This window comes from Manis pentadactyla, chromosome 6 (genome assembly GCF_030020395.1).
Source record: "Manis pentadactyla isolate mManPen7 chromosome 6, mManPen7.hap1, whole genome shotgun sequence".
Taxonomy (NCBI): domain Eukaryota; kingdom Metazoa; phylum Chordata; class Mammalia; order Pholidota; family Manidae; genus Manis; species Manis pentadactyla.
The window spans coordinates 17,467,193-17,591,262 of NC_080024.1; the positions used below are offsets into that span (position 1 = coordinate 17,467,193).

Below are 124,070 nucleotides of genomic sequence, written 5' to 3' on the forward strand. Positions count from 1 at the left end.
CTCCTGTATTTGCGGACTGCTGCTGGGCACCGCCACTCATCCCGGCTGTGGCAGAAGCTCAGGCACAAGGTGGACAGCTAGAGCTCCAGCATCAAGGGCTCCTGATCCAGACTCTTGTCAACATCCACACTGCCCCAACCCAGTCCAGGCCCCATCTCTGGTTTAGAAGATGGCTGTAGTTTCCTAACCTGCTGTCAACTTGTCCCCCTTCAGAATTTAGTGGCCCACACAGAGATTCCACCATGTGGGAATCAGACCATAACACTCACCTGCTTAAGACCCTCTGAAGGTTCCCATTTCTCTTAAATAAAATCCCAACTCCTTACTTTGGCTTACAAGGATATGTGATGTGACCCATGCCCTGCCCCACCCCACCTCTTCTCCTGCTAATCTGCCCCTTGATTTCTTCACTCCAATCACACTGGTCTCTTGGTGTTCCTCTGGAGAAAGAAATCTTTCTGACCTCAGAGCCTCTGCATTCACATGGCCTCTGCCTAGAGAGCCCTTACACTCAAACTGTGCACAGCTCTCATCATAGTACAGGTCTCAGCATGAGCATCACAGCTTGGAGGGACCTTCCCAGACCTGTGCCTTTACCTAAAGGGACCCCAATCCCACAAATCACTCTACACCCAGCACCTTGCTTCATTTTCTTCATGGCACATAGCATTGTCTGAAATGACCATGTTGTGTATTTACTTGTTGATTGTCTATCTCCCCCAGCCAGAATGTAAACTCCAAGAGGGCAGGTGCTGTGTCTCTCATTCACATGTATCCTCAACACCCCTCCTCCCTACCCTTCCATCCCAACCTCAGAGTGCCAGACCACAAAGAGTGCAAAATAAATATTTGTTAAATGGGTGATGTGGGGTGAGTGCTGGTGGGGAAGGGTGTCTGAGGCCTCTGTAGAATCACTCCAGCTCAGTTATGTCCATTTCTTCCTTTTAATCCTCCCCCTGATCATCAGCTTCCACTCCTTCCCTCCCATGCAGGGGGAGGGGTGAGGGATGAAAGGAAACAGACCCAGGGGCGGCTGGGCTGACACTTGCCCTAGACTGTGGGGCAATCCCTAGCCCAACTGAACTGAATTTGGGGCCGCTGGCCAGGAGGCAAATCAGTCCTGAAGCCCATAGAAGTGTGTGGTGGGGTCCACACAGGCCTGGACTGTCCCGTGATTGCAGACGTGACGACCCTCAGAGCTGGGAGGCCCCTATAAGATCATGTCGTCCAACCTCCTCTCCTAGGAGCCAAGATCGCATGACGCATTGGGCCAGGCTCAGGGAGGCGGGAGCCTTGCGCTCACTTGCAGACGCTGACCCACTCGGTGATGCGGCACTCCTCACAGACCACGAAGCAGCACCAGTGGAAGCGGCAGTGACAGCGCTCGCTGCGCGTCTGGCGCAGGATGTTGTGGCCGCGGCCACAGCACATGCTGCCACAGCCGTCGGGGCCAGCGCTACTCTTGTTGCACAGGCGGCCCACGGTGCCCGCCGAATCCAGGCGGGGCTCGCGCTCGCAGAAGTCGGGCGACTTTTCGAAGTAGACGAGGTCGGCGGGGCTGGTGCGGCGCCGCGGCCCCGGAACGCCCGGGGCCGGTGACGGTGCCCCCGAGGGGCCGGGCTCCAGCTGGCCGCCGTTTCGGTTGTGCGGCCGGATGAGCGTTGCGCGGTGGAAGCGGCTGCGCAGCAGCGCCCCCACGGTGCGGAACTCCGGCGTCACCTGCCAGCACGTCTTGAGCTGGCAGCTGCCTGACGTGCCGTGGCACTTGCACTTCCGCCGCATGTTCTCCATCACCGCCTGTAGAGGGAGGCGTGGTGAGGGACGACGCCCGCGGCCAGCCCCGCTGCCCTCCTCCCGACGCAGACTCTGGCCTGAGAGGATCTCACAGGCTTTTGAAACCAACTCCCATTGAGCTGAGCCTCCCCCGCCACCGCAGCTCCTGGGCCAGGCAGTCAGGAGAAAGCCTGCTCTTCTGCTGCTCTCCCATCCACCTCCCACCAGGTCAAGTCCTGCGGGAATTCCCTCCTCCTTGTTATCTTCCTCTCCTGCCCACCAAGCTGCAGGGCACCCTTGGGGTTGGAGGTCTTGTTCCCGAGGGGGGAATCCCAGATCCTCAGGGAAATTCCCTCTCCTTCCATCCTTTGGGTAAGGGCCAGGAGGATGGGGGTGTTGGCCCCACTATATCCCAGCCCCAAATCCTCTGGCCTTGCTCCAGGCTGTGAGGGCTTTGGGGAGTCTGAGAAAGCCCCTTTCCTCCTCAGGCCCTGCAGCCTTTTGCAGCCGGCTTTTGTAGGGGGATAGGATCTGGAAATGATCCCTTTTCCCTGTTAACACTGGCTGGGGCTTATTCTGCCCAATACTGAGTGCCATGGCTCCTTCTAGGAAACAGCACCACAGGGGCCAAAGGCTCTACCTGTATACTGGATGGAAACAGAACCCAGAGAGCCAGACCTCCAGCCCAGTGCAAATGGGGAGAAGGTCCCTGGCCTCCAAGGGAAACAGTTAAAGAAACACAACCTACTAGCCTCTGCCCAGCCCTGGACCTGCTCTAGAGTCTCCTCCCAAAGGACCTCTTGGCATTATTCTCACCCGAGGCCCCAGAGGAAGTTGACCACATTCTCCTTTCTCCCACTCCACTCGGGAAACACACCCTCAGACAGGGAAAGCAATGATATTGGGCCCTCAAACCTGGGCAGTAGAGCTGTACCATAGAGCCCCTGCCCCTCTAAGTCTTAAAGGGCTCCGCAGCTTGGATGTGCGGCTTGTGCCGTCAGCACCACATAGGGACCAGCCCTCACTACCCCGGCCAACAGCTCCAGAACATCTGCTTCCCACAGGCTGCAGCCATTAATTAACCAGCTTAACGAGGTGGAGGAGGCACCACTGGCATGGGCTGGGATAGTACTAAAGCTTGGGAAAAGATCTACAGGGACAGGGCAAGGCTGGGTGGGAGCTGGATGGGAACTGAGGGTGGGTATGCCTCAGTTTACCTCACCTCAAAGTCAGGCTGGGAATTGCTGAATCAGCATGGAGTCTTTGAGGAAGGAGAAGATGAGGAAGAAGGGATGAGCTGAGAAGCCAGGAGAGACAGGAATGAGATGGAAAAGTGCCAGCCAGAGTGAGGGAAAGCCAGAAACAGGGCCTGAGCAGGCTGGGCAGGGCCGAGAGAAGGGATGGGGGCTGAATAGCTAGGAAAGGAGGTGCTGAGCTACCATGAGGGCTAAGGAGGTATCTTAGAGCAGATGTCCGTACAGTACACATTACACTGTAGAACAAAAAAACACCCTGAGCCCAGCTACCACTTTCTCACTAGCTGCATCCTCTTGGGCAAGCTTCTTAGTCTTACTGTGCCTCAGTTTCCATATCTGAACACGAAACCAATACTAGTACCCTTACAGGTAGGTGAAATTATTAAATAGGCTAATATGTAGTAAAGTGCTCCAGACAGTGCCTAACATGTAGTAAGCACTCAATAAATGCAAGCTATTATTCCTTTCCTTCCTTCCTTCCCTCCCTCCTTTCCTTCCTTCCTTTTTTCCTTCCTTCCTTGCTTTCGTTCTTTCTTCTTATTTTACTTTTATTTTCTTTTAATGAATGACTTTGAGGTAATATGAATATTAGAGGGTAGAGAGAAAGGAGGGAGGCCACCTAACACAGAACCACAGTGGCACTTAGGAATCTCCCTGTGCAGGAATCCCTCACTCTGCACAGAAAGGCTGAAAGAGGAGCACAGGATACCACGGAGTCATGAAACATTAGAAGTAAGGGGACCTATGGATGATCCATTCAACATTCTCACTTTACAGGGGAGGAGACAGAGTCACAGAGCAAGGCCTTAGACCCCTGAGGTCCTGAGTGTAGCCCAGTGCCCCCTCCCCTGCTCACCACAGGGAATGGAGGCACAGGCTGCTTGGCAGAGGGTGGGTCAATCCAGGGAAGGGGTTGTTTCATCCCTGCATCCCCAGACCTGGTCCAGTGCCTGGCATGTGGTGGATATCCAGTGAATGCTTGCTCACTGAATTCGAAGAGGGCAATGAGAAAGTTGTTGAGTTAGGGGGATCTGTTGGACTCCAGAGGAGCAGTAGGCCTAGGGGAGGGGAGGTGCCTAGGCAGAGGGATCTGGAACTGGCCCGGATGGAGGCTGGGGCTCTCACCTGCCTCCCAACTCGGTTGTTGTGGAGCCTCATGCGTGCGTGGATGTCTCTGTGAGGCTCCCGGGAGTCCAGAAAATCCTTAGAGAAGCGCTCCCCGAAGCCCACGTCGGGGCTGCAGCCGCCCCACTCCCAGGAGTCCTGCAGGCCGGGGCTGGCAGGGGGCAGGGCTGGGTGCTCAGGGACCCCATGGCTCAGGCCTTTACCGCGCTGCAGCGCGTCCAGCTGCAGGCGGTGCAGCTTGCGACGGAAGGCCTCCTCATCCCCACGCCGGGAAGCATCGCAGCCACAGGCCCTCAGTTTGCCTAGGGCACACGCATTGGACACAGCATGCACAACGCCAGCTGCAGCAATGGCATAGGCGAAGGCACTCTCTCGGAAACCTGCAGGTGGAGATCCAGAAAACAGGCTCTGGGACTTTGACATCCCATCCCTCTGCTGTCCCTGCCCAGCCTTCTCACCCTATGGAGGGGAAACTGAGGCCTAGTGTCAGGGGGAGTTCTGGTACAAGGGCACAGACTCAGAGAGGGACAGACATCAGACCATACTTCTGTGCACAGGGTCGGGTGTGGCAGGTCTCACCCACAGCTCTCCTTTTTGTGTTCCCTTCCCTGTCTCATTAACTTCACTCTCAGTAAGCTCAGAATTTGTCTACCTGTCTCCTATTGGACAGAAAGTGTCTGGGAAAACATTCTTTTTAAGATCAGAGAGTTAATCTATTACAGCTCACATAACATTTGCAATTTGAAAATAAGCCTACAGAAAGAAGGCAAAATTTAACCTAAAAAATAAATTATCAGTGATAGAATTCCAGGCCCAAGGGGATGTTAACAGGCTGAAGGGTAAGTAAGAGGAGATGGTGTCCTGAAGTTCCTGGCCCCGAGGGTGCCTGCCAGATGCCACCCCATTAGGCCCACCACAGAACACTCTCTGATGGCCAGATTCAAGAGGCAGAGCAAACGTCCAGCAGAGTTTCCCTTTTGCCTGTCCACAGGACATCCCAGAAAGTCTGCCCAGACAAGGGCAACACCCAGCCAGCCCGCCTTTGCTCAGTCTAGGTCAGCTAAAGAGATTGTTTGAGGGATGCTGGAGATGAGCTCATTGCCGCATGGGCCAAGCATATAGTAGTGTTGAAAACAGAGGAAAGTGGGCACTATGACAGATACCTTCCTTGAGATGCTCAGGGAGCATAAAGACTCCTTGATGAGCCACTCTCAGAAGCCCATGGCTTGTCCACACTTCTTTCCTCCTTGGTGTTCCTCTAGGAAGGCCCTGGTAGGGCTGGGCCATGACAGGAGGAGGCCTACTTACAGAGGAGGGTCTGACTCCCAGGCCCACAAGCTGCTGCTTGCTTATTTGGCATCTAAGGACCAACTAGGAGCAGATTCTAGTACAAGCCTCTGAATCTAAGACAGTGTGGGCACAGGGAGAATCCAAGAGCAATAATAGCCCCTATACAAAGGGGAGAATCTACCTATGCCATGGGCATCTATGGGGGAAACCCAGAACCTGGCCAGAGGCTGATGGCTTGGGGAGACCAGGGATTCAGAGGAAAAAACTCTGGGTCCTTCTACCCTAGCATCAGCAACTGGAAGCACAGGCTCTTGGAGGTCTCACAGACCTCAGAGAGCCAACCAGAACTGAACAGAGACCCTAGCTCAATCCTACCACTCAAGCCCGTCCTCTACATCACAGGGCCCTGTCCTCCTCTCCCTGCCCAGTGGGTGAAAAAAAGACAAGGTGTGTAGGAGTTAGGAGTATGAACTCTGAAACCAGGTTGCCTGGGGTCAAATCTTGGCTCTTCCACTTACTAGCTGTTAATATCTATGTGACCTCAGCCAAGTGACTTGACCTCTCTGTGCCTCAGTTTTCTCATCTACAAAACAGGGTTATTATTATCTGTTCTGTTGTTGTTCTAAGAATTAAATGAGTTAGTAAATTTGAAGTACCTGGTCTGCTACCTTATTCATAGTTAAGTACTACATAAAAATTAGCTTTATTGAGAAGTTTTTCCTGCTGTCTGATCTTATTCATTACTGTTCCTTGTTTCCCTGGTCAGGGACAGAGCCCAGAGGCTCATGACCCACTCCAGAATAAATCACTTGGGCCACTGAAAGCCCATGAAGCAGACAGTCCCTCTTCTCTTTCCAGCTCATGGCATGGCAGGACCTTCCCATAAAGAGCCCAGCTATCAGCAGACAGGAGAAGACAGACTGGGCTGGAGCCTCCAAAGGGGATGCTGGGAATTGGTTGGAGCTGCAGAGGAGTCAACACTGCTCTGGGAGGTAGGGCCCAGGCGAAGCAGGGCAGACCCAGGTCCCTGCAGAGCACAACCCATGTTTATCCCTTGCCTTTTATCTGTGGAACTCTGAGCACTTCTTATATTGCTTGGGGAATCATCAGCACACCCCTAGAACACATGGCAATACTGAGACCTCCAGAGGTGCCCAGGCCTCAGAAATCACTCCCACCCAACACATATACTGTGCAAAAGGGGGATGCCCAAAGTCACAGGGATTAGGGAGCTAGACCTAGCCCCACCTCTCCTAGCGCTCAGGTGAGACAACTTTCTACTGAATGATGTTTGGCTCTAGGAAGACCCACTGCTAAGAAACCCACATAAACCAGTTCCCAGTTCCTATGGCCCTATCTATACATGGCACCAGGAAAGCCCAAGAGGCTGGTCCAGGTGGATGTGCTAGTCAACTACCACTTTCTAGGCTCTGTTACACTCAAGGGCAGGCCTGGAAGAATCTGGAGAAATGTAGCCAGCAGCCTGCAGAAAACACCCCTACCTACTCCAGGCAGCTAAAGACACCATCCCATGGCCTCTGGCAACTATCACAGCCATGTGTAGGGGTGGCTAGGCAGTGCTTGTGTGGCCACCCTCTGATCCAAGCATCCAGGCCGTAGAGAAATCCAACCCCCTGGGTCTGCCCCAGTTCCCACTCAGGGCCCCAGTTTCAATCCTGGCCCTGACTGTCTGGGCCAGATGCAGGCATTGTGCCATCTGGACAGCTGAAGGGGGAGAGGGGTGGAGCCATGGCCAGCTGGGCTGCCTGGAGCATGGTGGGGTGCTCGTTAGGATGCACAATTAGCTGCCCTGCCTTTGATCTGGGACAGGGACTGCCAGCATCTAAGTGGAGTCAGCTGCTGCTGCAGGCCATGGCAACGTCCAGGAAGGCTGGGGGAGGAGGTTTGGAGGGCAGGGGAATGTGGAGGAGAGAGTATTCAGGAGCCAGTGGGAACCCAGAGGGGATACAGAAGTTTGATCCCACCTGAAGTCAAAGAAGCATGGAAGGGGACAGTCTGGTCTCCATTCCAACCCTGAAAATAACCTATGCATGCTCAATGTCCCTGAGATGAGAGGGAGAAAGTTGTATGCATGTGGGAACACTTAGGGGTAACACTGAATGTGGCTACATGTTTGCACAAACATGGGTAGGTGTGTGTGTGTGTGTGCATGTACGTGTACATGTCAGTTTCATTTCTTGGACTACTCTTCCATTACATCAGCTCACCTCTGGATACACACTGTAGTTGATCATGGTGTCCTTATAGCTTGGAAGGCAGTATGGCAGGGGGTTGAGTGAAATCTCTAAAGTCAGCTGGCCTGTATTTGAGTCCTGGCTGTACAGTTCACCTAACAAGCTATGTGACTAATGGCAAGTTACCCAACCTCTCTTAGCTTCATTTGTAAAATGAAGATAATAAAGGACCTACTGCAGTAGGGATTGTTGGAGGACCCTAAAGTACAGATTAAGTGCTTTAGAACAGTGATTAATACACAGCAAATACTTAATATGGATTGGCTAATTTATTGGGTGCCACTAGGATGATGAAATCTTGGGTGATTCTGGGATATGACTGCCTGTGTCTCTGTCTTCTCATCGGAGTGCCACCACATACCCTAAGTCTGGAGGTCTAAGCATAAACTCAAGACTCCCCGAAGATGAATGTAAATGGAAGGTGGGAGAAGAGCCAGAGCCTTGGAGACCAGAGGCTGGGCTCCCAAATTGCTGGCCTCCCTTGGGCTAGGAGCCTGGCTTGCTGCAGGGCCTCATGCCCCCTCTTTCTTTCCATCCATTCGAAATGAGTCTGGGCCTTAGGGGAGGGAAGTACCTAACTCTGTGGAAGCTCCTAGGACCTGCTGTGTGAATCTGCTACACTCCCCTCCATCAAGCCTCTCTCAGGCCTTTCATCCCCTGTCAGTTCAGTGCCTAGTCCAGCCTGAAGCATCCTTTACCTCAAATCTCCCTCAGTCCCTACATCCCACGTGGGAAATGGATGGGTTCTCCAGGCCTCACAAAGAGCCTCCTCCAGCGGATGTGCTGCCCAGACCCCAGGCGCTACCTGCCTAGGTCCTGAGAACAAACAGCTGGGGATACCAGGTCCCTTGGCACTTAGATCATGCCTGCCCCTGGGTGGGGGACCCTCTCACAGCCTTTTTCTGACACTTTCAGCCCCTTAGAGGTCCCTCTCCCTGTTCCCCACCCCCCAGGCTCCAACACTTTCCTTGGCTGGGTAAAGCCCTCTGGAATGGCCTGCTTTCCCCAGCTTGTCCCCTTGTTTCCCCAGGGGCTCAGCGTCCTTCCCTCTCCCTTCTACCTTGGAACCTATCCCTTAGCCCAACCCATCTCAGGGGAGGTGTCCAGACAGTTAGATGACAGTGTCAACATTAGGAGGGAAGGCCCAAGGGACACCTCCTCCCAGCAGTCTCTGAATTTTGGCAGAATGCACCGTTAAGAGAACCCCCTGGCAGCCTGGATCAGAAGAGGGGACCTGATATGCCACTTGGGCACTGGGGAAACTGAGGTCATCTGACCTCACATTAGACAATCCGTAGCTTGAAAAGAAGGGAGACCTGGGGGAAGACCCAGTGCAGGGGCTGGCTGCCACCAGGAGCGGCCCCATAGGAGTCAAGCTTAGCTAGTCCTTGAGGTGAAGGGGAGGAGAGGGAACAGGCAATGCCCCCGGTAGAGGGTGAACCCGGTCGTGGAGTGAGGGAGGGGCATAATGATGGCCCACGGAGGGGGTTAAGTGGCAATTTCTTTATAGAAGTCCAGATCCTCCAAGGAGGGAGAGGTAGAAATGAAGTGTTGCAATGCGGGAGCAGAGCCACAGAAGCAGAACAGTGTTCCGAGGCCGAAGGAAGGAGCCCAGCCCCCTGCCGAGCCCCGGAGCCGCTGTCCCGCCCCCTCCCCGCCCCGGCTAGCCCCGGCAAGTCACCCCTCCACTCCTAACCTCTCCGCCCCCCGCTCCCTCCCGCAGCTCACCTCCCGCTTATTAAACTGCAGGTGAACCCAGGAGTGCCTGGCGCCGCGCCAACCGCGCGCGATTCCGCACTCGGAACCCGCCCCCAAGCTTCAAAGACCCCACGGCCTCCATCAGGCCACATGGGCCTCCGTGCACGACGCGATCGGGAAGCCTGGGTTCACTCAGTCTAGAGGGGACAGGAGGCCCAGAGGGGAGAGGGGACACCGAGGCCCGGAAGAGGGGCGGAGAGCTTGCCTCGCCTTGCCTCGCGTGAAGCGGCAGGGGGAGAACCTCAGAACCTGCCCAGCCCCGAGTGAGCGGAACCGCGGCAAGGGCTGCCGCGTCCGCCCCGCGAGGACCGAGCGCTGCCGAGGAAACGCGGCTTCGAGGAGCGCGGGGCCCCTAGGGGCCCGGGGTGGGAGCCGGCGCACGGCGGCGGCGAGTGTCGGCCCTGCCCGCCTGGGCAGGAGAGCTGCGGAGGCCTCGGACTTCGCGTCGGTCCGGGCGGGCGGCTGGCGGGGGTGCGGGGCGCGGCCCGAGGTGGGCCGGGCGGCCGCTCTCGGACAGCCGGAGGCGCTCGGGCGGGAGCGCGGGGCAGGGTCGCGGGCGCCCTCCCCGAGAGCCGCGCGGCAGGGCCCGGGAGCCGTGTGCCGCGGCCCGCGGGGATTAGTCCGCCGCTGCATGCCGCCACACGCGTCGGGCTGGGCTTGGCAGGGGAGAAACAGCGCCCCGGGCGCGCGGGGGAGGGAAGGGAGAGGGCGCGCGGGGGCGGGGCGGGCGGCCTGGGGCGGGGCTGGGGGTGGTGGTGCTGGGGAGGCCCAGACTTGGGGCCCCAGGGGGTACAAGGGAGGGTCCTGGGGAAAAGGGAAAGGCCCGGGCTTTCTGAGCTCTTTCTGAAGTTGGGGTACAGCAGAGTCTCTTCCAGAAGCTTTGGGTCCTAAGGCCACAGGGTATAGCAGTGTCCCTCCTACTCCACTGTCAACTGATAATTGACAAGTCCCAAGGAGGCAGGTCCCTATAGTGTGCCGCCCAAGCAGCTGAGAGACCGACCCAGCTGGCCCATCCCCTCTAGGGGGCAGGACCCCCATCTCTCCCAAAAGACCTGAGTCAAAGCCTAAGACACTAGGGCAGGAGGTGGGTGTGGACAGAACTGACAAAAGCTCCTGCGGTCTCCAGCCCAAGCCACTCTAGAGATCGTCAGGGTGGGCCTTGGGTCACCCAGAAGTTGGGCTGTGGATTCTCTAGGCTCTGAGGGGAAGAGGGATTGACAGGGCCATCAGGCCTGCTGGGCAGGAGGCATGCACACACCCAGGGCCTCTGATTCAGAGAGGGTTTTCGGGGGCAGTGAGGATGACACAAAGCCTGGTGGAGTACCCCACCGGGAAGAACCTCCATAGAAGTAAAGACATTTTACCTGCCCACGCTTCCCTCACATACACCACCCGGCAAATTAGCCTACTCCCCATTCTGATTCTGGGTATTTTATCATGGGCTCTCCATCCTAAATACAGTGTACTAGGCAGAGAGTAAACTGAGGTAGATGACAGTGTTTCCTCTGTGCCTGAGATATGCACTATCAATGACAGGGCAGGATAACCCAGGAGTCCAATTCTCAGGCATGGAACCTGCCACCCTCAGCCCACACAGCCTAGCCTGTAGCCACATCTGCCTCATATTTCTGGCCCCCACAGACTTACCGAGACCACAAAGAGGCAAGAGAGCAGCATGGCTAGCAGTTGGGCACCTGGGGAGGTTGCCAGGTTGAGGGAATGGGTTGGGAATGGCTGGTGGGTAGCTTCTGGGATGGAGGTACCGGATGGGGAGGGCAGAAGAGCAAGGGTGAGGGGCAGCTACCTCTGCTGAAGATAGGACTCTCATAGGGGATCTTGTTACGAGTCTCAAGACTAGAGCAGTTCCACCGCTGGTCCCGGAACTGGTGCTGGCACTCATGGATGGCGATCTGGATGCCCTGGATGGCTGAGGCAGCCACATCAGGGTGGCGCACACACACCTCCATCTGCCGCCTGCTCAGGCCCGGCAATGTCAGGCACACTGTGTTGGCATTGAGCACAGGCTCAGGGGGAAGTCGGAGGCCCAGAATATCGTTGGGTGCAGACCTATAGACATATGGGGTGGGGGTGGATGAGTGTTTTGGGGGAGTAGGAGGCCCCACCTAACAATGCACACTGTCCCAAAGGCCATAATCTCTCTGTTCCAATCCCCACCTTTGAAGGTTATGCCCCTAAAGCATTCTCCTTTCCTTGACTTTCTCACCATCATCCCCTCCAATACAACCCACCCAGCTGCACGCTCACACAGGCAAATGCACACACATCCTGTATGACTCGCATGCAGTATTTCATAAGTACATCCCCAGGCATAGATGCTCACATACACAGTATTCCCCAGGAGACCACCCCAGAAAGTATGTTTCAGACAGTCACATTCACACAGACACACTTCTGCACACATTGAGGTGGGCACACAAACCCAGGAACACTTAGTTTAGACACATGCACACTTCATCAGACATAGTTATACATATACACAAAGACACAAGTATACACGTGTGTTCATTTTAACATACATTGATCCCTGAGCTCTCATGTTTACACTTGTGCACACACAGACCTCTGTTTACAACACAGCTTGCTAGGTTCACTGAATCATAGGTGTACGTGCACCTGCGTACATGTATACACACACACACACACACACACACACTCTCTCTCTCTCTCTCTCTTGAGAACCCTTCCAGCTACAGTCCCTCACTGAACACACCTGGGCTAATAATCCCTTCCAGCACCAGGCCCCTGCCCTGTCTGGGGGCCATCTCCAAGGTAGAGCAAGGTAGGTTGTGTTTACTCCTGGGGCGAGGGTGTATTCCCTCTGCATGACAGGGACTCCAGGTTGGCATTTGCTCCCCCCAACACACACACACCCCTGTCTAGAAGCCATCATTCTCCTGGGCACTGCCTTATCTCCTTGCACTTCCCATATTCCGTCACCAGTCACCCCCTCCTTTGAGGCCACTGTTTTTCACTGGGCACCAGCACTTTCCTGCACACTGTCCCTCCCTCCTTCCAAGGTCCCTTGCCCCAGCGGAGCTCCAGAGGCTCAAGTGGCTGGGGGTCCCAGCTTTCCAGGAGGGCGGGGCATAAGGTGAGGGCTCACCTGGGCACGGCGGCAGCCAGCAGCAGTAGGAAGAACAGGAGCGCGCAAAGCGCGGGCCGCGGCTGGGGCCGAGGTCGGAGCCGCAGCCAGGGGCAAGGGTGGGTGCTGCCCATGGCGCGCGGGCCTTGACAGGCCGGGAGTGGGGGGCTCACAGCCCGGTGGGACCAGGGAGCCAGGGGTGACGGCGCATGATCCACGGGGGTCGGGGCGGCTGCGACACACAGCTCCGACTCGGGTCACGGCTCCGGGAGCAGACGGTGCCCGCCTCCCCGCTCCATGGGGCAGCGCCCCCGGGCACCGCCCTCGGGGTGGGGAGGCGGGCAGGCGCACCGGGCACCTCCTGGCACAGGGGTCCAGGGAATTTCCCGAGGTCCCCCTGCGACAATTCTTGGTGCCTCTCGAGGATAAGGGGAGCCTGAAGGTTCTGCGGGCTGGGGACAAGAGGCTTGGGTGCCGGGGAGCCCCCAGCGCAGTGCCGCAAGCCTGAGCTTCCGAGGGCTTGCGAGGCGGGCGGGGGTTGGGGGACTGGCGGCGCTGTCTGTGCCCGGCCCCACCGCCCAGAGAGTGAGTGACTGTCCCGGCTTGGGGAGCTCCGCCGCCTCCCCTTCCCCCCCATCCCTCGTGTCTCAAGGCTCTACCCTAGGTGACGTCACGACAGGGGGTGGGTGAAGGCGTGTATGCGTCCCGAGGCCACCGCGTCAGCTCAGCACTGGGGTGGGAGCCGCGGGGAGGCGGGTAGGAGAGGTGTTGGGATCTGTTTGCATGTGCACAGGAAAGTGCCACGGCGTGAGGCCCGCAGTTTTGTGAGGAAAGCTGTGCTACTGTTCCTGTGTGTGTGTCTGGCCGAGACACAGCTGCTGAGGAGTAGTCCCACCACCACCCTCCACCAGTATACACACCTGCCGGGATTGTAGGGGAAGGGCTGGCCCCTCTGCTTGCCTCCACCACCTCGGGAGGTTCTTCCCAGTCTTGGCTGGAGAGGCAGGTGTGGGGTCTTGCAAAGGGGGTTGGCAGCTTCTGGATTTTGCTCTCCTTCGCGGTGTGAACTTAAACAAGTGCTTTCTGCTCCCTGAGCCAACCTCGGCCCCTTTGTGTAATGATGTTAATGAGGCCCCTCATCTAGTCAGTGAGCCAGTGAAAAAGTGCCAGGATTCCAGTAAATGCTTGTCTGGGAGTAGAGCACCCCAGGGTGGCAAACCCTGGGAGGAGGAATTAGAAAGCCTCTTAATCCTAAAAATGTGATTTGAGGTCATCTTATTTCACCCCATTTTATTTCACAAGAAAATATTGAGACTCAGAGAGGGTCATGATTCACGCAAGATCGCACAGCCAGTTAGTGGAAGAACTGGAACCAAACTCAGTTCTGTTGGCTGTGAGCACAGCAGCAGGAGCCCCAACACCAATCACTGCCTGCCCAGGCCCCACCTGCAGGGCCCAGGCCCTTCCACCTGTACTTGGTCTCTGGGAGTTCTCCAGCACCAGCCTCCTGTCTCAGGCCTAATCCTCTTTGGGATCCCTTCCTGTCATCCCACCCAGATGAACACTGGGGTCACCTCAATGTGGGATGAGTATCCTGGACCCAGGTGAGGGCCTCGGAGCCAGAGGGTTGGGGACATTGGCTCCAGCTTCTGGTTCTGGTTCTACCCTGGGCCCTGATAGTAAATTTTACCCTCTCCCGCTGTGGCCATAGCATCCTCCTCTGTAAAATGGGTACAAGCTTCCCACTCTATACAGACACTTTTCTCCCAACTTCGCTGCCCTCTCTCAAAGAGAACCCCTCCTTGTTTAAGGACAAACTACCCAAGCCTCTGGGCTCTGAAACCAAAGGGGCCCATTCCTGGAATTACCAATCCCTGGGGAATTGGAGGAGAAGGGTGGGGCCTTCCCTGTCCCCAGACTGTCAGTTGGTGAGGGTATCCTGAGCAACAGCAGGCTGACAGCATGCTTCCCCTTTCTTTCCCCCATCTCTGCCGGCAGCCGCCACAGCTGTCAGGAATTAAGGGCTTGAGGCTGCTGGGGGTGGGGGTGGGGCAGTGGGGAGAGCAGTCTGGCTGGACAGCAGGAAAACAGCCGGGGGCAGGAAGCAATCTGCGTCAGCCAGAGCTTTGTTTGACCCCAGGTGCTCCCTGCCCTCTCCACTGTCCGGCACCATGCTGCAGGGACAGGGACAGATTGGGACTAGAGTTTGTGGGAAGAGTATGCACAGGGACAGACCAGAACCAGGAAACATGAACCGAGGGTGGGAGAGGGCACCAGCAGAGACGATGCTGGGGAGTCGTTAACTGTTGGGGAAGCTGAGGCCCAGAAAGGATTAGGAACAGGCCCAGGGTGACACAGGGAATGGGTTCATAATCCAGGTTGCAGACCTCCCTACTCTCTCTTGCTCGTACTAGTATCTCCCATGCTGGATGCATCATATGTATCCCCTGGGATAGGCCACTGTGGGAAATACTGATTCTGGGCTCCACACAGGCGAATGAGCCTTTTCAGGAGCAAAGCCTGGGAATCTGCATTTCTACCCAGGATCCCAAGTGATTGTCTTGAGGCCCACATTTGGGAAGTACTACTGCCCTGCTTGAGCAGCTATTTTTTCCCTGGCCTCCCTCTAACAAGGGAGGGTGTCTTTGCTCCCTCACCCTACATTGTTCATGAAATACAGAGGTGTAAAGGAGAGGGAGAAGACCCTTTCTTTGAAAATCCCTGGAAACAAATGATGATTCCTAAGCCTTGCTTATAGTGGTGCATGGTTCCCAAGCCTGGGGCACTTCTCAGTCCAGGAAGGACAGGGATATGAAGGTACAGGGCCTTACAGGTGGAGATGAGACCCAGAAAGAGTGTCTGCGGCTGGAGCCCCAACCCCATATGACCCATGCCTTGGGCAAGCCCCTATCAGCAGCCCTCTAGGCCCCACCCACACCCCATCCTGGGCTCTGGTCCTCAGCCCAGCCCCCGCCTCCACAGCCACCTGAGACCACAATTACAGGGGCCACTGGGGGTTGGGGGAGCACAGGGATGAAAGGCCCCTTGGAAAATGGTTCCAGCTGGGGTGGCTTTGGAGGAGGCTGCAGGGAAAGGAGGGCTGGGGAAGGCACAGGGGAGAACAGGTGGGACTCTCATGACCCAGACCAGGCCAGACTCAGTACCAGTGCTCTTCCAGAGAAGTTTGTCTTGGTGAGGAAGAGAGGGAAGGAGCCTCATACTGATAGGGGAGCTCTTTGTCCTATTGTCTGGGTGTCCAGGACCATCACCCTTCAGCAAGATAAGGAGGGATAGCTTGCTGCTTCCATCTCCTGAACTCCTATGTCTGGTCACTGAAGGGAAGGGGAAATACTTCCTGAGTCCTTGGCCTCAGGCTGATCCTGGGCCTTCCAACCAGCCTCTTCACCCATCTGCCTGCACTCTGGATGTTCCTGATGTGGTCACGCACACATCTGGGGTGCCTCTGTGCTCTTTCTCCATCTCCCCAGTTCCACATGTTCCCCATCTCTCAGTCAGAGGGGAATCTTGATAGTTCAAATGGTGCCTGGGGCTGAGCAGCTGGGTGAGCAAGGGATGTGTGGGGATGAGGCACTGCTGAGCCCTGCTTCCAGCCCCTTCCCAGGCAGCAGTGCGAGAGCACAGTGCCATCTTTGAGCTTGAGAGCACAGCCATCTTTGAGCAGGATAATGGTCCACTTGGTGCCTTTCAAGCCACCACTTTCACCCTTCACAGAAGGCAGTTTCCAGACTCCTGCTGGGCTTGGTCACAGGAAATGGACCGCTAATCTGTGACTAGTAGTTTGAAGATTGTAATGCATTCTTACAATGTACTAAAAAGCTTTCAGGCACCACCATTTTATGATGGGGAAACAGGCTCAGAGAGATTAGCTGACTCAAATCAAGGCCAAGCTAGTGAGGCCCTTTCTCACTGTATCATGCTACTTCTTCTGAATTCCTTTTAGCCTGTTTGGGGTGGTGTCAGTTAATGTTACTGTCTCAGTTTTCCTCCCTGGCATCATGGAGAAGGATAGCCATCTTCACCCACTCCATTACCCATCCCCCACAGGGACCTGGCAGTAGACACAGGAAAGTAGGCATCCCAGCCCTAGGTCTGGGCCAGCCCTGAGGTCCCAGACAGTCTAGAATCCAAGCTGTCCATGGTCTCTTTGCTTCCTTTCATCCTGCCCTCTCCTGCCCACGACTCTGTTCAGAGTTCCCCAGATGTCCTTCAGGTACTGTTGGTCCTTTAATAGGGAAGCTGGGTTCTGTGCACCCTCTGGTGGTCTCTGAGTTAAGTGCAGGCGGGTATTTTGTGTGTGTGTGTGTGTGTTTTTAAAATATTTTACAGGGCAGAGCTCCGGGGAAGGCAGAAATGTGAATATAAACCCTACCCTAGGGAGCTTTATTTCTCCTCCATGTGGCCCACAATGCCAGTTCTACTCTCCTCCCTTGTAAGTTAGCCAGACCCCCTTGGGTCAAGAAATTCTGAGACCAAATTCTTCATGATCATTCCCTGAAGCCCAGGCATTTGACCAAAGGAGGCAGTAAGAGGCAGAAAGGAAAACCCAGATGCCCCTTCCTTTGCTCTTCAGCCTGAGGGCTCCTCCCCAAATATGCCTCACCTTGGGGTTCCAATACGATCCTTAGGGGCTCAGCCAGGCTAGGTCATAGAGCTGGTGCAGGGGCATTGTGGGGGAGGACATTGCTCTGGAAGCCATGGTGAGCTCCCCTTCTGTTTCACTTGAAGAACTGTTTTCTCCTCCCTGTGCCCCCATTCCCTGTAGTCTTAGGAGGGTCTCCAATCCCAATCATGGTAGTACATCTACCTGGACACTGTCATTGGTTCAGGGATAGGCAAGTGACCCATGCTGACCTAGTTGGGGCTTTCGTTATGATTTCTTCTGGGAAAGTCATTCTTTTGGGGATCATCTGCTCTAAGAATGTGGGCATAGGGCTGGCATAGAGAGAGAGTCTATCTGCAGCAGGAAAGAATAATGAAGATGGTGTAAAAAGAGAGGCAGAGATAAGCAGAAACAACAGATGGGGGGGATAGGTGTGAGGGGAGAAGATGAGGGAGGGAAAGGGAGGCCTAGACCCATTTGGGTCCCTGGGTTCAGCCGTGCCTGAATGCACTCTTACCCTGGGACTTCCTAGGTATAAGATCCATTAATTCCCTTTGGCCTAAGCTAGTTTGAGTTGGATATCTTCATTTGTAATCAGGGCCTGCCCAATACCCATGAAGTATTCTATCCCCATTTTCACAGTAACCACTACTTATTAAACATAAATTTGACATAAATTACTGTGTCAAATGCTGAGCTAAGTGCTTTTTATATCTCAAAAAATCTTCCCCTCAATCCTATGAGGATGTGGGATGGATTATGATGGCTGCAGATTCTTTGCCACTCTCCCACTGAGAGGTAGAGCCTGCTTCCCCTTCCCTTGCTTGCCTGGTTCTGTGACTTGTGTTGGCCAATAGGCAGTGACAGCAGTGCTATGTGACTTCCAAGGCTGGACCTGAAGAAGAGACTTGCAGCTTCTGCCTTCAAGTTTGGCACAGTCTATTTTGAAAGTCAGGCTTATGTAAGAAGTCTACTACAGTGAAGCTACCATGCTGTGAGGAAGCCCATGTGGGCCACATAGAGAGGAGACCACTGGAGAAGCTCTGTGGTACAGATAATATAACTTCAAGCCTCTCGGACCATCCAGCCCAGCCCACCCACCAACAGAATGCAGCCAAGTGAACTGACCACCACCAATAGTTCCACTGTAAGGAGTAGAATCACCAAGCTGAGTTCTGACAAATCCCTGACCTAAAGGATCATGAGGAGTAATTATTTTGGGGTTGTTTGTTATGCAGTGATAGATAACCAAAACGGGACCATATTCACTGTATAGCTAAAGAAACTGAGGCTAATGTGGCTTATACTGTAAACTTCCAAACAGCAGCACCAGCTTCAAACCCAGAGTGCCTGAATCCAAATCTCATGCTTTGCCCTACATACTTTGATGGGAGTCATTCTCCACTGTGTATTTGGATTATGGGAAAACTGGGGTCTCTGAATCCCAGCCATTTGACTATGCTTTCCTCCGTACTCTCTGGAGGGAGATGGAGACATGAAGTTCATCTCTGGAGAACCCAGAACCCCAAACCCTTCCTTTCTGTTCCTTTGCCATCAGCTTCTCAAGAAAGAAACAGAAGGAAGAAAATATGGATGCCAAGAGAGATCTTGGGAGAACTTTGCTTCATCTCCCTTTAAGTGTGATTAGAAATGCTGTTCTGGGTAGTCTTTCCAATGTTAATGGAAGTGAAATTAGTTTCAGTGCTAACAAAGTCTGATGTTACTAATAACTTATTTTCAACACATTCTACAGTTTATAAAGTGCTTTAACCCTATAGGCTTGGTTGGCCCTAAAAGTCTATCCTCAAATTCCCCAGGGGTGGCAGAACCAGAGGGCAGATAAAGACACACTCGCCTAGATTTAAGAGGAGAGCTGAACTGAGAGCTGAGTCTACCACCAGTGGTCTTTGGTCTTCTTCCCACCTTGCATTTCCAGGCCTTCGATGTGTGATAAGAGTGAATAAGAAAAATGCCAAGGGAGAGATTTGGCACTCCTCCACTGTTGCCAGGAGAGGCCAGTCTGGTAAAGGAAAGACAGGGGTCCAGGGTGATGACTCCAGAGATGCAAGTTCTATCAGCTATCTCCCCTTACACACTCCTTCCACAGCCTGGCCTCCTGCAGCGCACAGGACACCAGGCCCCTCCAAAACTGTGGGCCCACTCCCATTGGTTTAAATATCTTTATTGATACTAAATTCACCCACCCACCCCACGGCTAGCAGTTCTCAGGAGCCCTGCATCCAGAGGCCTAGAGACTGGCTCTTTGGTTTCTATCTGGGTGCCAAGGACAGAGAGGGCCTGTGCAGTCTCCCCAGAAGCCCCCAGAGCGCCTCTCGGGGTGAGGGGCCATCCGGTGTCCCGGGTCTGGTGGTCGGGCATATTTTTTAAGCCCCGCCGCCTAGCCTCAGTTTCCAGAGGCCTGGGACGGACTTAAGCAAGAAGCTGGGCTGGACAGCGCCCCCTCCTGGAGTTCAGAGGTCCCGCAGGTGCCAAAGGCGGCCCTGCCCGCAGTTTAGAGAGCCTGGCGGCGGATCAGAGGCAGAGGCTGAGCTCCTTGCGCACGCGGCAGCGATGGCACTGCACTACGCAGCACCAGTGGAAGCGACACAGGCAGTTTTCCTCGAGTTGCACGCTCTCCTGGCGGTGCCCGCGGCCGCAGCACAGCAGGTCGCAGCCGCTGAGGTCCGGAGCACTGCTATTGCAGGCGCGGCCGCGCGTGCCAGGCGAGCCGGTGCGCCGGTTCGGGGCACAGAAGTCGGGCGAGTCTGCGGCGTAGAGTAGGTCAGCGCGGCCAGGCGGCTTCAGAGTGCGGACGGCGGGCAGCAGAGCCTTGCCGTCGTTAGTACCCATGACACGCGAGGCGCCGTGGAAGCGTTCGAGCAGCCGCGCGCCCACCTCGCGGAACGGAGGCAGCTTCTGCCAGCAGGTGCGCAGCGCGCACGAGCCGGACAGTCCGTGGCATTTGCACTCGGTGCGGGTGTGGCTCCTCACCGCCTGCGGGAAGCAGAAGGGACGGCGGATGGGAACAGATGAGGGGCGCAGAAAGGCCCAGAGGACCCACAGAAAATAAGATGGGGTTGTTGGGGTGGACGGAAGGAAGGAAGGAAGGAGGAAGGGAGGAAAGAATGGTAGGGGAGGAAGGGAAAGGAAGGAAGAAAAAAGGGCAAGATGGGGAGGAGGAAATCCAGAGAGTGACGGCCCCAGGGGAGGAGGACTAATGATAAGAGTGGAGGAGTAAGAGAAGAGAGGAGTGAGGGGGTCAGTCCCTAGGGCGGAGATTCCAAGATCCAGAGCCAGGAAACGGGGGAGAACGCAAAATGGACAGCAGGGGTGAGATTCCCTGGAGGGGGGAGGGAGGTGCCAACTGTCATACCCTGTTCCGTCTACCAAGCCAGCCCCCTCATTCCTGTCCCTCATGAGCCCTAGGCAGGGCTGAGCAGAGACGCAGAGCCAGCCACCTGGGCGTCTGTCTCCACCACCCTCCCCAACCCTCTGACAGGTATGTGGGCCTGTCCGGACATTCTTCTCTGGGCCCCCTCTTACCCTCCTGCCGGATGCCTCAGGGCCAAACCCTAGAGGACACAGGATGTGTGTGGGGGTATCCCTAGAACACCCTGGAATTGAGGTATAGGGTGCACGCAGGAGGCCCACTGAGAGTGCACTGCTGAGAACTGGAACCCAGGGGTCCTGCCCTTGTTTGCTATTTGTGTCTGAACCTGGGGTCTAAGAGTCAAAACCCCACTAAGGATTTATGGGGTCAGACAACACAGGAAGATCATCTCGGGAAGCTCAGAGTCCAGAGGCAAACTTGATTTACAGACTTGTGTGTCCCCCTTCCCATCCCAGACCCTCTCCTTTCCCTACCTCCTTCTGGAAACATCTGACCCAGACAGCTTTTTATCCTTAAACAGGAGCTCCCAGGGCCCTTCTCATTGTGGAGGGAAGGAGAGAGGCTGCTAGGATTCTGGGCAGGGACTGGTCTGAGGTTGCTGGGCAACCACTTGGCAAATGCCCAGACTCAGTCACAGCTTTCTGGTCTCTGCCTGACCCCCTCCACCGGGACCTACTCCTCATCCTTCACTCCTTTCCAAGCCCATGTCCCTTGGGCCTATTCTAGTCCCTTTGCAGGCCTCCTTCACTTCCCCTGGCTCCTCTGCCTCCACACCCCATACATTTGCCCCAGCTGCTATCCATTTTTTCATCCCCAGCCTTTGTCTCCTTCCTCCACCCCTGCCCTGGCAGCCAGATCTCTACCCACCCCAAGCTTTGCCACCTGTCCTGTCTCAGATGTATGCCCTCCCCATCTGGGGTGCCTAAGAGCCCTGAGTCCTCTTTCCTGGGTGTCCCCTTCCCACCCTGCCCACTGGACCACCAGTCCCAGGTCCTCCCAGACACCCCATCTGACACCTTCTCAGCTGGCCACCTACCTCCCACATGCCCACCCATGCCATCAGCCAGTCTTCCCAACTGCTCCCTTCTGCCATGCTGGCTCCCACACACCTGATGGGACTCCTACACAGTCTCCCACATCCTTTAACAGCCACCCGTACTTCCACACTTCCTCCCACCACACTCTTACACATTCCTGCCCATACTCACCAGTCGGCCCGCCTCATTGTTATGAAGTTGCACCAATGCTCGTATGTCTCCGCGTCCCCGCTTGTGTCGTGCATCCATAAAGAGCCTTGACTTCTCATCTCCAAAGTCCACGTCATCGCCACAGCCTCCCCACTCCCAGGCAGCGCTGCCATCTGGGGAGGCTGTGGGGCCGGGGGGGCCAGGGGGGCCAGGGGTCCCGGGCAGGCCAGGGGGGTGGGGTGGGGCCCGCCCACGGGGTGCCTGGCAGCCACACTGCAGCAGCTCACCCATGGAGCAGGCCTGCGTTACCGCGTGGCTGGCACCTGCTGCTGTTACAGCGAACACGAACGCAGTCTCCCGGATGTCTGCAGATTCAGGGAGGGGCAGTCAGCTGGAGGAACCAAAGTTGGGTCCTGGGGGACTGTGTGGGTGGGGCCACGTGGCATGTGGCTGGGAGACAGGGCCAGTGAAGAGTGCCCTAGACCATGGCGGAGGTGGAGCTCAGGTAGCCTTCCCAAACCCCCACCCTGTCTTCTGGTTCCCTAGCAAAGAGAAAGCAGGCTCCCAGGTCCGCTCCCAGACTGACCCTGCTGCAGGATGCGCCCGAAGGCCTTGCTGTGGCTGGAGCAGTTCCAGCGGCGGAATCGGAATTGGAACTGGCATTCTCGCACCCCAAGCCGGGCGCCCCGAGCTAGCTCAGCCACCACTTCCGGCTCAGCCTGGCACAACTCAGCCTGCCGCCCTGCCAGCCGCCGTGCCTTCCTGCAGATGCTGGTAGGGTCCATGACCAAGGGGCTTCCCACGGCCCTGGGAAGCAAAGAACAGGTCAAAGGTGTATCTCAAAGGGCTTGGGGTGAGGGGGAGAGAGACCAGCCTGCCTCAGCAAACAGCCAGCAGTTGTGATATGCCTCTTCTCCCACCACCGTCCCCTCAACTGGATTGAAATTGTCCTATCTGGCTCTCTTACCAGTCCATGTCTGTGTTCCCTCTTAACTTTATTCTAGATTTTGCACATCTTATAGGAATTTGTCTCAATTTAACTCAAGGTAAAGGCAGCTGGCACCAGAGAGGCCAAAGGTTAACATTCAACAGGCCTGGTACAAAAAGGAGACAAGGAAGAAATTAACAGGACAATCAAGAAGGCTGTCAAAGAAAAGAAAACATGTACCATAAAGAGATTCTAAAGAAAAGCAGGCAGTGAAAAAAAAAAAAAGAAAAGAAAAGCAGGCAGTGTCGGAGAAGGGTCTGGTCTCAGTGGACCACAAGCTGTGGGCATGTGTCAGCTCAATAGACCTGATGCTAGAAAGAGGTAATCCCAGGAATGTAGAAAGCAAGGATGTTAGCACAGCTAGGGAAGGAGCCTCTGAGGAAAGTCACACTCCCTCTCTAGCCCAAGTTTCTCCTTCTGTAAACTGGGAAGGATGGGTTTGATCTCTAAAGTGGGCCCTCCCCCCTGCTATCTTCTGTTTGCCTGAACAAGAGAGTAGGAGGAAGGAGCTGAGGACTGAGTCTCTGAAGCACTGTTGTGAAGTGTGCAACACTGACCCTTCTCCTGCTCCAGGGTCTGTGACCTTTCCAGAGCAGATGGCAGCAAATCACGCTCTGTGCACTGGGGTGACATAACTGATTGGGGAAGGGGCCGCTGTGTGGCTTGATGGGTAAAGCCACTTCCGGGGAAGTTCCACACTCTCAGAAATCTCACCATTCCCAGCCTTGGTTCCTCCTAAGGAGAGAGCTGCCATTTGGTTTCCGTATACCAGACCACTGAAGGTTAAGTCTGCTAGGTATCCACACCTGGGTGGAACTGCTTTAATCAGATTGCTCTTATTTGAACACTTAGCTGGGATCCCTGTCTTGTAGGAATGAGTGGGTAGAGCACTTGGGAGCCAAAGATAACTTGAGACCAGTCAAAAACCCTTTAGCAGAGGGCAGAAAAAGACTCTGGGCGGGAAGTGGCACCAGGAGAAGAAAATGTAGAGGAAAATGGTGGCAAATAGGTGCCAAAGGTCAAGGTGGCCCACTTTTAAGTTTAGCTTTAGTGCACATCTGCCCCACTGTCCCCATTTGCTCCACAAATATAGGCTTCCCAGGTGTGTTCTGGCCCCACCATAATGGGCTTAAATAGCAGCAAGAGGAATTTAAGTCTTAAGGTAGAACTTCTCAACACTGAGGGGTGAGAAGCTTGAAGAGGTGGTTGCAGGAAGATATAGAAGCTCAGTCCTTCAGGTCTCCTACTACACAACACACACACACATACACACATCCCACACCGCACCACCCTATCATGTCATTGTCACCATCCCTACCCAAATAGTGCAGGAGCCAAGATTTTTTATCAGTGGAAAGACTTACAGTACAGACCTTCCTTCCTCTGTGCTCAGGACCTGCCTATCACTGCATTCCAACTGTGGCCTGGGAAGGTCCAGCTCCAACTCTTTCCCAGCCCTAGAGAAGTCATGGGTGGAGCAGTAGGGAGGAGCCAAGGGTAGGGCAGCCCAAGCCGGCTCCCAGTGGCCCAGTGACCTTTAAGGGTTGATCAGTCTCTATCTATCTGCCTATCTATCTGCCTATCTATCTGTCTATCTATCTATCTATCTATCTAATCATCTATCTATCTGTGCCCTCTCCATGCACTTAACCACCTCATTACAAAAAGGATTTGAGGCAGCTTCCAACATGGCTGTACAGGGGCAGTAGATAGGCCTATGAGTACCTTGAAAGTTAGGACTGTCATTTTCTTTTGTCTCCCATGGCAGAGTTTTAGGCCAATTTTTATTATGAAAATTTGCATATTATGAATGATTACTATAATACGACAATGAATAACACTTAATCCATGCTATCTAAGGACAAGGTCCTTACTTGAGCCTTGACCCCTGTCCACGTATGATTTCATGACTCCTAATTAGCTTCCTCAAACATTATTCCCCCCACCCAGATTCAGAGTCAGGGAAGCAGGCCTCCGTCCAGCTCCCCTCCTGGCACCCACACGTCAGGATTCCACCTGGGAGTGTGGAGCTCTGCAAACTCATCTTCCCCACACCACCCCCATGTCACTAAGTTCTCCAGTCTCCCTTCCCCAACCTTGCCCTCTGCTAACTCCCTACTTTCCCAAGGTTGACTGGCTTTATCTTCCCAAGGTTACTCTGCTGCTATCCCTCTCCCTCCTCCTGCCCTAGAAAAATAGGAGAATGTGGGGGTATGTAGGAGAGAAAGGTGAAAACTCTTGACATTGTCTGCTTCCCAGGGGCAGAGATAGGAGAACAGTCTGGAGGGGCATGAAAGGTCAGCCCTCGAGGAGGCGGGGCTGGCCCTTCATGGGCTTGAGGGGCTGCCCCAAAGTCAGTTCCTGGTCTGGATCTGGCCCCCCAGGCTGCTGGCTGGCTGGGAACTGGACTTGTTTATGAGCTGGTCAGGACGAGGGAAGGGCAGTAGTAGCAACTAGAATCTCAAGGGACCGGCTTGCTCCCTGCCCTCTGTGCTGTTCCCATCCTCAATTAATAAGAAAGGAAACTCCAGAATAGGAGTGGCAGGGGTCACTGGGCAAATATGAAGCCTCATTTCTGTACCCTGGTCTCTGTCAACTCTGAGTGGGCTGAGCCACCCTGGGAAAGTCAATTCCCTCTCTGGGCTTCAGGCAAATGAGGAGTTAGCATGAGACAACTACATCCCCATTACTGGCATGAGAGGCCTGTTCATCCCCTTGCCTGTACATCAAGAAATAACACCCTGATCTTCCCTTTTCATTTACCCTCCTTCCTTCCCTTCTGCTTCCCTAGGGAATGAATTATGCTCTTGGGGCTTTTGAGTCAGCATTGGCCTGGGACTAGCCTAAAGAAGATGTGCCCATTTGGGAGCATCTGCATGTTTTGGTGACTGGAACACAGTGGTGGTAGGAAATATATAAGTGTAGATCTGTGATCCTAATCAAATAGCCATTCCTGGACCCAGAAAAAAATGAGGCTATCCCTTAAAGAAATCAGTATGCAGACAAGAAGGGACAAGCCTAAGGTTTGCCATTCTAACCAGCTTGACTTTCGCGAAGGTCTTCCTCCCAGGGACTTGGTTGGTAGAATCAATAGCCAAGTGAGGTGGCATCAGGGGCCAGCCAGTCCCTACTAGCAACATCATAAATCTAAGCCCTGGAGGCCCTGGGTTCTGGCCTAACCTACCTTTCCATCCCCAGATTCAGAGAGCTAAAGAGGATGCCAGAGATCCCGTAGTCCACCCACTTCAGCCCCACTGTACAGATAATCTGAGAAGGGAGGTGACTGAGCCTGGCCACTGGGTGGGGAGTTCCTTACTGCAAGAAATTTGGGTGAATATTTTAAAAACCAAAGGGGCTGGAGAGAATGGCCACAAGAGGTATCAGAAGACCTCAGGTGGCTGGCATGCCATCTTCCACATGCCCCTTTTACATCCCAGATTACACCGATAAATTTCTAGACTCAAAGCTACCCTTCCCAACCCCTAAGTCATCAAAATCACATCCAACTTCTCTCCAAGCTCATCTCGGACCTCACTTGCTCTAAAGTGCCTCCCCTGGCCCTAGCCCTCACTGGTCCTCCATCTCTGTGCTACTCCAGGTGCCACTCATTTGGGGATGCTCATTATCTGTCAGTGGTATAATTTTCTTGTTGTGTTTTCTTGTATTATCTCTCCAGTTAGATAGAAGACTCATTAAAGACAAAAGCCTCATGAGGACACATAATGTCATAAGTAGAGCATACTCAGGGCTTTGAGGCCATCAGGCTTGGGTTTGGACCTGGGCTCTGCTATTTGCTTGTTCTATGATGTTAGCAAGTCCCTAGCATGTGAACTTGGCACAAAGTATTTGTTGAACATATGATGAGATTTAACCTTCTGGGTCTCAGTTTCCACCACTGTAAAATGGAAACAACTAACAAGGCCTGAATACATTTTTGGTTACACATTAAAAAAGAACCAGTCTAGAGAGTGAGCTTCAACAAGTGTGTTTTGTCTTCCTATTTACACCCTTACTCAAGTCTTGGACCTGCACAGTGCAGGGCAAACAGTAGAAGTACAGGTGACATTTGTGGATTCTTGAGAAAACTCTTTGCCCTTACTTCTCAGCTTGGATCCCGTGTCTCTGCCTCCCCCATCAGCCCTGCCCATGAACCGGAAGCATCCTCCAGGACCCCTCCTCCCCTTCCCCAATGAGCCCTCCTGGGTAGATCATTGAGGCCAAGGGGATCACAGACCTCTTTAATGCCCAGCCTTCTCTGAAGGATCTCATAGCCAGCCCCTCTCTATTTCCCCAAACTCACCCCCAGAGTCCCAAGTCAGACCCCCACCTCCTAGGAGCCAGCAGAGGGAGCCCTAAGCCCTGGGGCTGTGGGTGGGGGCTGTACAGGGGTGGGGGAGGTGGGTGGTGGAGAAGGGGTAGAAAAATGTTGCCTGACGGCTGCTGAGGCGGCTGGGCCCGGGCCTGTGCCCGCCAGCCTGTCCTGTCCTGCTCTGTCTAACTCAGTAATTACTGCTCCCCCTCCCCCAGTCACTGCCCCCACCCCAACCACCACATCAAAGCCAGTGATGCCCCAGCTTCATTAACCCCTGCGTCCCCACTGCCCACCAGCACCCCCATCCACTCTACCCCACACCAGCCCAGTTTGGTTCCTTCACTAGTCCTGGCTACTGCCCTTCCCACTGCTCACACTTCTCTCCTTCTCAGAGATCTTGGGAGAGGCAGGGGCTTTCCCTTGCCTGGTAGATTTTGCCGTGCAAGAGAGGGCTTCCTTTTGGTCAGGGCTGTGGGAGGCAAAGGAGTGGACACATGGAGCCTCCACTGGATCTCCTGAGGAGCCTGTCCGGTGCCTTCTGCTCTCCCCTCCCTAAGTGGGAAGCGCCCATGTGAGGGTGGGGATGGGGGAGCAGAAGGCACCTGTGGAAGAACCTGTACCTCTTTCCACCCCCCAACCCCCACTGCACCCAAGGATGAGGTACCCAGCAGGAGGTGGACTCCCAGCTCCAGCCCTTAGATACCTGCATTCTGGGGGGCCTTGGGCAAGTCACTTCCTGTCCCTGGACTTTGCTGGACTTCTCACTGTAAGGGAGATGGTTGGGCCAGATGATTTCTAAGTTCTTCCCAGATCTGATTTCTGGATTAAATGAAGGGCTCAGAGCAAGAGGAACCAGTTAAAGAGGTCAGGTGGAAAACATGAAAAGAACCTTTCCAGTGACTTTTCTCTCCCTCAGCTCCTCCTCAGGCAGAGTAGGGGAAGCACCCAAGGTCTCACCCTCACCCCACCCGAGGCTGGAAGGAGGGCACAGGCTAGAGGGCGCTCTCCTAGTCCCCAGGGACAGGCTTCTGTGTTCCCTGAGCACCTCCTGCTCTGGCTGGCTGGGCGCCCCACTGCCAGCCTGACCAGGGCCTGGCTGCCTGCCCCGCCCTCGCCTCATCCCCTCCACAGCTGCATTTCTCCATCAAAGTACACATTCTGGAATCCCCCTTGCTGGGCCCTGGTGAGCAAGCCTCCCACTGACCTCCCCCCCACCAACTCCTGGCTTCCGATGAGAACAGGGCAGGAGGGGCTGTCTGCCCCAGGAAATGTCACAGTGCCAGGACTCTGGTGGGCTCAGGGCATGCTCTGGCCGGGATCGAGCCAGCCTCCTTTTGCCCCTGCCCTTTTCTGCTCACAGCCCCATTGTCTCCCTCCAGGGGTAGCTGCCAAGGCGGGAGGGCTGGAGGGGGCACTGGATGGCCACCCCACCCCCATCTTCACCCCACCCTGAGCTTGGCAGGGGCCAGCAATAGGACTGCCCACAAAGAGTCAGGGGCCCCAGATAAATCTGGATGGAAAAGGGTGGCCAGGCCCAGCCTGGGGTTGGGGCACAGCTGGAAAACCTGGGTGTCAGGAGGAAGGGTCCTGGGTCCTTTCCCTGCCTCCCTGGGGGCAGAGATGAGGCTGTCCTAGGCCTCTGGTTCCTGTTTCCTTTCCATGAGAGAGGGGGGCAGGGGTGGCAAAAGGCAAGATGAGAGATGAGACGGGGAAAGGGAGTGAGACTGAGGGGTGTTTTTCCTAGTGAAACAAAGGGAGGGTTAGTTTCTTTCCTGGAAGATATAAAGAAAAAAGAAAAAAAAAAGGAAGAGAAAAGAAGAGAAATTGATCTGGCTATTCTGTAAGAGGGAACTATTTTCTACATCCACTGGTTGAAGGTATAAATAAAGACGTGTTGGACATCGAGAAGAACTTCCTTCTGGAGGGTGGGAGGGGAGCTGGGTACAGAATGGATGGGGTGGAAGCTGGTGACCAGGAAGCCATAGCCTTTCTGCCTCACTCTCAAGATGGGATCTGTCAGGGTGAGAACATAAGCTGGATGGCCTGGAGGCAGTGGGCTGGACAAGATGACCTCAAGAGAGCCTGGCCAATGTCCTGGAATCTGGCATCCTGTGATTCACAAAGATATGGTTACAGATGGGAGAAAGACAGGCTAGAGGCAGAGTTTAGAAAGAATGCATTGCATTGGGGGAAGAAGAGGGAGAGAAAAGAAGGTGGAAAGGAAATTTTTCTGGAACCTGGAGCCAGGACCTGGGCCAGTCCCCTATAGGAATCTCCTTTCTTAACCAGGACAGTTCAGTCACTCAGAGTTCCTGGGGTCCTTCTGTTCCCAGCCCTGCTGCTGCTGGAATGTCAGAGCAGACTGCAGTGGGCTGCTGTGGGTCCAGCTGCTTTCCTGTCTACTGCTGGAGCTCTGGTCTGGCCAGCATTCTCTGAGAGGCAGGGAAAAGAGGGCCAGCAAGCAGGTCCTAGGCATCAGAAAACAGCCTGGAAGCTCCTGACCTAAAAGAGCTCCTTGCAAAAGTGAAGCTAGGGGTGGTGGTGGGGTGGTGGCATGGGGTGGAGACATTAGCAAGCAGTGGCAAGGAGCCATAGGACATCAACCCATTGGTCAGCAATGATGGGGTGGGGTGGGTAGAGCAAGCAAACAGAGTCAAAGATCCTGAGAAAGGCAGTCTGGGCTCAGACCAAAGGAATGAAGTGTTAGAAACAGACAGAGGTCAAGGCAAGTGGGAGAGGCAGGTTCTCTCTGCGAAGCATCTGAGTGAAGCACATCTTATCACCCCAGCCCCTCACTCTTCACCCGGCCTGCCCTGCAGCTGTGGCCATGAAGGCCTCTGTGTTCTCCACACCTGCCCTCCTCATCTCCTCCCCCACTCCCTGCTTCCCAGTTCAGGGTCAGTCTCCAAGGGACCAGGTCTCTCTCCTTCTGGCTTGGCTCCTACCCAGCAGTCCCTCCTGAACAAAGAAACCCCTACAATGTGAATTGGCCAATTCAGCAATACTCCACGAAACTTCCCCAGCACCTTTAGCCTCCAGGGCCCTAAAGACAAAGGCTCTGCCTTCCAGGAGCAGGGAGGAGTGACCCAAAAGGAGATGGTTGTCAGTAAAATGCAGTAATTGCCCAATATGTGGGATACGGTGGGAGCACAGAGAAGGCCAGAAAGAGAAGTCAGAGGGACAGCTTCTTGGGAGAAGTGATATTTTAACTGGAAGGATGAGAGCAATTTAGACAAATGGAAAGGGAGGGAAGGGAAGGCAACCACCAGGGAGAGACCCTTGTTCCTATACCTTGAGAAAGGGCAAAGTTGGGAAAGGTGTTTTGGGGGAACAAGAGAGAGATCCCTTTACAAAGTTTTGCTTGGGCCCTTGGATTTTACATTTAAATTAATTCCCCCTTTCACCCTTGGGGACTGGCCAAGAGAACCTGAGATGTGGAGGAGGGGTCTTATATTTAGGGAGCATCTCTCAATGTCAGATCATTTTGTACGTCATCCCAGCTAATCTTCCTATCAAACCTGCCAGGTAGGGACACTGTTTCCCTATTATCAGTCGTTGGGAAGCAGGAAGAAGTGACTTGCCCAAGGTCACTGACTTAACAAATGGTCGAGATTAGATCTCAGGTCTGTCTGATTCAAAACTGCTAGTGCACTGCACTAAGCCAGGATCGAAGGACGCCTGTTCCCTAGCAGGGACGTGGGTCGTCTTCGGTTTACTCCCTTACTGACACCGCCAGGGACGTCTCTTCGGAACCACGGGAGAAGGATCTCGGCCAGCAGCTCTCGGTGTGGGCATCCTGCTTTCCATCTCCCTGGAAGAGAGGGATCTGCCTGCCTCACCCCTCCTTCCAAATCCGGGGATGGGAGGACTGGAGGGTAAAGAATCCAGCCAATGACATAGCTACATGCAAATAACAAGCCCCTGCCGTTTTACGATTGGCTGATGTATCCGCAGTATCGTCCAACTCCCTCCTCCCTAAACACTGAGCTATTCCGGGCTGGTCTTTACTGCTTAGGAGAAACTAGAAAGGGGTAAAAAAAGTCTGCGGGATCCAGATCTCTGAGAGGTCCCGACCCGGCACCTACCTTCCCACCCACCGAAACTCAAAGTTCGCGAAACCTTTGCTGCCTAGGTGTCTGCTCTAGCTCAGGGCAGGTCGGGAGGCCAGGCCTGGGAAGACGTCCCCATCCTTTGGCTGGTCAGGCCTCCATCCCTTCCACCAGGACCCTCCACGATTCCCAGTACCCCCCGAGCTGCACATTTTTTTCATCTCGAACTCCCACATCTGGAAGGGCCGGGCACCTGGGTACCTTTCCTCCTCTTCTTTGCTCTGGGAGGAGAAAGTAGAGAAAGCCACTGGCTGACTCAGTTTCCCCTTTACGTTCTCTTTCCCGCCACGACCATCCATTCGGAACTAGCTCAGAGAGGAACTGGTAGGTGGCTAGGCAAAATGAAGCGGGGAAGGGGCAGCTGTCTGTGGCTTCTCACCTTGTTTCTCTCTTCCAAATCCAACCCCCTCCCCCTAAATCCGGGGCCCTCCTCACACACTCTTTTCTTTGGACCTCCGACTACAGATCTTTCCCTTATCTCCCCGGTAGCTCTTTCCCACCCGCCCTCCAATTCCTTGGTGACCTGGACTGAGCGCATAACCTGGGGCATGGGGGCCGGTGGTGGCGTGCAGGACACTGGAGGAGGGAATACAATAGAATGTGTGGGGTCGGGGAGGTTTAGGACCTTCTAAGCAACAGTCCGGACGTGCCCCTGGCGGAGGCCGGCAGGTGAGCTGCACGCACGCACCTCCTGCACCTCTCCAGCTGCCCTGCTGCTAGGTTCCGAGCGCAGGTAGAACCCGGAGGCAGCTAGAGCGCGGTTCGGAGAGCCCAGTCAGTGCCGAGGTCCCCCCCTCGGACTTCAGGAGCAGCGCCGGGACAGCCCGACGCAGCACTCACCACCACAGTCCGCCGACGTGCGCAGGACACAGAAGCAGCAGCAGCCCGAGGCGGGAGGGCGCGGGCGGCAGCATCGTGAGCGCTCCACAGCCGGCCGGCGCAGGCAGGCGGCGAGACCGCGGGACGAACCGGCGCGCGCGGGCCCGGGCTTCAGGGCGAGCGCAGCAGCGGCGGCGGCGGCCTGGAGGCGCTGGCTCCGCCGGCGGCGGGGGGGCCCATCGCGGGCGAGGAGGGCGCGGCGGAGGCGGAGAGCGGACGGGGCAGCCAGCGCCTGTGTCTCCTGCCGAGCTCGCTCGGGAGAAGAAATCAGAGCCGGGGGCGGGGGTGGAAGGGGAGCGGGGCCCGAGCGGGGGCGGGGGCGGGGGGCCGTGGGGGTGGCAGTTGCGACAGTCAGGCGGCGGGACTCTCGGGAGGGAGCTGTGCGCCCCGGGGCGGCAGTCGCGGAGCTGAACCGAGGGCGGGTGCGAGGTCCCGGGGCGGGGCCGGAGCGCGCTGGTGGCCGCGGGACCGCCTGCCGCACCCCCTCGCCTCGCCTCTCCAGGACTGCAAGCCCCCGCCGCCGCTCCGAGTCGGGGGCAAGGAGGGGGCGGGGAAGCAGGGTGGAGAGGGGTAAGGGGGTGGGGAAAGAGGAACTGAGGAATGGGGGACGGGCTGGAAGGGAGACGTTTGACAGGTTTGTTGACTGTAAAGGGAGAAAACTTCCCAGGAATGAGGGAGTTTGGGGGGCGGCGGGAGTGCGGAGGAAGATGCTGGAGCGGGGGCCAAGGGAGGGAATCCTCCTGGGGCTCTGGGTGCTACTGGGAGGGATGTCGAACTCGGCCGTCCGACTGGCGGACTCCGGAGGGGTCACCTCTTACCCGCCCACCTCCGCGCCGCACGCCCTTTTTCCAGCCTTTCCTTGAGGAAAGGAGGAAGCCCTCGGCCTCCACTGGCTCTCCCCAGCCACCCTGCCTCTTCAAGCCTAACCCTGCGCTCAGGCGCTCGCATGTGTAAATGAGTGACAGAGCGGAGCCTGCAGACTTGCAAGAGATTGAGGGTCAGAACTCGCTGCAGCCCGGGCCTCGCCCGTCAGTTGGTCCCTGCCTCACATTGCATCCTCAACTTGGCCCGGCTAGAAGGGGTAGGAGAGCCAGCTGCAGGTGAGATGGCGTTTATCTGATTCTCTAATGCCACAAAAATGTCTTTGATGCCCCTGGCCCCCTCCCCACGGAGTGGGGGGGAGATCAAAGACCCCGTGGGGAGGAGGGACAGCTCCATTCATCACGCCAAGGGGGCTGGCAGCCGCAGCAGTCCCTGCTCCTCCCCTCCAACCCCACGTGCCCCAGGGGTGCCGAGGGACAGGTGGTGCTGGACATTCCACACCAAGCCATCTAGAGCAGCCATCAGCCTTTAAGGATGTCCCGTGATGGTGAGGACCTCAAGCCCAGTGGTGGAAACTTCAGGGCCCAGAGGAAAGCTCCTGGTCTTTTGGAGTGGGGACAGCACCCAAACTGGAGAGTAAGGCCACCGACAAGAGAGAGAAACACTCTTGGTGAGCAGAGAGAAGGTGGATCCTGAGTCCCCCAGAGAGAAGGTGTAAGTGGATCAAGATGAAGCTGGGTGACCCAAGAGATGCAACAAAAAGACCACAGATTCCTAGGCCACAGGGGAAGAGGCAGATCTGGGGGAGGAAGAAGGAGCAAATGGAGAAACATTGCCCTAGCATATAGGGAAGCCCCTAGGTTTGCTGGGAGCCCCATTCCAGGGCCCTGGTATCCAGGCTGTGTCAGTAATGCCTGTACAGGGTACAGAGAGCTTTGGTTAAGGGGCTGAAGTACCCTAGAGAAGGGGAGGGGCTAGTGGCTGAGGGAGATAGTGAGGGGGACATGGCACAAGTGCTGCCCGCTCCCATTTTAGCCTTTAATAACATCCAGACACCACTCACAGCCCCTGCACCTATTAATTTTTGTACAGTTGCTATTTCTGCAGGGCAATGCCAACTCTGGACACTGTACACTCAAAGACACACCCAGGTTGGGCATAGAGTCAGGCCAGTTGGTGCCAAACAGGCATCTGGGAGTCCCTGGAGGCTGCAGGTGATCAAGGACCAGCCCCTTGGGAACCACTGTGTGGCTTCCAAGCCCCCTGCCTGCCCCTGCCCCCACCCTGCTACTGTTATTGCAGATTATGAAATGCTCTCCCTGTCCTGCATTCTTCTCCACGGCAAGAATTTTAATGTATTTGTCTTTGTCATCAGGGGACCAGGGCTCTGGGACCGCCCTGCCTCTGCCTGAGGAAAGAGCGCCCCAAATCTAGCCCCTGCTGCCTCCAGACCCCAACCTCGCTTCATTACTACCCCTTTGTGCCCTGGCCCTGCCCCTCACCTTCCCCTCCTAAGACACAGTCTCTCTGTGGGGTGGATAAAAATGATGTTATTGAAACAACAGAATTGGGAGCAGTGGCAGGGAGCAGGGATCAGCTCAGGAAACTGGGGCGTTTGCCAAGAAGCCTTCTCCCCCGCAGGCAGCCTTTCTGCCCCCACCCCCCACCTTTCCTACAAACACACACAGATCACCCCACCCCTCCGGCAGTACTCTGTCTGACCAGATCTTACAGAATATTTGGCCATCCCTGGACTCTTCAAGCCCTCGACCTCCCCTGCACCCCCATTCCAGAGTCCCATTCCAGAATCAGTTAGCCCAGTAGTGTCTGTAGAAGCGTAGGGGCGGGGAAGGGGTCACTGGAGTCTGTGATGCGCAGGCCTCAGTTCCCAGGGCTACCATGTCTCTGCTTACTCCCTTTTGCCTTCTCTGCACCCCTATCTAGAGACTGGCTAGGATCTGGGCTGAGCCAGAGCAATGACTTCTACCCTCCAAAGCTTCAGGAAGATGAGTTCAGGTGTCCCTGAGACTTCATTCCACCACTGTCACCTTAGAAGACTTTTCACAGAACAGGGCAGGGGACCAGGAGCTAGAGACAGAGGCACACAAAGGCAGATCAAGATGCATGCACACACATGCACACTCACACACACCCACCACTGGGCACAGGCTCCAGATAAACCCATAGAAACCACAGGCCACCCTCGCCTCCCCTAGACAATGCTGGATAACTTTCATCCACAGGTATGGATGGATACACAGATGGGCGGACTGGCTCAGGCTGAGACACATGCCTGACTCCCTGAAGACCACATGTGTGCACATGCACACACACACACACACAAACACACACCACCTCTGCACAGACATGCATGTAGAGGAATGTTCCCAAAGATTCAAATGGGAGCCCAGCAGCCCAGAATTGGGCAGCATGAGTAGGGTGGTGCCACTCTGATGCCCCTCTACTGGGCCCCCTCCTCACTTTCCTCCATCACTCTGCCTTAAGTCTTGAGACCCTGTTCACCCCCCTTCTAGGCTCTGGTACAAAAAAGACACAGGGAAGGAGCAACATGGGTGTCTGGCTGTGGGGCTGGAGAGGAAGGAGGGGCAGAGGTGGGGACTGTGGAGGGGGAGAGAGGCAGCTGGAGACAGATAACATCGGAATAGCTGCAGGCCAAAGCAGAGCCCTCAGTCTCTGTCAGATTCTCTTGCAACGTCATTCTGTCTTTTCACATCTCTCCCATCTCCATAATTCGGTCTCTATTTGTGTCTGTCTCTAAATCGCTTTCTCTGTTTCTTTGTTTCTCAGAAATTACTGAAGCTGCAGGAGCCTGGGAATTTGGGCCTGTGACCCTTCCCCTCCCAATAACCTCCCTCTCTCCCTCCCTCTTCCCCAGTAATGGGACCTAACATTCCTTTAGGGTGGTGACGGGACTGGAGGATTCCTAAGGGCCTTGGGTCTCTAGGTCCCAGGAGAACAGACAGAAGAAAGGCCAGCCCTCTAGATAAACGAAGGGCAGGAAAAAGAAAAAGAGAGAGAGAGAGAGTCACTTTCTTCTTCATTCTGTATGGCAGAACGCTCTACTCCAGCTTCTCCCAGTCCACCTGAAGTCAAGAGAATGTGCCTTTCCAGCCCAGGGTGGGAGCTAAATGCCTGGTTCCTAGCTCTAGTCAGTCTCACCACAGCCTTGCAGGCCCAGTTTGCTCGGAGACTCTCTCTGGGCCTTAGTCCAAGGGAATCCACCCACCCCCTACCCCCAGGACCTGGTCCCCACAGGGCCCACCTGCCCCCACATCTTCCACATCTTTCAACCCTACCAATGCCCAGTCTTCCAATTACCCCATCAGTCAAAGGAGAAAGAACCCAGAGTAGGGGGAGCTCAGAAGAGGGGGAAGGACTAAGAGAGAAGGGCTGCTAGTCTACAGGCCTGGGCTGGGAAAGCCAGGGAACATTTGTTTCCACTTATCTCAGTCCCAGTGGCCTGGACTGGGGATGATTGGACCCAGGATCCTCTCCAGCAGTCCCAGTCCAACCTGGCTTCTGAGTATGGGCTGGGGGCTGGACAGCAGGACACTGCCATTGCCTTGGGTATTCTGGGGAGGAGCCTCCCCCACTTCTTCTCTCACTGCTCCATTCTTCTCCAGAAACACCACCTACCCATACTGCTTTAACTTATTTCAGAGGCAATCAGGGCCTCAATCTAGGCCCTGGGGTCTCTACACACCTAGACTCTCCTAACTGTGTTGGTGTCTGCTGCCTATTTTCTCCTGGGTAGCAGTCAACAAAATTTTAATTGAACACCTGCTATGTGCTAGGCACCCAGGTAGACAGTAGAGAAACATTGTGAGCAAAGGCAAACATAACCCTTATTCTCAGGAACCGATTGTCATTAATCATTTCATAAACAAAATGAAAACCACACCCTTGACCTGTGTTGTCCAGGAGAAAGGAGGGGCTGTGGGAGTCTGGTGGGGAGGTTGGCCAAGGCAGGGAAGGTGGAGAAAGCTTTTCTGAGGAGAGAACACTCCCACTGAGAGCTTACAAAAATACGTTGGGGTTAACTGGGAAATGAAGAAGGGAAAAGCATTTTGAGCTGGGGCAACAGCCTTTGTAAAACACCCTGCAGTGAATGGACGTTGTGGCCTGGGGACATGAAGTCAAGGTTGGCGTGGGTTGAAAAGGGAGTGAAAAGCAGCCTGGTGGGAGGTGAGGCTAGAGAGATTTGGGGGGATCAAACCAAGTAAATTCTTACAGGCATGGAAGGAAATGTTTTTCTTATTTTAAAAGCAATGAGAACACTACAAGACAAACAAAGACATTGCAAGAGAGAAGAAACAGAGATGGGGGGAACTGTAGGTTAAAGGAGGACTAACAGACACATAAATTGAAAAGACAAAACAGACAAAACGGAGCCACAATATTTAGGGATGCCAAAGGAAAGAAGTAGATGCTTACCAGAAAAGTCAGGATAGTAGCTGCTCTTGGGTGGGGGGAGGAGGCCATTCTATTTTGAGGGACACATGGAATAGGATGGCTGTGGCAAGTTTCTGTCTCCTTTCATGGCAGCTACTTTCAAGGATGTACATTTGTTCTATGCTTTTTTCTACATTCATTATCTTAACAATAAAGGGTTCAAAAAAAAAAAGCCCTCCCTCTAGGCCCTTGTGGGAAGCCACCATGGAGATGTCACTGGGACAGTGAGTGACAGGATCAGTTCTACATTTTGAAAAGATGGCTCTGGCCACAGTGTGAAGAGGGGATTGCAGAAGAGCCAGAGCAGAAGCAGGAAGGCCATTTTGGAGGCTGTGCAGTGGCCCAGGTGAAAAGCTGTTGCAGCTTTGACCCGTGTGAATAGCAGAGGGAATGAGCAGGTCTGACTGGTGTTGAGGATGGAGTGGACCTGGGAAGAGGCTGGAAATGGGAGTGAGGAAAAGAGAGGTGGCAAGCATGCCCCTGAGGTTTTCAACTGACCTACAAGGATGAATGGTGGTGTGTCCACTCAGCTAAGGAACACCAGAAGAGGACTGGCATTAGGTGGGGAGTTCGGGACCTGAATTTAAAATGCTTCCAGAACCTTCAAAAGGAGCTGTTGAGGGCAGTTGGATATATGGGTCTGGAGCTCAGAGAGAAGGTCTGGGCTGAGTCGTTTTGGTGTAGGGTGTAATTAAGCTGAGTGCAGGGCTGAAATCACCCAGGGGCGAGTACAGAGTGAAGGAGTCCTGATGAAGGGCGGTATTTAATGGCTGAAGGAAGGGGAAGATGCTACGGAGACTGAGGGCCCACCAAGGCAGGAGGGAGAAAAGAGCATTGTGGCTTCACAGAAGTCAAGGAGAAAGAGCACTTCGAGAGGAGGGAAGTAGGCAACCAAATGCACCACTTCTGAAGGTCAGTCAGATGAGGAGGAAAATGTGTGCACAGAACGCAGGAGGAAAACCACTGAATCAGTTAAGCCCCAGGCTAATTTTTGCCAAAGCGTATGTAAGACCCCACCATTTTCTTGCTGTTCATCTTCCATTAGCTCACCTTCGCTTACCAAATCAAGTCTGCATTTTTTAGCCTGGCATACAGGTCCCACCACAGTTAGCCTTCCCAGACACAGTTGTGTCTTCCCAGGCTCATCTTCCTGCACTTCCACCAAGCTCCAGGCTCACTGTGGCTCTGGGAGGCCCTGGCCCCCATGCCCTCCACTCCACACTCTGCTCACCTGCCCACAGCTAGATCCCACATACCTCCAGCTGGAGGCAATCTCTCCAATTCCCAACAACTTGTAGCACTTTGAATCTGTTTTATAGGAAGCACAACATTTAGAGTTGTTTTTTTCTGTATATTTCCCCCCCACTTACTTATGAGTTTTGGGGACGGTGTGAACAATGCTTGGTCTGCAGTGGACACTTCATAAACTTGGGTTCTATTGAATTTCTAGAGTGAAAGGTAGTGGGGCAGGGCAAGGCCACCGTTCTTAACCGGTGTGGTGTCACCTTCTCATCCAAACCAGGTCTTCTGAACTCAGTTGGGAAACTGAGGCTCCAGGAGAGACCAGAGGATTTCTTCACATCCTGCCCGCCAGTGCCACCGTCACCACCCCCACCAACCCCCTTCTCAGGGAGCCTAAACACAGAGTCACAGCGCCATCTCCTGGCAAGATCAGACATTGCTCTGCCAAAGAAAATACTTTCTGAAAGGTTGTCTACAGAACAGAGAAATGCAAATTAAAAATTGGAACCAGGAAGAACACTAACCAGTTAAATTAACAACAAAATTTTAGAAGGTGTAAAACTCAAAATTGGCAAGGTGTGGAGAAAACTTTATGGGTTGCTGGTAATGCCATAAATTTGGCCATGCTCTCTAGAAAGCATGACAGCAAAACTGTGCATATACTTTGCGTGGTTTCACTTCTGGAGTGGTACTCAGTGTACGTTATTTAAGAGGGGAAAAAAAGAAACCACTCTATGAGTAAAAATACAATAGTAACTACATTTTTTATATTAATGAAGAGCCAGATGCTTATGCAATACCTAGCTACCAGTAAGGTATAGTTGAACCAAGAATGATTTGACCACACAATAGAATATTGTATAGGCATTAAAATGACAAATATGTTCATTGCATTGAAGCAAGGAACAGTCTCTATAAAATAATGTCAAGTGACAAAAACGGCAGCTAAATGCTGTTTTCATAACAAAGACTGTAAAGTAGAAACAGAGCATGCAGCAATAGGATCAGAAGAGGATTAAAGATCTTATAGACAGTGGATGTTCTTCAACGGTGAAGAAGAATTTTGAGGGTTTTTTTTTTTGCTTATGTACTCTTTGGGAGAGTCAGAGGCCTTCCCTGAGGCTTTTCTCCAGAACTTTGTGCCTCTTAACTAACACAAGTTCTTGTACATAATATGTGTTCAGTAAAAGTTTGGAGCCACAGAGTGAAAATGACACAGTACCTGAAATATTGGCCATCTTCCCCATGCCATTCTCTCAAAAAGCCTCCTTCAATATCCTCTTGGCCCTCTGTCTTCAAGTTATTTGCCCTGGTTCTCCAGGGGCCAGATCATGCAGAGAGGTGGTTACTGAACCCCACAGCCTCACCTTCCTACTGCCTTCAGTACTATCACCAAAAATGAACATAGAATTGGCCAGAAGGTAGGCCTAACGAGCTGGATAATTCTCAAGTTTGGGTTTCATACCAGCATCATTTCACCCAAACTGGGGGCACACCTCCCTTGTCCTGGGCACAGAAAATGGGTCACAGCTTGGGTTCTTCAGAAGCAGATACTAACATGGAGTTGGGGTGCAAGGGGTTTATTTGGGAAGGAAGGGGGCAGAAGTAAGATTGGGCAGAGGGGGAAGTGGACCTGCCATGCAGCCTAAACAAACTGTCCATCTTCACAGGAGCCTTGAGCTCTGGTGGGACTTTTGCCTACAAGAATGCACCTCGCTGGGTTGAAATGGCTGGGCCTTTACAGCCCCATCTCGTTTGATCACCAGATGTGTAGGCAGCTGCAAAAGGGAAGAGGGTGTTCCTGCAGGTGACCCTGGAGAAACCAGCAGCTGACCCGACTGCCCACAGCCAGTCATTCTGGGAAGGGGAGCCTGGGAGGTGCACCTCCGTGTTTACTAGGGACATTTGGCAGATGAGGAGACTGTGGCCAAGAGAGCCAGGGAGCAGTGCAGCTGGCAGTCCAGCTCTGTTCCTTCCTGCCCCCTTATCCCACAGTGGCCCATCACTACCTCAGGAGAAGGTCCCCTGCAGAGCCATCCCTTCAGGAAGTAGAGCATGTTACTGGATAGCCTGTAAGTGATCAAAAGATGCCACCGGGTACCCAGCAGGGTCAATGGCATTGCTCAGGGCATCAGGAGGACCGAACCTGGAATGTGTCTCTTACCCATTCCATCTCCCTCTGCCCCCACCTCCTTGGACTTATGCCCACAGGTTCTCTGGTCCTCCTCTGTTTCTCTATGCCAAGATATCACAGCTGGCCCATTACTCTGTCACAGCCCAGCCTAGCCCACTGCAGTCACATGTCCACTGTCTCCCTTCCAGCAGCAAGTGAGTCCCTCCACAGTACAGATGCTGCCCAGAAATTCTCTCTTAACTATAGCTTTGTATCGCGTTGCTTTCAATTTCAAAAGACAAGCTCACACTGTTGGTTTTGGAAAGAGAGTGTGATCAAATTCAGCTCAACCATTTGCCAACTGTGAGACTTTGGGCAAGCAACTAGCCTGTCTGTGCCTTGATCTCCCCTGAGGTTGGAATACCCACTCCCTAGAGCTGTATTGAGGATTAAATAACAGTGAAGACACAGAGCAAGGTCAGTACCTGAAAGGTAGCAGGTTCTCATTAACTAGTAATGGTTATTTTCTTTAAGTGAAAAATTCAGGGTGAGGAGCAAGTCTTCTTCATGAGCTAAATGAAGACAATAAGGACTCAAAGACCATTCCTAGGGAGCCAGATGCACCTATGAGTCATCACCCAGGGGAACAGGGTGAATTTAGGGAATAGCATTAAGTAAATTATAGCCCGGTGGTATGTGGGTATGGCGAAATCTGTGAAGGGGCCTGCAAATGATGGCATATGGGGAAATGCATTCTATGCCTGGGGCATTATTCATGCTCTGAGGGGAGAAATGAGGCATCCTATACATAGCAGTAGGACCACTGCCCCAGAGCACAAGTCCAGATGAGCATTCGCTCCTTCCAACACAGGGGTTCCCTGCCTGACGGAATTCCTGACAGCATCCAGGAATATGTGTGGAAGGTGGATTCCCCCAGGCTGGTAGTCCAGTCTGGCTGGACAAAGGAAAAAGGGCCAGAAGGCCTAAGTTCTGGTCCTGGGGGCTTATTTGCTTTGTGTTCTTGAGCAAGGCACTTCTTCACTTGCTGGCCTCAGTTTCTTCAGGTGGCAGTGGAGGAGGGGTGAATGAGCTCAGTTAAGGGCAGGTGGGGCAGTCCTTTAACGGTTGTGATGAAAGCTCTCAGCCAGCAGAGGACGCCAGACCCTGAGGAGCAGATTCCTGGCTCCCTGCAAACTATCCAGCAGAGGGTGCAAAGAGCCGGAGGGAGACAGACAGTGACAGCTTCGGAGATGGGGTAACTGAGGGACTGACTTGGAGGGACAGGTGCCCAAGAGAAAGAGCTCTATGTAGGGACAAGGCGAGCGGTGTTCCAGTCTGGCTCTGGGTTTTATCTCTATGGGCTAATCGCAATTAGAGACCAGCCTGCAGGTGCTCAAAGGCACCTTCCATTAAGGGCTTCCTCTGTTGGGTGGGGGTTGAAGATTAGACTTTCTCTTTCTCCCCCCACCAAAAATCTCTCTCCCTCAATCTCTCGCCTCCATTAAAAAAACATTTTTAAATACTTGGGGAAAAGAAGTATAGCCTCATGGGAAATTATCATGTTCTACAGAAGATTCAAATGCATCATTTTTACCTCATCTGAGTTCAAAGTGAATTTGTCATTTCAAGATGTTTAAACAAGACAGCTCATTAGCACATTACTGGTAATACTTAAAAAAAAAAACTAGAAACAACCTAACTATTCAGAAATAGGAAAATGATTACCTATATTACAGCAAATACTTCCCATAAAATACAAGCTTTCTACACAGACTGACAGCATCAAGACATATAGCTCATGAAGAAAACAAGAATAATGCACCAGGATAAGTACTAAATGTGTAAATTTATGGAAGGAAACACAAGAAACTGTTAACAGGGGAAAACTTTGGGATAATGGGAAAAGGGAGATTGACTTTTCAATTTTATACCTCTGTATAAAATTTGTAATTTTCATACAATATGCCTGTATTAATTTTGTTTAAATGTCAGCCTGGTAGGAAGATTATGGACCATTTTTGTAGGTTCTCATCTTTATGCTTTACATTTTTTTAAACAGAAATGTTTTGCTATTTTGAATGGCTAGCACATTATAAGGTTCAAAAAATAAAAAAATAATAATATATGCATGGAGAAATCTTACTCCCATCCTGTTCCCATCTACCACACTTGATTACCTCCCCATCCCCTAGCCCCTGTCTTCTTCACAATAAATCACCGTCTTGTTTAAACTAATTAGAATTGAGTTTTCTATTACTTGTACCTGAAATCATTCTGATAGATATAGCCTGCCCTCTGAGATATGTTCTCTCAGTTAACTCTGGGTCTCCTCAGCTTCCCTAGGGATGTATCTAAGTTCCTGAGTACTTACATAAGGCTGAGATTTGGGGTGTGAGAGTATGTACTTGGTCCTCAGTCATCTCTCCATACTGGCTTCCCCTGAGGGATCCATCAAACCATCTGGTCCTTAGTTGATGGGCCATACAGGTTGCTGTTGTGCTGTTCCTCATTCCCATCGGCTCTCTCTCTCCATTGCTGTCCCACTCGTGGGCACCCAGTAAACATTCTTGCTGCATGGGTGCTATGCCCATGCATGCCTATGATTTTCAAAGGCTTGGTCTCATCCTGCATTGTTCTTGGGTGCTGGGATCATTCTGAAGCTCCCCTACTGTACCACGCGTGGGGAAATTCTGTCTAAGGTCCTATCTCCCCACATATACCATGCAGCCCTTTCTACACTAGATTCTATCCAGGAAGTGAAGCACAGACCATCTCTGCTCCCAGATCCCACAAACCAGCCAGGGGGAGGCATCAAGCAACAAGGCCCTCCTTCTTCAGGGACCCACATCTACTCATTCTTTCTTCCTATCTGAGTCCTCTTCCTGCCAGTCTAAGAGATCTTTATCTCCTCTTAGGGCTCGGGAAGTCTCACTCTAATTTCTATTTGTTCTCCTAAGGCTCTTGTGCTTTCTATTTGTCCCACCTGTTTTGTTGTTTCTCTTTTCTCTCACTTCTCTCTTATTTATGAACTCTGTCTCTATTCTTTTGGTGCTTTTCCTAGGTATTACAGCATGCATGATTAATATATCAAAATCTAAAGTTAATCAAAACCTTTCTTCTTCCCAGATAGTAGAAAGATTTTCAAATATTTTAAATATTCCATTTTTCACCACCCCTAGTTTATGTGTTATGGTTGGCAGTATTTTAATTCTAACCCTACAGGACATTATAATTCTTTTTATTTTTGCAGTTATGATTAATTTAGAGTTATCTACATTTTTACCACTTTCCTTATTGTTTGTACCTTCTCAGTTCTCAGATATACTATGTAGGATCACTTTCTTCCTTCCTGAAGCATCTTCTCTAGGCATTTCCTCTTCTGGGGCGACAAACTCTGTTTCTGTTTTCATAAAATACATTTTCATCTTCTTTGTAAATTTTCCCTTTCTATAGAATTATAAGTTGGAAGATACTTTCAGCACTCTGAAGATATTCTACTGTCTTCTGGGTTTCCATTTGTCATTGAGAAGTCAATATTAAATTGTCATTTCTTTGAAAGTAATCTTTTCCCCCCAGTTGCTTTCAATTTTTTCTCTTTGTTATTGGTTTTCTGCAGTTTTTACTACGATATTTCTACATATGGGTTTCTTTAAATCATCCTGGGGATTCATAGACTTCTTCAATATAGGGATTATTATTATTCGTCAGTTCCAGAAAATATCAGCTTATCTCTTTAACTAATGCTTCTACCATATTCTCTCTCAACTCTCTTTCTGAGATTCTATTTAAATATGTTTTAGACTTTTCTACTCCAACCTCTAAGTCTCTTACTTTGTTTTATATGTATTTAATATATATATTTAACTTTGTCTGTTATACCCTGGGTAAGTTCTCAATGACCTAACATTCAATTTTCTCTTCAGCTGCATTTAATCTGCTGTTAAATTAATTTATGAAATATTTACTTTCACAAATACATTTTTCATTTCTAGAAGTTCTGTTTGATTTTTAAAAAATCTGTTATGCTGCTTTTCATAGTTTCCTATTTGCTCCATATTTTTTCATACTTGTCTCATATTTCATTAAGCATAATAAGCAAATTGTTATATATAAAGTGTCTGATAATTCTAGTTTCTGAAGTTTTTATGGGTTTATTCCTGCTGTATTTCTGCTGGATCTTGCTTACAATTTCTAGTTTCCTTATCTATCTAGTTATTTTCAACTACATGCTGGATATTGTTGAAATAATCTGTGGCTTTGGAAGAAGTAACTCTCTCCAGAGAGCATTTGTATTTGCTCTGCCAGGCACCTGGGGTCATTACCACTTCAGTACCACCTTAAACCAAGTTAAAGATTTGGCACTCTGAAGCATTCAGATGAGGAAAACCTTGACCGTAAATCTATGTAAGCGCTAGTTTGTTTCTGGATTAGACTTGCTCTGAGTGTGTGGTCCTTTGAGATCCAGTTTTTTATAGTTGGGATCTCCTATCATACTTCCAACTTGTGTGGGTACCGGGCTCCCATCATCCCATATGGCTCTTGCTAGAATTGGCAGTGGCCTAAAACAAAACCACTTTCCTTTTCACTGACTTCACTGTGTGCCAATTTTCCTTTCAGTTAGGCTAGTAAGTCTTCACTATCTTGCCTTTTCAGTGCTTTTAAGAAGATGTGCTTTATATTTCATCCAGCATTTTAGCTGTTTTTAGTGGAATAAGTTTTCTGAATAATCTAGCTTGCCAAAACTTCCAAATCTTTTGTTTAAGCCAGATACACTCCCTTTCCTCCCAGAAAACTCAAAAGCCAAATGGTGTTCTTTGCACTGTGTCATTTATTCCAAGTTAATAAACAAGGAAACTCGAGTGAGCAAAGGGCTATAGTGAGAAAAGGGCTTATAGATAAGGAAGTACTGCTCAATTTAGTTACTATTTCAAAATACTATTCCACCACAGATGTAACCTGCTTCACCTGGTGTCCAGCACATAGTCAGCATTCAGTAAATTGTTGCTGTTGGCATGATTATTATTTCTATATCCATACTCACTTCTTTGGGAAGTCTTCCTTTGTTAACTTTGTCCCATTTCAATGCTTCTTTTACTGTGTTTTTTCCAAGTACCATTTTGCCCTGTTGGTTTACTCTAACTGCTTTTTCAAGTGTGCACTTTTTCTTGGGAAAGTGCAGTGACCCATTACCCCCAGAAACCTTTGAAGGTGTCTAGGTCTTGTTTCTTTGTTAACTCTGGTATCAGAACTCTTTCAGAAGATGCAATTCAAACTGCATTAAACAAAAATGGATTCTAATGGTTAACATAACTTAAAAACCCAGTGGGAGGTCTTCAGGTGCAGTTTGATCCAAGGGTTCAGTGAATCTCAGGAGGACCTGGTCTTTCTCATCATATCCCCATATCTTTTGCCCTCTGTTTTGTCTTCATTCTCAGGCAGCTCCACTCTTCAGGTAGCAGAATCTCCATACTTACATTCCCACAACTCCAAATCCAGTGGGAAAGAGCTCCCATTATCTCCAGCAAAAGTTTCGGGATTCATCCCATTGGGCTAATTTAGTCAATACCCTTCTCACTATGGTCAGGGGAATTTGAAGTGTTGATGGGCTAAGTCTGAATGAGAGGTACACTTCCTGGAATGCACAATTAAGCCCCTCAGAAAACCATGTGCTCTGAGATTGGAGGAATTGTGGTTCCCTGAAGGAAAACTTGGGTTAGGGGTTGCTAAAAGAAGGATAAGTGGATACCAGGTAGACAAAAGCACCATCTGTCCACTTCAATCTCCAACAGCCCATAGAAAGGGCTCAGTGATGGGGCCCATGGGACCGATTAAATTGCATTAACAAGGAACTGGTTCCGTCCAGGTCCTTGAGACATTGGCATAGATGCTGCTCCATCCAAGCCACACAGACAGGATGGGAGCTGGAGTGTCCGGGTGACTGACATGAAGGCTGCTCTCATGGCCTCCCAACCACTCTGGCACAGAGATCTGTATTTGTAATTTATCAGGCTGCTCACCTTGGTTTCCTCAAGCTGTTTTTCTCCCTCTGATATAAAAATAACACTTAAACAGGATCCTGCCCCATGTCCTAGACAAATCAGCTATCCAGAGATGGCAGCCAAATTCTCCCTAGGGTCAGGATGCAAGATTCTTATTACATTCAGTTTTAAGAGTGAGTTAAGAAGTAGGGTTTCGAGAAATATGATGCCATGACCAGACACTAAAAGCAAACAGCCTAGGAGTATTTATTTTCCAGCCAAAGCCAGTATCTTCTGCTGATTCACCTTGCCAAAGAGGATGGGTGGGGCTGGGCTGGCAGAAGAGAAGGTGCAAGAACTCTGTGAAGCAAAGGGCAGGCGCAGGGCAGAGAGCTCCTTTTTTACAACTAGAAAATCACTATGATTTTAGGGTCAAATAGCACAGGTGTCTGCCCCAGCTAGAGCCCTCCTCCACCCGACCCTTGGTGTCACCATGGGTGACTGCTGAAGAGTCAAAGTCCTCTTCCTCCCCCACCCCACCCACTGCCTGCCAGCCTTCAGAGCCTTGTAGCTGGGTGTCTGAGGGGACTGAAAGCAGGTTACGAGGTGATAATTATAGTAACCACTTACTGAGCATATATTACATGGCAGGCCTATGCTTTATTTACATTAAACTTAGTGGTTAAGAATGTGGTGCTGGAGTCCAGAAATTCTAGTTTTGAGTATCAGCTCCATCTCATTAGCTTTGAGGTTTTGATCAAGTTACTTAACCTCTTTGTGCCTCAATTTTCTCATCTGTAAAATTATAACAATAAAACTATCTACCACATAGGGTTGTGAGGAATTACCTGAGATACTGCATATATGTTTTCTGCATCTGATAGATAGTAAGTGCTGCATAAATGTAAAGAATCATTATGTACACTTGCAATTTCTAACCCTACCTCAATCTGCAATGTAAATGAGAGAGAGGCTCGGCTATTGCAGCAAAGGTTCAATTTGTCAATGACTTAAACAAGACTAAAGTTTATTTCTCTTTATAATGTAACAGTCCAGAGGTAGACAGGCCAGCATGGCAGTGGAGGTGGAGAAGATACTACCTGCGTCTTCCCCATTGGGTTCAAATGGCTGCTCCAGCTCCCACCATCACATTGTAATTCCAGTCAGGAGGAAGGAGAAAATCTGCCCCTCCCTTCTAAGGTGCCCTTAAAGGTTGCCCATAATGTTGCTGCTCAGATCCCGTTGGCCAAGCTTAGTCACATGGCTATAGTATCTGCAAAGGAAGCTGGGAAATATAATCTTATACTTAGTTAAATTTATGGGGATTATGAGTAGAGGAGGAAGAAGCGGGGAGTAGATACTGCTGTGCCAGAGCCCACCATCTATCTGGTTACCCCCCACAAAAAACACATTCAGCAGCCCTTGAAAGGAGGCAAGGCAGCATTCCATCCGGACACAGCACCAGCTCAGAGCCCAGACCCCTGAGGGACCAGGTGTGGATGGGCCCTTCATGGTCTAGTGACCTGCAAACTAAATGACAGGTAATCTGCCCCTCCCTCTCCGCATAGAAAACAGGATAAACTCAATTAAAATATCCACGCATAACAGGAAGGAATGGCAAAAACCTGGCAGTAACTAGATTTTAACAATTAAATCCAGTTGGGCAGGAATTGCAAAGATGCTAACCAGCAGCAGAGCAAGTTCTCAGGCACTTCACCTGGCTGCCCAGGTTCTGGGCTCTGGGAGCCCCTCCCCCTTCTGTCCTCCACCATGACCTCTGGTGTTGCCTCCTGAAGTGACTCCGTCCCAAATATCCTCTGTGGCCTCACTGGAGGACATGTTCATCTTTACAGACCTTGTTCACAGCCCTCTTCCTGCTGGTGTGCATTTGGGGGGCTGGGGATAACTGGGGAATCAAACCAGGCTTTGCTGACCCGGTTTATGGTGTCTTTGCTCTCAGAGTCTTAGAAGACTTCTGACTGGTCCCATATTTGAGAACCACAATCAGTGGTCTCACATAGACATAATTTTTATGCTTGAATACTCTGGACTTGGTGTACTTCCTATTTTCTCTCAAACTAATGTTGACTATTTTGAGGCCATCTGAAAAAATATATTTGGCTGTGAACTCCTTCGTGCAGCCCACTGGGCTGGCTCCCACTGTCGGCCAACTTGAGAAAAGTTTGGGATCACAGGTCCAACCCTTGCTAAGGGGGCCCCTTCCAAACCACCTCTCACAACTAGCCTCAGCACATCTCTCTGGCAGGACTTTGCTGGTCAGCTCAAGCAACAGCCAATGTACATCACCAGTTTACTGAGTATTTCTGTCTAGTTTCCATGAGGTACAGGCTTTGTTAGCATAAGATTTACCTTTCAGGGCATCATAAATAACAGGCATGCTATATGTTTTGATGTAACATAAGAACAGTCACCAGTTTACCCGGCATACAATATTTTTCCTTGTTGTCTGCTGTCCAGTCTCTAAACCAATGTCACTTGTTTTAGGCTTTTAAGTCAGTGTCACTTCCAGGTACCAAGTTCTGCATTAGTTAAGATACATGTTTGGTTGTTGTAACCAAGACCCAATTTAAGAGTGATTTATGTAAGAAAGTTTATTTCTCTCTGTGGAGAAAGTGAAGGTTCCTATGGCCAGGATTCTCACCTGGCCCTGGTCGGCTAGCTCACTACACATGTGTGGGCAATACATTGTTATTGACTCTATACAGAGAGCTCTTCTTAGTGCTCTGGGCTGCACGGCTTCAGGGCTGCAGGAGAGCAGAGACTGGAGTGGTGGCAGAGCCAAAGACAGCGACTGAGATGGCTCTGGGGGCAGAGAGGCCCAGAGGCAGAGACTGGCTTGCTGCATGCAGACTCGCTCTAAGTGGACAGGATTCTAGTGACTGACTAGCCATTGTGGGAATAAAGTTGGGTATAACCCTTTCACCCCAAGAATCTTCCATTGTCATTTTTCAGTCTCACTGAATCCATAGTAAACTTGCCCAGGGCTGAAACCCATTGGCAAAACACTTTCTCATATAATAGTCTATTGACAGTCTAAAGCTGGTAGGGTGGATCTGAAACTCTTCCTAGCATCTTCCATCTTAGGTATAAGATAGCTGCTCTGGATCCTGCCATCACATTAGCATTCCAGCTGACAAAAGGGAAAAAGGAAGGGGGAAACACACGCCTCTTCCTTTTAAGGCCTGACCTGGAAGTTATTCACATCAGTTCCACTCACATCATATTGGTCAAATTTAGTTGCAAGGCAAAGCCATATTATTTAGCCACAAGGAAGGTTGCAAGTCTAAGTCTTTATTATAGGCAGCCATTCCAGCTAAAATTCAAGTGGTTCTAATATTAAAGGAAGAAGAGAAAAATAAATACTGGGAGGCTACTGGCAGTCTGCCACAGAATGTTTTTATCCTCATTTTACACTTGTGCAAACAGACTCAGAGAAAACAAGGTTTTTCAAGGTCATAATAGCAAACAAATGGCAGAGCATGAATTTTAAATAAGTCCATCTGACCCCAAAACAGGCTTTCCATTACATCCAGCCAACATATTTTGGTCAACAAGGTGACCGGGGAGAAAAGATATTCCCAGATGAATAGTTACATAAAGCCAGCCCAGTGTACACTGAGATGTGCACTATAAGGAGATCGGCACAGTGCAAGTGATGCAATTGGGGAACATGTTCCTAAACAGGAGCCCCTTCCAGTGGCCCCATAGGATGCAACATGTCTGAGGTGGAGTAAAGGATGAAGTATTGCAAGAGAAGGCAATGTTGTGTTCTGAGCTTATTCTTTATCTGGCTTGTCTGTGAAGGTGGCCTGGAGCATAAAGGGGAGGGAGGTCTGATGCATTGCATATCTCCAGGGATGGTCCATTTGACCTTTCTACCATTTGAGGTGCCCCATTGGCTGTGCCTTATAGATTTCATCATCTGGGCCCAGACAGCAGCAGGTCACAGAGCCCTGTGGCAGGAGAGCTGCACTCACCCTGGTACTAGCCAAGACACACAAGGAAAAGCCAGGTGCCTTCCCTGGGCTGTTCTCCACTCTCCCCACAGGCAGTGCAGCAGCTTTGAGGGATTATGGACAAAATGTTCAATGCATTCAGCAAAAAATCCAACAATCCACTATTAAGCGTCCACTCCAGGGCCAGAGGCTAGGATGGAAGAAGCTGGAAGGAAGAGAGAAAGGGAGGGGCAGAGAAAGGGGAGCTGGAGCTGCTGGGTCAGCATTCCTGATCTGGACATTGACTCAGGCCTCAGGAATGCCAGGGAAGGAGGGTGGGCAGCCACCAGAGCCAGGCCGGGATCCTGTTGGCACCGGGAGATGTAGGGACAGCACAGACAGAGGGATGGTGGGACTGCAGCTTCTGCACATCCAGACCTACCCCTGGACTATAGGTGGAAACAGGTGTCACCCTGTGCATAAGCCCAGGCCGTGCACCTGTAAGCATACTACACACCTTCAAGGTGATTCTCTCAGCAGTCCACCTGCCCAAAACCATCCCATTCCAGAGGCAGGGATAGACTCCTGGGACTCAGGTGGGGACATCTGGATACACATTTGCCTGTCTGCCAGGACCATCCACAGACCACTTCTCCCCAGCCTTTCAGCTGTCTGCGACTTGCTCTAATTTCAGCACTACCCACAACTGAAGTTTGTACAAGGAAGAAAGCCAAGTTCAACCTTCCTCCATTTCCCTCCTTTGGCACCTGACAGAGGTGAGAGGGTTGCTCAGAGTAGTAACCCAGTGTTCTGAGGGCCCACCTTCTCCCACCCTGTTGCTTCCACAACTCTCCAAGCCACCTCCCTGTGAGCAGGGTCCTCCTAGTTTGTCCTTGGGAGAGCCAGGAGGCAGCCCAGGACCAGGCATCAAGCTCCCCTGCGCCCCTTCCCTCCCCACCCCGCCCCCAGGCTGCTGGGCTGGAGCAGCTGAACTGGTGGGCCCCCCCTCTCCTCTCCACTGCCTGACACCCAATCAGAGAGAAAACGATCCGGGGCAGGCAGGGTGCCAGGGGCCGGGCCCAGAATAGCGCGTCCCAGCCAGTATTGCACACTTGCGCTCAGTCGGTCCAGGCCGGCTGCATGGAGCCTGAGCTGGAGCACACGCTGCACAGGGTACTGGGGTCCTGGGGCAGCGAGCTGGGGCAGCTGAGGCCAGAGGATTGAGAGCACACCACCATGTCGTGTGAATGCATGTGTGTGTGTGCATGTGGGGGGTGGGGTGGGGGCATGGATTTTCTCTGTGCATATAAGCACATGGCTGTGCATGTATATTCTCTGAGTATGTGGTTCTGTGTGTCTGGGAATGGTTGAGTGTGAGTGCTTCTGAATAATTTTCTTTTTCATACTTCTGTATTAGTGTTTGTGTATCAGTGTATGCTTATGTGTGTATATATGTAGGTGTGTGTTTGTGGGGTGAATGTGTTTTTGTGGGGTGTGTGTGTGTGTACATGCACTAAGACAAGGGGAACAACCTGTGGCTTGGGAGCCTAGGGCATTTTCCGCACCGCTCAGACATTCTTCTCCCCACAGACCCCATCCTGGAGCAGCCTTGGGGGACTGGAGCATCAAGGTAGGTGGGGCTGCCCCTCCTCGGGGGCCTAGCCTCTCCTCCCAACTGCTGTGTCTCCACATCTCTGGGCCCCCATCTCCCCACTCCACTAGCCTGGCTTTGTCTTCCTCTCCTTTTCCTTCCTTGTTCTCTTTGTTCCTTCTTCCTCCTTGTCTTCCCCTCCTCCTTCCTCTTTCGGAGGCAGAGGGGCAGGGTTGTAGAGTCTGAGACCTGGAGCCTAGTCCTGACCTCATCGCCTACTAGCTGTGTGTGATTTGTGGCAAATTGCTTAACTTCTCCGATCTCAGCTCCCTTGTTAGTAAAATAAGGATAGTAATAATGCCTCCCTTATAAGATTTCTATGAGATTTGAATGAGAAATATGTTGGAGAAAAGCTCTTTGGAATCTTGCAAATATTAAATATTATTATTAATAACATTTTTAATTGATTTTGTTGTGTTACTCCCTATTAACCAAACAGGCCCCATTCCCCCTTCCAGAGGTGAGCTTCCTAGAGCAAGGAGATAGCACTTCCTGGCCATCACCAGCCATGCCCACCAGCCCAGAAAGGAGCCATGGGAAAGAGAGGGCCAAGGCCCCAAGATGGACAAGGCAGGAGGCTGTGGAGGAAAGGGAGCTTCAAGGCCTGGGGGAAGGTGAGGTGAGGGCCAGTTCTGGGGAGATGGGAGCAGGAGCAGTGGGAAGCCCCAGAACCTCCGTCACGCACAGTTGGACCCACCCCTCACCTGTAGCCTCAGTCTCCCCGCATGGGAGAGGGCACCTGCATCGCAGAGCCAAGGGCAAGCCTGGCCAGCTCAGGATAGAGCCACTGTCTTGTGGGGCTCTCTGAGACTCAGCATTCTCACCTGCCAAGTGGGGGCCACAGCATCCAGGTTTCCCAAGGCTGCTGTGAGGATGCCCTGAGCCGGCAGATGAGGAAGTGCCTTGGAAGATGGAGTTACCATCTTCTCCCCCCGAACAAGTCCCCAGACCAGACCAGCTGCTGAGTCCACCGGGCTGGGAGCCACGTTCCCTGAGGCCATACCCTTGTCCCATGAAGCTCCCTTAGCCGGGGTGGGCATCCCACCAATAGAGTGGGATATCCTCCCCTGCCTGTGCAGCCTCAGCCACCAGCCCCAGCACAGACGATCTGGAGCTGGGCCTAAAGCTCCCAGGCACAGGAGCCTGGGGGTGTGAGCTCGGCCTTGTGGAAGAGAAGCCTGCCCCGTGCCCGTGCCCATCCCCGCAGGCCCTGTTTCCCAGGCTGGGCTGGGATGACGAGCTGCAGAAGCCAGGGGCCCAGGTCTACATGCACTTCATGCAGGAGCACACCTGCTATGATGCCATGGCAACCAGCTCCAAGCTGGTCATCTTCGACACCACGCTGGAGGTGAGGCCACAGCTCTGCCCCACCTCCAACCTCACGGTGCAGCAGCCACCATGCACACCCTCCAGAATGCCCCCCCTCCATGAGGCCCCTTCCAGAACTCCTTCTTAGCACTATGGAGACCAGTGGGAGGAGGGTTCCTACTCTCTGGGAGTACCCCCGAAGTGTCATCCCAGCTCTGCCACTTAGTATCTTAGGATCTTGGGTTGGTCACTTTACCTCTCCCACCGCTAAAATGGTGCCAGGAATGCCTGCTTTGCCTTACTAAGGACTCCTGGGATAACCCAGGATAAGTGGAAGAACTTTGCAAACCCTGAAAAAAGTGGAAGACATTGCAAAGTGGTTTAGGACAAAGAGCAGGGGACTCTTGGAAACAGCAAAATAGGACAAGCTCTGGTCCTTGTGCTTCTAGTAGCTAAGCTACACAGTGCCTGAGTCCACTGCTAACACCACGTAGAGTTGAGCAGCGTTTCCCAGCCATGGTAACGTAACAGCCACAATACACTACAGGCACACCTCCTTTAATTGCACTTTTCTCTGCCATGCTTTGCAGATATGCTTTCTTACAAACTGAAGGTTTGGAGCAACCCTGAATCCAGCAAGCCTACTGGTGCCATTTCTCCAACAGCATCTGCTCACTTCATATCTCTATGTTACATTTTAGTAATTCTCACAATATTTCAAACTTTTTCATTATTATTATATTTGTTATGGTGATAACTGTGATCAGTGATTATGACTCGCTGATTATGACTGAGATGATGGTTAATATTTTTTAGCAGTTATTTTTAAATTAAGCTATGTACTGTTTTTAGACATAATGCTATTGCATACTTAATAGACTACAGTAGAGCTTAAATCACCTTTCTATGCACTGGGAAACCAAACAACCCTTGCCTCGCTTTATTGCAATATTCCCTTTGCTGCAGTGGTCTGGAACCAAACCCACGCTATCTCCGAGCTATGCCTGTATTTGATTCTAGTGGTATGAACCAATATGTTTATTTTAGTAGCTTTGTATTTATTTTGCTATGTATTCGAAAAATACAACCAGCATGTATAGCTAGTATTGCTTAGGATGAGGCCAAAATGAGTCACTGTAAAATTTATTTAGAGAAAAATATTTTGTAAATAATTATACCTCTAGTACTTAACAGCCAAAACTATACTGTCTGTACACATATGACTTCTGAATGGAAGCACTGAGTACATTTCCCACACTCTGGTGCACCTGGTGAGGGGGTCACCTCAGTGCCTCACCATCAGCTTTATGCAGCCAACAAAGACTATGTCCAGTGTGTGCCATGACATGAGAAAGGCAGGCAAGCTTACGTAAAGAACCCGGGAGAAGGCCCTTGGAAGAATCCTGGTGGGGATAGGGAACCACTGAGGGGCAGTGGGAGACTGACTCACCCATCAACTGTCTCCTGGCCCTCAGATCAAGAAGGCCTTCTTCGCCCTGGTGGCCAATGGCATCCGGGCAGCTCCTCTGTGGGACAGCAAGAAGCAGAGCTTTGTGGGTGAGGAGGGGCGGGGGAGGCAGAACTGGTGGGGAAGGGAAGGAGGGACCTGGCAGGTGATTCTGATATGCCACAGGCTTGGGCGGATGCTTGGAGGGGCCAAGCTGCGGGCTGGCATGGGGGAGTGTCTGGGCCCAGTCTAGGGGCCCCATCTGTGGAATAGCTGTGACCGGCTGAGCCCTCCAGCTCTACCACCCCATGGTCCCACGTCACAGGTGCTAAGCAGAAAAAGACAAAAGGGAAAGGAAGAAATTAGGAGACTCAGAAAGGCAGGGGAGGGAGGGAGAAATTACAGGGGATGCGTGAAAGGGAGAACCCCGTTCCTCTGGCATGGCAAAGGCTGCCCTCCTCTCTGTCACAGTTCCCACTGTTGTCCCAGTACTAGGACTCTGGCGGGGTGGGGGAGGAGGGCCTGCCCCCCAACCTGCCCCCCACCGCAAGGCCCAGGCTGACCTCCTATACCTCTACCCCGCCCCACCATGCAGGGATGCTGACCATCACAGACTTCATCTTGGTGCTGCATCGCTATTACAGGTCCCCCCTGGTAAGGAGTGGGCTGGGAGTCTGGGGGCACCCATCTGGACTGGGGCAGAGGGAGTTCAGGCAGCCTGATGACCAGTGGGCCCACATCTGACTTCTGGAGTCCTGTTGATGTCTCTAGGTCCAGATCTATGAGATTGAAGAACATAAGATTGAGACCTGGAGGGGTGAGTGGTCAGAGGGTCCTGGGAAGGGGCTGAGGGTGTGTGGGTGAGTGGGGGGCCAAGGACCTGAGGCAGAGGATAGGCAGTGGAGGTTTCCTGGAGGGAGCAGGGGAAGGGAAAAAGAAAGGGTGCTGGGGAGTCCAGGGGCCTGGGCAGGGCACAGTCTGGGCACTGCCGGGTGAGGTAGGGTGCCCAACTCCCCCAGCCTGACTCGGATCTTCCTGCAGAGATCTACCTCCAAGGCTGCTTCAAGCCCCTGGTCTCCATCTCCCCCAACAACAGGTAGCAGCCCCAGCCACCCACCTGAGTCTCCTTGCCCTGAGCAGTACCCCTTTCCCCAGCTCCCCGGTTCTGAACTCAACAGTTCACCCTCTGTGGCAGCTAAGGCCACCTCTCCCCCTTTCTGGGGGCTGGGATGCAGCATCTCTCCAAGGCTGCCCCGGGCTCACGGCTCCCACCTTCACAGCCTGTTCGAAGCCGTCTACAGCCTCATCAAGAACCGGATCCACCGCCTGCCAGTCCTGGACCCGGTCTCAGGAGCTGTGCTTCACATCCTGACCCACAAGCGGCTGCTCAAGTTCCTACACATCTTTGTGAGCCCTGGCACAGCCCAGGAGGCGACCTGAGGGGCTGAGCAGACTTCAGCCCTAAGGGCTGGGGAGGGAGCAGCTGGGAGCCTCTGGGACTGGTCCACCCTGATCCCCACCTGTCCCTAATCCAACCAGGGTGCCCTGCTGCCCCAGCCCTCCTTCCTCTCCCGCACCATCCAAGATTTGGGCATCGGCACATTCCGAGACTTGGCCGTGGTGCTGGACACGGCACCCATCCTGACCGCACTGGACATCTTTGTGGACCGGCGCGTGTCTGCGCTGCCTGTGATCAACGAAGCCGGTACCTAAACCCAGGACGGGGGCTCTGACTGGGGAGGGGTTGAGTGGCAGGGGTCCACCCAGCATCAGCTCAGGGACCACGGTGGAGTTGGGGCTAGAAGCATCTGCCTTCTCTGAGCCTTGGACCAATTACTAATCCTCTCTCTGCCTCCATTTCCTCGTTTGTGAATTGGGAATCTTAACACACATCCTCTGACTTCACAGAATGACTTAAAAGGATTATGTGCAATAAAATGAGCATGGTGAGAGGAAAGAGCAGGTGAGGTTTTTAATTTTTCTTCATCCTTACATAAGCCACAGGACCCAGCCAGACCGCAATTCTTGCTCTGAGAAAGGGTTCAAGGTACTACAAGATTATTTCTTTAGTTGAACAATGCTTGTAAACTATTTCAAAATTAAAATCTCCCTAATGAGGCTAGATATCAAGAAATGTTTTGTGTTTGATTATGAAATATTTCAAATGTATGAAAAAAAAACTGTGTAATGAAACCCATGTATCCACTGCCTGGATTAATGACTGTTAACATATTGTCATGATTAGCTCTTTTTTTGTGTTGTTTTTTTTTTCCTGAAGCAATTTATAGACATCATGTCATTTCACCCCTTAACACTTCAATCTACGTATCTTAAATACATATATTTTGTGAGTCACCTAAAAATACATAAGTAATTTATTAATATTATCAAATATCCTATCCTAATTCTTATTTCCCCATTTTCTTCAAGAATATCTTTTTTTTACAGTTGGTTTGTTTAAACCAGGATCCAGTTAAGGTCCATATGATGCATTTGTGTCTTTTGTCCCTTAAGTCTCTTTCATTGAGAGCAGTTCTCTCCCCACTTAATTTTCATGGCATTGATGATGAAAAACCTGGGTCAGTCATCCTATAGGATGTCCCGTATTTGTCTGTTAGCTTTCTACAGGTGGCCTTGACATTGTCCCCCTAGTCCTGTGTTTCCTGTAAACTGAAAGTTAAACCTAAAGGCTTGATCAGATTCGGGTTGTACATTTGAGGCTAAAACAGTTCAGAGGTGACGCCATGTACTCATACTGAGTCACATTAGGAGGCAAGATGTCAGGTGGTCTCCTTCTGTCTGTGATGCTGTTTGGTCTGTGCGTTCAGGTAGTGGCAGCCTGCTGCCTCATTATGAAGCCAGTAGCCTGGGGAGGGGCAGGCGGGTGTCAAGGAGTTCATTCCAAAAGCCTGCCCCAGGCTCTTGAACAGCATCTTGGCTCTGAACTGAACCTCTTCCCTGTCTTTCTCCCACCCCCACCCCCACCCTCACCCTGCAGGACAGGTCGTGGGCCTCTACTCCCGCTTTGATGTGATTGTAAGTGTCTGTGGGGATTGGAAGCGTCTGTAAGTGTCTGGGGATGCCGCAGGGATACTGGGTTTGAGGATCGATGGGACTTGTATCTCTGGATCAGAGCGGCCATTACAAGTGTACAGGGGGGCATACGTGTGGGCCTGGAGCTTGGCTGAGGTGGTGACTAAGAGTGGTACTTCCCTCCCTGCCCCAGCACCTGGCTGCCCAGCAAACCTACAACCACCTAGACATAAGTGTGGGAGAAGCACTGAAGCAGAGGACATTGTGTCTGGAAGGGGTCCTTTCCTGCCAGCCCCATGAGAGCTTGGGGGAAGTCATCGACCGGATTGCCCGGGAGCAGGTACCCAGTGTCCTTTAAGGCATGCTCCCAACATGCATGGCCCAGTCTTTCTTGTAAGCACCTCCACCTCTCCCTCTACATCAGGCACTTGCCCTGTCCTCCCACTTCCAAGCTCTTGGTATCTGCACTGGTCTGCAACTGGTCCTGTTGATGGGGCCCTGGTGCCAAGGGCCAAAGCCAGCCGACCACGATAGAATGGCCCGAGCCACTCCTAACTGGTTTCTAGAAGACTCTCTTGCCGCCCCATTATGTCAAATTGTTTCCCCTGATTCTTGGTGCCAACCTTGTTGGCTGCCATAGCTTCATGACTGTGCCCCCTCACTGACCATCTGTGGACCCACAGGTACACCGGCTGGTGCTAGTGGATGAGAGCCAACATCTCCTGGGTGTGGTGTCCCTCTCTGACATCCTGCAGGCTCTGGTGCTCAGCCCTGCTGGCATCGATGCCCTCAGCGCCTGAGAATATCTGAGTCCTCACTCCCAGACCACCTTCCACCTGTGGAAGTCAATGAAGGGAGCCGGGGGACTCAGCCTTCGTCTTCTCCCACCCCCATTGGCTGGTTTGGTTCTAGTTCAGGTAGGCTCTGCCTTGGACCATTGGCCTCAGCACCAGCCCCCGGGGCTTTCTGGGCTCCCAGATCTCAGATTGGGGCTTCCTGAGGATGAGAGTGGCTCAGCTCACAGCTGAGCAGCCCCATGAACACTGCAAGTGTCAGGACTCACTGTGGGGCTCCCACTTTGTCCCGTTCTCAGCTGAGGTCATGGGGGCCCTCATGAGAGGGTGGACAGGGGCTGAGGTCAAGTTAAGGGCAGTGATGTGAATTCAGGTGCTCTGGAGAGGTTGACCCGCCCTCTCGCAATTCCATTCCCACCTGCGTGGAATTCTACTAGGGGGAAGCAAGCAAGAAACCTTTGTTGAATGGAATTCCCCTCTCAGAACTAAGAGAGCTCCTATCTAAGCACTTATCTCAATAAATTTGACAGGATCTCAGACTCTTTCCTGGTAGCACATTTTCAAGGGGCTTGCAAAAAGGGGGGGCACACAGATTCCACCCACTTGGCAGTGGGTGGCAAGACTTAGCCTCCCCTATTTGAAAGGCAACCTCCCTCCTGACTTAGGCACTGTCTCCCCTTCTCTCTTCCTCACAGGCTTCTCCAGCCCTCACTAATTGTCCTTGCCTTGTCTGTGCTCCCGGAAGCCCTCGGGAATGCCCAGGGTATCATGGGATGGTGAAATTAAGGGGAACAGCTGCATCAAGCCTGGAGATCTCCGAACCAGAGGCACTGGGATTACCCCAGCACCTGGGTCGTGACAGGCCCCACTGGGGCAATGAGCCTGTGGGTTCCGTCAGGGGCTCCGGATTCCTTGGCTTCTGGACCACCTGCTGTTCAGGCCCCCAGCTCCTGGGAGCCCCAGCTGGTCTTGCCCCACAGGAACTGTCTTAGTGGTTTCCCACAACTCTGCTCCCGCCCTCCTGCTTGCCCAGGATTGCCGTTCCTGGGCTGCAGGGGATCATCATGGAGCAGCAGTTATTTGCAGAGCTGCTTGTTGGAATGAGGTCCTCCCTCCATTTTTGTCCTTAGCTCTCACCAGTGAACAGGGTTCTCAGTCCCCAACGATGGCTCTGTATTTGGATCACTGAAGATGAATGATTGAGAAAAGAAAAAGAAAAAGAATAACCCATGAACTTACATTTTATAAGTTTCACTCAGAAAAATGCTAGTCATTTGACCTGAACTGTGGCCAAGACCCCCGTGCTTTCTGAATTCAAAGGCAAGAAAGCAGACCTTTAATTGACGAACGTTGCAAGGGAGCTTTCTTTTGCACACAGAGAGTTAATCCACCAAAATGTCTTTTTCATCTTTTATTTGTAACAAAATCATAAAGAAAAATTAATTAGCTATTTACACAGTTGGTACAACTCAGTCCACAAACTCTAATCTGCAAGAAACATAACTTTATTTTTCTAACATTGAGCATAGTTTCTGTTAGGAACCCCATTTCACCAGGTGGTAGAAATTAGTCTCAGTCAATCAGGCTTTAAATAGTATAACTTTGTTCCTTAGTCATCCTCACCCATCCATGCCAACACCTGTTAAAACATCCCATTCCCATCTGTTTGTCATTTGGTTGGTCATTAGTGGGCACGGCACCTGCTCCGTGCTTCCTCACTCCCTACCATGAGCCTCTTTGAGCCTGCCTGCTCCCAGGCATGAGGATATCCTAGCTCCTGGCCCTGCACCCACTCTGGGCTTTAGGAAGCTCTGTGGGGCTGTCCCAAGCCCGTCTGCTGACAGGGACAGCAAGTGGTCTGTTCTACTCTGCATTTTGCTGTTTTCCCAGCCTCTACCCAAACAACAGGGGACCCAGGCTCTTCTAACCTTATCACCTCCAAACTTCTGTGGAGGATTTGTCATTCTCCCCCCTCCCTTCAGCCATAGCTCCCATCTCAGGGACCCCAGAAATGTCTCCCCTACCCCCACCAGCCTGTGGGATCTCTACCCAGTGGTGAAAAAGAGGGCCTTTTCCTCTAACCCATCAGCCACTGTATGTGTCCTGAGCGCTTGCCACCAACCTTGAGGGTCAGGCCTTTGAAATTTCAAAGTGAAGACTGGGCTTCTGTTGTGTCGCCCGTCCCCTGTGGCAATGGACACTACAAGTCTGCTCACCAGTGGGCAGAGAGTAGGTCAGTATTTCTAAAATAATTATTCCACCCCATTTACCTGACACAGCAACAGAGGGGACACATCTGTGTTATGGGTCAGACAGCAAATGAAGGCATTTTCTCACAGACACTCAGCATCTTTCCGATTTTGCCATAACCCATGGGCCAGTGCTGGCTCTCTGCTGTTCCTACCTGGCAAGGTCCCAAGTCTTGAGCTCAAGTGGAGGATGGGGTGGGGGTACTCTCTGGGCACGTCTCCAGTGACAGTGTCCGTGGGGGGCCCGGGGCAGGCTGCCCCCAGCTGTGACTGGCTCCAGGGAACATGCAGCGGGATCCGTTTTCTGAGGCAGAGCCTGGGTTATTCTGCGTGTGCAAAACTTCAGAGGTCATCACTCGGTCTTCAGGAGGAAAGGGCAGCCTTAGCGAGGCACCTTTGAGAGTTAATCGGTCTCTACCCTCCTGGGGCTGCTATTCTTAGGACCCAGCAGTCTTCCCCCTTAGGTCCTTCTGTAAGGAACCATGTCACCTCCCTGCCTCAGACCTCCACCTCTGATCACAGCTCCACACCCAGCTCCTGACCAGCCCTCTGACATCATGGCTGCTACAAGAAAGGCAAAGGTTTCCATGGGAACTGCAGCTCTTGTGCCTGGCTCGGAATAAAAGTGAGACGTCTATCGCCTCTGTTCATACATGAACCTGGGGCCGCCTGAGTTTTCCAGGAGCCATTGCCTTCCTGTCCCCAACTCTTCCCCTAACCTCAGAGGCCCCTGTGAGATTCTGTAGCCTGCCAGCCAGACTCCCATAGACTCCCCTCTTTACCCTGTCTCCCCGCTCACACCGTCACACTGGTTCTCAACCTTGGATGTGTGACAGGATCACCTGGGAAGCTTTATAAAATGCATATTCCAGGGTCCCATTCCTAGAGATACTAATCCTGATGGGGGGGTGGGACTTAGGCCACCGTTCATTTACTGTAGAAACTAGAGGCTTATGATTAATAACATGTAATGAGCATGATGGTGTGCTGCTGAGAAATAAAGATGCTTCATTTTCATAATTAGTAAAATCATTTTATTGGGTCTATCTTATTTATTATGATCATTTACAAGAAGTGCTGGCTGAGTAGTGGCATGATAAAGAAGATAAACGATTTGTTAGCATCCTCACTGCCCTTCTAAACATCCTTACATGCAGAATTCAGTACAATCTCATGTATGCCCATTCCATCATGACAAGTGTCTTCATGTGGTTACCATGCATATTAGAACTGGAATCATAAATAATAACCTGGAAACAAACTCATATTACCAAGACAAAATACACTCAGAGCTAAAATTTCTATAGAACATGAGCATGTCAGAAAGCATTGGACACTCTTATTTTATTCCTGGGAGTGCTGCATAGTTGTTCAAGAAGATGAGGTATTTTCTTCAAGTCTTACTCAAAAATATGGATCCTGATTTGGCCAACGAATTCAAATTAGGTGCAATAGGTAGTGAGATGTGCACATTCTTTTCAGTTAAATGTTTTAATATCTACTGTCTTGCCAATGGGTTTCAGCCCCAGGCAAGTTCACTATGGATTCAAGGTGACCAAAGAAATGACAGCAGAACGTTCTTGGGGTGAAAGGGTTTATACTCAACTTTATTTCCACAGTGGCAGGTCAGTCACTAGAATCCCATTCACTCAGAGTGAGTCTGCATGCAGCAAGCTTGTCTCTGCCTCTGGGCTTCTCTGCCCACACAGCAGTCCTCTGGGCCTCTGTCCTCAGCGCTGCCATGACTCCAACCTCTGCTCTCCTGCAGCCTTATAGCCGTGCCACCCTGTCGCCCAGAGCACTGGGCAGAGCTCTTTATGTAGGGTCAATAGCAGCGTATTGCCCACATGTGTGTAATGAGCTAGCCAACCAGGGCCAGGTGAAAATCCTGGCCACAGAAATTTTCATTTTATCCACACTACTCCTCTGTAATTCTCCTAAATCCCACTGTTCCTCTTTTCTTATAGAATCAAGGTGAGTTCTGTGACGTCCCTTCACTGTGACTTTTGGGGGCATCCCAGAGTCCCTGACACCTCAAACCCTGGAAGTGTGCTGTCACTGGCCATTGGAGGGCTTTCTGCCAACTCTCAAAACAGGGCTGGTGCTTTTTGCCCTCCAGAGAGAAAGGTGCAAGGGAGAGAGTCCACGCTATTCCATCACACCCATCCTATAGCTACTGCCTGTGTCTGAATGAATCACAAAGGAAGTAATTTACATTAGATCAGTCTTGTCCAGGCCTTGCGAAGGAATATAAACTGACAGAGGCCATTGTCAACTCCCAAGAGAAGCAAAAGAACTTCATGTAGCCTTACGGCTTATGCATTTTTCTGTAGGTATATTTCCTAAAAAACTTTAAAAAATTTGAAAAAAAAAAAAGAACCTTGAGTATAAAGAGTAACCTCTTTGGCCATGCTGTTTTGTTGTTCTCTATTTGGGGCAGGAGCCTTTGATTCTCTTCTCCTAGGGCTGTGTCTGTGGGCTTTTCAGTAACAGCCTTTCTGGGCAAGTTTTCATAGTTGCATTAATAGCTCTTTGGCTCTTAAATCTTGTAAAACAAAACATTCACTTGTCACTGATGACAAGTTTTCAGGGGAGCCTCTGAAACTGTGGCTACCACCATCAAAATGTGAAGAAATATATAGCCAGCTTTCCAATGAATCTTCACAAAGACATGATTATGTCATTAATCTGCTTAGCTCTTGTTTTGGTTGTGCATTGGATTTCCAACTGGCCTTCAGATTTTAGGCACACACGGCAGGGCACTGTTGTCTCAGAATCTCCTGTGGTGCCTCTGGTGGTATTACTTACATTGGCAGCTGTTTTTACAATAATCTTACCAAACTGACCTTCACAGATTTGTTCTCAATTGAGATATAATTCACATACCATTAAATTTGCTCTTTCAAAGTGTGCAATTCAGTGGTATTTAGTATACTTTCAAAGTTGTGCAACTATCACCACTACCTAATTCCAGAACACATTCATCACCCCAAAGCAACTCCATATCCACTAACTCCCTTCTCCTCTGGCCCCTCACAACCACTAATCTACTTTCTGTCTCTATGGATTTACCTATTCTGGATGTTTCATGTCTGTGGGTCAAACCAGGTGTGGTCTTTTGTGTCTGAATTCCTTCATTAGCATAAAGTTTTCAAGGTTCATCCTTGGTGTAGCATGAATCAGTAGTATTCCTTTTTTATGGCGGAATAATATTCTATCCTGTGGATATACAAGATCTTCACAGATTTTGATGTGAGATTAGCCTATAAATTCCTTAACTAAGCTGCAGACCATGAATGCTGACATTCTTGGACAACTGCTACAAAACTCCAGTCCCGGCCACATCACACATACTTCCCTTCACCCAAGCGCCAGCACAGAGGCATTAGCATGGCTTGGGCAGCTCAGCCCCAGTGATCTGAAGGAGCAGCACACTGGGAAAGGCAGAAGTCAGCTCTGATTGACTTGGTGACAGATATCCTGGCATCCCCCAAACTCAGCCCTCATGCTCTGCATTTATAAGGAGCACTCACAGGTGAACCTCTGCACAGATGGGGTCAAGAGCAATGCCCTTGTATTAGGGAATTCCTCCCAATTCTCTCCAGGCTTCTCTTCTCAGTGCGGCAAGCTCCACACCCTCCCCTCTTGTCCTTTCCCTTTGTCCTACTCCAGTCTCTTTGCATTCAACAGATATTAATTAATCACCTCCTAAGGGCTAGACACAGAGTTAGACACTGGGATCCAAACTGAAAGGAGCTTGCTTGTGCCCTCCAGGGGCTTCACAGCTGGTTGGGGAGAACATGCAGTGCTCAGTTCCTTGAGGGGTGGGTGGGGAGTGGGGAGAGCACGAGAGGAAGTGGCCCAGACAGGTGAGGAAAGGCTTTGAAGAAGCAGCGATATTTGAGCTCCTAAGCAGCGACACTGAGTTCTAAGGAAGTTCGCCACGATAGAGATGAACAGGGTGTTCCAAGGAGAGAGGACATTAAGAACAAAGTGTTGAAGCCAGAAAGAGACATAACGTGCTCAGAGAAATAACAGAGAATTATGGGGCAAGGGTGGGGGGCTGGTGAGGGAGGTGGCAGGTGAAGGGTAGGGTGCCAGAACACGAGTCTTCTAAGCCACAGTGCCCAGAGAGTCAGACTGCAGCTCCTGATCTGGTGGGGCTTCAGCCAACCCCAGGTGAAGCTAAGGCCCCTCTGTGAGCTCTGGCGGAGTGCACGACGCTCTCAGTTTCCATGGCTCTGCCTCTCACCAAGTGGTAAAGGGTTCCCCAAACACAGAAAGGGCTTCAGATGCTGGGCCATCAGAAAGAATAACAAAGGTCTCCAATTGTCAATAAAAGTCATTTTATTCTGTATTTTCCCCAAGGATAGCAATATGACATGGGGGAGGACTTTTGTCTGAGAGGGAGATGCTCACAGTGATAAAAGTGGCAAAAGCCCAGGGCTCTGAGGGAAGTGCACTGACTTTCTCCAGCCTCTGATGCCTGGGAGCTCCCTTCTCTCCCTCCTCGCCTGAGACACAGCAGTGGCCAGGAATGACCGTGCCGAGGAGGCAGAGAAGGTGGCTGCCCTGGCAAGGTGAGGGCCCAATTCAGCACTATCTCTGCAGGAAACGCAGGCCCACCTTCTTGTCAGGAACCAGGACGATGCGGGCCAAGCTCCTCACCTCCCCTGTCTCAGGAGCCAGCACCATCTTGTACTGCTGGACCAGCTGAGAGGGAAATCCATGGGGCAGGGGCGGTTAGAGTCCATGATCTCATCTGGTACTTCCTCTGCATGTTCCCACCCTGTGCCTCCCTTCCTTCAGCCCTTCCTGGCCCACATACCTGCCCTGTCCCCACTCACCCTGGATAGCAACAGCTGCATCTCCAGCTCTGCAATCCTGCGGCCCAGGCAACCTCGGACCCCATAGCCAAAGGGCACAGAGCCAAATGGGTGTTGGGACCTAAGGTTATCAGACTGGCTATTCCTCAGCCAGCGGTGGGGCTGGAAGCTCTCTGGCTCAGAGAAGGTGCTAGGGTCTCGGGATACCACATAGTGGCACAATACAAACAGGGTCTGCAGAGGAAGAATGCAGAGCATCAGGCTAGGACTTCGGGGCACCCCTGGGGATCACCGCTCTCTAGGCCCACTCACATTCTTGGGGAAGAGGAAGCCACCAACTTCAATTTCCTTTTCCATAATGATCCGAGAGTTCACAGGGACTACAGGGTAGAGGCTGCAGGGAAAAGACAATGCAGGTCTGCCTCTCTGGTGCCTCAGGTCCCTCTTTCGATCTCCCCCTGGCCCTTGCCCCAGTCTGACAGCCCCTACTTACCACTCCTATCTCAGAGTCCCCCTAACACAAACCCTGAAACCTACCGCAGGGTCTCTTTAAGCACAGCTTTGAGCAGGGGCATGTGCGCAAAGTCCTTGTGTCCAGGCACCTGCCCGGCTGGCACCACACCCACCACTTCCTCATGCAAGGCCTCTTGGATCTCTGGGTTCTTTGAAAGATGGTACAAAGTCCACGTCAACGTGTTGGACGTCTGAGAAGAAGAGTGAGAGATGAAGTGAGATGGGATTTCTAGCAAAGAAGCCAGTCAGGTGTTTCTTTGTATGAGTGGGTGTATGCAAAATGTGGGAGAAAACTTAATTTGTCACGAGTGTGGCTGGATAAGACACAGGGGTTCATGGGACCCTCCATGCTAACATGACTCCATAGTAGGACCAGGACCATATGATGGAGAATCACACTCTATGACAGAGGAGACTAACAGAGAAGCCCAGTGTGACTAAAGGGCTGGAAAGAGGTCCCACAAAGCAGGGGCTTGTGAACCAACTCTTCAACTCTCCACTTAAATGACAGCACTAGATGAAACTTTTCAGTTGTCTGAGAGAGGCTCACAGAGGTGATGGAATCTGCCAAACAAAAGGACCCTTCCCTGCCCACCTCCCCTGCACTGAATGGCCCCATTTTCCTTCTAGTTCTACATCCATGCTACAGAAAGAGGAGGGATGAAGGTAGGCTCAAGTGGAGGATAATGGGGAATTGGTTCAGGAAGGGGGCTGAGAGCCCCTGGTCTCCTCACCAGCCCCCATCACACACCGTGTCTACCCCAGCCAGGAGCAGCTCAGGCAGGCTACCCATGACCTCATGATAACTGAGCTGTCCACTGGTGAGCAGGGAGTGCAGGTAGCCAGATATCTGGATCTCATTTGGCCCCTCTGCCTGCAGTTGGGTCTCTACCTCCTTGAGTTTCTGATCAATCATCTTCTTCCCTACAAGGACAGTGGAGAAAGGAGAAATCCAAAGTCAAAAGTCATGATATCCAAAGACCGAGAGCCACTCGAACAGCACATAGCATGAGGGATGTCTGCACACACTGCTGGTGTGCAGACCCTGGGACCCATCCCCCACCTTCCTTCCCAGGACTCACCAAAAGAGAAGATGGTGTTCCAGCCATCCAGGTATCGCCTCCAGAAGGGCAGCAGGGGACGGGTCCACTTGGGGAGGAAGGTGGCATAAACTGAGTTCTGGAACATGATCCCAATAGATCTGATGAATTCCTGGGTATCCTGGGGGATGGAGCGCTCCAGGCAGCCAACACGTTTCTCAAACAGGATGTAGCAAACAGCTGACAGAGCACAGAGGCCATCACAGGAGGCAGTGCCATGGCACACAGAATCCAGGAGGCTTTGCAGGGGAGTACAATGTACTCCTGAACCCATGTCCACCCGGCCCTCTCCCAACAAGGGTACCTTCCAAAGCAAAGTGGTAGAAATGGAAAGCCACGTCAGACACCTGGTCCCCCGAGGCACTCTCTGCCAGTAGCAGTTTCAGCTGAGCCATGAAGTCATCGATCACCTCGTTCAGAGCATCCACATAGAGCGCAGCCTCAGCTGGCTTCAGCATTCGCTTGTTCAGAGCCTGGCGCACCTGGTACCATTTGTGTCCTTCCCTGTGAAGAAGGCAGGTGCAGCATAAATGTAAGTATATGATGGGGGTTAGATTAGATAGTATCTTCCCACCCTGAGACATTTGCTGAGTCTAGGAAAATCTCAGACTCCTAGATTTAGAATTATAGAATCACCAAACTTTCAAATGACAGAATCTTCGAATAACAAAATTTCAGAATCTCACTACAACACAGCACAAGTGGTTAAGGTGGGCATCTGGGACCAGACTGCCTAAGGTCAAATCACAGTTCTGATGATTACTGGCTGAGTGACTTTAGGCGGGTGACTGAACTCCTCTGTGCTTCAATTTGCCCTTCTGTAAAATAGGAAGAATAAGAGTGCTATCTTAGTAGGGAAAGGAAACCCTACATATCTCTATGTCTATTTGCATGTTTCTACATAAAATAGGGAAGAATACACACCAAACTGTCAGGCTTACTTAGAAGGATGGGATGGGAATGGGAGGTAGTGAGACAATATTTTATTACTGGGAGTTTTATAAATATTACTTCTGAATTTAAAAAACCAATAAGATATTTTAAAAGAAAAACAGTAAAAAGTCTCAAGGCAAGAATAAGATTTTGCATTTAAAAAGTTATTTATTTCAATGAACCTTAAACCCCAAGAGTTTTCTTTATTATGCTGGGGAAAATCTGCAAAAACATTAACTAAAAGTGTTGCTTTAGAAGAAATGAAAGCCAGAATAGACCCACTTACTGGAATTTCAGGTTTGAGGTGCTTCTCCAAGATTAATACTCTCCCAACAGTAGGACTCAGATTTGTAAAACTTAAATAAGAGCATTTCTGTGGTTGTTAAAACATTTCCTGGGGACACAATGCTTCATAAAACGAGATTTTTAAAATACATATGTTAAAACAAAAAAACCCACTTTTCATAGGTTAGCAAAATACCTTTTAAATATATATTTAATTTATCTGATAACTCCATTTATCTGATAACTAGCGATGTGGAGCATCTTTTCATGTGTCTGTTGGCCATCTGAATTTCTTCTTTGGAGAACTGTCTGTTCAGCTCCTCTGCCCATTTTTTAATTGGATTATTTGATTTTTGTTTGTTGAGGTGCGTGAGCTCTTTATATATTTTGGATGTCAAGCCTTTATTGGATCTGTCATTTATATATTTAAATATATTTATATATTTAAAAGGTATTTTTAAAAATTTTGTTATCATTAAGCTACAATTATATGAAGAACATTATGTTTACTAGGGTTCCCCCTTCACCAAGTCCCCCCCACAAACCCCATTACAGTCACTGTCCATCAGCATAGTAAAATGTTGTAGAATCACTACTTGTCTTCTCTGTGTTGCACAGCCCTCCCCATGCCCCCACCATATTATACATGCTAATTGTAATGCCCCCTTTCTTTTTCCGCGCCCTTATCCCTCCCTTCCCTCCCATCCTCCCCATTCCCTTTCCCTTTTGAAACTGTTAGTCCATTCTTGGGTTCTGTGATTCTGCTGCTGTTTTGTTCCTTCAGTTTTTCTTTGTACTTATACTCCACATATGAGTGAAATCATTTGGTATTTGTCTTTCTCTGCCTGGCTTATTTCACTGAGCATAATACCCTCTAGCTCCATCCATATTGTTGCAAACGGTAGGATTTGTTTTCTTCTTATGGCTGAATAATATTCCATTGTGTATATGTATCACATCTTCTTTATCCATTCATCTACTGATGGACACTTAGGTTGCTTCCATTTCTTGGCTATTGTAAATAGTGCTGCAATAAACATAGGGGTGCATCTGTCTTTTTCAAACTGGGCTGCTGCATTCTTAGGGTAAATTCCTAAAAGTGGAATTCCTGGGTCAAATGGTATTTCTATTTTGAGCTTTTTGAGGAACCTCCATACTGCTCTCCATAATGTTTGAACTAATTTGCATTCCCACCAGCAGTGTAGGAGGGTTCCCCTTTCTCCACAACCTTGCCAACATTTGTTTTTGTTTGTCTTTTGGATGGTAGCCAGCCTTACTGGTGCGAGGTGATATCTCATTGTGGTTTTAATTTGCATTTATCTGATAACTAGCGATGTGGAGCATCTTTTCATGTGTCTGTTGGCCATCTGAATTTCTTCTTTGGCGAACTGTCTGTTCAGCTCCTCTGCCCATTTTTTAATTGGATTATTTGATTTTTGTTTGTTGAGGTGCGTGAGCTCTTTATATATTTTGGATGTCAAGCCTTTATTGGATCTGTCATTTATGAATATGTTCTCCCATACTGTAGGATACCTTTTTGTTCTATTGATGGTGTCCTTTGCTGTACAAAAGCTTTTCAGCTTGATATAGTCCCATTTGTTCATTTTTGCTTTTATTTCCCTTGCCCGGGGAGATATGTTCATGAAGAAGTCGCTCATGTTTATGTCCAAGAGATTTTTGCCTATGTTTTTTCTAAGAGTTTTATGGTTTCATGACTTACATTCAGGTCTTTGATCCATTTCGAATTTACTCTTGTGTATGGGGTTAGACAGTGATCCAGTTTCATTCTTTTACATGTAGCTGTCCAGTTTTGCCAGCACCATCTGTTGAACAGACTGTCATTTCCCCATTGTATGTCCATGGCTCCTTTATCGTATATTAATTGACCATATATGTTTGGGTTAATGTTTGGAGTCTCTATTCTGTTCCACTGGTCTGTGGCTCTGTTCTTGTGCCAGTACCAAATTGTCTTGATTACTGTGGCTTTGTAGTAGAGCTTGAAGTTGGGGAGCAAGTTCACCCCCCACTTTATTCTTCCTTCTCAGGATTGCTTTGCTTATTCAGGGTGTTTGGTGTTTCCATATGAATCTTTGAACTATTTGTTCCAGTTCATTGAAGAATGCTGTTGGTGCTTTGATAGGCATTGCATCAAATCTGTATATTGCTTTGGGCAGGATGGCCATTTTGACGATATTAATTCTTCCTAGCCAAGAGCATGGGATGAGTTTCCATTTGTTAGTGTCCTCTTTAATTTCTCTTAAGAGTGTCTTATAGTTTTCAGGATGTAGGTCTTTCACTTCCTTGGTTAGGTTTATTCCTAGGTATTTTATTCTTTTTGATGCTATTATGAATGGAATTGTTTTTCTGATTTCTCTTTCTATTGGTTCATTGTTAGTGTATAGGAAAGCCACAGGTTTCTGTGTGTTAATTTTGTATCCTGCAACTTTGCTGTATTCTTGTATCAGTTCTAGTAGTTTCGGAGTGGAGCCTTTAGGGTTTTTTATGTACAATATCATGTCATCTGCAAATAGTGACAGTTTAACTTCTTCTTTACCAATCTGGATTCCTTGTATTTCTTTGTTTTGTCTAATTGCCATGGCTAGGACCTCCAGTACTATGTTAAATAACAATGGTGAGAGTAGGCATCCCTGTCTTGTTCCCAATCTCAGGGGAAAAGCTTTCAGCTTCTCACTGTTTAGTATGATGTTAGCTGTGGGTTTATCATATATGGCCTTTATTATGTTGAGGTACTTGCCCTCTATGCCCATTTTGTTGAGAGTTTTTATCATGAATGGATGTTGAATTTTGTCGAATGCTTTTTCAGCATCTATGGAGATGATCATGTGGTTTTTGTCCTTCTTTTTGTTGATGTGGTGGATGATGTTGATGGATTTTCGAATGTTGTACCATCCTTGCATCCCTGGGATGAATCCCACTTGGTCATGGTGTATGATCTTTTTGATGTATTTTTGAATTCGGTTTGCTAATATTTTGTTGAGTATTTTTGCATCTAAAAAATGTATTTTGCATTTTGTTGAGTATTGTTCATCCGGGATATTGGTCTGCAATTTTCTTTTTTGGTGGAGTCTTTGCCTGGTTTTGGTATTAGGGTGATGTTGGCTTCATAGAATGAGTTTGGGAGTATTTCCTCCTCTTCTATTTTTTGGAAAACTTTAAGGAGAATGGGTATTATGTCTTCTCTGTATGTCTGATAAAATTCCGAGGTAAATCCATCTGGCCCAGGGGTTTTGTTCCTGGGTAGTTTTTTGATTACTGCTTCAATTTCTTTGCTCGTAATTGGTTTGTTTAAATTTTGTTTTTCTTCCTTGGTCAGTCTTGGAAGGTTGTATTTTTCTAGGAAGTTGTCCATTTCTTCTAGGTTTTCCAGCTTGTTAGCATATAGGTTTTCATAGTATTCTCTAATAATTCTTTGTATTTCTGTGGGGTCCGTCGTGATTTTTCCTTTCTCGTTTCTGATTCTGTTGATGTGTGTTGATTCTCTTTTTCTCTTAATAAGTCTGGCTAGAGGCTTATCTATTTTGTTTATTTTCTCGAAGAACCAGCTCTTGGTTTCACTGATTTTTTCTATTGTTTTATTCTTCTCAATTTTATTTATTTCTTCTCTGATCTTTATTATGTCCCTCCTTCTGCTGACTTTAGGCCTCATTTGTTCTTTTTTTTCCAATTTCGATAATTGTGATAAAAGGTATTTTTAACTACATCACAAAGGGATGTACATAATGTTCAGCTCCAATTCTAAATCTGAGCCATCAAAGTCCAGTGGTGGCCTGACTTCACAAAAACTTGACACCCAAATCTTGCCCTCAGGGCCAGACATCAAGTTAAAGAACTCTTGAAAAACAGACATTCTCAGACTCATAGACACTGAGAAGTGACTGGTGGTCACCACGAGGGAGGGGTTGGAGTGCGCAGGTGGGGAAGGGGAGGGAGATAAAGGGCACAAAAATCATCAATCATATAAATTGGTCAAGGGGATGGTAGTATGGCATGGAGAATACAGCCAACGATTCTGTAATACCTTCCATGTTGACTGACAGTTAACCACACTAGTAGGGGTGAGGATTTATAATATGGGTAACTGTCCAACCACTGTGTTGTATATTTGAAACCAACATAAGATTGTATATGAATGACACTCCAATTTAAAAAAATAACAGAAAAAAAGGGAAAAAACAGAACAGACATTCTCTATTCTCTTCCCAGAACTTTGAATAGAGGGCCCGGGAATTATTGAGTTTGGAAACTATCCGCACGGGAAGGAACCAGGAAAAAGAAAGAAAAATATGCAGTGGGAGAATGAATGTATAGGCATCAAAGACAGATGAAATGAACCCTCCAGCGAGTCAGTTTCCTTTCCAAAAGTATCAAGCAGCAAGGGCTTGAATTCCAGAATCAGGAATCTGTTCCACCACTTGCGAAGTGTGTCACCTTTGGCAAGTGTGCAAAAACCTCTGTAGGCCTCAGTTCCTTCATCTATAAAATGGGGATAATACAATCTACTTCGTAGGCTTGTTGTGAGACTAAAAGGAAATAATAGATGTGAGGAGACAAACCTGATGCCTGGCACATCATCAGACATCATTATCATTGTTGCTGCTGCCAGTACCACCACCAGAATTAACTTCAACCCCATAAGAAATGACTGAAACATGGATATCAAGCAACTAGGGAAAATAAGAAGCCCTTCATTGTTTTTGGAGCTCTGTAAACATACCATAACAACAAGAAGCCTGTAATATATCCATTTACAACCTGCGGCATGGGGAACGGTTTATCACCAATGATTCTCAATTACTTACCTCAGTTGGCACGTATATATATAACACACAGCCCATCTTTCAATTTGTCACTGCCAAAGTAATAATGACTTTTCTAGGCAGACCTTCAAGTGTGAAACGTACATCTATCTCTGTGTGCAGACAGCATCCATGAATGTTATATCCAACCACAAAGTATACAATACATAATTTGGGAAATACTTTTTAAATGAAATTGAGCCCTCTTCACTAATATGGTGACTTTTTTTCCAACTATAAACAGATGTAACCCATTACAATTTGAATTGGTATATTTTCAACTATAATGTTGAATGGAGCTGGAAATTTCCCAGAGATACCTTGGAGATAATCTAGTCCAAACTTCCCATTTTACATGTGAGAAACATAAGGCTAAGGAAGGGGAAATTATCCATTTGTCCAAAGTCACACAATATATTAGTGGAGAAGCCAATGAATGGTCCCTGGGCTTCACCCCATCCCAATCACTGCTTCCTAGACAGAGTATCAGGTTCAGAGGATGCAGGGAGATCCTACTCTGCCTATTATCCATGGGCTGCCCAGTGCCACTGTGCTCAGGCCTGGCCCTGTTGCAGTCCCTTCTGGCCCCAGCTCACAAGGTGAAGGGCCCATAGGCCAGGCCGTGCAGGTCTCGGTGCTCCTTCCATAGTTCCATGTCACTCCGCACTGGGTACTTTTCCTCTTGCCGCATCACTTGCTCCAGGAGTGGGGCGCTGGCCAGGTTCACCTGCCTCCAAGGCCCTGTGTAGGTTATCCACATTGGACCATACTTGGCCTTTTCCAGCACCTGTGGGGTTCAACCAAAGCTGAATAACCATGGCGCAGCCAGACAGGCACTTCCTTGAGAGCAGACAGGGGAGTGTCTCATGGACACTCCAGAGCAAGTGGGCTGGGAAAAAGCAGATTGTGTAGGAGGTAGGCACTGAATGGGTGCCCTGTAGTTCTAAAAGGTGAACACTGGGAAAAATGGACACACAGGAATTAAAATATTGAGAGCAATGAATATCTGGTGGAACTGGAGGAACTGAGGTCCTTGGAGGAATGAGATTTTGGAAAAATGGAATATGTGGCAGTCTAGGGTATATGAAGTTGTAGATATTTGGAGCCCAGGTTTTAGGAAACTCAGCCCTTTAGTAAGATATAGTAAAATGCCTTTATAGAAGCATTTAATCTTCTGCAGATTGCTGTCAATGAAAGATAAATATCTCATGTAATCAACAAAAGAAACACAATTAGAAACTCCAAGAAAAATAAGAAGCTGAATGAGAAAGTCAGGATCCAAATAGAAAGTGACCAATGTGGTATAAATGTTTAAAATTTTAAAAATCTATTAGCTGTGTTAAGTAGTGTAATTCTTAAACATACTAGCCTTAGAATTTCTAAAGCATTTGACAACTGATTCCCATCCATCTGTGAAATTGACATGACTATGATGATGTTTTTATAGTTGCTGAAAATGAGGGAGAAAATAAATACATTTTAGTTTTTGGAGGGTAAAACTTACAAATAATCCATGAATATGAGACTAAATTTTCTGGCTAAATTAAACCTACAAACTGAAAGAAAATGAAACAGTGGTTTCCCAGGTACTTTATCTTTCATAATCTGTTACTTAAGAGATCAGCATCTGCTTCAGTATAGAAATTAGGCCAAAGAGCTTCTGTAAAAGAGACATAAAATTCTAGAGAAAAGACCTATCCTTCAAATTATAGAAGGAAATTTCACCCAACTGATAATCCAGAAAAATACCATTCTTAACTGGATCTTACTATTGGCATTAAAAACTGGATTCTCATAGGACCAGTGCTACCTAACTGTCCTCAATATGTTCCCCAATTGCCCAGGATCCACCCTGAACCACCAGCTGGTTCTGCCAGATCCCAGGAAGGCAGCCTTGACAAACCCCAATATCCATTCAGTCTTGTTCCCATTTCTGTTTCCTGTAATACCTGCCAGTGTGGTAGAGTTTGGAACAGTTGATTGTAAATGATTCCTGGAGAGAAATATGCATATTGACACATGGCCACTGGGAGTCTCAAATGACACAACACTACATGAAGGACAGTTTGTTAATATTTATAAAAATCACAAATGCATTTATGCACCGAGCATGGGATATCTACATAATGGAATACTGTATCACCTTAAAAGAAGATGAAGTAGCTCCTCATGTACTAATATGGAAAGATGGATTGTAGTAGAGAAAGATAGCCAAGATAGATTGTTAAATGGAGAAATGTAATATCTTTTGTCTAAGAAAGGGGAGCCAAATAAGTATATACAACGTTTGCATTTGCTTTTATGGAGAAATACTGACGATACATCAGAACTCCATTAAAGTGATTACTTATGGGAGGGTGGAGGGGACAGCGGTGGGATAAGACTGTGAAAAGTATATATTATTAAATTGTTTTGAGTTTTAAACTACGAGAAAGTACTCAAATTTGTTTAATCTAAATGGGGTGGGGGGGAAAGAAAGTGTTTCCTAAACAAGTCACCTGCCGTTTGATCAGGTAATCTTAGAAAGCAAGAAAGATGTGCTGACCATGATCTGGGCCTATGCCTTCAGGCGTCTATAAAAGGAAGATGCTCCTCTCCAAACAACATATATACATAGCCAGCCAGTTCATGAAGTGATGCCTGACATCATCACTACATAGGGAAATGCCCGTCAAACCTCAGTGGGATGCCCTCTCACACCTGCCTGGGTGGCCAGCATGGGAAAGACACATGATAACGAGCAGTGGCTAGGACGTCGAGAACCAGACATGCGCGTGACGCTGGTGGTCACACAAAATGGTCCGGACACTGTGGAAAGCAGCTCAGAGCTCCCGCAGTCAGCCATAGGATAGTCCCATGACCCTGCTAGAACACTCTGGCGTGTATGACCACAATAACTGGACACATGTGCTCAAACAGTACCTGTGTGTACATACTAGTGCGGCTCCCAATAACGAAAAGGCAATAAAAACCCAAATGTCCATCAACAGATGAATGGATGGAGAAAATGTGGTCTAACCCTACAGCGGAGGAGTGTTCAGCCATACAAAGGAAGGAAGCCTTCAAACATGCTATGTCATACATGAAGCGTGAACGATGTACCGAGAGAAGCCAGACACAAAAGGCAACCTATTACCTGATTGTGTCCAGGAGAAAATCATGAATAGGCAAGTCCATAGGGGCCAGAGTGGATGAGTAATTACCAGGGCAGAAAGGACCGTGTCTGTCTGGTAAGCAGCTGTGGGGTTTCACTGGGGGAGATAAAAAATGCTGGAGCCACATGGTGGTGAGGGTTGTAGTGCTCTGGGATGTACATACTCCTTAGATTTATAAGTGGGTCCTAGCCATATTCATTTTGTTTCTTTTTCTTAAAGATTCCATTTTCTAAAAGCACTTATACATCTATATTTTTCTCTACTAAATTTCTAAAAAGAATCAACCTAAAAGTAAGCTTAATTTGTGTTCCAGTGTGGTTTACTTAAGATAATAACATAATATTAATAAAAAATAATAGCTGCAAATATTGCATGGAGCTTAGCATAAGCCAAACACTGTTCCAAGCACTGTACTTACATTAGTTCATTCAGTCCTCACTACAGCTGTACAAGCGAGGTGTAACATTACCAGAATTTGGCAGATGAGGAAACTGAGGCCTAAAGAGGTTGCCCCAGGTCACTATACTGGCAGTGACCAGTACAGCAGCAGAGTCAGATTTCAAACTCAGACCACCTGGGTGGAGGCCGTGCTCTCAACCCCTCATTCCAGTGATCCCTGAGAAAACTGAGTATGTCTTACTAATTGGAAGCAAACTTAGGTCCTTTAAAAATACATGCTATTTAAAACCACCACAGCTATGCAATAAGCCAAGGTTTCTCATGGCACTGTTGACATCTGGGCCTGGATAGCTCTTTGTCGTGTCCTGCACATTGTACATTGTTTAGCAGCACCCCTAGCCTCTACCCACTGGCACACACCCCGACCACCAAGTTGTGACAACCATAAACGTCTCCAGATATTGCCAAGAGGTCCCCAAGGGAGCAAAATCACACAGGTTGGGGACCTCTGCAATAACCCCAACCTCTTAATATGCCTCCTAATTCTTTAATTTTAGAAGACTCTTTTTAAGAAATAATATCTCATTTTGAAAACTTATTTATCTGAAGTTTGGTTGTTTTTCCTTTTGTTAAGTTCCAGTAAAATTACAGATATTTTAATAAAAATGCAAACAGTGGTTATCTCTGAGTCATGGTTTTATAGATGGTTTACTTTACTTTCTTCTTTATACTGTAACTTGTTTTTCAAATTTTCTATAATCTTGGAATCAGAAAAAAAAGTCATATTTTCAAAAAGCTAGCTCAAAGGAACTGGAAATTTCTGTCTGAACGAGAATCTGTCCCTCTAAATGACTGTGTGCTAAAATTTGACCAGCTCAGCTTAAGACCCAAAACAGCAACTTAAAGGAGAAATAAAGAGTTTATAGTTAATGGGGTACATCTTGTTGCTGCAATAGTAGGGTTTAGTCTTAACATTATTTCTAAGTGAAAAATCATATGTATTTGTTACTATGTCTTAAGGGTACTTTGTTAGAAATATAAGTGGTCATGTGATATACTAAATGTTAACTGCTGTTTTTAAATGTTTAAATCATGCCAAACAATGCATATCTATGCCATCCAGATTTACTGTAATCTTTTACTGAGTATTTGGATTGGGATAAAGGGTTTGTACTATGTACTTTTTATTAATGAATAAATAGAAAACTTTAGTAACACTCCAGGAAAAAAAAAAGACTAGATCAATAGTCTTCTACTGGAATCAAAAGGTTATGGCACCACTTCCTGGCTGTCAGTTTGGAGGTTTCTGGAACATTTCCCACTTTGCCTAAACCATGTTTTCTTCCCTCTTCCTTCATTTTTCTCTTATCAGAGTACTTGGTGGACTTATCAGTTAACAAGGTTCTATTTATGTAAGAACTTATTTTAGAAAGCCACCAGAATACTTGTTGAGAGAGTGTGCTGTTTCTGTGAGCCTACCAGTAGGCCGTAACCTGAGCCAGTTAGAAGCCCCAAGGTTCTCAGATAGGTCCCATCCAAGTGCTACTTTGTAGAACATAGCCTCCTAGGGATCATCTTCCAGAATGAATGGGAGAGGGAGTTTCCAGGTCAGACTCCAAAGAGGAGTGTTGAATTCACTCAACACTCATTTATTGACCTCCTATCCTGTTCCTCCTATACTGATACAGGGGGATACAGCCATGAACACAGCAGGAAAGACCCACTGTTAGAGAGTTTACATCCTAGTGCATGGGCCACACAGGTGATAATTTAATTACATATGCTCATAAACTGCTCCTTGGTTATTGTGTGAGTTGTCTTGTCTCTTCAACTAGATTTAAAATCTTCAAGAACAGAAACCTTTTTTTTTTTGTCTCCAATATTGCTTGACATACTGCTAGGCACATTATAGACATTTAATCAGTTTTTAGCAGTTGTTAGTGAATCAAGTGGGAAAAAAAAGTTGCAGACAACACAAGGAATATGAGAAAGACAGAGGCAGAGGCAGAAAGGAGATGGAGAAGAGGAGTCATACAAAACTGGTAACAGTGGCTCCACTGGAGTGGTTATTAGTTTTTAAAGCCTGAAAAAATAGTCTGAAAAGGAATTAAGAAAATAATTCCATTTGCAATAGCATCTGTTGGGGACTGAATGTCTGTGTCTCTCCTAAATGCATATGTTTAAGCCTTAACCCCCAGTGTGGCTATATTTAGGGATGGGGCCTCTAAGGACGTAATTAAGAGTAAATAACAGTGGGGCCTTGACCCAATAGAATTAGTGTCCTCATAAGAAGATAAATCAGACAGTGCACTCTCTTTCTCTCTCTCTCTCTCTCTCTCTCTCTCTCTCTCTCTCTCTCTCTCTCTCTCTCTGCACACATACATCAAGGAAAGGCCATGTGAAAACACAGGGAAAAGGTTGCTATCTACAGGCCAGGAAGAGAGCTTGTGTCAGAAACCAAACATGCTGGCACCCTGATCTTAGACTTCCAGCCTCCAGAACTATGAGAAAATAAATTTCTATTGTTTAAATACCCAGTCTGTAGTATTTTGCTATGGCAGCCAGAGAAGACTAATATAGTATCCAAAAGAATAAAATACTTAGGAATAAATTTAAACGAGGAGATAAGTTAGGTGTACACTGAAAAGTACAAAACACTGCTGAAAGAAATTCAAGCCCTAAATACATGAAAATATATCCCATGTTCCTGGATTGGGAGACTTAATACTGTTAAGTTGGCAGCACTCTACAAATGATCTACAGATTGAATGCAATCTCCTTTTCTGAAGAAATGGAAAAACCAATTCTCACATTCATATGTAACTGCAAGAAGACTTGAATAGCCAAAACAACAGTGAAAGAGACAACAAAGTTGGAAGAGTCACTCTCCCTCCCTGATTTTAAAACTTATTACAAAACTTTAGTACTCAAAGCAGTGTGGCAGTATCATAAGGATATACACAGACACCAATGGACTAGAATTGAAAGTCCAGAAATAAGTCCAAATATCTATGGTCAATTGATTTCTTACAAGAGTGCCAGAACTATTCAATGGGTGAAATAACAGTCTCATCAATAAATGGAGCTGGGACAACTGGATAACCAAGTGCAAAAGAATGAAGTTGGACCCCTACCTCACCTCATCTACAAAAATTAACTCAAAATGAATCAACAACCTAAATATAAGCACTAAAATATAAAACTCTTAGAATAAAATATAGCAATAAATCTTCATGACCTTGGATTTGGCAAAGGATTCATAGATTTGAAAATAGAAGAATGAGCAATGAAAGAAAAAAATAAGACCATAAAATAAAAAATTTTTTTAATCATCAAAGGACATTATCAAGAATGTAAAAAGACATTCTAGAGAATGGGAAAAAATATTTCCAAATCATATATTTGATGAGGGCTTAATATCCAGAATATACAAAGAGCTCTTAAAAACTCAACAACAAGACAACGCAATTTTAAAATGGTCAAAGGACTTGACATTTCTCCAAAGAGGACATATAAATGGCCGATACACACACGAGAAGATGTTCAACATTATTGGTCATTAAGGAAATGCAAATCAAAACCACAAGAAGATACCATTTCACACCTACTAGGATGGTTTTAATAATAAGAAAAAAAACAGAAAATAACAAATTGTTGGTGAGCATGTAGAGATTGTACACTGCTGATGGGAATGTAAAAATGGTGCACCTGCTATGGAAAACCACTTGGCAGGTCCCCAAAAGGTTAAACATAGAATTACCATATGATTGATCAATTCCATTTCTAGGTATATACCCAAGAGAAATGAAAACATGCCACACAGAGATGTGCATACAAGGTTTAGAGAAGTATTATTCATAATAGTCAAAAGGTGGAAATAACCCAAATGTCATTAGCTGACAAATGGATAGGCAATTTGTGGTATATACCGACAATGGAATATTATGCAACCATGAAAATAAATGGAATATGATACACGTTAAACCTGGAGTGAACCTTGACAACACCTGCTGAGTCCAAGAAGCCAGATACAAAAGGTCAAATAATGTACGATCCTTTTTATTTGAATAAGCAAATCCATGGAGACAGCAAATAGATTACTGATTATCAAGGGATAGTAGGACAGAGGAATAATGGTGTTTTTCTGGGGTATTGGAAAAGTTTTGAAACTAGAGGCAGTGGTTTCATAACATTGAGAATATACAAAATGCCAATGAATTGTACACCTGTACAATTGTACACTTTAAAATGATTAATTATATTATGTGAATTTCCCCTAAAAAATAAAAACCTAGATGAAGTTTGTGGTATTTAAAACCTCCAGAGCTTCAGCCAGAACCCTCTGTGGACAAAGATGGTCCCTGAGAAAAGAGAACAGAAAGGGACTGAGGAATGTTCACCTGAGTTGGTTCCTCTTTGGTTTCAAGGTTTTCTTTCCTGCAGAGCAAGGCGGAAAGAGGGCCAGACCAAAGTTTCCTTTCCCTTGTCAGCCCATAACCCAGAATTAAAGATCAGTTTTTAAGGGGTGTTTGCTCTTTTGTTTATTTGCTCTGAGAAGAACACTCCTGGCAGTCTCTCTTTTCTTAGAAATGGAAATGCCCTCTGTTGCACAAAACTGCTATTTTTATAACTTCTGGAAGACAATGTGGCAGGCAATACATACCAAAGTTCTGAATGAAATCTTTTACCACAACAATTTCATTTTAAGGACTTATTTAATTCAGGATATGCGTGGTATTTAGTGACATATATTTATGAAAGTTTTACATATGAAAAATCTAAATTTATAATAAGGCTCAGGAAATTCTGGTGTAGCCATCAAAAACTGTTATAGAAGTGTTTGTTGGTATAGAAAGATACTGAATTAATTTTCTAGTAAAGGGCAGGTTTACAAAAAAGAGTTATGCTTTCATTTAAAAATCTTTATGTAAATGTAGCTGACACCGAGGGGCAAGTGTGGGAGCCTATTCACCAAGGACAAGCAGAGAAATTGCTTACTTACCTCCAAGATGATGTGTATATTATGTATTCTTTCCACAAATTCTTATTAAGCACCTATATGTAGAAGGCACTGTGACATGTGTAGGGTTTTGAGATTACATAAGACTTGGATTTTCTTCTGTGTCTTTATGTTTTCTGATTTCCCTATAATAAACAAGTATTCCTTCTGAAAATTATTTCAACTAAGTGGAAATGACATTGTCTCTAAAATGTGGTATGTAATCACAATTAGCGTGTACCTCATAGTGATGTGATTTTTTTTTTAAAAAAGGATAATTTTTATAGCAAAAAAAAGTGCCTGTCTTGTCATGTGTTTTCATCTTATCCCAGTCATCCATAGCTGGCAGTATCAGCTGAGAAGTCACAGACTGCTTGGCGGGAAATTTTTTTTTAATTTTTTAATTTTGGTATCATTAATCTACAGTTACATGAGGAACATTATGTTTACTAGGCTCCCCCCTTCACCAAGTCCCCCCCACAAACCCTATTTCGGTCACTGTCCATCAGCGTAGTAAGATGCTGTAGAGTCACTACTTGTCTTCCCTGTGTTGCACAGCCCTCCCTGTGCCTCCCCCCACGTTATACATGCTAATCATAATTTGGCAGGAAATTTTGTTCTAGTTCTAGCCCCAACACTAATGGGCTTTGTCACTTTGTTGGGTAATAGCTCTGCCATGACACTCCTGGCATCCATATACACAAAGGCTTCAATCAGCTGCCCCGAGTATTCAGGGCTGAATGCCCTTGATCCTCCCAGAACATCAGAGGACTAGAGGCGGGCAAGGAGCTGTCATAAGGCCACCATGCACTCACCTCCTTATGTCCCCTGGGAGGCTGCCAGGAGACAATTTCTCATTGCCTCTGGGTTCTAATGAGGTGTGGGCTTTCTGCCCCAGCCCCCACAGAAAAGAGCTGGATGTTAAACCACTTTGTTGCAGTCTCGAAGGGGTGCCTCAACAAAGGAGTTCCCACAACTCGCACTGCAGTCAGCTGGCCCCTTTAGTTTTGGGGTTGTACTTTTGCGCATGTGGGGCGAGATTCTTGAGGTGCTGGCACCTTTGGCTTCTTCTCTCTACTCTCTGTGTAAGTGATAAACTGTCTTCTAAACATGGCCCCTTTGTAGCTTTACTGGAAGTATCTGTTAGGTCTTGGCCTTGACTCTCTAATGTGTGAATTTGACACAGTTGGTGCCCAACATGAGGCTGGTAAAGTTACAATGCCCTTTTAGAGACCTTAGTCACTCGGCCAAGTTCAGAGATAAATTCCTGTGATCTAGTAGCACATGCTCTGGTCTAAGTGTATGTGAGCGGGACACAGGAGTGTCTTCCCCCAGAGGACTGCGTGGACCAGGTTAGGAGGAGGGATGAGGCCAGCAGTGCAGAGGAGTAGGGACCTTCCCCAGTTCTGTCTCTTCTGGTAGTAAATGGCCGCTGGGAACTGCAGGAAGTGCAGAGCTGTGCTTTCCGGGGGAGTGGTTCCCCACACTGCCCCGTCCCCCATGCCCCTGGGCTCCCTGAACTTCCACCACGGTGAAGTTCCCCAAGTGCCTGTGTTGCACCCTTTGGTCTGTGTTTCTTTGAAAACTGATAGTTTGGGGCAAGAATTGCAGTGAATGTTGTATATTTGAAACCAATATGATATTGTGTATCAACTATATTCCAATAAAACATTTTTTAAAAAAGGATTGCAGTGAAGAGAGGAAAGGAAAGTGAGTCTGAGAGTGAGAAGACCTGTGAGCCAATCCCTGCAGCAGACTGTTACAAAAATGTGTAACCAATATTGCAATATTTAACTGCGAGTGTTCCCAAAGGGTTAGGAAAATTCCTCTGATGTCCGAAGATTTCATTGCATAACAATGTCTTATTGGTTGATAAGCTGAAGGTCTCAGCAAGACTGACTGGTAAGATTCAGAGTGAGTTTGCCAAGCAGTTTCTGGAAACAATGTTGGTGGAGTGACACCACTAATCTGTCTGGCGTCAAAGAGAATCTGCTGTCTTTTACCAACCAAAAAGCAGTATGCTCTTGATATAAAAGCTGCACCCACAAAAGGGACCATCCTCCCACAGCTGTTGCCCCACTGCTCCTGACTGACTTCATGTGGTTTTTAACCCTCTCCTCCCCAAAGCTGAGAAGGTCACAACATTCTCCTAGAGATCCCACAGGCCAATTAGCAAGGTATGCACTAGGATCCTGGGAGGTAGTAACAGACCTGGTTGATGTTTAGTGACAAGGGAACAAAGGTCCTTGACCCAATGGTGGAGTCCTGAGAGCCCAGATGAGTTGTGTTGGTGTTTCAAGTCAAAGGGGAGAGAGACCCCATAAACATTTTTAAAAGCATTTAATCCCTCTGTATCATCAGGAAAACAAAAGGGTTTCATTCAGACAGGTGGCTATGGACACAGATAAGTCTCTGCTTATTTAGGCAGTTGGTCCCTCTTAGAAGAAGCAGGAAAGAAGAAATTGAAGATAGGTTTGGGCAAAATCCTAATGAGACTCTAGAAGTTGGGTTGCCCTGGCAGATGAGAAAGCCACACCAGTTCAGCTGTATGAGAAGGAATGGAGATCAATTCATCACCTAATGACCAGCCCCATGCTCCCAGCCACCCTGGCCACAAACACCTTAGCTGATGACTTGAGCATGGAGGAAGAACAGGTAGAGATTGCTCAGGGCTTGTTGCAGTGGGTCTTTACAACCATAATGAAACCATCACCTGATAAGCACCCATGGGGACAGGAGGGGAAGCTATAACTTCCCTTAGGGTCACAGTATTCCCAGCCTGGACTGATAGTGGAAAAAAAGAATGCCCAGAGGATGTGACAGTCACTCAAGATTAGACTGAGCACTTTGCTCAATGGACACCATTGCTTTTGGGGACAGTTAAATCTCTTGAACCCCAAAGATAGACTCTAGAAAATTCTTATCAACAAAGTGGGTATTGCCTAACAAGATTCCCTTATTACACAGAAGTGGTATATTCAGGAAGGAAGGAAGCCAAGCATTTAGTGGTTAGTTGCCCTCTGGATTCAGATGCAGAGTCTGCCAACACCTCAGGTTGCTTAGGAGCTTCAGTACACTGAGGTTCTTCATAATGCCTAGGTTCGTGGATGGATCAGCTAAGCTGAAGGTCATGCTGCTATGCAGCCCCAAAGGAAACTGTTTAAGGCTATGCATGGAAAAGAGAATTCTGTTCAGTGGGCAGAGTTGTGAGCTGTGGACTTGCCCTGGAAAAGACCTCCCAAAATACACATTGTTACATTTTCACTGATTCATGACAGTGTGGGCTAGTATCTGGCAGCAGAATGCCTGGATGATCAAGTCTCAGCCTATCTGGCAATGAATGTTATGGCAGCAGATCACAGAAGACTGACACCCTCATTCATGACCCAGGTTGAGGCCTTGGAAAAGTTCTCCTTGGATGGACATCAATGGAATTAACAAGCTCGTGAGATCCGTGGTGCCCGCATAAGAACCATAGCCACCTGGATACATCTTGCATAGGGCATGGTAATCCATCTATAATTCAATACAAGGCTTAGTGACTCCAGCATATGAAGCCAAGGAAGCCTGGCAAATATGCCCAAACTGCCAACTACACAGTCCAGTGGTAAAGGAAACTTTGGGGCAATAGGGGTACCAAACTGACCTGTCCTGGCAAACAGACTGTATGGGTCCATTACCATCCTCTCAAGGGTACAGTTGGGCATTGACTACAGGAGACACTTTTTCAAAGAATGGCACTGCCATCTCCATCCCCATAGCAGATAGGGGGCACACTATTTCAAAGACCCTTAGATGGATTATGCTATATATCTGCACCAAGAGCATGCAATGAGACAATGGTGCCACCTTTGTAGTAAAAGGTACCCAGCAGTGGGCAGCTACTTGGAACATTTGCTGGGCCTTTCATGGCTCATATCATCCCCAGGCACCCCCCAGATGCCAATGAAAGATGGATAGAATGGACTGTTAAAGGGGAAACCAAAAAAGATAATTGGACAACCAAGGCTCAAGCTCCCAGTGGACCACATGCTTAAGAAAGTCAATATGGACTATACACATTGCAATTCACCACCAGAAGGCTACCTTCCATTTAAACAGAACTTTTAACTATAAGTGAGGTCCAGATAGGCTGTACAAGACCCAAACCACATAATTAACTCTTCTCATTCTACCATTTTTCTTCCCACACCTACCCCTTTGGAAATCAGGCTACCAGAATCTGCAAGTAGCAAGAGAAGTCAGGGAGTATTTTAACTTGGCACTTCTTTTGCCACTGGCTATGCTTTCTACTCTTGGGCAATCATGGATATTGATGATAATGACCATGAATATGAGGTAACAACTCCTAAGACGGTCCTGGCAGGGCTCATATGTCAAGGGGTGGGAGATGTTCTAGGACTGTATGAGGTATACGAGGAGGAATCAAATGAGAACCTCCAGAGAAACCAGAGCTCACATGAAGGTAAGACCCAGGAGGACTGGGACAAAGAATGAGATGATTGCTGGAGGAACAATCACACTGATCACATGGCTGTGGAAGGAGAGGAACACCTTTGGTTAGTGGGACATCAAGAGTCAGCCCCAGGAAGTTGAGGGTGGAAGGAGGAACTATTCATCTCTCTCCCTCTCAGCTCTGACCTACAAGGCATCTGGCCTGTTTAACCCAGACTTCAGCCACCATCCTCAACTTGACCACTGGCCAAAGAAAATCTGAATATAGAAACTCTTAGAAACTTCCCAAGAGCTGTTGACTTCAGCAAGAATCCACCTCCAGTAAAGATGACAGAGCAAGATTAACTTTCTGGACATTGACCTGGTCTCCTAAACTTCATCATCTTATTGTTGGCATCTTGTTTATTTGTCACGGGTTGTTCTAAACTGCAACATGGGTGGTAACAAGCAAGCATACTGCCCAGGACTTCTGTGGGCCAGCTGAGGTGGGACATGCATGCTTGCTGACACATCTATTTGCCCTCCAAATGGGGAGCCCGGCTGCAGTCTGTACTCCAAACAGGCCTAATCAACCTATAGGGAGTCATGGCTGTGGTGACTCTCATCTGATGTTACCTAAGACAAACAACAGACTTGGTATAAGCTCCTATCAGAAAAATTAGAGTATCTATGTGATGGAGTGATCGATGCCCCTGAGAATTCTTAGACACGTGAAAGGTCAGTTGGAGTTGTAGGGTAACCTTGCACATGTTCATACATGCAAAGACTTGAGCCACAGCTTATAGGTTTGGACAAACATTCTATGATCCTCTTCAAACATGAAAGAAGAGGAGCTATAAGTCCCTGCTACAAGGCCACCTCCCACTCACCTCCCTGTCCCACCTGGGAGGCTGGTATGAGGCCGTTTCTCATCACCTCCCAGATTCTGATGTGGTGTGAGCTTTCTACCCACTGCCACTTAGAAAAGAGCTAAAGCGTAGCTCTTTATATAGCTCTAAGCTTTAGAACCCTTCAGCCACAGAGCACCCTTCAACTCACATTGCAGTCATCTGGTTGGAAAAGTTTCAGTGTTGTGCTTTTGAGTTTGTGGGACAAGTATCAAGGGGAGCTAGCACCTTTGCCTTATGCTTCCTTTTACTGTGTAAGCAATAAAATGTCTAAATCTAAACATGGTTTTGTTTTATCTTCAATGATTAAATCAGCCAAGCCTTGGTCTTGTCTTGCCTGACATTTCCTCCTCTGTTAAACAAAAGAATTATACTATTAGTCAATCCCAAAGTTGTACAACGGTTTGCCCATAAATTACAGTCAATAACACAAGGTAGCCCATTAAGGTCATCATTATAGATACAGTACTTAGAGCACACGAATCTGTCCCCCAGGCAAGGGTTGGTAACCTGGGATGGGCAGGAGGGAGATGAAATTCTGTGCAATATGTTGTGTATAAACTCACTTTCTCCTGTATCAAAGTGCCATAGCTTTCAGATTTTCAAAAGGTTGGAGCCTAAACAAATTAAGGAAACTCAGATTTGGGTTATAACAAAGATTCTCTCCTTAACTAAATTCAAGTCAAGCTCCTCTCAACCCTCTTCTTGACTAGACCCTTGGCCCATAAAGGTGTAAACACACTAGCATGGTTTCTAGCATCTTACAGTAGTATTCCTAGGACAACCTTAATCATTAGGATGGAGCCCCCTTAAAGTGCCTGCCTGAGAAAACTCAAGTCTTCCAAAGGAAATTTCCTGTTTGTTCCAGCCAATACCTGAAGATAGGGCCCTGTCTCCCAGTCTCTGTGGGAGGGTAACAGCTTAACTTCAATAAAATAAGCACCAGTTAGCAAACCCAGATGAATTTCACATGGGCCAACCCCCTCCTTCCTGCTTTTTGTAATTTTTTATTTTTCTGACTCTGCTCAAGCCCCATCATCCCACTTCCCACTCTATCACTCTCCCTCTAAAATGCCCAGTCACCTCTGCACAGATCAGAATGGAGTTTATCTCTTTCTCCTGCTGTCAGTAGTTACTGAATAAAATCTGTTTTCACCACTTCACCTATGTCCAGCTGTGCTTGTCTTTGACAGCTGTGTGCACGTTGAAAACTCAAGCAGTGGAAACAACCCAGATATCTATCAACAGATGAATGGATGAACAAATTGGGGTATATCCCTACAGTGGAGTATTATTCAGCTACAAAAAGGAAACAAGTACTGATATATGCTATAACATGAACCTTGAAAACATCATGCTAAGTGAAAGAAGCCCTTCACAACAGAACACATATTGAATTAGTCCATTTATATGAAATATATAGAATCAGCAAACCCATAGAGACGGAAAGTAGATTAGTGGCTACCAGGGGTTGATGAGGGAATGGAGTGGAAGAGTGGTAACAGCTAGACTATGAGGTTTTCTTTCTGGGGCAATGAGAATATTCTAAAATTGATGTGGCAATAGCTACACAACTCTCTGAATATACTAAAAACCATTTAATTGCTCAATGGTTGAATTGTATGGTATGTGATTATATATTACTAAAGCTGTTACAAGAGAAGAAAAAAATATTAAAATCATCTAAAATCTCCCCTAGAAAAAATTGCTAATGCACTGAGATGTTCTTGTCTCCTACTTAGAGACCTATTTAGTTTACTGATAGCAGGCTTCTTCGGGAGCTCTCATCACAGCAAAACCACCCTGAACAGCAAGTAAATAGCCTAAAGGGCAAAAGTGAACTCAGAAACACCAGGCACTGTTTTGCTGGTGTCATTACACCTGCTCCTGAAAGCTGGCAGCCATCAGTTGGATAAACAGAAGGAGAGAGAGAACTTCATGCACAGGCTGCTCTTTTGCGTACATTGACAGATGTCAGAAAGAAGGCCTGCTCAGAGTCAAAGATGAGGAGAAGTCCAACTGGGAACGCCATGCCTCAGTGCTGTCAAAGTGTCATCAGGAATTTAGCCCCAACTCCCTCACACAAGTGGAATTCATATTTCCAAGTGACAGAAGGTGCTAAATAATTAACAGCATTCCCAGGTTCTCCTTGCTCCAAATCTTGCCTTGAATGGTCTCCTCTAAGATCGGCCCAAGCCAGAGGCAACATGTGGACTCATGATGAGCCAAATTACTTGTATTTTTAATTATATTTTAATATGGCTAATTAAAGAAAACAACACTATGAACACCCATGTACTCATCTGCCAGAATTAAGACTGCTAATATTTGTCATATTTGCTTCAAAATATTTTTTAAAAATGAAAATATTTCAGATACAAAGTCCCCTTATCTTGCCCTTTGCTCTTCTTCCCCAGAGTAACCACTAATTTGAATTGTACTCCTGTCGATGTTTATAAAATTTTACTCTATATATAGTAAATACATATATATACCTCCAATGATAACCTGTAGTATTGGGGTTTTTAATTTACACAAATAGCATTCCACTATACATATCATTCTACACTCAACTTTATTTTTGAGTTCTATATTGATACACAGAAAGCTTGTACATTCTCTATGACTGTTGTATAGTGTTCTATTCATGAATATATTGTAATTTATTTACCCTGCTAATGGTCATTTAACATGTTTCTAAACTTTTTATTTTACAAACAAAACTGCAAAAAAACGTTTTTGTGCATGTATGCAGCCATTACTTCAAAAATCATAAAAATGTCCATTTTTGTGCAAGAAAGCAGAAATGTCATAAGTTACAAAGCTATATAACAAGTAGTTGACAGAAAGAACTTCCCTCTCATTTTGCATTCTGGAGAAACAATGGGCTAAGGGTAAAGGAAGAGCCAAGAGTGAGCAAAGAGAAGGCATTTCCTGGGATGCCCTCAGAGAAGCCATCAGGAAAACAGAAGCCCTGCCCACTGCTGCACCCCTCACACACTCAGAGGCAAACTTCAGTAAGCTGAGCACACCTTTCCCTACCAACCAGGCTGGGCTGGAATGGAACCATGAGAGTATTCCATGAGACTAGCAATGGATGCAGAGCTGAAAGGAGTATGTTGATACAGAGGTGGACATCAAAAGTAAGGACCCAGAGCCAAACAGAGCTACAAGAGGAAGGACCATCAGAAGACCCCAAAATATTATATGGGATCAGGAAACACATGGTCAGTCATCCTTTTATCTCCTACTCTGTTTTTTTGCTGTTGCTTTTAAAAACTGTAAAAGGTAATATCTGCACACTGTTAAAAGTCAAGCAGTACAAAGGTACAGAAGGACCCAAGAGATGGTGAACTATGCCTGGGGAAGGTGAAGCCAGAGGAAGCTCAGGTGGAGGTCCATAGCAGTCCTGCAATATAAAGAAAGTCTTCCTCCTAACTCTCACCTCCAGACTCCAAGACCCCTACACAGAGTCAGCCATCATTCCCAATTTCTTGAGTGTCCCTCAAAGGATACTCATGCACATACAAACCTATAATGCATATATACCTCACATTCTTTATCCACAAATCATTCTTCCTGTCTCTTAGCAAGCAAATCATATTAATGTACATAAATCTGCCCCTATTCTTTTTAATGCTTGCATAAAATTCCAAAGTATGAATATACTATGCTTATTTAATTAACCCCCTCCTGGGACATGTAAATAATTCTAATCTTTCCCTGTCAGAAATACTGTTCTGCATTATTGCTTTGACCACACAATTTTGTCCATAACATAAAAACCTGTCAGTGCAGTTGTTAAATTGGCATGATTCACATCTTCTAACCTAATACTTAGTTTCAAATTTCCCATCCCTGAGACTTAAAGGCAGTACACCTAATTTTGTCACAGCTTCAAGGACACCTGTAAATATCTGCCAGAAGAAACTGAAAAACACTCAAGTCAAGTCAAGGTAACTGGAGGATAATCTCTGGAAGGCTTGATGGTAACATGAGTAGTGGGTAAGAAAACCCAACTAATCAGTGGTATTAGCCAAACTGAAGAAAGAATGTATCACCCGAATGGGAGTGGCCATTACAAAACCCAGAAGAGGGGAGCTAAACAGCAGAATTTGGCTGCATTTCCCTCTCAAGAGAGAGAGATACTTAATCTGATGAGCAGGCACCAGAGAAGCACACTTAACCAGGTTTCTCCAAGACCTAGACAAAATTTCCTTCCATATAACTCTACTCCTTTAGTCCTGGGGTCCCTGCCCACAGCAGTCTGCTAATATTGTCATTAATTTATCTCCCTAGGTACCTGGATCCTAAGAAGAGGATTTCGTGGATTCAATATGCCACATATTCTTTGACATTCCTTTCACTAAGGTGAGGTCTACATCTTCTCCTCTAGATTCTGGGTGGACTCTATAACTGCTTTCATGGTTAGACTACAGTGGAAAAGATGCTGTGCCAGTTTCCAAGCCCAGGACTAAAAGAACTGGCAACTTCTACTTTCTGCCTCTAGGATCATCCACTCTGGGGGAAGCCAGTACCCTGTGAGAAGTCTGACTATCCAGAGACCACCATGCTGTGAGGAAGCCCAAGCTAGTCATGTGTGGAGAGAGAGAGAGAGAGAGAGAGAGAGAGAGAGAGAGAGATACCTGGCTGTTCTGGCCAAACCAGTCCAGGCAACAAACATTCAACTGAAGAAGTCATCTTGGAAATTCCAATCCCAGCAGATGTGACATGGAGAAAAACTGAGGAAACCAACCAAAAGCCAGACCTGAGGCCCAGGCATTATAGCTCCTCCTTAACCATCCCAGTCATCTTTAGTCATTCAAACTGAAGCCCCACTCCATTGTGAAGCACAGGTAAGACACTTTTTATGTGTATTAACCAAATTCCTGACCCACGAAATCATGAATATAACAAAATGTTTTTAGCCATTACATTTTCAGATAGTTAGTTATGCAGCAATAGTTAACTAGAATAGGGGGTTCTATGCATTATAATTGCCAAGAGGGCTAATTTTCTCAGTAAAATAAACATGTGGGCACTGCAGAGCACAATTTGTTTCTGTGGATTTGGCCAGTGTAGATCAGCTCCTAACAGTCTACCCATGCTAAATGTGCTGACAAAATTTAGTTTCTAACCTAAAAAACTGAGACCCAAAGTGCCAGGCTTATTCCACCTGCCCACATCCTCCCTGTCTCTTTTTCACTCTCTTTTATGTCAAACAATCCAAATAAAGTTTACCACCAGATGTAGTAGCCACTGCTTGGTGTCATTCATAGCCCTTCGGCTGGTACATGAAATTTATTCATTTAACAAATATTACTGAGAGCCTCCCTTGTGCCCATGACTGTGCCTGGTACTGGGGGACACAGAGATAGGAAAGATACAGGCCCAGTACTCAGAGCATCACAGCTCAGTCCCTAAGCAATATAAATAGGTAATGATAAGAAACATGTGGACCTAAATATATAAAGCAAATATTAACAGATCTAAGGGAGAAAAAGATGGCAATACAATCATAGTAGAGGACTTTAATACCTCATTTTCATCAATGAACAGATCATCCAGACTGAAAAATCAATGGGGAAACATTGGCTTTAAATGGCATTAAATTAGACCAGATGGACTTAACAGGCATATAGAACACTCTATCTAAATGCAACAGAATACACATTCTTTCCAAGTGCACATGGAACATTCCCCAGGTTAAATTATATGTTAGGACACAAAACAAGTCTAAATAAATTCATGAAGACTCATATCAAGCATCTTTTCCTACCACAATGGTATAAAACTAGCATCAATTATAAGAAGAAAACTGGAAAATTCACATATATGTGGAGATTAAACAACATGCTACTAACCAACCACTGGGTCAAAGAAGAAATCAAAAGAGAAACAAACAAAAAAATAGCTAAAGACAAATTAAAATGGAAATACAATATACAAAATTTAAATGGAGGAGTGTCTGCGAAAAGGAGGCTGGGGCCTCAAATGGACACATAAGGGGTTAAAAGCTGATTTTCCAGGCCCTGTTGAGATTCCTGAGCAAGGGGAAAATATAACCAAACATGCTTTTAAGGGTACTGATGTGGCAGGGGTCCATGGGTAGATAGTAGAGGCATATTTGCAGCAAGGGAAACCAAGCAGGAGAGGGCACCCAGACACCATTCCTTCCCAAAGTCATCATGGGACTGTTCATGCTTCTCGTAAAGCCACAGACAAGCAAGAAGACTTACCTGGTGGTGGAGCTACTGGAGTTTCTGGAGCTAAAAATGATATCTTCTTCTTTGGGAAAAACAAAGCCTGCCAGGTGCAGAAGACCACAGATCATCTGGCCTTTGATGCTGATTTCAGTGGAGAGTGGGAATGGAGGCTTTATGGAAAAGATACAAAGAATGGTAAAACCCAAAACCTATGGGATGCAGCAAAAGTAGTTCTAAGATGGAAGTTCACAGCAATAAATGCCTACATTAAGAAACAAGAAAATTCTCAAATAAGCAACCTAACTTTACACCTCAAGGATTTCAAAACAAAGAAAGTAACAAGGGACAAAGAAGAACATTATGTAATGATAAAGGGATCAGTCCAACAAGAGGACAAAACCATTATAAATATCTATGCACCAACAGAGGAGCACTTAAATATGTAAAACAAATACTAACAGAATTAAAGGGGAAAATAGATTGCAACACATTCGTTTTAGGAGACTTTAACACACTACTCACATCAAAACATAAACTAGACAGAAAATAAATAAACAGGCACTGAACAATACATTAGATCAAATGGACTTAACAAATATCTACAGAACACTCCACCCAAAAGGCGCAGGATACACATTTTTCTCAAGTATACATAGAATGTTCTCCAGAATAGATCACACATTAGGCCTCAAGAAGAGCCTCAATAAATTAAAAAAGACTGAAATTGTATCAAGCACCTTCTCAGACCACAATGGTATGAAACTAGAAATAAATTACACAAAGAAAATAAAATCCTACAAACACATGGAGGCTAAACAACATGCTTCTAAATAATCAATGGACCAATGAACAAATTAAAACAGAAATCAAGCAATACATCGAGACAAAGGAAAACAAAAACACAACAGCCCAAAATCTGTGCGACATGGCAAAGGCAGTTCTAAGAGGAAAGTACATAGCAATACAGGCTTACCTCAAGAAACAAGAATAATCCTAAATAAACAGTCTAAAATCACAATTCAAGAAACTAGAAAAAGAAGAACAAATGCAGCCCAAAGTCAGCAGAAGGAGGGACATAATAAAGATCAGAGCAGAAATGAATAAAATAGAGAAGAATAAAACAATAGAAAAAAATCAATGAAACCAGGAGCTGGTTCCTTGAGAAAATAAACAAAATAGATAAACCCTTAGCCAGACCTTATAAAGAAAAAAAGATAGTGTACACACATAAAGAGAATGAGAAATAAAGAAGGAATAATCACAACGGGTACTACAGAAACACAAAGAATATTAGAGAATACTATGAAAAATTATCTGTCAATAAATTGGACAACTTAGAAGAAATAGGCAACTTCCTAGAAAAACACAACCTTCCCATGCTAACCCAGAAAGAAACAGAAAACCTGAACAGATCAATTATCAGCAATGAAATTGAACTGGTAATCAAAAAACTACCTAAAAACAAAACTCCATACCCAGATGGCTTCACAGCCAAATTCTGCCAAACATTTAAAGAAAGAAGAGCTAATACCCATCCTTCTTAAGTATTCCAAAAAGTAGAAGATAAGGGAATACTTCCAAACTCATTCTATGAGGCCAGCATCACTCTAATACCAAAACCAGACAAAGACACCACAAAAAAAGAAAATTACAGACCAATAACTCTGATGAACACAGATGCAAAAATTCTCAACAAAATATTAGCAAACTGAGTCCAAAAATATGTAAAAAAGATCATCCATCATTACTAAGTGGGATTTTTTCCAGGGATGCAAGGATGGTACAATATTTGTGAATCAATATCTTATACCACATTGACAAAAATAAGGATAAATAACTACATGATCATCTCAATAGATGCTGAAAAAGCATTTGACAAAGTTCAACATCCATTCATGATAAAAACTCTCAACAAAATGGGTATAGAGGGCAAGTACCTCAATGTAATAAAGGTCATATACAACAAACCCATAGCCAACATTGTACTTAACAGTGAAAAGGTGAAAGCTTTTCCTCTAAGGTCAGGCACAAGACCAGGATGCTCACTCTGATCACTTTTATTCAATATTGTACTGGAGGTCCTAGCCATGGCAATCAGACAACACAAAGAGATAAAGGGCATCCAAATTGGTAAGGAAGAAGTTAAACTCTCACTATTTGCAGAAGACATGTTATTATACGTAGAAAACCCTAAAGAATCCATTCCAAAACTACTAGAACTAATATCTGAATTCAGCAAAGTTGCAGGATACAAAATTAATGAACAGAAATCTGTTGCAGTCCTATATACTAACAATGAACTAGCAGAAAGAGAAATCAGGAAAAAAATTCCATTTTACAATTGCATCAAAAAGAATAAAATACCTAGGAATAAACCTAACCAAAGACATGAAAGACCTATGCTCTGAAAACTACAAGACACTTATGAGAGAAATTAAAAAGACACAAATAAATGGAAATCTATCTCATGCTCCTGCTTGTGGATAGGAAGAATTAATATTGTCAAAATGGCCATTCTGCCCAAAGCAATTTACAGATTCAATGCAATCCCTATCAAAATACCAACAGTTCTTCAAAGAACTAGAACAAATAGTTCTAAAATTCATATGGAACCACAAAAAACCCTGAATATCCAAAGCAATCCTGAGAAAGATAAACAAAGCTGGGAGTGTTTACGCTCCACGACTTCAAGCTCTATCACAAAGCTACAGTAATCAAAACAATTTGGTACTGGCACAAGAACAAATCCATAGATCAATGGAACAGAATAGAGAGCCCAGATATAAACCCACACAAATATGGTCAATTAATATACGATAAAGGAGCCATGAATTATACAACAGGGAAAGACAGCCTCTTCAACAACTGGTGCTGGCAAAACTGGACAGCTACATGTAAGAGAGTGAAACTGAATTATTGTCTAACTTCATACACAAAAGTAAACTCGAATGGATCAAAGATCTGAATGTAAGTCATGAAACCATAAAACTCTTAGAAGAAAGCAAGCAAAAATCTCTTGAATATAAGCATGAGCAGTTTTTTCCTGGATACATCTCCTTGGGCAAGGAAAACAAAATCAGAAATGAACAAGTGGGACTAAATCAAACTAAAAAGCTTCTCTATAACAAAGGACACCATCAGCAGAACAAAAAGGCATCCTACAGTATGGGAGACTAAATTCATAAACAACTCATCTGATAAGGGGTTAACATCCAAAATACATAAAGAATTCATACACCTCAACATCCAAAAAACAAATATCCCAATTTAAAAATGGCAGAGGACCTGAAGAGACACTTCTCCGAAGAAGAAATACAAATGGCCAACAGGCACATGAAAAGATGCTCCACATCACTAATCATTAGGGAAATGCAAATTGAACCCACAATGAGATATCACTTCAACCAGTTAGAATGGCCACTATCCAAAAGACAAGAAACAACAAATACTGGTGAGGATGTGAAGAAATAGGAACCTTCCTATACTGTTAGTGGGAATGTAAATTGGATGCAACTGCTGTGGAAAGCAGTATGTAGGTTTCTCAAAAAACTAAAAATAGAAATACCCTTTGACCCAGTAATTCCACTCCTATGAATTTAACTGAAGAAGATAAGATTCCTGATTCAAAAAGACATATGCACCCCTATGTTTATCACTGCACTATTTGCAATAGCCAAGATATGGAGGCAACCTAAGTGTCCATCAATATATGCATGGATAAAGAAGATATGGTACATACACACAACTGAACATTATTCAGCCATAAAAAGAAAATAAATTCTTCCATTTGCAACCAAATGAATGGATCTAGAGGGTATTATGCTCAGAGGCAGGCCGGGCAGAGAAAGACAAATATCATATGATTTCACTTACATGTGTAATATTTAAAAAAAGCAAAACAGAAGGAACAAAACAGCAGTAGACTCAAAGACACTGGGAAATGACTAGTGGTTACCAAGGGTGAGGGACTGGGGCAGCTGTGGGGTAGGGAGGGGGATAAAAGGGCACAATAATTCACAATTACAATATAAGTTGATCACAGGGACTGTTGAACCACTGTGATGTACTTGAAACCAACATAATATTGTATATTAATGATATTTTAATTAAAACAAGTAAATAAATAAATACTGCTAAAATTTATATGAACCACAAAAGACCCCAAATAGCCAAAGCAGTCCTGAGAAAGAAGAATAAAGTTGGGGATATCACATTCCCTAGTTTCAAGCTGTGCTACAAAGCTACAGTGATTAAAACTGTATGGTAGTGGGAAAAGAACAGATACATAGATCAATGGAACAGAATAGCAAGCCCAGAAATAAACCCATACATATATGGTCAATTAATATATGACAAAGGAGGCAAGAATATACATGGAGGAAAAGACAGTCCCTTCAATAAAAGGTGTTGGGAAAACTGGACAACATATAAAAGAATAAAACAAGATCATTGTCTTATACCATAAACAAAAGTAAACTCTAAATGGGTTAAAGACCTAAATATAAGACACAAAACATTAAAATCTTAGAAGAAAACATAGGCAAGAATCTCATGAACATCAGCGTGAGTAATTTTTTTCTGGATACATCTCCTCGGGCAAGGGAAACAAAAGCAAAAATAAACAAATAGGACTATATCAAACTAAAATACTTCTGCAAAGCAAAGGAACCCCTCAACAAAACAAAAAGGCAACCTAATGTTTGGGAGAATACATCTGCAAATGATACATCTGCTAAGGGGCTAATATCCAAAATATATAAGAAGCTCATACAACTCAACACCAACCCCCCCCCAAAAAAACCAATTAAAAAATAGGCAGAGGACCTGAATAGACATTTTTCCAAAGAAGACTTACAGATGGCAAAAAGACACATGAAAAAATGCTTCACATCACTAATCATCAGGGAAATGTAAATCAAAACCACAATGAGATCTCACATCACACCACTCAAAATAACTTCTGTCCAAAAGACAAGAAATAACAAATGTTGGTAAGGATGTAGAGAAAAGTGAACCCTCCTGCACTATTGGTGGGAATGTAAATTGGTACAGCCTTTGTATAAAACAATATGGAGGTTCCTTAAAAAACGAAAAATAGATATACCTAGGACCCAGCAATCCACTTCTGGGAATTTACCCAAAGAAAATCAAAATCATTAATTTTAAAAGATATTTGCACACCTACGTTCATTGCAGCATTATTTACAAAAGCCAAAGCCAAGATATGGAAGCAACCCAATTGTCCATCCATAGATGAATGGATAAAGAATATGTAGTATACACAATGGAATATTACTCTGCCTTAAAAAGAAGGAAATCTTGCCATTTTCAACAACATGGATGGACCTAGAGGGTATCATGATCAGCAAAATAAATCAGATATGAATATACCATATGATTTCATTTATATGTAGAATCTAAAACAAACAAGCAAATAAAAAAGAAATAAGTCCATAAATGCTGACAACAGACTGTTGGTCACAATAGGGAGGGGGATGGAGGGATGGGTGAAATAGATGAAGAGGATAAAGAGGTAAATAAGTAAGTAAGTAAATAAATAAATAAGAGGATAAAGAGGTACTTCAAATTATAAAATAAATTAATCATAGGAATGGAAATACAACACAGAGAATATAATCAATAATATTATAATATGTTGGTATGGTGACAAGGGGTAACTACACTTAACATGGCAAGCATTTAGTAATGTATATAATTATTGAATCATTATGTTGTATACCTGAAACAAATATAATATTGTATATCAACTATATTCCAATAAAATATTTTAAAAAGGAAAATTACAGGCTAATATCCCTGATGAACATAGATACAAATTCCTCAGTGGAATATTAGCAAATTGAATGCAACAATACATTAAAAATATAATACACCATGATCAAGCAGGATTTATTCCAGGGAGACAACAATGTTTCAACATCCACAACTCAATCAATATGCTACATCACATTAACAAAACAAAAGATAAAAAGCATATGATCAGCATCATCCACCACATCAACAAAAAGGACAAAAACCACATGATCATTTCCATAGATGCTGAAAAAGCATTCAACAAAATTCAACATCCATTCATGATAAAAACTCTTAACAAAATGGATATAGAGGGCAAGCACCTCACCATAATAAAGGCCATATATGACAAACCCACAGCCAACATCATATTTAACAGCAAGAAGCTGAAAGCTTTTCCTTTAAGATTGGGAACAAGACAAGGATGCCCACTCTCCCCACTTTTATTCAACATAGTTCTGGAGGTCCTAGCCACGGCAATCAGACAACACAAAGAAATAAAAGGCATCCAAATTGGCAAGGAAGAAGTTAAACTGTCCCTGTTGGCAGATGACATGATATTGTACATAAAAAACCCTAAAGAATCCACTCCAAAACTACTATATCTAATATCTGAATTCAGAAGAGTTGCAGGATACAAAATTAATACACAGAAATTTGTTGCATTCTTATACACTAACGATGAACTAGCAGAAAGAGAAATCAGGAAATCAATTCCACTCACAATTACATCAAAAAGAATAAAATACCTACTATACTCTGAAACTACAAGACACTCGTGAGAGAAATTAAAGAAGACACCAATAAATGGAAACACATCCCGTGCTTATGGATAGGAAGATTTAATATTGTCAAAATGGCCATCTTGCCTAAAGCAATCTACAGATTTATTGCAATCCCTATCAAAATACCAATAGCATTCTTCAACAAACTAGAGCAAATAGTTCTAAAATTCATATGGAACCACAAAAGACCCCAAATAGCCAAAGCAATCCTGAGAAGGAAGAATAAAGTGGGGAGGATTACACTCCCTGACTTCAAGCTCTACTATAAAGCCACAGTAATCAAGACAATTTGGTACCAGCACAAGAACAGACCCATAGACCAATGGAACAGACTAGAGAGCCCAGATATAAACCCAAGCATATATGGTCAATTAATACATGATAAAGGAGCCATGGATATACAATGGGGAAATGACAGCCTCTTCAACAACTGGTGCTGGCAAAACTGGACAGCTACATGCAAGAGAATGAAACTGGATTGTTGTCTAACCCCATAAACAAAAGTAAACTCAAAATGGATCAAAGACCTGAACGTAAGTCATGAAACCATAAAACTCTTAGAAGAAAACATAGGCAAAAATCTCTTGAATATAAACATGAGCAACTTTTTCCTGAATGCATCTCCTCAGGCAAGGGAAACAAAATTAAAAATGAACAAATGGGACTACATCATGCTAAAAAGCTTCTGTACAGCAAAGGACACCATCAGCAGAACAAAAAGGCATCCTGCAGTATGGGAGAATATATTTGTAAATGGCATATCCAACAAGGGGTTAACATCCAAAATATATAAAGAACTCACATGCTTCAACACCCCAAAAGCAAATAACCCTATTAAAAAATGGGCTGAGGATATGAACAGACACTTCTCCAAAGAAGAAATTCAGATGGCCAACAGACACATGAAAAGATGCTCCACATTGCTAATTATCAGGGAAATGCCAATTAAAACCACAGTGAGATATCACCTCACACCAGTTAGGATGGCCAACATAGAAAAGACTAGGAACAACAAATGCTGTCGAGGATGCAGAGAAAGGGGAACCCTCCTACACTGCTGGTGGGAATGTAAATTAGTTCAACCATTGTGGAAAGCAATATGGAGGTTCCTCAAAAAACTAAAAATAGAAATACTGTTTGACCTGGGAACTCCACTCCTAGGAATTTACCCAAAGAAAACAACTTCTCAGATTCAAAAAGATATATGCACCCTTATGTTTATCGCAGTACTATTTACAATGGCCAAGATATGGAAGCAACCTAAGGGTCCATCAGAAGATGAATGGATAAAGAAGATGTGGTACATATACATAATGCAATACTATTCAGCCATAAGAAAGAAACAAATCCTACCATTTGCAACAACATGGATGGAGGTAGAGGGTATTATGCTCAGTGAAATAAGTCAGGAAGAGAAAGACAAATACTCCCTCATTTGTGGATAATAACAACGAAGCAAAACTGAAGGAACAAAATAGCAGCAGACTCACAGACTCAAAGAAGGGACTAGTGGTTACCAAGGGGAAGGGTGGGGGAAGGTGGGTGGGGAGGGAGGGAGAAGGGGATTGTGGGGTATCATAATTGGTGCACATGGTGTGTTTGGGGACACTGGGAAGACAGTGTAGCTCAGAGAAGACAAATAGGGACTCTGTGGCATCTTACTACACTGATGGACAGTGACTGCAATGGGTATGGGGGGGACTCATAATAAGGGTGAATGTAATAACCACATCGTTTTTCTTGTGAAACCTTCATAAGAGTATATATCAATGATACTTAATAAAAAAAAAAAAGAAACTTGATACATGAAATGACAGATGTGCACAGGCATTAGGGGAACATAAGACAGGTGACCAACTCAGGCAGTCCAAATAAAAGCGACAGAATAGATAGCTGAACTCATCACTCTCAGGGTCAACACCTTTAAAAGATACCAATTTAATGTAAATTTACATGTAAATCTAACATGTTCGCATTTCATTTTCCGAGCATTCCTGACATTGTTTCAGTTAGGAAAGAGAAAGGAACTGGCATTTATGGACTAGCATGATCTTCACATGTCCCAATTTCCACTCCACTACCCACTGAGTCCTATAATGCTAAAGCTGGTTTTATTATTTTTATGTGTGATATGCAGTTTTTGATAATGAGGTTGCAGGGACATTATGGTTGGCTGCCTTTATATCAACTCCACTTCTCCCTCTTGTGCAGTAACCATCTGGTCTAGGTAGGTGGAACCCCAATCCCAGCTTCAGGGGTCAGCCTGCATAAGTCTAAGGTAGTTTAGGTAAGCCTATTTCCAGTGTGATGAGTTCAGGAATGGGCAATTAACCCAGGCCAGGCAATTAACTTCTGTAAGACAGTAGAGTCAAGAGAACTGCAGAAAAACAGAACTGTAGCTTTGATGATCTCATGAATCCCTAGAGCAAACTATACCTTAAGGGTACCCACTTAATAGACTTTTTGGTTATTTGAACCAATAAAGCTATTTTATAGTTTAAGCCAGTGGAGTGGCAACCAAACAAATTTGAAACAATAACGAAGTAGGTGACTGGAATGCATTCTCTTCCTCTATAAACATATTACCTGGGTCTTACAGATGTGTGGCACCTTGCTCTTTATTAACTCACACCAGCCACGTATAGTGGGAATGGCTAATATATTTCCCTGGGACAACCCAGGTTCATGTGACTCCAGATCTTTGGGGTACGACAGCTAGAGTCAGGGGACTCTCCTAAATCCTAGCTCCGGCCTCCCCTTTAAGAGGTCACACATTCCTGCTTTCTCCTCTTTCCTCCTCCACCTCCTAGGGTGGTCTAGAATTTCTTTGGCACTTACTGTTCTAGAGATAATCCTGAGTAAAACGTCCCAGTAAATTCCCCCTGAGAAATGATGAGAAATCCTTAGTCCCCACCCTTGGAGCATTCACTGGGCCTCTCATATTTCTAGATGTTAAATCAAGTAGGGGAAGTTTACAGGACTCTAGTTTCTTGGCTTACTTGGTTCTATGGAGCCGAGCACACAGGGAATGATTTTTTAACCATCTCTGAGTGCCCACCAAGTCTTAGAAACATGAGCCCAACAGGGAAGGCCTCAGGGAGGCAGCAGCAGCCTGGGCAGGTACAAAGGATGCAGGTGCATAGAAACTGGTCAGCTTAGACCTTCAAACCTTCAGAGTCATTTTCTCCCTCATCCTCAACTCCCAGTCCTGCTTTCTCTGGCTCAGATACTACCACACCCACACCTTTGTCACCTGATACCCTCCACTTCTCCTGTCCAGTCCATCCTACTACACACACCACAACCTGGACAGTGTGCCTTGGGGGCCATTTCACCCCATGCCTGCTCAAGAGCCCACCATGGTCCCTCAGAGGAACCAGGACCCTTAGTCTGGCTTTCAAGGCCCTCTTCAAAGGAGTCCATAGTTCCTCCCACTTTTGGCTACTGCCCAGCACAGCCTCATGGTAACCAGGCAGTTCATCAGCTCAGCCCAAGGCCTGCCTACTCCCCTGGTCATCGCTAGTAACCAGACCTGTGCCAGGAAGGCACACCAAGTCAAAGATCCTACTCTCCTGATCATGGACCAGGCTCTCAAATTCTCTTTCTGAAATGAACTATTGATTTGTTTACTCCTTTGTCCTCCCTTCTTCCCAAAAGAGCATATATGCCCCATGAGGTCACTGGCTTCATCACATTGAACCCCAGTACATGGAAAAATACCTGGCTCAGAAAGGATGTGTCAATACTTGTGAGTAGTCATTAAAAAGACAGATCCCACATGAATCTCTTCTGCTCATTTTCTAAAACCTCTCCAACATTGGTTTTTCCAGTCCCTGTCCATTGACAGTGGGCTATCCATTCATCCCTGCCTGATATCAGCAACCCACTGGATAAAGCCTTCTTACTGAACTCTGATTTCTTAATAAGAAAAATGCATCTTTCCCTTAATGACTGTAATTTTGCTTTCACTCCGTGAGAAACATCTTTCTTCCTTCTAAGGGAAAATATGCCTTGCAAATTGCTAAGTCTCTGTAATTCTCCTGAAACCATTTCCTTTGGAAGAAGTCTGTGGTGCCCAATATAATCACAGAATTAAGGAGTGGCTCTACATCTGGCAGTTTATACACTCGCCATCTGCTGTGCTGTTGTTACCAAGACAGTTCCCTCTTATCTCAACTTGTGGCCACTTTCAGCCTAGCCTCACAAATTGCCTCCTTTCTGGTGCCCTCCTGAGTCAACCACTCTTAGACCTGTCCATTTCAGGTCAAAGGGCTCTGTCTACCCTAGCACATAACCCCTAGGGATTTCCAGTTTATGATCATACTCCCAAGGATTCCCGAGCTAAGTGTCCTGGTCCTTTACTTTTGTCCAACGCTTCCTCATCCCCACTTTCTCCGTCCGGATGCCCGCTCCATCCCCCCGGTCGCGAGACCCCCGCTCGGCTTACCTGGAGTTTGTGCAGTTGCCAAATGTAGCCCCGCACTAACAGCTGGAAGAGAAAGTGCAGCCGGCCTGGCCCTCTAAGCTCCTCCAGACTCCGCAGCCTCCCCTGGCCAGGCCCGGTTCTGGGAGCCTCGGCTGCCTCCATCGCAGGGAAAGCGGCGGGGATCGAGCCCTTGGCTCTGGCCCCACGTGGGCCGAGGCCAGGGCGGGCCACCCGCGTCCGAAACAGCGCCCACCGCAGCCTCGCGCTGCCCAGCGCACCCAGGCGATCCATGGCTCGCGCCGCTGCGTCTTTGGACCGCGAATGCAGAACGCCAGGAAATCTCCCAGAGACAGATGAGGTGGGGCGGGGTCAAGAGCAAGGGTAGCTGGGGATGGGACGGGCTAAGGTCGGCCAGGCCCCTAACTGGCCGCTCTTCCTAACGGTCCTCAGTCCCTCCAAACAAACCTAATAACCACACGGAAGCCGCTTTCTCCAACTGTAAGCCTCCCGGCGAGGGGCAGCGACCGGCTAACGCAAAGGCTTTGACCCGTAAGCTCTACGTTGGCCCTCTTCGACGAATCTCGCACTTGCGCGAGGTCTCAAGTACAAGAAGTTTGCTTGGTGCGAACTCTGCTGACCTTCCTGTTCACCATATGCACACACAAAACAGCCCAGTGTTCTGGGTCATCTGATTTCCTGGAGAAGGGAAGCCTGACAGAGAAACAAAGAAATTGAAGTATTGTTTTTGTAAACGCAGCTCTACCCCGTGAACTCCCCGCCATCCACACACTCCCAAGACTGCTAGGGTAGAGTTTCTCAAGTTGCAGGGTGAGAGCAGATTTAGTGAGTGTGATAAAAATCATTTTTTAAATAAAATGGAAAACAATCAAATAGTACAGGAAGTATTGCTAGAGGAAAATGCACTTCTGTGAATCCTTTGTTTCATATAGATTCAAAGTATATTGAAAAGTCATTGCTATTTCAAAGTTAAAAACATGACTTATACAAATAAAAACACAGGGTCAAAGATTATTCAACCCGTTAGTGAGGAAACCAGCAGCATAGTAAAGCCTGTTCTAAGAGCATTTGAAGAATTGATTATTTATAGGCAGCCAGAAGGAGAAAGGACATATTAAATTTAAAGGAGCAACAATTAGGCTGAGAGTTGATGTGGCTAGGTGTGGCTTTCTTTCTATTTTTATTGCTTTTACACCATTCCTTTTTCTGCTCTCCTAGGACTTCAAATTATGTATGTTAGACTTTGTGCAGTATCCTTCCTATCTCTTACCCTCTTTTCTGTATTTTTGTGCTCTTTTGTCCCTTCTAGCTCAGTAATTCTCTATTCATATTGTTAAATTTATCCATTGAGTTCTTAATTTCTACTATTGTATTTTTCAGTTTTCAATTTTGATTAGTTTTCCCAGATTGGTCCCTTTTCTATATTTCTACTTTAATGCCAAAATTCTTAATTCTTAATTTTATCTTTTATTATCCCCTTTATTTTTGTAAGCATGGTTATTTTAAGGATTATGATCAGTTACTCCACTACCTGGAACCTATGCGGGATAATTTCTATTGTCTGTTGTTTCTGGTAGTTTTTGTTGATGTTATCATATTTCTTCCTGGACCTGGTTACTTTTGACTGTGTGCCAAAAAATGTTTTCTTTAAGTTTCTGACAGAACTAATTTGAGGCTTAACGTGATTTCATTTTCCTCAGGGAAGATATTTTGTTTCTGACAGTTGCCTGAAAGCACAAGCATTCCAGGATCACCTTAATTCAATTTCTGGAATGAGATGCTTTGAAGCTGAGCTGCAGTCCTTTAGAAGGCTGGTCTATTTCCAGTCCCTAATCCTTTTGGGTCCCAAGTTTGGATATAAGAGGTCATTGACTCCAGCTCTTCTTCACCCAGCCCTGTAAGTACAAACCACTCAGCCTTTTAGCTTCCTCTTCTCGAAGTGGGAAATACAGCTAATTAGAAATCGATACTAATGCCCAACTTACCTGTGGATTTCTGTCTTATGGTTCTTGTCTAGTAATTATTTATTACTCTGTTCTCTGAATTTGTTGCCTTCAAGCAAATGTTTGTCCCATTTTATTCAGCTTTTCAAGGTATTCTTAGAGTTGAGTCAAGTATTGACAAAAGTGGAAATCCAATGTATGCTTTTATCTTTAATTCTTTTTCCCCCTCTGGGTTCATTTTCTTGATATTTGAACTTTAAAAAAATCAACTGCTTAATGAAATTTTCTTATCTCCTAATAAATGCATTTAATGCTAGATATTTTCACCTAATACCATTTGGGCCATTCCAACAAAAGACTCAATACACAGTTTCTCTTATTGTCATTCATTTCCCAAGTTTGTAACTTCCATTTTGATTTTCTTTTTAATCTCAGAGTTATGTAAAAAGGTGCTTTTATTTACTTGTAAGTAATTGCAGTTTTGTTTTGAAAGGGATTATTCTTTTGTTATTAATTTATACTGTTATTACATTGTGGTCAGCATATATATGTTTTTGCTTTCTTAGAATTATTGAAATGTTTTGATAATCTAATACATTTATTTTTCTGAGTGCTCCACATGTATTTTTGAAAAACAGTATTCTCTGTTTATTAACTTTTAATTTTGTTATTTAAATCCTCTATAGCCTTACTTATTTTTGTCTACTTGATTTGTTAACTTCTGAGAGAGGTTATGTTCAACTATCACAAAAATATTATAGATGTGTTGATTTGTCAAATTTTATTATATTTCCAGCAGTTTTTGTTTTCTATTTTGATCTGGTGTTAGATTGATATATGCTTATGACTGTTTTATATTCTTGATGGGTAGCACCTTTGATAAATTTGAAATATCAAATTGCTTTGGATTTAGTTTCATTTTTTTATTGTTACTCCTACTTTATTTTTATGCATTTGTTTGGTGTATCTTTATTCATCCCTCTATTTTCAATCATTCTAAGTTATTTTCTATCTAGAAGAATTTCTCTTAAATACTATGTAGGTGGAGTCTTACCCAGCAAGATAATCTTTAAATAGCACAAATTATTTTTGTAATTTGAATGAAAGTTTAAAAAACTAAGTAAATGAAATGGAATGAAATGAAAACATAATAAATGAATAGTTCATAGAAGAGGAATTTTAAATGGCTCTTAAACATATAAAAAATGCTCAGCTTTTTTATAACAAAAGAAATCAAAACTACATAAGAAACCATTTTTCACCTATAAGATTGGCAAAGATCAAAAGTTTGATACCACTATGTAGTTGAGAGTGTGGGAAAACAAACTCTAAATCATGGTTGAAAGAAGTAAAAAATTGCTACAGAGCTTTCAACATTTAACGTGCACTTACTGACTGACCAGCAATCCTACCTATAGAGAATTTTTTTCTACAAATACACATGTGAATTTGCAAAATCACAATTACACAAGGATATTTATTGCAACAGTGTTTGTACAGATAAAGAAAATACTGGAAACAATACAAATACCCATCTGTATGTAGCATATTAGTGAGGTAAATTATGGTTGATCCATGCATGAAAGCATTTGCCGCTTTAAAAAGCAACAATTAGAGCTTCAGGTACTGAGTTTAATGCTCTTTCCACTGGATTTGAGGTGAGAGGAAAGGACTAGGTAGAATGAACATTTCTACTGCAGAAATGGGAATTCTAGAGGAGCTCACTATTACCCTGATAACCAGAGACTTGGTTATGTTCCATAAGAAGGTAGAATCCTTTTGACCAGCCTGAAGAACTCAGATGCTCAGATCCAGCCCTAGTGAGCATCTGTGGGGGTGCTAGCTCACTGTTATCCCAACCATGGATACCATGCTGAGGTTTCTAGAAATGACTTAAAGGTATGTGCTTACCTTCTGAGCCTGGCTGACTCCTATTGGAATTCCATTTTGCATCAAAAAGTTATCCTCAGTAAATTTAGAGATATCTGCTGTTGAACAATAAAGAATTCCTCTGGTCTTTGTCCTAGATTCTTGAAATGGAGCTTCTAACTGCTGGAATTTCATGAGTGATAAGAGTGTTGTAACAGCAGCAGAATCACAGACTCAAAGAAGGGACTAGTGGTTACCAAAGGGAATGGGGTGAGGAAGGGAGGTGGCGAGGGAGGGAGAAGGGGATTCAGGGGCATTATGATCAGCACACATAATGTAGGGGGGGTCATGAAGAAGGCAGTATAGCACAGAGAAGACAAGTAATGACTCTGTAGCATCTTATTATGCTGATGGACAGTGACTGCAATGGGGTTGGGGGGGGAACTTGATGATATGGGTGAATGTAGTAACCACAATATTGCTCATGTGAAACCTTCATAAGATTGTATATCAACGATACCTTAATTAAAAAATTTATAAAAAAGAGTGTCTTTGTTATTCATGGTGGATCCCTAGATAGTTTCAGGATGGTGGCTGGATGTAGGAAAGACTGGTCACATGATTAAAGGGTTGGAGTTTTAATGATTAGAGTCTTAGAGTCAGGTGATACCAGCCCATCCGCTGGGAAGGGAAGGGGTCTGAAGATTTGAGTTCAATCCCATGGCCTGCCTATATAATGAAACCCCAATAAAAACTCTGGGCACCAAAGCTCAGTTTGTAGCCAGCTGGTCAAAAGTATAGGTGGCTTGGGGACCCCCAAACTTGTGGCTAGCATTTGAAGTGATGGCAGTCCTGGTGGGGACTATGTGCTCCTGGTTAGTGAGCACATCAGTGTTTTGGGAGGATGACACATCCAGAAATCCATGGAGAGAGGATAGGAAAGTTCCATATTTGAAATCCTTCTAGACCACATTCTAACAGGTCTCTTCTCTTGGTTGGTTCAATTCATATGCCTTATAGTAAAACTGTAATAGTAAGACTAGACCATTCCTAAGTTCTGAGTCATTTTAGTGAATTATCAGAACTAAGGGGATTGTGGGAACCCCTGGGTTTGTAGCCAGTGGTTAAAGCAAATTAAAACCACAATGAGATATCACCTCACACCAGTAAGGATCGCCATCATCAAAAAGACAAACAACAACAAATGTTGGTGAGGTTGTGGAGAAAGGGGAACCCTCCTACACTGCTGGTGGGAATGTAAATTAGTTCAACCATTGTGGAAAGCAGTATGGAGGTTCCTCAGAATGCTCAAAATAGAAATACCATTTGACCCAGGAATTCCACTTCTAGGAATTTACCCTAAAAATGCAGCACTCCAGTTTGGAAAAGACAGATGCACCCCTATGTTTATTGCTGCACTATTTACAATAGCCAAGATATGGAAGCAACCTAAATGTCCATCAGTAGGTGAATGGATAAAGAAGATGTGGTACATATACACAATGGAATATTACTCAGCCATAAGGAGAAAACAAATCCTACCATTTGCAACAACATGGATGGAGCTAGAGGGTATTATGCTCAGTGAAATAAGCCAGACAGAAAAAGACAAATACCAAATGATTTCACTCATATGTGGAGTATAAGAACAAAGGAAAACTGAAGGAACAAAACAGCAGCAGAATCACAGAATCCAATAATGGACTAACAGTTACCAAAGGGAAAGGGACTGGGGAGGATGGGTGGGAAGGGAGGGATAAGGGTGGGGAGAAAGAAAGGGGGCATTACGATTAGCATGTATAGTATGGGGAGGGCTGTGCAACACAGAGAAGACAGTGATTTTACAGCATCTTACTACGCTGATGGACAGTGACTGTGAAGGGGTATGTGGGGGGGACTTGGTGAAGGGGGGAGCCTAGTAAACATAATGTTCTTCATGTAATTGTAGATAAATAAATAAATAAACCACAATGAGATATCACCTCACACCAGTTAGGATGGCCACCATCCAAAAGACAAATAGCAAAAAAAAAAAAAAAAAAAAAGTAAGTGGCCTGGGGATCCCCCAAAACTTGTGGCTAGCATCTGAAGTGAGGGCAGTCTTGCTGGGGACTACATACTTAACCTGTGGAGTCTGCACTAACTCCAGGTAGCTAGCATCAGAATTGTAGTATTTCAACTGCCCTTTCTTTTCCTTGTGACTGGGTCTAATTTTTAGAGATTATATTGTATCCAATGCATGTGAGGATCCCAACCTGGTCCTCAGCTGCCACTGGCCCATGCTACCATTAAATGAAATATCCTTATTTCTGCCTGGCTTCAGGCTCTATCCCTATTCCTAACCAAAGGGCCCTCAGGTCCAGCTCTCACTAGTTTCTCTCTCTCCCTCTCTCTTCCTCCTGCTTCCACATCATTCATGGGCTCCTAGGAGCATCTGGCTCTTCCCAAACTCAGGGCAAGGAAAGCTTTGAGGTCATCTCAGGCATCTACCTACATATCTCAGAAGTCCTCATACATACCTCAACATAATAAATGCCATATACAACAAACCCATAACCAACATTGTACTTAATAGCGAAAAGCTGAAAGCTTTTCCTCTAAGGTCGGAACAAGACAAAGATACCCATTCTCACTGCCTTTATTCAACACAGTACTGGAGGTCCTAGCCACGGCAATCAGACAACACAAAGAGATAAAAGGCATCCAGATTGGTAAGAAGAAGTTAAACTCACTATTTGCAGATGACATGATATTATACATAGAAAACCCTAAAGAATCCATTCCAAAACTACTAGAACTAATATCTGAATTAAGCAAAGTTTCAGGATTAATTCACAGAAATCTGCTGCACTCCTATATACTAACAATGAACTAGCAGAAAGAGAAATCAGGAAAACAACTCTGTTTACAACTACATCAAAAAGAATAAAATGCCTAGGAATAAACTTAACCAAGGATGTGAAAGACCTATGCTCTGAAAACTACAAGACACTCATGAGAGAAATTAAAAAGACACAAATAAATGGAAATCGATCTTGTGCTTGTGCTTGTGGATTGGAAGAATTAATATTGTCAAAATGGCCATCCTGTCCAAAGCAATCTACAGATTCAATGCAGTCCTATCAAAATACCAACAGCATTCATCAATGAACAAAAATAAATAGTTCTAGAATTCATATGGAACCACAATAGGCCCCAAATAGCCAAAAATAATTTGCCCAAGTCATACTGCTAGTAAAGCCAGAGCCAGAATTCAGAGCCTGAGAATCCCAATGAGTATGAATGCTCTGTGCTGACTTCCTTTCATTGGACTTCAGAGTCATTGCCTCCTCTACAGCCTTTTCTTCTGCAGGGCAGGAAATCTGGGCTCTCAGTAATCAAATATTTTTCTAAACATTTCATCATGTCTGAACTTCAACTTTTGCAAAGCAAATAATCAACTATTTTGTTCTCTGCTGTATCCAACTTTCCTAAAGGGAATGAGATGAAACACTCCAACCACTGCTTCTTTAATGGGGGAGGGCCACTGTGGGGGTGTTGCTTTACTCTGACACATGAATGGGGCTCCCTATTCCAAAACAAAAGAATTTATTGAAACAAGAGGCAGCATGATTAGTGAAAAGAGTATGAGTTTTGTCAAAATGCTCAAGATGTTTCATTAAGAAGAAATAAAAACAAGTTATAAAACCATTTCAAACTCAATCATGTGAGTTTATCTCTCTCACATGTGCACAATTGGAAAGATACACACCAAAATTAATAATGGTGGTAAATTATATGTGACTTTTATTCTTGGTACTTCTCTGTATGTTGTCTTAATTTCATTAGTGAATTTCTTTATAAGAAAAATGTTCACATCAGTAAAGCAATATGGGCTGTACAGACCTACAGTCATACAGACCTAGGTTCTAATCCTGGCTTCGTGACCTACTAACGACAAGACACTGGGCAAGTTATATAATCTCCTGAGTAGCCTCAGTTCTCAACAATGAGAGGATAATATATATCAATTCACAGGGCTGTTGTGAAATGAAAGGTAATATAAGTAAAGTCCGTCACTTAATAAATAGTCATTATTATAATGTACCAGGTGTCTTGCTCAGTCTATAACCAGTACTGTTTACTTCTAACAAAATAATTAATACAAGAGGCCTGGGGTAGGGCCTGAAATTGTGCAGTTCTAACAAGGTCCTGGGTAATGACAAGACATCTGGCCATAGAGCATATTTTGAATAGCAAGGCCTAGAGAGGCCAAGACATGGGAAGGAAAAACTTGGAGCTGACCGCTATGGGTATTTTCATATTGGGGGCACTTAGAAATTCCAAGGGTCTTGGGAGCTATAAGCCAGGAACCATGGATGAATACCAAATACATGAAATATATTTCATTATCTGAATGACCAAATATATATTTTCTATATATCACAATAATACTGTAAAAGGAAGGAAGAGGTAAATGGAGGGAGCTAAAGTGTTCAAACATTCTCACAATAAGCAGTGTAACCAGTAATTTGAATTAAATTTTTCCTATTGCTGCATAACAAACTGCCCAAATACTTAGTGACTTACAACAACATTTTATCATGTGTACAGATTCTTTGGGTCAGGATTTGGGTGGACACAATGGGAATGACATTTCTGTTCTATAATGTGTGAGATCTCAGCTTGGAAGACTCAAAGGCTGAGGGTTGGAAGAACCAGGAAGTGCCTGATGACTCAGAGATGGAAGGCAGGAAGGGAGAAAAGGAGGAAGGAAGGAAGGAAAAGAAAGAAGAAAAAGATAGAAAGGGAAAGAAAGAGACCAAGACCACCCAGGGCTGAAGTAGGTAGGAGTTAGGTGGGATGTTAGGCATGGCGTCCCATTGAGCAAAGATGGATTCTGTGTCCATGCTTCTACCTGGGCATAGAATCTGTACCCCCAAGAGTCCTCACTTTTGAAGTCTGTTGCATAATAGAGGGTTTATCTGGACCCGTGATGAAGTGCACTCACTAGACCAAATGAGAGGTTAAAAATAAAACCGAAGGACCCATCTCCATTTCCAAACCCACAATTTCAGCAAAAGCCTTGTGAGACCGACCTTGGAAGGAGACTAACTTACAATTCCAGTAGCAACCTTACTAAGTTCATCAAGTTCATGCTTTAATGAACAGTGAGACCAAGCTGGGAGTAAATGTCATGGGTGGAAAGATCAACAGCACTATCTCTGGGAGGCATTATGCGTGAATTGACATTATGTGGGTAACTGCAGAATAACCGTGCAGTAATGCTGCCAAACAATTCATAATTGTCTGTATAAAATGAAGAAGTAAACAGTTTCCAATGTTGCCATTACAAGTTCCCTAAACACTGAAATTATGGGGACATTAGATTTTATAACTTTACCAGAGTTGGATACATCTGCTGCTAAATAGAAAACAAGCAAGGTAGAGGAGAAAGTAGAGATTGAGTGATATGCCTTCTTCCACTTCTGTGATTTTCTCACCCCATCTCTTCCCTTGCATTTAACTGGGGAGTAGGATGCTGAAATCTGAACAAAGTAAAAATCCCTATTTAACTTTACAACCAAGAATGAATATTTATTGGCACACCAGATGGAAAGACAACCATCCCCAAAGATGAGAAATAAATTATTTCAACCATGTAGATTTTAAATTCTGTTAGGTGGAATTAGAATGACCTTTATTCTAGGACTTACTTTTCCCCAGTACTGAGGCAATACTCTTCTGAATGTTCAATTTGATGTCCCATGAATTAAAATTGTTTTCCACTTTGACCTGGGGGAGCACAGTCTAGTCCTGTCCCTAAATGAGTTCTAAAGGTTGTCCCCTTAGGTGGTTTTCCCAGGCTTGTGTAGTTTCTTCTCATTTATGTGCTGATTAGAATTCAATGAAGTCTCAAAATAGACCCTCTGCAGATCCCCTGAGCTCACTCTCTCTGTGCAGCCATCCTCTTTGGAAATTGAAATGTGAATTCCTGGCCTCCCTGGAATCCTGGTTTTGCTTCAACTCAGGACTCTTATCAGTTCCAGCTCCTTGAGCTTTGGTCTAGAAACTCTCTCCAGGTAGTAAGCTGGGGTAGCCACAGGGATCCCTTTGTTTCCTGTCTCCTAGGTCACTGTCTGTGCTGCCTGATGTGCAAAGCCTGACAATCATTGTTTCATATATTTGATCAATTTTTTTAGTTGTTTTATGGGGGAGGGTAAATCCAGTCCTTTACTTCATCTTGGCTGGAAACAACCAAATAGGTTTAAAATTAGAAAACTTTTATTGCTGTCTCCCTTAAATATTGCTCATGACTCCAAACATGTTATCTTTTATACTGAGTTCGTTTACCATTTTCAGCATTAGGGGAGGACATTGTCAAGACAGGTTACATATGGGAGTTAGTAAATCTCCTTAATGATATTACAGGTGTCTCTATAGAATTAATTAGCTACAGGTTGCTTGCTGTGGTGGATAGCTGTGGTCTTGAATTTCACTTTTCATGTAAATAAAATCTAATTTGCAGTTTGAACTTAAAGACTACATTTTATGAGGTCTCTTCTTTCTTTTGTATAGTTGTATCTCTGGGGTACATAGTGGGGTAACCTTTAGGATATGTAGTCATTACCAGATCTGTGAATGTAAATGCAGACCACTTTATTCTAGGCTTGTGTTTGGCCTCATCCAGTCTTAAAAATAAGTCCTGGTGTGCATACCACAGACCTAGAAGAAATTAGAGGGGTATCAATAAAAACTAAGTGAAACAAACAAAAAAGGAATAAAACCAAAGGACCCACCTCCATTTCCAAACCCACAATTTGGTGACATGCTGTAAATACTAGAATAATACTGTTGTAAACTCCTTTTAACAACTGCAGGAGTTTTATTTGACCATGTACCATTTATTTCAACATTCTCAGTGAGGGACAATGTATTAGAAGCATGATTTATGGGGAAAACACTAAAAAATAATTTATAAATTATGTAATTATTACTTTATGAACTGTTAGGGTGCCTTTGATCACATGATTAATTCACTGTGACATCTGTCAATCTCTTAGTATTAGTATTCTTGCCTGTTTGTTGGCTTTGTATTCCATCCTTCCTTCAGCCTAGGTCTTCCCATTGATTTCTGAAGTCAGCAACTACTATGCAGTCTTGAGAAACGGGGGTACATTCATTCATTCAACAAACTTGGACAAGTCATCTAACCTCTTTGAACCTCATTTTTCTTATCTGAAAAACAGAGATAATAATACTGATATTGAAGGAATTTTTTTGTAAGAATGTGTGTGCATGCACATGTGTCTACACCAAGAACAATGCTTGAATCATTAAGAAACTCAATAAATGGCAGCTATTTGTTCTGCTGAGAAATGCACTACACGGAGAGAAGTACACTTATATTAATAAAATGTCTATAATACCTCTTACAGTGACTATGATTTCTCTCTGAAATATCCTGATGAGATTCCCAGTGCTAAAGATTTCATTTATTAATATCACAGTCCATAAGAAAAGTTATTGCCTATTTTTATATTTCATGGCAGTATGTTTATTTGCATAAGTTCAATAAGAATCTGCTTTCCTTGTAAGAGGACCAATTAAAAACACGGGTTATATTACCAAGGCTTTGACTGGAATGTTATACCTGAGAGACACATGTGTAAACTCAGATATGAACAGACAGCTTTAAGAAACTAAGGTTGACTTTATAAAGCCAACAAAGCCCCTTGGAAGAACTGGCCTGGTACCTTGCTTACAGAGTTCCCAGCAGCCTTACCAGGTGAGTAAGGAAGGTCACTTCCTGGCAGGTGCAGGAACCTCAGGATGTCTTGGGGACCTCAAGAAGAGAGGAATTCACCCAAATCTACAGGTACTACAGGCAAAACCAGATGGCAAGTCTGGCTTGGCTTTCTGGCCTTGAGAGGCCTTTAAAAGTTCAATCTGAAATTCCTTATAAAAAAAGTACCAGCACTAGGAAGAATTAATATCATCAAAATGGCCATCCTGCCCAAAGCGATATACAGATTTGATGCAATCCCTATCAAATTACCAACAACATTCTTCAACGAACTGGAACAAATAGTTCAAAAATTCATATGGAAACACCAAAGACCCCGAATAGCCAAAGCAATCCTGGAAAGAAGAATAAAGTGGGGGGAGGGATCTCACTCCCCAACTTCAAGCTCTACTACAAAGCTATAGTAATCAAGACAATTTGGTACTGGCACAAGAACAGAGCCACAGACCAGTGGAACAGATTAGAGACTCCAGACATTAACCCAAATATATATGGTCAATTAATGGATGATAAAGGAGCCATGGACATACAATGGGGAAATGACAATCTCTTCAACAGATGGTGCTGGCAAAACTGGACAGCTACATGTAAAAGAATGAAACTGGATCACTGTCTAACCCCATACACAAGAGTAAATTCAAAATGGATCAAAGACCTGAATGTAAGTTATGAAACCATAAAACTCTTAGAAAAAAACATAGGCAAAAATCTCTTGGACATAAACATGAGCGACTTCTTCATGAACATATCTCCCCAGGCAAGGGAACAAAAGCAAAAATGAACAAGTGGGACTATATCAAGCTGAAAAGCTTCTGTACAGCAAAGGACACCATCAATAGAACAAAAAGGTACCCTACAGTATGGGAGAACATACTCATAAATGACAGATCCGATAAAGGCTTGACATTCAAAATATATAAAGAGCTCATGCACCTCAACAAACAAAAAGCAAATAATCCAATTAAAAAATGGGCAGAGAAGCTGAACAGATAGTTCTCCAAAGAAATTCAGATGGCCAACAGACACATGAAAAGATGCTCCACATTGCTAGTTATCAGAGAAATGAAAATTAAAACCACAATGAGATATCACCTCACACCAGTAAGGATCGCCATCATCAAAAAGACAAACAACAACAAATGTTGGCAAGGTTGTGGAGAAAGGGGAACCCTCTTGCACTGCTGGTGGAAATGCAAATTAGCTCAACCATTGTGGAAAGCAGTATGGAGGTTCCTCAAAATGCTCAAAATAGAAATACCATTTGACCCAGGAATTCCACTTCTAGGAATTTACCCTAAGAATGCAGCAGCCCAGTTTGAAAAAGACAGATGCACCCCTGTGTTTATCGCAGCACTATTTACAATAGCCAAGAAATGGAAGCAACCTAAGTGTCCATCAGTAGATGAATGGATAAAGAAGATGTGATACATATACACAATGGAGTATTATTCAGCCATAAGAAGAAAACAAATCCTACCATTTGCAACAACATGGATGGAGCTAGAGGGTATTATGCTCAGTGAAATAAGCCAGGTGGAGAAAGACAAATACCAAATGATTTCACTCATATGTGGAGTATAAGAACAAAGAAAAACTGAAGGAACAAAACAGCAGCAGAATCACAGAACCCAAGAAGGGACTAACAGTTACCAAAGGAAAAGGGACTGGGGAGAATGGGAGGGTAGGGAGGGATAAGGGCAGGGAAGAAGAAATGGGGCATTACAATTAGCATGTATAATATGGGGGGGGAAGGGGAGGGCTGTGCAACACAGAGAAGACAAGTAGTGATTCTACAACATCTTACTACGCTGATGGACAGTGACTGTAATGGGGTTTGTGGGGGAAACTTGGTGAAGGGGAGAGCCTAGTAAACATAATGTTCTTCAAAAAAAAAAAGTACCAGCAAAGCACATTTAAAGGAGCCTATATAAATAATTGCTCTTCTTTAGGCACTTATGCAAATTATCAAGCCAAGTGTTAATTATTTTCTTAATCTGGTTACTTCTAATAAAAATGAGGGTGATTTTAGAGAAAAGTATTGTTTCAATAATGCAGCCTTATCTATACTAAACCCTAATACTAGTCATTGGGACATAAACTAGATCCAGAATTCTAGTTTCTTCAAAATATCTGGCTATGATTTTCCAGATGTTTTAGTTTTCTCCCATCATTTCAATTAAAGTTTTACAATTTCTCGTCCTCATATTCAGCCATGCATTCTTAATATCCTCAAGTTTGTCCTTCCAGAATGGAAAATCCAACTCCAGATGTTACTACTTAACCTAATAACACAATTTGTTCTATCTTGCCTAGAAGCCAAAAAACTGCAAATAGTAATAGAAATGGAACCCAGAATAGAAGTACCCATCTTCCGAGGCCCTCTCAACTGTCCACTGATGGAGACCTAACTGCACCCTTTACTGTGCCCCTTCTCAGCATGAAGCAGCCAGAGCGGTCGTCGCCCCCTTTCCCTAGCAGCAGCTAGGGTCTCTATCTGTAGAGGGGGGAATGAGACAGGGACTATGGGCTTAGACAGAGTAGGGTGAGGGCCTCTGGAAAAAGCTAGGCAAGATATTTACAGTCAAAGCAATGTAACAATATAAAGTCCCTATGGAAACTCTGTGTTCAGCATTATGCAAAGTCAAGGTCACACAAATTCTCTAGGGTAAAGATACTAGACTAGGAATATAGACATCTCAGTGAGATCAGTTAAAGGTCAAAAGGCCAGGAGCAACTTGGCCTGGAATGTTTGAGTGTTCTGCAAGGGTATCTCAGCATGACCCGTGACTTCACTGTAAAACAGCCCTAGCAAACAGACAACCCAGCCCACCTTGAACGCAGGGCAGGTGGTACAAGTCCACACCCTAAGCCCTAAATTCCCAAAAATCCTCAACTGCCTATAAATCCCCTAGACAATGCACCACCCCTGGCTCTCGTCTTCGCTGCTCAGCAGACTCCTCCTGAAAAACTGTGCTAAATAATATAGACTAATGTTTAAAAGAGCATGACTGTGAGCCCACATTGCTCTTCTGTATGCTTTATGTATATGTAATTTAATTCTCACAACAAACCTGTGACTATTATTCTGCCCATTTCATAAATGAGAACACTGGAACCCAGCAAGGTGAGTGACCTGCCCAAGACACACAACTAGCAAGTGGCAGAATTGGGGTGTGAACATTAACAGGCCACATGCTTTATTGCTCTCAGCAATTAAAGTCCATGTGAGGGGATCAGTAGATGGCTTTAGTAGAAACAGTGATCTTTCCTCTCCTTTATTTCTAAATAAAGCCTGTACCTTGCTCTCCTTAAAAAAAAAAAAAAAAAAGTTGTTGTCTAGGATAGAGATGGATTATAGGAAAAAAATTTTTTCACCTTCAAGGATTTGAGCTTTTACCTGTCTGGTAGAGGCAAGAGAGGGAAGATGTGTATGAGAGGAGTCAGTGATGTTTCTCTTAGCTATAGTCTCAGGTGATTGCTCAGATACCTGGCACTATCAAGACCATGGATCCTGATTTTGAATCAGTTTTCCAAAAGAAATGCATCTTAAAATTTATATTCCCCATTTGCAACAACATGGATGGAGCTAGAGGGTATTATGTTCAGTGAAATAAGCCAGGCGGAGAAAGACAAGTATCAAATGGTTTCACTCATCTGTGGAGTATAGGAACAAATAAAAAACTGAAGGAACAAAACAGCAGCAGACTCACAGAACCCAACAGTGGACTAACAGTTACCAAAGGGAAAGGGACTGGGGAGGATGGGTGGGAAGGGAGGGATAAGGGGGAATAAGGGGCATTACGATTAGCACATATGACGTAGTGGGGCAGGGGGGGACACAGGAAAGGCAGTATATACAGAGAAGATAAGTAATGATTCTATAGCATCTTACTACGCTGATGGATAGTGACTGTAATGGGGTATGTGGGGGGAACTTGATAACAGGAGGAGTCTAGTAACCATAATGTTGTTCAAGTAATTATACATTAATGATATAAAAAAAAACTTATATTCCTCTACCAAAGAGCATTCAGATTTGGGATGCCTGGTTTCAATTGACCTGCCATTCAAATTCTAAGTATACCCTGCACTCCAGTAGCTATTATAATTATTCCAGAGAGCTGCATACCAAGATTGATAATGTCATTATCACAGCATTATCAGTAGTTGATCTGACCTGCAAATGCCAGATCCTAGGAGTAGATCTGCTTCGGAGTTGGTACTACAAAGGGTTCCACACAGGAGCCATCTCTGATTCTGTTCCAATGGTGAGTGATGCCATTGGGAAGAAGGGGGACTGCACCATCTCAGGCCCTCCCTTCTTCACATTCAGAGTGCACCAATGGGAGCAGAAGTACCATGGCAACAAACTCAAAAGTGATATGTCTTCCCTACCTGCAGGATCCATGTTTACTGAGTGATTAAATCTCAGTGACCAAAAGTGGGCCTTTTTGGCAGGAAGAATTGGCCAGTTGATTCCACCCTCTTAAGTCCTCCCCCTTCACTGGAGCCATGGGAAATTCAGCAGTTCACAAAACCTCATATGGTGACTTCATTTGGAAATAAGGTCATTGCAGAATGTAATTAGTTAAGATGAAGTCATACTGGAATAGGGTGGGCCCCCAGTCCTACATGACTGACTGGTGTCTTTATGAGAAGGGAAAATTTGGACACAGATATGCAGAGAAAACACCATATGCACAGGGGGGCAGAGTTTGGCGTGATGCATCTATAAGCCAGAGCACCAAAGACAGCAAATCACCAGGTATTAGGAGAGAGGCACGGGACAGTCTTCTCCACAGTCCTCCAACGAAGAAACCCTGCGGACATCTTGATCTCAGGCTTCTAGCTTACAGACTGTGAGACAAATTTCTATTGTTCTAAGCCACTCAATTCGTGATACTTTGTTACAGCAGCCCTAGCAAACTATTACCACACCCACAATAACTGAATATAGGTACTCCAACACTTACACATGCATGTTCTCAGCAGCACTATTTCACAACAGCCAAAAGATAGAAATCACCCAAATGCCCATCAACAGAGAAATGGGTAGATAGTAGCATATACAGAGTAGTTTACACAGCCATAAAAAGGAATGGAGTTCTGATACATGATATGAAGTGGATGAACCTGGAAAACATGCTAAGTGAAAGAAGCCAGGCACAAATTATCACATAGGATTCCATTTATATGAAATATCCACAATAGATAAATCCATAGAAGCAGAAAGCAGAGGCTGGGAGTTGGTGAGCCAGGGTTTCCATTAAGATTAATGAAAATGTTTTGGAGTTGGATAGAGGTGGTGGTTGCATAACATTGTGAAGGTACTAAATGCCACTTGAATGGTTCACTTTAAAATGGTTCATTTTTATGCTGATTTTACTTCAATTTCTTAAAAATAGTGCTATCTTTAAATTAGTGCACAGGTCTTCAGTGTACAACTCTGATGGGTTTTAACTAGAGCATTAACTATGTAAACAACACCCTGATTAAGAATAGAGGCATTACCATCACTCCAGGAAGTTCTTGTGCCCCTTTTCTTACACTATTGACTGCATGTGGGGACCATTGTTCTGATTTTAATCCTCACAGGTTAGTTTCCTCCTTTCTTGAACATCATGAAAGTAGAATTATACAATATGTACTCTTTTGTGTCTGGTTTCTTCTGCTCACCAAGTTTTTTGAGATTCATCTACATTGTGTAAATCAGTAGTTTGCTTTTTCTTGTGAGTAGCATTCAAATCACTGTTTATCTGATCTCCTGCTGAGAAACTTTGGTCTGCTTCCTATTTTTTTGTTATCATGAATAAAGCTGCAATAAACATTTTTGGTGCATTTATGACTTAAGGGGGTGGGGTGGTGGTGGTAAATACCTAGATATGGAATTGCTGAGTCACAGGTCAATATACACTAAATTATAAGAAATTGCTAGTGTTCCACAGTAGTTACACCAGTTTACACTCATATCCAATGTCTGTGAAAGCCCCAATTGTATACCTCTCCAAAATCTGGTCTTGGCTCCCTTTTAAATTTTAACTATCCTAGTATTATCACACTGTGGTTTTAATTTGCATATGTATCATGAAATGGTATCTCTTTATCCTTTTAAGAGCCAGCTTTACTTACATACAAAATCTTGAGTGTATTTCAGAGTTTCAACCAATGTAGTCCTGTAATAACCACCATACTTAGCCATGCTACCCTATCATTCCAATTTGGTGGGATTCTAAGGTTGTCATAATCCTACAGGTGATGGCTTCACCCTGTTGGGTCCTCAACCAAGCACCTACACCAAACGTCCTGAGCCTGTCATAAGTTTTGATTGTACTTGCCTGACAATCAATGTTAAGGGCTCCAATCTTTCTAAGCTAATTATCTTGATTTAATTGTGAGGTTTGATATCCTGTGGATAGAATCAAAGTATATTTTATCATAGCTTTGGAATAGCAACGTGCTATCATAATAGTATTGTAGAACTATTGTAGAAGAAATGTTTCTGGAGGTGTTACTCTTTATGATTTTGTCTGTTTTAGAATCTATTTTCAATCTGTACTGTGTAAGTATCAGGCACTTCGCTAGGTGCTTTAGGTTCATTTCCCCCCATTTATCCCTCATGACTCCCCTATGAAGTAGGCTTTGTCTCTCCGCTTTACTAATTGAAACCTGAGAGATTAAATACTCTTCAAAATTGTGTTAGCTTCTGCCATGACAGTCCCTAGCATAAATGTGGCTCAGTCTGGTGTAATAAAGGCACAGACGAGTTTTAGTAAACTGCCCTATTGATCCTTGTATTCTTTCAGCTACGTGAGAAACCTGCCAAGAGCAACATAAGATCTCTTGCAGCTTTCATTGCTCTAAAGCTGGTAAAACGTCAAGTCAAACAAGCCTGTATTGATCCCTGAACATTAATGAGGGTGCAAACTACGCTACAGGGGAGTCTAAGAGGCCAAGAAGACTAGTTTGAGAGGCTGGATCAGAGTCACAAGTGGCATGAAATGGAGCTTCCTCAGCCACGCATCTCTGAAAAAGTCAGTGTTTCAAAGCAGTTGGGGGGATTCAAACAGTAAGTAGACAACTGAGCCTCAGTCTTACAGGACTAGTTCAGAGCAGGAGGGGAGGGCCCTGGCTGCCTTTGCTGACCATCTTATTTGGGTAACTAATGCATCTGAAGAGGTAAGTGGAATGGACTGTGTACCCAGATAATCAACGTCCTTCACTGGCCCTGTGTGGGATGGCCCCAGAGAGAGTGTGTGTCCTATGGCTAGGATGATGGAGAGAAACAATCACTCAACTAAATAGCCTGAACCTGTGAGAATGTACTTGGAATGACAGCTGCCTCTTGGCACAACTGTTGGGTCGGTGCGTCTGATCTTTAGCTCCAGCTCCAGCTCCAGGTCTCTTTATTTTCTGCATCGTTCTCCCCTTTCCAGCCACCGGGTATCCATTGCGTCCTTGCTCTCCCTTTCTTACCAAAGCTTCTCTCTCAATTCACATACTTCTAATGGTTAACGTGCTTCCTGTCCCAGGGAACTTGCATTCTGTGAAATATTTAACCAAAGAAGTAAACACCCATTAGAGTGGAGCAGGAGGATGTTGATAGTTTGTGTGCAGTGGGGTGAGGGAGGGTGATGAGGTATCTAGGCCCGTTGTGGCCTTCTTCACCTCTAAAATGTTTCAGCTACTTCCCACAAGGGAAGGGTCTTACCTTTTACCCAAGGAACAGCGCTTGAACAGCAAA

At 46.4% G+C, this 124,070-nt stretch overlaps 4 protein-coding genes across 13 annotated transcripts; 1 reads left to right on the forward strand and 3 right to left on the reverse strand.

Moving 5' to 3' along the window:
- Nucleotides 1-830: 830 nt before the first annotated feature.
- Nucleotides 831-13,180, reverse strand: WNT10A (Wnt family member 10A). Its single transcript, XM_036915186.2, has 4 exons — nucleotides 12,582-13,180; nucleotides 11,262-11,524; nucleotides 4,155-4,534; nucleotides 831-1,797 (listed from the first exon to the last, which is right to left on the reverse strand). Exons 1-4 carry the CDS (start codon nucleotides 12,692-12,694, stop codon nucleotides 1,300-1,302), a joined length of 1,254 nt encoding a protein of 417 aa, XP_036771081.1. The 5' UTR covers nucleotides 12,695-13,180; the 3' UTR covers nucleotides 831-1,299.
- Nucleotides 13,181-19,347: 6,167 nt separating this feature from the next.
- Nucleotides 19,348-32,082, reverse strand: WNT6 (Wnt family member 6). Its single transcript, XM_036915199.2, has 4 exons — nucleotides 32,009-32,082; nucleotides 22,346-22,566; nucleotides 21,781-22,124; nucleotides 19,348-20,175 (listed from the first exon to the last, which is right to left on the reverse strand). Exons 1-4 carry the CDS (start codon nucleotides 32,080-32,082, stop codon nucleotides 19,714-19,716), a joined length of 1,101 nt encoding a protein of 366 aa, XP_036771094.2. The 3' UTR covers nucleotides 19,348-19,713.
- Nucleotides 32,083-51,722: 19,640 nt separating this feature from the next.
- Nucleotides 51,723-60,208, forward strand: PRKAG3 (protein kinase AMP-activated non-catalytic subunit gamma 3). Of its 10 annotated transcripts, none has more exons than XM_057503539.1 (14): nucleotides 51,723-51,804; nucleotides 52,222-52,261; nucleotides 52,741-52,896; nucleotides 53,490-53,630; nucleotides 55,066-55,147; nucleotides 55,633-55,691; nucleotides 55,809-55,854; nucleotides 56,079-56,133; nucleotides 56,318-56,444; nucleotides 56,577-56,742; nucleotides 58,036-58,073; nucleotides 58,264-58,410; nucleotides 58,754-58,987; nucleotides 59,560-60,208. In XM_057503539.1, the coding sequence occupies exons 3-13, from the start codon at nucleotides 52,816-52,818 to the stop codon at nucleotides 58,868-58,870; spliced, it is 1,059 nt and encodes a 352-aa protein (XP_057359522.1). In that variant the 5' UTR covers nucleotides 51,723-51,804; nucleotides 52,222-52,261; nucleotides 52,741-52,815; the 3' UTR covers nucleotides 58,871-58,987; nucleotides 59,560-60,208. The 10 variants fall into 10 exon arrangements, with proteins under 10 accessions (XP_057359522.1, XP_057359517.1, XP_057359520.1 ...); XM_057503534.1 differs by having other exon boundaries at nucleotides 51,729-51,804; nucleotides 52,722-52,896; nucleotides 53,362-53,630; XM_057503537.1 differs by having other exon boundaries at nucleotides 51,729-51,804; nucleotides 52,741-52,901.
- A 5,234-nt stretch (nucleotides 60,209-65,442) lies between these two features.
- LOC118927279 (sterol 26-hydroxylase, mitochondrial) lies at nucleotides 65,443-105,138 on the reverse strand. Its single transcript, XM_036915274.2, has 9 exons — nucleotides 104,735-105,138; nucleotides 74,184-74,374; nucleotides 67,857-68,056; nucleotides 67,535-67,732; nucleotides 67,204-67,376; nucleotides 66,477-66,643; nucleotides 66,252-66,333; nucleotides 65,961-66,173; nucleotides 65,443-65,826 (listed from the first exon to the last, which is right to left on the reverse strand). Exons 1-9 carry the CDS (start codon nucleotides 105,002-105,004, stop codon nucleotides 65,713-65,715), a joined length of 1,608 nt encoding a protein of 535 aa, XP_036771169.2. The 5' UTR covers nucleotides 105,005-105,138; the 3' UTR covers nucleotides 65,443-65,712.
- Between the last annotated feature and the right edge of the window lie 18,932 nt (nucleotides 105,139-124,070).

Bases quoted from the DNA above. Each gene is read 5' to 3' on its own strand.
- LOC118927279 (XM_036915274.2), bottom strand. From the start codon at position 105,004: ATGGATCGCCTGGGTGCGCTGGGCAGCGCGAGGCTGCGGTGGGCGCTG. The intron at 68,057-74,183 runs GTGAGCTGGGGC...CCTTCTTCACAG, and splicing joins GCCTATGGGCCCTTCACCTT to GGAAGGACACAAATGGTACC. The intron at 67,377-67,534 runs GTGAGTCCTGGG...CTGTCCTTGTAG, and splicing joins GAACACCATCTTCTCTTTTG to GGAAGAAGATGATTGATCAG.
- PRKAG3 (XM_057503531.1), top strand. From the start codon at position 51,772: ATGGAGCCTGAGCTGGAGCACACGCTGCACAGG. The intron at 55,692-55,808 runs GTAAGGAGTGGG...TGATGTCTCTAG, and splicing joins GCTATTACAGGTCCCCCCTG to GTCCAGATCTATGAGATTGA. The intron at 56,134-56,317 runs GTAGCAGCCCCA...CCACCTTCACAG, and splicing joins TCCATCTCCCCCAACAACAG to CCTGTTCGAAGCCGTCTACA.
- WNT10A (XM_036915186.2), bottom strand. From the start codon at position 12,694: ATGGGCAGCACCCACCCTTGCCCCTGGCTGCGGCTCCGACCTCGGCCC. The intron at 11,525-12,581 runs GTGAGCCCTCAC...ATATGTCTATAG, and splicing joins CTGGCTGCCGCCGTGCCCAG to GTCTGCACCCAACGATATTC. The intron at 4,535-11,261 runs GTAGCTGCCCCT...CTCCACCTGCAG, and splicing joins GAGTCCTATCTTCAGCAGAG to GTTTCCGAGAGAGTGCCTTC.
- WNT6 (XM_036915199.2), bottom strand. From the start codon at position 32,082: ATGCTGCCGCCCGCGCCCTCCCGCCTCGGGCTGCTGCTGCTTCTGTGT. The intron at 22,567-32,008 runs GTGAGTGCTGCG...TTTGCTTCCCAG, and splicing joins CACGTCGGCGGACTGTGGTG to GGCCGTGGGAAGCCCCTTGG. The intron at 22,125-22,345 runs GTCAGTCTGGGA...CTGAATCTGCAG, and splicing joins CGGGCGCATCCTGCAGCAGG to ACATCCGGGAGACTGCGTTC.